At 35.0% G+C, this 144,179-nt stretch overlaps 7 protein-coding genes, 2 long non-coding RNA genes and 1 pseudogene across 25 annotated transcripts; 6 read left to right on the top strand and 4 right to left on the bottom strand.

Moving 5' to 3' along the window:
- The first annotated feature begins 475 nt into the window (after positions 1 to 475).
- On the top strand, positions 476 to 3,600 carry NF-YC2 (nuclear factor Y, subunit C2). The gene is made up of 2 exons (XM_086651755.1): positions 476 to 740; positions 2,571 to 3,600. Exon 2 carries the CDS (start codon positions 2,617 to 2,619, stop codon positions 3,364 to 3,366), a length of 750 nt encoding a protein of 249 aa, XP_086507881.1. The 5' UTR covers positions 476 to 740; positions 2,571 to 2,616; the 3' UTR covers positions 3,367 to 3,600.
- A 1,630-nt stretch (positions 3,601 to 5,230) lies between these two features.
- Positions 5,231 to 6,990, top strand: LOC147565302 (zinc transporter 8-like). The gene is made up of 3 exons (XM_086666920.1): positions 5,231 to 6,063; positions 6,216 to 6,365; positions 6,503 to 6,990. Exons 1-3 carry the CDS (start codon positions 5,470 to 5,472, stop codon positions 6,806 to 6,808), a joined length of 1,050 nt encoding a protein of 349 aa, XP_086523046.1. The 5' UTR covers positions 5,231 to 5,469; the 3' UTR covers positions 6,809 to 6,990.
- Positions 6,991 to 12,288: 5,298 nt separating this feature from the next.
- On the top strand, positions 12,289 to 14,747 carry LOC147565303 (zinc transporter 5-like). The gene is made up of 3 exons (XM_086666931.1): positions 12,289 to 13,232; positions 13,385 to 13,534; positions 14,187 to 14,747. Exons 1-3 carry the CDS (start codon positions 12,603 to 12,605, stop codon positions 14,490 to 14,492), a joined length of 1,086 nt encoding a protein of 361 aa, XP_086523057.1. The 5' UTR covers positions 12,289 to 12,602; the 3' UTR covers positions 14,493 to 14,747.
- Positions 14,748 to 16,670: 1,923 nt separating this feature from the next.
- OTP84 (Tetratricopeptide repeat (TPR)-like superfamily protein) lies at positions 16,671 to 19,708 on the top strand. Its single transcript, XM_086651795.1, has one exon. It carries the CDS (start codon positions 16,831 to 16,833, stop codon positions 19,486 to 19,488), a length of 2,658 nt encoding a protein of 885 aa, XP_086507921.1. The 5' UTR covers positions 16,671 to 16,830; the 3' UTR covers positions 19,489 to 19,708.
- Positions 19,709 to 20,006: 298 nt separating this feature from the next.
- LOC147565305 (S-adenosyl-L-methionine-dependent methyltransferases superfamily protein) lies at positions 20,007 to 25,532 on the top strand. The gene is made up of 8 exons (XM_086651796.1): positions 20,007 to 20,493; positions 20,969 to 21,194; positions 21,275 to 21,409; positions 22,492 to 22,717; positions 22,939 to 23,125; positions 23,803 to 23,987; positions 24,202 to 24,339; positions 25,233 to 25,532. The coding sequence occupies exons 1-8, from the start codon at positions 20,403 to 20,405 to the stop codon at positions 25,359 to 25,361; spliced, it is 1,317 nt and encodes a 438-aa protein (XP_086507922.1). The 5' UTR covers positions 20,007 to 20,402; the 3' UTR covers positions 25,362 to 25,532.
- LOC147565306 (LEM3 (ligand-effect modulator 3) family protein / CDC50 family protein) lies at positions 25,440 to 28,380 on the bottom strand. Its single transcript, XM_086651797.1, has 8 exons — positions 27,736 to 28,380; positions 27,229 to 27,287; positions 27,072 to 27,146; positions 26,867 to 26,983; positions 26,684 to 26,754; positions 26,217 to 26,514; positions 25,801 to 26,090; positions 25,440 to 25,686 (listed from the first exon to the last, which is right to left on the bottom strand). The coding sequence occupies exons 1-8, from the start codon at positions 27,815 to 27,817 to the stop codon at positions 25,632 to 25,634; spliced, it is 1,047 nt and encodes a 348-aa protein (XP_086507923.1). The 5' UTR covers positions 27,818 to 28,380; the 3' UTR covers positions 25,440 to 25,631.
- A 10,359-nt stretch (positions 28,381 to 38,739) lies between these two features.
- Positions 38,740 to 40,160, bottom strand: LOC147565307 (SWI/SNF complex component SNF12 homolog pseudogene; annotated as a pseudogene). The gene is made up of 2 exons (XR_015229791.1): positions 39,263 to 40,160; positions 38,740 to 39,059 (listed from the first exon to the last, which is right to left on the bottom strand). The product of XR_015229791.1 is annotated as an SWI/SNF complex component SNF12 homolog pseudogene (transcript).
- A 23-nt stretch (positions 40,161 to 40,183) lies between these two features.
- Positions 40,184 to 43,361, bottom strand: LOC147565308 (uncharacterized). The gene is made up of 3 exons (XR_015230164.1): positions 40,658 to 43,361; positions 40,371 to 40,461; positions 40,184 to 40,288 (listed from the first exon to the last, which is right to left on the bottom strand). It is a non-coding gene; the product is annotated as an uncharacterized LOC147565308 (long non-coding RNA).
- Positions 43,362 to 43,394: 33 nt separating this feature from the next.
- On the top strand, positions 43,395 to 49,316 carry LOC147565309 (uncharacterized). The gene is made up of 2 exons (XR_015230165.1): positions 43,395 to 47,123; positions 47,322 to 49,316. It is a non-coding gene; the product is annotated as an uncharacterized LOC147565309 (long non-coding RNA).
- On the bottom strand, positions 43,577 to 49,593 carry LOC147565310 (uncharacterized). Of its 16 annotated transcripts, XR_015230155.1 has the most exons (13): positions 49,426 to 49,582; positions 48,352 to 48,426; positions 47,836 to 47,937; positions 47,413 to 47,472; positions 47,200 to 47,275; positions 46,891 to 47,098; positions 46,576 to 46,662; positions 46,382 to 46,466; positions 46,230 to 46,309; positions 45,441 to 45,512; positions 44,734 to 44,949; positions 44,082 to 44,405; positions 43,577 to 43,914 (listed from the first exon to the last, which is right to left on the bottom strand). XR_015230155.1 is itself a non-coding variant. In XM_086651802.1 (12 exons), the coding sequence occupies exons 6-9, from the start codon at positions 47,076 to 47,078 to the stop codon at positions 45,447 to 45,449; spliced, it is 420 nt and encodes a 139-aa protein (XP_086507928.1). In that variant the 5' UTR covers positions 47,079 to 47,098; positions 47,200 to 47,275; positions 47,413 to 47,472; positions 47,836 to 47,932; positions 48,352 to 48,426; positions 49,426 to 49,489; the 3' UTR covers positions 43,577 to 43,914; positions 44,082 to 44,405; positions 44,734 to 44,949; positions 45,441 to 45,446. The 16 variants fall into 16 exon arrangements, 5 of the variants coding, with proteins under 5 accessions (XP_086507928.1, XP_086507926.1, XP_086507927.1 ...); XR_015230154.1 differs by having other exon boundaries at positions 45,441 to 46,101; positions 46,382 to 46,662; positions 49,426 to 49,593; XR_015230157.1 differs by lacking the exon at positions 46,576 to 46,662 and having other exon boundaries at positions 45,441 to 46,101; positions 46,230 to 46,294; positions 49,426 to 49,591.
- Positions 49,594 to 144,179: the final 94,586 nt, after the last annotated feature.

Raw genomic sequence — 144,179 nt, forward strand, 5'->3', positions numbered from 1 at the left:
GTTTTCCACAAATTACGAAAAAAAAGAAGTAATCATTTATGGTGAAATTGCCAAACGATTAGCTGATCTGGGGCCTAAGAGATCTAAACGATCAGATGATTCGGGACCTAAGAGGCCCAAACGGATCAGCTGATTCGGGACCTAAGAGGCCCAAACGGATCAGCTGATCCTGGACCTAAGAAGATCAAACAGATCAGAACTTAGAGAGAGAAAATGAAAGTTTGGTCCGGCTAGTTTCGTGAGAGGGAAATGGATGGACTGTAGGGTTAAGTCAAGTTGGCCCGGTGACTATAGAGAAAATAGTTGTTAGGTCTGGGGCTTATAGAGCCGCTTGCTTACATCATTTTTTTTCGAGTGCCTTTAGAAACACCCTTCCAAAAATCGCCAAAATGACAAAATTAACCCTTCACCTTTTGTCGTTCTACGAAAACGACACCACCTACCTCTTAATAGTTCATACGTTTCAGAAGCACTTGGCTGAATGAATGAAAAACTGAAGAAGCATCTTTTTCCTCTTTTTTTCTCTTTATATATTTTCTAACAAGTAACTTTTTGACACTTGTCTATCTCATAACGTCTCTCAACGTCAACTCTCTCCCTTTATTAACACGTGCCTTCCCCTTCTTCTCTCCTCCCTCCCTTTCTCTCTCTAAAATTCAAAATCCTCTCTTCTTCCCTTTTTAGGGCTTCTTGTCTTCCAATTACCCTCTCTTCTCCTCAATCACTTCCAGCTTACCCAGGTAAAAAAAAAAACATAATCTTGGCTGGGTTTTCTCTAAGATCTCAAGTTTCTTTTCTCTATATGGTCATGGGTACTAGTTTCTTTTGTTAGAATTTTTATTTTGTTATACTACTATAGTTTGTTGTTGTTGTTTCTTTTTTCTCAGTGAAATTTTGAACTTGGGTAAGAGATTTTTTTTGTTCAAGAACTCTTATGGGTTTTAGTATTTGAGATTATGTCTCTGTTTATGAGTTTTAGATTGCATGTTCTTATTAGAGGTGGTATTACTGTTTGCATGTTCATTTTTAGGTTTGATTTTCTTATTATTCCAAGAGGTAGTTTTGGTAATTCATAAAAGGGTTTAATCTCAACGGTGAATCAAAAATTGGGTTAGGTTTGGTTTATTGAGTTTTGATGATTATAGAGAGGAAACTTGGGTTTTCTTTTGATCTACCCTTAGATTTTTGTTTAAGAATCTTATCTTAGTATTTGCTGCATGCAAGCTGTTTGATGGTTTAACTCTTATTTATTTGTTCTCATGTGAAATTGCTATGCTTGCTTCTTTTGTTTAACACTTTAAGTGTATTTTTGGTCTTGTTTTATGATCTATGATAGAGCTTAATCCATTTTCTTTCATTGGTTTCCCCAAGAGTTGTTTTTTTTTCTCTCTTTGAAAATTAGCAATTTTGAGGGTATATTGTCGGTTTACGGGTCATATGATTCAGATCTATATAGCTAGATAATGGGTAGACTAGAAATGGATTAGAATTTGCCTTCTCTCCTTTGTTTCTTTTGCACCATGGGGTCGCGAAGTTCTATACTTATGTTTAATATCTAAAGTTAGTCCTAGGAGATGCATCTAGTGCCTGTGTGTATAAGTAATGCTAATGTTGAGTGATGATGAATCGATGATCATGCATCAATAGTTTAAACTTGTCTGTATAGCTATACTAGTTTAGATTAGTGCGAATGAAAATACTTCTTATAAGTTGACTAGTGTTTAAAAAGCTATATCTTAAACAACTCAATTTCACATGATATACACTAGTTTACTCCAATTTGTTCTTCATTGCTTAACTTCTACACATTTTTCCGCAAAATTCCATTCCTACTTAAGATAGGAAAAAGGGTAACACTGCTAAGCAATCGATCAATCAACACCTTGCTATCAACATTATTTATATAAGAGGCTGATTGATTTAATCAACTTTGTTTCTATATTGTGGTAACCATTAAAGGGTTCTCAAAGGGGTTTGGTTCTCAAGAACTTTTCTATTTTCGGTTTCTCTTGGCGTATATTATTTTAATGGTTTAGTATAACTATTTTATCTTCTGAACTTCGATTTTCTTGTTTCTTCAACTATTTATGCAGGTGACGAGTATTTAAGTTTCGTTTATCTATTGGTAAATAATCTTTTGATTAAAAACAAGATATTTGAAATTTTGAACTCATTTACATTATATGTGCCCCAGAGTAAGTACTTCATTTTACAGAACCTTTCATATTTGAGGGTTCTATGTCTATGAAATTACTGAATTTAGTCACGGTTTTGCTATTCAAATCTGCTAGCCCTATCCACCAACTTGCGATCTCGATCTCTTGGCTGGGTTAAGATTCCATTGATAAATTTGAGTCTGCACTGACGGACTTCACCACTAGACATGGATTTACTAGACGTGATCTGAATTGTCTCTTAGATACGTAGTTGGGATCTGGCGATCTGTAATTGAGTGCCAAAGGAATCAAAATAAATAATGTCACCAGGACCAAGTGGTGTATCTAATCAAAATTTCTCTGCTTCAATGTTTGTATCTAACGTGTATATATTTATATATACCCATCTTGCAGGTTGTGAAAAGAGGCAAAGAGAACATCGATATCTACCCATTTGTCAATGGATCAATCTGAAGAATCCCAACAGCAACAGAACCCAATGGCGGAAGCTGAAAACAATGGAAACCAGACAGGTTCAATGGTGACTTCAGGTTCGTCATCGGCGATGGTCCCATCAATGGCTCACCCTGCAACTAGTTTCCCGCCTTCCCAACACCAACTTGCTTACCAACAAGCACAACATTTTCACCATCAACAACAACAACAACAAAACCAGCAGCTTCAAGTTTTTTGGGCCAACCAACTCCAAGAAATCGAACAAACAACTGACTTCAAGAACCATAGTCTTCCACTTGCTCGAATCAAGAAAATAATGAAAGCTGATGAAGATGTCAGAATGATATCAGCTGAAGCCCCAATTGTGTTTGCAAAAGCTTGTGAGATGTTTATCTTGGAGCTGACTCTTCGTTCTTGGATTCATACTGAGGAGAATAAAAGGAGAACACTTCAAAAGAATGATATTGCAGCAGCTATAACAAGAACTGATATATTTGATTTCTTAGTCGATATTGTTCCAAGAGACGAGTTGAAGGATGAGGGTCTTGGGTTAGGACGAGGTGGTGGTGATTCTGCTCTTCCGTACTATTACGTCCCACAACATTTGGCTCAGGTGGGTCACCCAGGAATGATGTATGCTCAGCCTGGTGCTCCAGTAGGTTACATGCCATGGCCTCAGCCTCAGCCTCAGCAACAGCAACAGCAACAGCAGAACCAGCAGCAGCAGCAACATTCACAACAAACAGATGCTTAGTAAGGGTGATCTTTATTTTGCAGTGCTAGCTTTTCTCCGTGTGGTAAGTGAGTTCGAGGAGATGTGATTAATATCTATCTATATTTATATATAGTAGTAGTAGTGGTAGCTAGTGAAAGGCGGTTTGGGTGTTAAGATCGGCGTATATATTTCGGATGAACAAAACTGGTTTTGTATTCGACCCTTTCTTCATCGAACTGTGGTGGTATAAATGATAGCCTTTTCTGTTTGTAATCTTGCTGGTTTGGTGATTATTTTAGACTTTTAGCACTAGATAGGACTAGGTAGATGTTGGCTGGGAATTTGGGGTTTCATGAACCTCTAATATCTATCCTTCACATTGGGAAAGTTATAAGGGCACCCAGTTTTATTACCCTCAATTTTTCTTACCCTCTCGTCTGAAAATACTTAAATACCCCTGCTTGAGTCGCTTAGATAGACCTGTAGTGGTTGGGCATTTATGGACATTTGTCTGGTTTAGTAACAATTGGTAAGTCCTATAGACCCTAAAATTGGTCACAAAGTCTGCTTATGGGCCTATACTATTGAGAAGTAGTGGGGATGTACCACTTTATAGACCTACCAAAAAAGGGTACCTATTAAATTCTCCATCTCTCAACTTGGTCTTCTAGTCAAAATTTAATGGCTCTCCTACAAGGACTGGTGGAATCAATTCAGCTCCTTGACTTTAAGGGATGGTGCCCTATTTACCTAAGGGGGGACTAGATTTTGCTTGGTTGTATAGGCGCCCCCGATTAATGATGTTGGCGCTCCATCAAAGCAAAATTGAAGAACTCTTTACTTCTTTGGGTGTAAATGGAGCGCCACAAATAAATAATAGGGCGCCTTCAGAACTTTCTTTGGATCTTACCCCACTGGCCACTGCTATCAAGTTTCTTTTTTTTTTTATTTTTTTTTTTTGAATTGCAATAATAAAGTTTGAATATATTGTTCTTCCACAAAAAAAAAAAAAAAGTTTGAATGGTCTTGTTAATTTACTATTTATGTAAATGAAATAGTACAGGATGCAGATAAGGCTAGACTTGAATAAAAATGTAAAAGGATTAAGATGCACAACTAATACGAACAAATGGTAAACCGTAACTACTAATCAAACTGTTACAATTTTAACATATCTTTGTTCTGAAAGAAGAAAAAGAAGTTACAATAAAACAATATTTAAAAATCTAATTATCTCTAGTAAAAGTTATAAAAAAAAAATGGGGAAATTGCTTAATATTTACTACATTTAACTAAAAAATGATTTTATGTGTACGATGATACAAATAGTATATAATTTTTTGAGTTTTATAAGTAATTTTTTTTGTTGACAGATTTTTATAAGTAATTTGGAAAATCTTATACGTTAGTTCGTCTATACATGATGCTCCTCCATTTTTAAGTTAACTTTTTTGACATACTACTGAGTAGGTCCACCGCTTGATATGCCCATATGGGGCATCAACGAAAATAGTGAAACCAAGCTCTCGGTGTTCTTCTAGTACGTCACATGACCTGGGGATACGGGTACATCATTAAAATAAAATATGTTTGTAGTTGTTCGTTTCGATATAAAATTTACAAACATGGAATTTTTTCCAGCGAGTTTCTTTAAATTCCTTTGTTTTAGGAACTTAAAAGGGAGAACCCAAACTAGATATTTTGCCGAGTTGCTTCAAAATAGAATGGTCAAATACAATAGCAACTTCAAAATTCATGGAACATTTTCCTCTCATAATCTACCAAATAGGCGCCCAATATTGTTTTCACAACTCAAAATAGCCTCAAAATAGCTTAGAATGACGACATTATTATACCATTGTAGTTAACTGTCATTGTTAACTCCCTTAAACCAAAACTTTCCAAATTTCAATTCTTCCACATTTTTTTCAAACTATGTCATCATATTTTATTCAAAATCCTTTCTCAATTACCTCTAAACCCTTTAACCCTAGTATTCACTGATCTAATACAAGAGAACAAAATAGTAATTTCCTTCACAAATATGAGTTAGAAAAAAAAAATCTATATAAACCCTAGCCCTGATTCTCCAACTTCACACGGTTCTTTCTCTCTCTCTCTAAACTTTCTCTCTCTAAAAATATGATGAAACCCATGATGAAGAAGATAATACTAACACTATTTCTCCTCCCCACATTAGTATTAAGTGAGTGTACATGTGATGTTGAAGAAGATGAAGATATAAACAAAGAAGAAGCAATGAAATTCAAAATAATAGCATTAATATCGATTCTAATAGCGAGTGGAATCGGAATATGTATACCGATTCTTGGAAGAAAGATTCCAGCTCTTCACCCAGATAAGAATATATTCTTTTTGATTAAAGCTTTTGCTGCTGGTGTAATATTATCAACTGGTTTTATTCATATATTACCGGATGCTTTTGGAGACCTAACTTCACCTTGTTTGAATGAACACCCATGGGGTGATTTTCCATTTACTGGTTTTGTTGCTATGATGACTGCTTTATTGACATTGATGATGGATTCTTTAGCTACTGGTTATTATAAAAGATCAGCCATTAATGATAATATTAAAGAAAGTGGTAATCAACAAGTTGATGTTCATACTCATGCTACTCATGGTCATACACATGGATCATTACCCATATCTTCATCATCTTCATCAACTGATAAGCATTCGTCGGAACTTATTCGTCATCGTGTTATTTCACAAGTAAGAATTCAATTCAGTTTTAGTTTCTTGTTTTTTTTTGGGTTTCTTGTTTACCCTAATTAGGGTTTTTCTAGTTGTGGTTTAGGCTTATTGGGATCTCATGTAAGAAATAGGAGTATTTGTTTTAATACTTAATGTTTGGGGGTGTATAGGTATTGGAGCTTGGAATTGTGGTGCATTCTGTAATTATTGGGATATCTTTGGGTGTTTCCCAAAGTCCTTCAACAATTAAACCTCTTATTGCTGCTTTGAGTTTTCATCAACTCTTTGAAGGCATGGGACTTGGTAGCTGCATATCTCAGGTACTTTACTCTCTCTCACACTCAATCTTGTTAATTGAATATTTTCTTTAGTTTTAGTTAATCAAGTTATAATTAATGATAATTAACTAGGTTAGCTAATTTCTAAATATCAATGATTTTTTTATGTATTTTTGCAGGCAGAATTTAAGAGAAGGGCAGTGGTTATAATGGTACTATTTTTCTCACTTACAACACCGGTAGGAATTGGAGTCGGTATCGGAGTTACAAATGTTTACAGTGAGACTAGCCCAACGGCTCTTATCGTTCAAGGAGTTTCAAACGCTGCAGCTGCCGGAATCTTAATATATATGTCATTAGTGGATTTACTAGCTGCTGATTTCATGAGCCAGAAGTTGCAAAATAATGGTAAACTTCAGATAGGGGCTTATGTTTCACTACTAGTAGGGGCTGGTTCTATGTCACTTTTGGCCAAATGGGCTTGAAAAAATTATAAAGTAGCCAAGAAGTTTATGATGTGATTAGTTCACTAATATGTTTCGATCCAATGGTTAATTCTTTAAGATTAGTAGTATTAGTTAAAAGAAAAAGAATAGTTTACGTTTCAAATTTTAGATAATTTTTTGTGTAAGAAGACTTTATTGAGATTAATCGATACTTTATGGTATATCTTCTATTTTTGAACTGTGGGATTATCCAATGGATGTGAAATAGAATATAGCAACCCCAAGCCTAGCCATAGAAAGAGGCTCCCACAATTGAATTCACTTAAATAACATTGACAAGTTAAATACTAACTGAATAAAGTCTCGCTTTGGACTACCAATTGAAGGCGACAACTTCAAAAGGTGCTTACGGAATTCTCAAGTAGAGTGCTCAAAGGTAGCCCAATACATAATAAAGATATAAATGGGTCATTGGGTCCCAATGAAAGTTCAACCTCTCCAAAATACAATATTAGGGCCCCTTTTTGTATTTTTCTCGACAAGTGGACCACCTCCAATATTAGGGCCCCTTTTTGTATTTTTCTCGACAAGTGGACCACCTCCAATATTAGGGCCCAACTGGGATGTGTCAGTTTGCACCATCAATTGATTTTGGACTTGTTGGACCCAAATCTCAAGTTTACTGGAGTTTGGTCTCTATTAGCTACGGGTCTATTCCAAAGCTTATGGGCCCTAGACTGGGATTCTAGTTGGGTCTTGATGTTTGTAAGTTTCGGTCATCCATTAGATTTTTTGACCCAGATGGACTGACGTAGTATTTGTTGGAAACGGAGTCGATTTCAGATCAGTTCAAATCGTCAAATTCAGAAACAAAATACGCCATTGCGTTCGTCTCGTCGAGCTCTTAAATTTAGAGCCAAAAATCACTCAAATCCGATTCCGGATGAATGAGATATTCAAGTCTGGAGTTTGGACGAAAAAAAAAATTAAGTTAGGGACCAAATAGCAATAAGAAAAAGTTGGTTTGGAGGCCATTTGCGCAAAGAGAACACGTCCAGATTGGACGGCTGACCTTCTGTCCGCACAAAAGGCCAGATCTATCGGCTCGCGATAATTCCGTGTCGGGCATGGGGCGGGACATCTCTCGATCCCCAATCTAAGGACCATCAAACCCTTATGTTGGGCGCAATTCGGACATACCTAACGGAGGGAGTTTCTATCTAGCTTTTGAGCGCAATCCAACGCCTCAAATGGCAACCGACATGACCTGTTGCTAATCAAGTGAAGCGTCACTTATTTCTCTCAACATATTTGTCCCTAAAACCAACAAACATGTCCCTAATGTATGTGTCTATTAGAAACCTATTTATAAGACCCAATTGAACTCCAAATTTAATTCCGTTTTTTATGAGAGCATCAAGCATTGTTATAAGATCATATTAGAGTGTCTAGGAGAAATATTTAACAGAGTTTTTAAGGAGTTTCATAAGAAAGAAGTTTGGTATATTTGCGTTAAGTCAGAGGTTAGTATACATTTAAGTTCAACTGCTTTATGATTGAAAGTACCATTGAGTCGAAAGGTTAATCATTGTATCTTGGGAGACAAACGCCGGTAACTGTTTGGCACTATGCAGGGCATCAATTGTCTTAAGGAAAGAGGAATAACTCGCCTCGATTAAAAATATTCTTCTTCTTACCCACCGATTTTTCTTTTTCGTTTTTAGTCTATCTGATTTCTTAATCAAAGACATTTTGATTTCTTAATCAAAGACATTTTGATTTCTTAATCAAAGACATTTTGATTTTTCAAATTAAAGTAATAAATCAAATAACATAGAAGGAATACAATTCTTCTTTCCGATCTTAAATCGATAGTGAGATTCGATTACGAATCATCTGTTCTGGATAACAAACATTATCAGTTAGAAATACGAAAGATATTGAGTTGTTATCTTCCTTAGTCTCTCTCCATTAATTTGAAACTAAAGTGTTTCATTGATTTACAAATAAAATCAAAGTAGTAACCAGTTTCACCAGTGATCCGGATAGAGACTTGCTGAGTCAACTTGTTGAATTGGTGAACCAACAACAATATTTCCTGAAAATGAACTTAGGGACGCAAAGTTTTATGATATTATGCCTTAATCAACCTAGACTTTAAATGAGAGTACATCCCCTCTATAATTAGCTATCATGTCGGGCCGTCAGATTACAGACATTATTATCATAGCGTAGGAAATTCTAGATTCCTTCAAGTGGCAAAAGGGTTAAAAATCAGTCTGAAGTTGGACATTTCAAAAGCCTATAATGGTATATAGTGGGGTTTTCTCGTTCACTTGTTTCTTGTTCTTGGTTTAAGTTTATTGAATTTTGTCTTTCCTCCTCTATTATTCTTATATATGGTTGGTCTGGTCCAGTTTCATCTTGACCTGAGAAATTAAGTAAGGTCTTTGGATTTCATTAATTTGGTCTTCTTTCCTCTACCTTTCAACCAGTCTCTTTTGGTGGCTCTGTCACACCAAACCAAATGTCTCAATTTTTGTCTGATACAGTCTTTGGGAAGTATACTGACAGGCGGACTTATCCTCAGTCGTCGTCCAAGTAGTTTGGTGGCGCCCCAATTATTTCTAAAATCTTAACCACCCTCTCTATTTTTCGCACCCGGATTCTCTTCACTTGAATCTCATTAAAAATAGCAAGTTTACAGTTTCGTTTCATCTATGTATAAACGCCCTTCTCTCCCAAACACGCTCTTTCACTAGCTAATTGATACCATTCTTAAATTTTAATATATTCCTCACGAAATTTTGTTTTATAGCCTTCTCTACGAAAAGTCGTATTAGCAAATATTTATCTTGTATTTTTTCGAAAACATATAGAAATTGCAGAACGCTGACCACAGATGGGGTTGGATATGTTCTTTTAACATGTAAAAAGATCGGGGAGTAGTCTGTTAGATAACCCCACGACCATCTCTTTCATCTAATATGTTTCCATTTAATGATTAATTCTCTTAGATTACTATTTGTTAGATGAAAAAGAATGATTTAAGTTTCATATTCAAGTTAATTTTTTGTGTAAGAATACTTTATTGGGACTAATACGTACTTTGTGGTATGTCTTCTATTTTTGAATGGTCCGATCATCCTAATTATGTGAATTAGAATGAGTAATGCTATTGTACTGAAAAATGGTGTCGACCACATGTCAAACGTTGATCTTGTTACTTCCCATTGGAAAATTAATTCTCTCAAATAACACGTCAAATGCGAGTTAGCCACATCAACCTTTTGTTTGGCCAAATATCATTCTTGAACTAGAATGTACAACCCAAGGCAAGCCTAAGAAAGAGGACCAAACCATAGTCATCAATACTTTTTTTTTTTTGTTCAAATCAATACTTTCTTCCTTGTTAGAGTAGCTAAAAAAAATTTCCCACCTAAAATGACCCAAAACTGGAATTTTCATTCATGGCTTATTTAGCAAAAGATGCAAAGATAAGCACCAATGGCAATTACGTACCAATTTTTGGTTTAGAGGCAGGATTTTTTGCATGAGATAACATTGACCAGCTTTTTATTAACTTAGAATTGAATGAATGAAATCCGATCAAAACTAATTGGATGTTAATGTTTATGACCCTAATCCTAGTCATGTGACCCTGGCCGGAGATCAAATTTGGGGGCCACAGTCCTGAGGTGCTACAGAATTTCACTCAAATATAGTGCTCCACCACATAATAAAAAGAGAAATGGGCCAAAACTTACAGTTTTTGCACCTTAATTTTAAACTATTTGGATAGCAAAATAATGTGCGAGTGTTGGAAGCACTGTAGTAATGGTAGTCATCACTCGATACCAGATATAATGCTTTGTAATTGGTAAAAATAATGATGAGAAAAATCCAAATGTCTTTTCACAAAATTCTAGTACATGATTTGTTGGTCGAGAAAGATAAGTGGTTTATCTATTCATGAATCCGAGAATTTTCATTGCGCAGATCCCTCCAGACCAACAAAATATCATCATTCGTTGCCCTAAAAAACAATTTATTCTCATTTTGAATCACTCTACTTGGGAGGTTTATCAAGGGAATGCCCTCCATCGTACCTTTGGAAACGTTATTATCTCTAAAATCTTAACCACACCCACTTCCTTGCACACCGTTTTTTTATTGCGTTTGTGACGCCAAGCGTTAAGAATATTGTTTCTGCTTTTGGCACCCGAGGTCCAAACTTGGAGTTTTGACATTTTTTTTCTTACGCAGAAGTTCTACGAGTCCACCCAAAATGTCTCACAACTTACTGAGCTTGAGCGAACACCCATATTTCAGGTTCTAGAAGTTCTACGATTCCTCCAGACCGACAAAATATCATCATTCGTTGGCCTAAAAAACAATCTATTCTCATTTTGAATCACTCTACTTGGGAGGTTTATCAAGGGAATGCCCTCCATCGTACCTTTGTAACCGTTATATCTCTAAAATCTTAACCACACCCACTTCCTTGCACACCGTTTTTTTATTGCGTTTGTGACGCCAAGCGTTAAGAATATTGTTTCTGCTTTTGGCACCCGAGGTCCAAACTTGGAATCTTGACATTTTTTTTCTTAAGCAGAAGTTCTACGAGTCCACCCAAAATGTCTCACAACTTACTGAGCTTGAGCGAACACCCATATTTCAGGTTCTAGACACTCTCGTGAGTGATGTGGAACTATCACAATCCTCCACTCTCGACGAAGAGTCATCTTGGATCTGATACCACTTGTAACGCTCCGAGCTTTGGCAGTTAACGATATTGTCTCCGCTTTTGACACCTCAAGTCCAAATCCGCATGCACAAGATTTTGTTTTTGAAGTCTTGGGGCTAAATGAATATAATAATAGATTAGACTAAATGAAACTTCGAAATAGAAAACGTATAAAGATAAAATACCAAAAAGTCTTTATCCTCCAGATCTCTTTTTATCTAAAATTAGTTTTTATACAACTCTTCATCATCAAAAATCGAATTGGACAAACTGTAAATCCTTGAATCTTTCATTTTTTTTTGTTGAGGTAATCCTTGAATCTTTCATAGTAAACCAAACAATACCTTAATAATTTTCATATAATAATTATAAAAATAGTATATCCAATCTGAGGCAAATGTACATTTATAAATAACATTAAAATACAGCTAAATATGTCGACACTTAAAATGTTGTCTTCCAAATTCAACTAAAAAATACAAAAAAAAAACTCAAAATTCTTCAATCTCTACTTAGGATGTCAACATAGTGTGGACATTCATCTATGGAGTCCCTGTCTCTAAGTCAACAAACTGCAAACTCTTATGCTTATTTAAATACTTTGACATTTAACATATATATATATATATATACCACCAAGAAGATTCATATACCAATAATGCATTAACCATGTCTGTTTCGTGTATTTAATTTAGCCAAAAAGATTTTGAAGCTCGAAAATCTTGCAATGCTAATCATTTTATATCCTTGAGGAAATGCTATTGAGAATTTTAGAAACAGAACTTTCACTCTTCATTTCCGAGATATATGATTGATCAATACTTTGGATTTCTTAAAACAAACCTCGCCCCATGATAAAAGATGGATTATTCCAAGTGGTCCTAGAGGTGTAACTTTAGAATTTAATTATATGTACTTTCTTTAAGTTTTATAATCAAGAAATAGTACATGTCTTAATAGTGGGGGATAGTTTAGTAATTTTACTCATCTCAAGTTTGACTTCATTTCTTACATAAAAGGAAAGCAACTTGAGAATCAAAAGTACATACATTTACTTTCTTTCCATCTTTTGTTTTCATTTTCTCCATGGTGAAAATGAATAAGCTTCAACTTTGTTCTTTCAATCTCACAAAACCAAACCTAAAATTAGTGTTCTTGTTGTTGTCTCTAACCCTAACTATTCTTCCCAAAACTGTCTTAGCAGAATGTACATGTGACGCAGAAGAAGAAGGCGACAATGACAGAAAAGAAGCGCTTAAATACAAAATCGCAGCTTTGGTTTCGATTTTAGTAGCAAGTGCACTTGGAGTAAGTCTACCTGTTTTAGGGAAAAAAATTCCAGCATTACGACCCGAAAAAGATTTATTTTTCGTGATAAAAGCATTTGCAGCTGGAGTTATCTTAGCAACTGGGTTTATTCATATACTTCCGGACGCGTTCAGCGATTTAACTTCACCATGTCTAAATCCAAACCCATGGGATAATTTTCCATTTACTGGATTTATTGCGATGATGTCAGCGATATTGACATTGATGGTTGATAGTTTGGCCACAGGTTATTACAAGAGGTTAAACAAAGGAAAAGGAGATGTTATAGATTCAGAAGTTCATGCCCATGATCATGAAGCCCATGGTCATGCTCATGGCTCATCGGCGGTTGAATTGGATAATAGTTTGACCCCTGCCGAACTCATTCGACATCGCGTTATATCACAAGTAACAAATTTTTAAATAATTTTAATATTATTCGTCTCACTTAATTTTTTTTATAATTAGTTATTTCAAGTGTTAATTAATACTACAAGATTTTATTATTGTTCATGTCCAAAAGTTGCTAATTTGAGTTTTCCTTTGAATTTTGAGGGTAGGTTTTGGAGCTTGGAATTTTGGTTCATTCAGTGATTATAGGGATGGCATTAGGTGCATCTGAGAGTCCTTCAACCATTAAACCTTTGGTTGGAGCCTTGACCTTCCATCAATTTTTTGAGGGTATTGGACTTGGAGGCTGCATTACTCAGGTATGATATCATAGTCATCATCATTATCATTGTCGTCGTCTTCTTCATCATCTCTCTTGTAGCATTCACTAAATTAGGCACCTCTATGATATTACAACATAAAATTAGACATTGGAACTGGTTTGGTTTGGTTCGATTCAGATATCAGAATATTTTTTTTTTTCTTATATATGACTTGTTAAACAAACTTGTCAAAGGGTTGGTTCAAATTGTTTGGGCCTACTTTTTTTTTTTTTTTTTGACTTATCTTTAAGGTAGTAATCAAGAGATAGATATTGGACCCTGATATAAAGTACTACTATATTATCCTTAATAAAATAAGGGGTTTGGAATTATGTGATATTTTTTTTATTAACAAGACCTGTATTTTAACATCTTGTTGAAAAATTGAAAATGGTAGTTTCCACCCCATTTTTATGTTTTCTGCTACCGGCACAGAAATTTAAAGAAAGTATTTGTTAACAAAGGTCAACTCTTATATTTAATTAATAATAATGGACAATTAGTATATTTTTATAAATAATTGTTTACTCAGTTGGTGGATCTAATCTGAAAAATCGAATGTCACTGGATTGAAACACATTAGGGTATAAATTGTCTATTGTACTTGTATAATCCCAAAAAAAGTAACATACTCTTATGGATTATGTAGGCAAGATTCAAGAGTCGAGCCATTGTTACTATGGCTCTCTTTTTCGCTCTTACAACACCAGTTGGGATAGGAATTGGAATCGGAATAACAAATGTTTACAGTGAAAACAGCCCTACTGCTCTCATCATTCAAGGGGTTTTAAACGCAGCCGCGGCTGGAATCTTGATTTACATGTCGCTCGTCGATCTATTAGCAGCTGATTTCATGAACTCAAGGCTTCAAGACAATGGAAAGCTTCAATTAGCAGCTTATGTTTCTCTTCTTTGTGGTGCTGGTTTTATGGCTCTCATTGCTAAATGGGCTTGAACAAAAACTCTAACACAAGTTTTATGGGCACATCCACTTTTATTGTGTTTGACTCTAATATAGTTTGACAAAAAAGTTCTGCTATGGTAGAGATTGATCTTTAATTTTGGTAGTGCCCATAAAACTTCAAAAGGGGAAAATAAAACTAAGACCGGTTACATTGACATGGTCATAGAAAAATCAATATTGTGGTGTTTCTTTATGTTTGATATTTTTAACATAATTGTGAATAAATATGCAAATTCGATTATTGCATCCTATTTTTCTCATGAGATTCTTTTCAAGAGAGTTTGTTTGTTTGTTTAATTTTTTTCTCAGTAAGTATGCAAATGCTGTAATTGCATAGTTTTTCTCATGGGATTCCTTTGAAGAGTGGTCCGCCAATTGGTTTGGGCTTGGTGTTTTGCCATATTTTTGGTTAATATGAACCCATTGATGTAGAGTGATTTTTTAATTTGCAACAAAAAAAGAGTGATTTTTTTAATAAATATGGTGGTGTTTTTTTGTGTGTATACAGTATTGATGAATTGAATTTCAGTATAATGTTCAAAAAGAGCAATATTTTAGGGTTAGTTCTCGATTGACCCATACTTTATTACCAACTTTCTGTCTAGTCTATTTTTCGTAAACTTTGAGTTTGACCTTCTACTGTAACTGTCCATCCAGTTACTGAGAACTAATTCTTTTCATTCGTAAAAATTTTTCATTTTAATTTTGTGCTTCTCTCTCCAACTTCTCCTAATTTCTTGCGCCCCCTCAATTTCGTCTTCAATGTTTGAAAGTTAAACTCGGGTGTGGCTAAAGGCCCCGACGGGGGCCCCGGATTACATATGGGACATCTCACAATTTGTGCTTTATCCGAGGGCCTATAACACTTTGGTCGGGGGCCTTTAGCCCATCCCATTAAACTCTAGCGTATATCTGTTTAGGAAATCAAATCTTGCAAATAATCATTTGCATATCTTGCAAATAGATGGTTTTAAGATCAGATTTTTGTATTTTCAAATTTTTGCAAGCTTAAGACAGATGTGGACAAAATCAAAATGGGTTATTTCCCAAATGGCACCCAACTTTGTGATCAGCTTCCTGCCTGACCCCCTAGATTAGCAAAAATACCCATATGGCCCCCTTTTTCCGTTATCTTTAACATTCCGTTAACTAGTCATATTCTCTCTCCTCCATCTCATCTCTTCTCTCTGCCACCTCATCTTCTCGCCACCTCATCATCTTCTCCGGCGACCTTCAAATATGATTTTTTTTTATTTTCTCTCTCCTCTCTCGCTCTCTCTAATTTGTTTTTCTTTTAACTCTCTAGAACAGATCTAGAGAGTGGGTCTGTTCTCACATACATACCTTCAATGGTCTATTCGTGAGAATGGATCATCAAAGGTCTGTTGAACAGACCAGATCTGTTCTCACGAATAGACCTTCTCTCTCCCTAGAACAAATCTAGAGAGAGAGAAAAGAAAAAGAAATATTTTAGAGATAGAGAGAGAGGAGAGAGAAAATAAGAGAAAATAATTTTTTTTTTTTTTTATGTTTGAAAGTCGCCGGTCGGCGACCTTCGCGCGGAGAAGATGATGAGGTGGCGAGAAGATGAGGTGGCAGAGAGAAGAGATGAGATGGAAGAGAGATAATATGATTAGTTAACGGAATGTTAAAGATAACGGAAAAATGGGACCATATGGGTACTTTTGCTAATCTAGGGGGCCAGGCAGGAAGCTGGTCACAAATTTGAGAGAGACAACCATTTTAGAGAGAGAAATAGAGAAATTATACTTATTTTCAAATTTTGTTTTTAATCAAGTAAGTGGTATTTTATAAATGATCAAAGAACATTTGGATTTTAAATGACCTAAAAATTAATTAACAATAATATTTTATGACAAATGAACTATTGCTATTTATTTCATTGCGCTTTTTGTATGTTTACAAAAGAAGGTAGACTTTTTTTACTTATATCCAAAGATTACACCATGTTATCTGCTGGAGACAAAGTGTGGTGCTCCTTGTAAGGGATTAAATATACTTTTCTATTGACGTTTTTTTAAAATTGTGGGACTTTTGCAATGCAGAAAGCAATGACATGTAACACATTACTACCAACCTGGAAGATTGGTCCACACAATCCCATAACACGATATCAACACAATAATTATACTATAGCGTGGTATAGAATGGTGTGTTGTAAAGCAATTTCATATACGAAGAAGACGAAGTTTGGTGCCCCTATAAAGGATTAAACACTTATTTATGCCTTTTGATCAATTTTCTATTTATTTAAACTTACACTTTTGGAGGGAGTGATTACCTGTGTTTGGTTAGTGACTTAACGAAAATGTCAACCCTCTCTCTAGCCTCTCTTCCCCTTCCATCAAATACCTTATCTTCCCGCCAAATTCAACAACAACCCACCAATATTATTCATAAACAAACCCTAACACCACCTCCTCTAGTCACCACCACCACCACAAATCCAAAACCCAGGCAGCAATCAAAGCCTACTACTGACTCATGGGTCGACAGGCTCCGGTTACAAGCTCGATCTGGTCTTTTTCGAGAAGCCATTTTGACTTATATTGAAATGTTGAATGCTGGAATCTCACCTGATAATTTTGCTTTCCCAGCTATACTCAAATCAATTTCATCTCTTCATGATTTGAATTCCGGCAAGCAAATTCATGCTTCCATTGTTAAATTGGGTTATCACTCATCTTCAGTGACTGTGTCTAATACCCTTCTTTATATGTATGGCAAATGTGGAGATACTGGTGTTGCTTTACAGGTGTTTGATAGAATGCCTCAGAGAGATGAGGTATCTTGGAACTCTGCCATTTCTGTGTTGTGTAAGTCTGAGGAGTGGGATCTCACGTTAGAAGCCTTTCGGAGCATGCAGTTTGAGCAAGTAAAGCCCAGCTCTTTTACTTTGGTTAGTGTTGCACTTGCTTGTTCGTCGCTGAGCAAGCACGAGGGTTTGCTCCTTGGAAAGCAAGCTCACGCTTATAGTTTACGAACAGGCGATAAAAAGACTTTTACTAATAATGCGCTGATGGCTATGTATGCTAAATTGGGTAGGTTAGATTACTCGAAATCTTTGTTTGAGCAGTTTGAGAATCGAGACATGGTTTCTTGGAACACCATTATTAGCTCGTTGACACAAAATGATAGATTTGAAGATGCATTGATGTTGTTTAGATTAATGGTTCTCGAAGGAGTCAAACCTGATGGGGTCACATTCGCCAGTGTTCTACCCGCCTGCTCTCACTTAGAGATGTTGGAGATTGGTAAGGAAATTCATGCTTATACTTTAAGGAACGATGATCTAATTTCAAATTCTTTTGTTGGTAGTGCACTAGTTGACATGTATTGCAATTGTGGGCAAGTAGAAAATGGTCGTCGAGTCTTTAATGGGATCTCAGAACGTAGAATTGGGCTTTGGAATGCTATGATTGCTGGTTATGCACAATATGGGTTTGACGAGGATGCGTTGAGACTTTTCATTGAAATGGAAGTTGTTGCAGGACTTAATTCAAATCCAACCACCATGGCAAGTGTTTTACCTGCATGGGTTCGTTGTCCATCTTTCTCAAAAAAGGAAGGCATCCACGGTTACGTAGTAAAGAAGGGCTTCGAGCACGATAGATATGTGCAAAATGCGCTTGTGGATATGTACTCTAGAGTAGGGAATTTAGAAGTTTCGAGGAAAATCTTCAAGAGAATGGAGGTTAAAGATTTGGTTTCTTGGAACACGATGATTACTGGTTACGTTATTAGCGGTCGACATGACGATGCACTCCTTTTGATACATGAGATGCAATGCCTAAGGGAAGACAAAGTTTTATACAAACCAAATACGATAACACTAATGACGATTCTTCCTAGTATTGCTGCATTGGCAGCACTAGCGAAAGGAAAGGAGATTCATGCTTACGCTATTAGAAACGCATTAGCACTAGATGTTGCAGTAGGAAGTGCACTAGTTGATATGTATGCGAAATGTGGTTGCTTAGACTTGGCAAGAAGGATCTTCGATGAGATGCCGAAAAGAAACATCATCACATGGAATGTTCTCATAATGGCTTATGGGATACACGGGCAAGGGGAAGAAGCTCTTGAATTATTCAAAAAGATTCAAACTGAAGGAAATTTTAAAGGCGAAGTATTAAAGCCGAACGATGTCACATTCATTGCTGTCTTTGCTGCATGTAGCCACTCTAAGATGGTTAGTCAAGGCCTTGACTTGTTTAATAGAATGAAATCCCACTATGGAATTGAACCAAGACAAGACCATTATGCTTGTATCGTGGACTTGCTTGGTCGAGCTGGGCAATTAGACGAAGCTTACGAAATCATCACCTCCATGCCTTCTGGTTCAGATCGATTAGGTGCTTGGAGTAGTTTACTTGGTTCATGTCGAATATACAATAATGTCAAACTCGGAGAAATAGCAGCTGAAAATCTGTTCCAGTTAGAACCAACTGTTGCCAGCCATTATGTTCTTCTCTCTAACATCTACGCATCAGTTGGTTTATGGGAAAAGGCAATGGAAGTTCGAAAGAACATGAAAGAAACAGGAATTAGAAAAGAACCTGGATGTAGCTGGATTGAATTCAACGATGAAGTTCATAAGTTCTTGTGTGGGGATTTATCACACCCACAAAGTGAACAACTCCACGAGTATCTTGAGAAGTTATTAGAGAAGATGAAGAAAGAAGGGTATGTGCCAGATACTTCATCGGTACTTCACAATATAGACAAAGAGGAGAAAGAGTATCTTCTCTGTGGACATAGTGAGAGATTAGCCATAGCATTCGGCATTCTCAATACTCCTCCTGGTACCATCATTAGAGTAGCTAAAAACCTTCGGGTTTGCAACGATTGCCATGTCGCTACTAAGTTCATCTCAAAAATCGTGCAGAGAGATATCATTGTAAGGGATGCAAAGAGGTTTCATCACTTCAGGGAAGGTTCTTGTTCTTGCGGAGATTATTGGTAAGAGGAAAAACCCAAACCTTTTTGCTCTCCAAGAACTTAAAGGCCTTCTTCCCACAAAGCAACTATTTATGTTTGTGTATTGTTCTGTGTATAATTGATTAAGAGACAAATGGAACCGAATCATTGTTCGCATAGTTTCTTGAATATTTGATGTAAACTTTAACGAAGATGTATAATATTGGTAAACATGGGAGAAATATCATGTAATTTTTATAGCAAAAGTTATCTAATTTCGTCATGTCCAGATCATGATATCTTTGGTTTAAGTTGTGTTGTTGCTCTACTTAAATTTCATCTTCTTCTTGTTCTTCTTTTCGGTTTGCGTGCAAATAAAGAATATAAAATAGTAGGAAATACTCACACCATGACACAAGTTGAACAACGGGTTGAATCGTAAATGAATATTTTCGGAAATAACTAGAAATCGCATTTGCATTCAACCATTGTGACGTAAAAGAAAAAGTTATTTTTGTGAAAGGAGCATAAATAGGTTTTGACAAGATGGAAATTTTGGAACTTGGGAATGCTAAATAGAGGTTCGAGCATAGGCCGAAAGCAGATGTGCCGGGCTCCAATTGGACGGGTCATTTCTTTCTCGGTAGGGCTCGTCCAATGAGTGTCCGTCACATCAGCTTTCAGTGTGTGTTTTCAGGCCATATAGCATTTCTTGCAAATAAATTTTAATGTCAAATTACTTCCACCAAAACTCGATCCCACGAACTCACAGACTTAAAGAGGGGTGCCCAACCACTCAACCACTCCACTAAAGGGACATATAGCATTTCTCTTGTGTTTATGACAGTCCCACAAATGGTTTTGCCTCGCAAGGAAAACCTCGTTATCCGTTGTTTTATATACAGAATCCAACATCTCTCTCTCTCTCTCTTGAAGAGCTAACAAGGTCAGAAAGAAACCATGCAGATTTCAGCTCGTCTATTAAGAACAATCTCTCTTCACTCTTCTCCTTCAGCAAACACTCTTCAAGAAATTGCTACTACCCACAAAGGTCTCTCTCTCTCTCTCTCTCTCTCTCTCTCCCTCTCTCTCTCTCTCTCTCTCTATATCTCTGCATTTTGGGTATTTTTAGTATCATCTTTTAAATGATTAAACTTCATTTATATGTTAGTTTTATAGATTTTTCAAGCATGGGTCAACTTTAATTCTGGAAATGGGAATCTTTATTGCTATAAAAATGGATGTTTATACTGTCCAATAGTCATATTGATATGAAATAGTGATTCATTCTCCAAGTCTTATCTTTATCCTTCAAACCCATATTATAAAATTTGTTAATTTGGGAACTGAGTTTTCTTTGTCCCCCAAGTATTTGATACAAGTACTAAAAGAACTGTCTGCACTTTATAATCATACTTGTAAATTGTAATGAGAGGCTATCATGATAGTTAACCCCACTTGATAGTAGTGTGAAGAGTGTGTATGAACTGTTTTCGAAATGGTTAATGATTGTTTTTGTTGTCTAGGTGTTGCAAAGGTTGTGTTGAAAAAGGGGAAGACACAACTCTTTCGTGATGGAAGTCCTATGGTTTATAGTGGTGCTGTTGACCGAATAATTGGTAAACCACCTCCCAAGACAGGAGATATCGTGCTTGTGGCAGATGGAACGGAAACACCCATTGGGTGGGGCTTATATAATTCAGTTTCTATGTTCTCTGTTAGATTAATGCAGTTAGAAGAGGAGGCATCTAGGTATATGTTTTCTAAGTTTCTTTTTCGTTAAGTGGTTCAGACTGTTGGTTTACGAAATTTATTTCTTGTTTTTGGTGCAGAGATCCATCTTGTGCACTTAACATAAATAAACTGCTAGAAACAAGGATTGATGCAGCTATTGAATTGCGTAAAAATTTGGGGCTCCCGTCAAAACATACAAATGCTTATCGTCTTGTAAATAGTGAAGGGGACAGGTGATGAATCCATATTGGTTTGTACATATATATATATATATATATATATATATATATATGTGTGTGTGTGTGTGTGTGTGTATGCATATGTATGATATGTTACATGACGAGTTCTTGATATTTCGTTATCTAGTCATTTGTCTACTTTGCATTGCAAAACCTAAAATTCTTAGTTCTCTTCTCTCATCAATCATAATTATCGATTCTGAGATGTCTTCCGGTGGGTAGGTTACTTTGGATTTGTACTCTCAAGACTTGAAATCTTGAATCCACATTCTTTCCAGACTTCCTCAATCCTTTAGAACCTCTTACCTACATTTCCTACGTTCTTATGAGTTGTTGCTTACATGGAGTTTTCTTCAGTGATCTGTACCTGAGTTTTATGTATTTTACTACCCTTTGTCCTATGATATGAATACATATATCTGTGTCTGGCACAGATTCATTCACGTGTCTCAGTGTTTGAGAAGTATAAAGGATACCTATCACGATGAGTTGGAAAAGGACCAAATGGAGATACTACTATCATCCACTTATTTTGTTAGTTATTACGCCATTTACTTATAGTTAAAATTCTTTACACCAAAGCCATTAATCTAAAATCATATTTATAATCTTGAAAAGATTATGTGCAAGTAAATACAAGATATAGATACAAATCCCTCAATAGGTGGGAGCACCTAGTACCAAGTAAAGTTACCATGATAACGAATGAGGTACATGTCAAGACGGACCAAAATTCACTAAAACAGAGTGTCCATGTTACATAGGTATTAACCCTTACGCTACACTTTTTGTCACTCTTGCACCTCAACACCTCGATTTATACGACGCTTGTGTTTTCGAACATTTTATTCTTTGGCATCTTGTTGTATGCACTATTTATCAAGCATATGAAGTTCTGCTTCGTGCTTCCATCTTGTGGGGGAAAAAATTATCTGGCTGGAGATATATTATTATTATTATCAACACTTCATGGTTCATTAATTGTTTTCCTCCTTTACGTTTTTCGTCTACAGTTAACTAATCGTTTTCCTTGCTGATTACTTGTTTAGTTTTTAATGTTTAAATGTCAATCGCAGGTTGTCGGGTTTAATCGTTGATATTTTTGGAGATTTAGCTGTGATAGCATCATCTGCTGCTTGGGTTGAGAAGTACAAGCAAGAAATAGAATCTTATATCAGTAGAATTGGTGAAATTAATCATATCAAATGGAAACCATCGTCTGATATCTTAAAAGAAGAGGGAATAATGGACTTAAAAGATCTCCTAGACTCCAATCCATCTCCTTCTCTTGAAAATGTGAAGGTACACTTTTTTTCTCAAACTACTCATATTAACTTATTCATTGCCATCTTTTAGAGACTATGCGACCTTTTAAGTGGGTGAATCGGTTGCTCCTGACCCATAGTCCATCAAATTCATAAATTTAGGAAATGAAGCTGAGTCTTAATAGGCAAGTCAGTCTGAGTTTGTTCTTTCCATGGGTCCTCTGCCCTCATCAATATGACATTCTTACGTTCCACCAGGTGCTGGAAAATGGTATTTCATACACGATCTCAGTGGAAGGCCAGAAGACGGGATTTTATGCCGATCAGCGTGAGAACCGACAATTCATATCATCCATTTCAGACGGCCAGAAGGTTCTTGACGTTTGCTGTTACAGTGGTGGATTTTCTCTAAATGCGGCAGTTGGTGGAGCTGCAAATGTCATTGGTAATACATCGAATGCTAAACCTATTATTTTTATGCTAAATATGTTTCTCCATAACGTCTTGAATAACAATACATTGGCTGCGAAAGCTGTCGTGCTTGTAAAATTGTTGAGAAAGATTGTTCCCCGTGATCCGTACAACAAGAATGGTGGAGTGGCAGGTTATTATTGAGGCTCAACAAGGCACAAATTGCACTCCCCAAATCTTCCTCTCTAAACTAATTCCCTCAAAACGTTCACCCACATCTTAAAAATTTAATGTCCTCATAAATTTTTTCCGATATAATCATATGATGTAGCGGTTATTTCCCTTGGATATCTGATCCAATATCCATTGTCAAGTCACCAACTATTACGGCATTACGCTAATCCAGAAGAAAGCCACACATAAAAATTACATTATGTGGCTGAGAATGATGACGAAAGTAAGAGTCCTGCTTGAAATGGTACATGAGTTCAAACAAAGAGGATGTTAAAGTATCCTTTTTACCACTGCCTTGTTTCATGTGAACATTGGTTGAAATATTTTTGCAGATAATTGCTCGTTCATTTTCATATTTGTGTCCGACCCATTTGGGGTACTAGATTACTATAGTAATATCTTTAACTGAAAAATATGATTGGCAGGTACTGTTAAATGTGTCCTTGGTTGAACGGTTATCTTATTATCATGTGTCAGGCATTGATAGCTCACTGCCTGCTTTGGAGCTTGCAAATGAAAATGTCCTACTTAACAATTTGGATCCAGGAAGAGTTTCTTTTTTAAGAAACGATGCATCTGAGTTTATGAAGGGGGCTATTTCGAGGAATGAATCGTGGGATCTAGTCATCTTGGATCCGCCAAAACTTGCACCAAGAAGAAAGGTACTTCTTTTCTTAAATTAGAGTGGTATTGCTGCATTTTGGCGTTAACTGGTTTAAATATGAAACAAAAACTAGTTTTGATGATTTCACTTGTCACCTTAGATTGAAATAGATACAGCTAGTTCTGTTAAGAAGGTAAATTTTTGCTTATTGACTCCCATCAGACGAGATTCACTTGATTAACACACAATTCGACTGCTCATTTTCTCTCCAGGTTTTACAAAGTGCAGCTGGAATGTATAGAAATTTAAACTCATTAGCTATGCAAGTAACAAAGAGAGGTGGTCTTCTAATGACTTGTTCGTGCTCAGGGGCAATGACACAAAGTGGAACTTTCCTAAAAACTATCCAGGCAAGTCCTAGTTTCCATGTTGTATTGAAAAGAGTTTTTTAGATGATGGAAAGTTTTATTGGAGAGACCCTCTATGGGTAAATTGATACCTCTGATCATTCTAAAACCCACCATCACACAATCACGAGCGGTGACCTTTGGGCTTTTAAAAAATTGTATAGTCGTCTAGGGTTGCATCTCGTTTCTCATGGGAGTTCCCGCATAGCCTAATTAGCAAGTTCTCCTGAGGGGCACAACTTGTCTCCAAGCCTAAGATGAGTGTCCTCACACTGATAAAGTATGGACTATAGACTCCTGTAGTATTTGCGTATAGAGAATCCCGCCCACCCACGTAAATCTTGTTAGTTGCCGTTTGTTATGGCTGGGGAACTCTTGTAAGCATGCCATTGCCTCCCACGTGGCATCTTCACTTTCCACATAGCTTTGCATGGGAATAAAGAGTTGTTCTGTCCTGCGAACCATTAATAGAAGGATTTGACTATGAAAATGGTATCCTCTTCCGAGGTCTAATTACTCTTTGTTTCTCTAAGAAACTATATTGACTATTAGAGTTTCCACGTGATCTGCCTCTTGGCAGTGTCCCGTCTGAAGCTCCAATTACCTACCAGACAGACCACTAATCTAACTTTCAACAGGTTTGACCTTTACTTGTGGATACTTGATAGATCCTCCAAAACCATGATTTGGACAAGCATAGCTGTCTGTAACCCCGCCACAGGGGTTTGAAACTATTTCCGCACAAGTCTATTTTGCGCCATGCTATTACTACTATTTTATTTGTAATCTATAATGTTGTTCGCTCACAAAATCTTTAGAATAACAGTACTTTAGTTTGCTTTATTTAGCAGCATGGGTCGCTCACAAAAGGCTTACTCTCTCACATTTCATTTCAGGGTGCCGCTTCTATGGCTCGTAGGAAAGTCACAGTTTTACGACAAGCTGGAGCAGCTTGTGATCATCCTATCGATCCATCCTATCCCGAAGGTGCATACCTTTCTAATATCTTGCTTAGAGTACTATGAACGCGGCGAAATGACCAATTCATCTCAGCTTCAACGAACTTTATAATATTAAGAGCACCAACATTGTATTTTTCGGTATGTTGCAACAACAAAAACAGTTAATCATTGATCTATCAATCCTGTACCATTATACATTCAAAAAATGAAATTATAGGTATTTTATCTCTGAAATTATACATTCATCTTTTATGTCTCTCTCTCAATACAAATAATACATTCACCATTCTGAAAGCAACCAGGCTGGTCATCTGAAGAAATCTGTTCAAATTCTTAGTGTCCGGCAGGAGTTCTATTCCATGACAAATATGAAGGATCTCCGAGTTGCCTGCAGAGAAGGAAACCAAGGAAACATTATATTCACCAAGAGTAAGAAAAAGAAACACTAGATACTATGAACTTGCAGATTTCCATTGTTATAAGCTTTTTGTAGAGTTCTCACCTTGGCTTGACCAGGTATATAACAGTGAAGACCATGGCTAGAAAGAAACACAACCCACCAACAGTGAGATAGGCGACTCCAAGAAAGTCGTTCTTCCCACCAAGCCAGCTTGTTGTCGAAAGAACGAGCTTCTTCTTCCCGCTGAAACTGTACGTGTTGTAGTTATTCTGTAATGTCACATGTATAATCTCGTTCGCTTGGAGATCCACCTCTATTTTCCCGTATAATTTCCTAAACGTTGGTAAAGCTGCTGTTCTCATCCAAACAATTAGGTTTTCCTGCTCACTCAACTGTTGCAGAAAATTAATCTCAACAAGATCAGTTCTTAAAAATCATTCCCCACAAATCAACGCGAATCTTGCAAAATCTGGTTTGAGTTTTCTGTTCCATTAAGGAGAGAAAACTGAATAACTTACAGGTTTAGTTGCATTAAGTTTTGCACCACCTATAGGATTTTGATTCTGGAAGTTTTTAGGAAAGACATCATCTCCAAACTTCTTGTCTCTATCACTCTTCCAAGCAATACCTTTAGTGTTTACTTGCAATTGCTGATTGTTCCGAGAGAAGCTGTATGTATCATTGAAAAGACTCCAAGCAATGAGACCACAAGGCACAATTGGTAGTCCACCATTTTTACCTTCAGGATCACATGTGCTTGTATCATTCTCACCGGCAGGGCTTCTTAACTGTGCATCACTTCGACTCTTGACGTACCTGCGTTACAAAGTTATCATGGTTGTCAGGAGCGAAAAGCAAGGAGGCTCAAGGAGTCATATTAGTAGGATAGAGTGAGTCAGATCCGGAGAGCGATGAGGTTAGAGCTCCATGTTATGTGTGTGTGTGTGTGTGTGTGGAAAATGAAAGCAAAAGGTTGAAGGCATACCTGCGATGATTCTGGTAGAAGTTATCAAGTTGATAATACACATATATAGGAGCCTTCATATACTTCGGCACCTACATTACAGATGGATCTTAGCATATTAATCACAGTTTTACCATGGAAGTAAGTTGTTTAAACAAGGGTTTAACCCCCTTACGAAGATTATGTTGCAGCGATGATGCTTACTGTTATTTTTCTGCTGCAGGTTTTGTTGTTCTCTTCAGTCTGTATGAACTTGATTTTATCATTTCTTTGAGCCTCTGGTATGCAGTCAGTCTCATATCGATCGACAATTTCCACAACCTATTAAGAAGTAAAATAGTCGATGTTAGATATTGAAAGGTTTCGAAGACTTGTCACGGCACTTTCTAAGCCTATGCCTAAAACATACCTTTTGTGAAGCGAACAATGAAGCAACACCAATAGGAATGAAGATTACACTGATGAGCATGAATGATGAGATCACCTGTACCAAACATATCAAATACCCAAAGGGAGAAACATCGTAAATTTGCAGAAAAACTGTAAGAATCTTGAAGCTTACTTACCCATTTTGGTGTAAGAATCGGCTTGCAAGCTGGAAGCTCCTGCTGAGTGAACTTCGAATCTGGAAGAACATATGAATAAAGCAAATATGAGTTTATTCGAGGATCGCCAATAGTTTGAAAACTGTGGTGTAAGTCAAATTCCTATAGATACCATTAGAAGATTGAGTTAGAAGTTGGTTTTGGAGGAATGAAGCTCCTAGATCTATGAGAGAGAGAGATGAGTGATGAAGTTCACCATCATCCCTATGAATTATAAAATTTCTTTTCAATTCGTAGTTCGACAAATTATATAAATAAGATTAAAGCTATTTCAAGATTTGGGGTGAATTCTTAGTCTCCATAAGGTATATGCATTCTTAATCTCTAAACATTCAAAGGATATTAGAAATGAAAACCAGGAAAATAAATTCAAGAAACAACCCATGTTTGTTATCTACTTATGATGAATCAAACAAAGAAAAAATTGAAAAAAGAAGATCAAAAGATTAAAGGAGAAGATAATTTTACATTTGGGTCTCTTAGAATTCTTTCTTTGTGCAGATAAATCACCAGATCCACCTCCAGAACTCGTCCCGCCATTAGAATTCATGAGGTGGACAAAAAATAACAGCAGAGGAAATGACAGAGATCCAAATTGAAAGGAGATGGGTTTTATGTTTCAGGTTCCAATTAAATGGGAGGGAGAAGGAGGAGGAGGTGAAGAGAGAGAGAGAGATGATCTGATTCAGAGAATAGCAGATGGGGTTGAGTTTCTTCTACAAATATATGTTTGAGAGAGAGAGAGAAAGGAGGGAGGGTCTGCTGATGCAGATGCTGATCCTTTCTGGGTTCTCTCTCTCTCTCTCTCTCTCTCTTGTTTGACTTTCAGAAGGTTAGAGAGAGAAAATGTTGAGGTAGAAAGTTTTGGTGTGAAATCTGGCTTAAGAGAACTGTAATAAAACAGAATGAAGCAAATTCATAGATTTTGTTCATTAGTTGGTTGGTGGTCTCCTTGCTTGAATTTACTAATTACCATGAAAAGAGAGAGAGAGAGAGAGTCATGATTCTCCACTTCCCTCCCTATTTTAGCTTTACCACTTTGAGGTTAACCATGGGTTAGTTTAGAACTCTGGCCATTTGGGAAAACAAATAAAATTTTGAGTCCATGGGTATATGGACCAAAATCATTTTCATAATAGGTATATAGACCAATCTTCCCAAAATATGGACATTTAGTCCTTTTACAATAAGGACATAAATAACTCATACTTTATTGATAAACACCCTCCATGTCCCTCGTCTAAAAAATCCGGGGTTGTTAAATTTCGGAATGAATCCGGAAAGTTTCCCAAACCTAGGGGCGTGATTTGGGGGAGATATTTAAGTTACAAACTGAAAAGATTTAATAGGAAGTAACGGATCAAGGATATTTTCCAAAACAGATTTTTCAAAACAGATTTGGAAAACGAATATTTACCAAAACAGATTTTCTCTCTCATCCTTTCAGATTTGGAAACCAAATCTATATATCACTTTCTCTCACTTAATTTTCAGATTTGGAAAGAGTATATTTTCTGAGATCAATTAGCGTGATTTGGGGGTTAATATTCAAAACATATATATCAACTTTCTCTCACTTAACTTTCATTTTTTACTCATACATAAACACACATCGAATACAAATTATGAAACAAGTTCGTAAATTATGTGTTATTTATGACGAGGAAACCATCATTTGTCATGTATACAACGTAATTTATCATATGCGTGTGTGTCATCCATTATGTACCATTGAATACTTAGATTATTTTCTGACATAAATTACTTGTTTTTTATGTCATGTTAGGAAATGTACCATTGAATCCATTATGTACCATTGAATACTTAGATTATCCATTATGTACCATAAATTATAGTAACTTATTAGGAAATGTAAATCTGAAATCATGTGTTTTTGTTATAAAGTATGTGATTTATCATAAATTATGTATACTGTATAGTAAATAACACAACCTTTGTACGACTGAAAGGAAATTTTATTGAACAATAATCTGTGTTTTATTGTAAATGAAAAGAACATAGTAGACTATGTAACTTAAAAACAAACTCCGTCAGAATGTTGCCCGAGCTCTCGATCCTTACTGTCTTTGGTCTTCCAGGTTTACTGCGAATCAAACATGGTAGTGTTTTTGACTCTTCATTAAATGTACATGGTTCATCGAAGTTGGGGGCAGGGCTTATATGTTCCTTGTAAGTCTTCACGTAAGACTCCGTTGTCCAAACAGGATCATAGAAACAATCTTCGTCATCGTAATTTATACTTCTATAGTTTATGTGATGATTCTGTAAGAAATTCCATCAGTGCTGGTTTACTACAAGAAAAAAAAACATATGTATTAGTTAAAAAAAATTATAATCAAATTTACATACATTAATAATGAAACATTTAATAAAAAACAAATGAGATGGATCATAAATAACAGGTACAGATCAATAAATTATGTATAATGTATGGAAAAGTACAATTGTTTATTAGGTTAAGAGAAGTTTTATATGCTTGTCATGGCCACTGTTCTGGTAAAAAAAGGACGTGTAATGTTGGATAAATTTTTCATACTTTACGAACCTTTGATCATTAATACGATCATCTTACGTGAATTGTATGCAAATTGTATCAGAAAGTATGGTAATTTATCGTAACGTAACTGTAATTTTTATTCTGTTACAAGAATCAGAAAGGATAAACATCAAGACATTATTAGCAAATTTTATCAGAAAACATGGAAAGTTATCGTAAAGTACCTGTACTTTATATTCTGTTATAGGAATAATTGTGGATAATCACAAAGATCAAGAACTGTACGGACAGATGATTCTGATCTGCAAAAAAAACAAAAAAAGAAGAGGATTTAACGTAGATCTGAAGAAATATACAATGAACATTGGAAGGAGAAATAACATACTAACATTGAACAAATCATTAAATAAGAAATAAACATCAAAGATCTTAAAGAGTTATGAAAGTTTTAGAGAGAGAAAATATAAATCTTCCATTCGAAGGTAGTTAAGATTACAGCAAAACAGATTCAAAGTTATTGAAATGAAAAACAAGAAAAGAAAGACCTAAATCAAGATTTGATCTTTTAAACGATTCTATATGAATCTTTAACCTATAAAGCAATAAAGATAAGATTTTAAACCCGAATAACAATGGCTAGAATAAAGAGATAAACAGTATAAAACCTAAATAACAATGGAGGTTTTGATGAAAGCTCTTGATTGAATATTAAACAATGGAAATTTATGTTTAATGAAGATTTCGTTTTTAGAGAGAGAGATGGAAAGTTACCGGATTTCAGTTACGAAATATTATCAACATAGTAGTTAGTTACAATTTAAACGTGATTGGAGAGAGAAAGTTGAGATAAAAATGGAAAAAATATCTTTAACAGTTTAGAATGTAAATTACGTTTTGATATTAAAGAAGGTTAATATAGGTATTAAATCTTTAATATGTATTATATGGATTTGTGTTTTCTCTCTAGATGAGACCAAAAGGACTAGATATCCATTTAAATTATTATTTAGGTTTTGAAATCCTTTTTAGGATTATAGAGGACTATATCTCCTATTAGGACCCTATTTTTGGTCTATAAACTCAAAAATTATAAAATTTTTGTGACTAAAACTTTAAACAAAAATTTTGTCAAATTATATGGGTACAAAACTTCAGAAAAAATTGCGACTTTTGTCAAATGTTTTCGAGCAACACAATTCTTCTTATTCCTCATCTCCAACCATCAACTTCAACAACCACCACCATTATTTATCTCTCAATCCTCGCTGTTCCAAGCAGAGGGAATAAATACCTTTCACTAGAACATCCCTTTGTCTCAAACGAAAGACGAGTGTTTCAAGCAAAATCCTAAAACCCGTCGATGAGGATTTCCAATGAAACCCTCCTAGAGTTTTTTGCTTGGTCGACCACGAGGTTGGCCACAAATATTGTGGCCACTCCACTACGAGAAAGTTTTCTGCTTAGCCGACCACGAAATATTGTTATTTTCTTCAATAAATTTATTTCGTGTTTTTCTTAAAGAACTACATACATATGTTATTTTTTTCATCTATAATATCACTGTTTGATCGAGTTTGTAGTTGTTTGATCGAGTTTGTAGTTGTTGATCGAGTTCGTGTTTCTTCCATTTAAACAACATTAGAAATATCTTGAGACATAATAAAAATAGAATACAATATAGGTTAATTATCAAAAACCAGAAGCATACCAAGTAGGGATTTTCCATTTGGTCTACAAATTGTTAAAAAATTTCATTCAACTTTATTTTGAGTTTTAAAAGAATATAATTCTCTTGTCAGATGCTAAATATCAGTAATGTTTATGTATTTGGGACTAATTCCTTGTGATACCTAAAACGAGAGAGAATAAGATATATTTTGCTTAAAGTTGTGACAGAAAGATTGAGGAAATTGGATCGAACATCCAATTTTGTATTTGGTCTTTGGTTAAGACATGTGAATATCATTTTAGACTTCGGCCCCATGTTCGAAGTACATTGCCTCTACCTCGGTTGTTCAAACTCCTACTCCAATTTCTTTCACTTTTAGTCTCCTTCCTCAATCTGTGGGACTTGGACAAGTCACACACAATGAAAGATTTTCTCTTTTGTCAGGCCTTTTATTATTTGATGGAGAAATTGGTTAGAGAGGAATAAGCCACTTTCTAGAGAAATCGGAAGTTCAGTTGACAGGGTTATTATTTTGCAACAATTGCTCAAATTTGGGGTATACGGACAAGATATCTTAAGAATATGACGTTGAATAGGCTGATAAATTTTAATTTGGGAGAATGTTACTACCAGAAAACATAATCTATAGACAAAGGAAAGAAACAATAGAACTAGATAAAAAAGCTATGACTTGAAAGAACATTTAAGGCCTATTTAGAACAATCTAGTCGAGCTTGTTGATGAAAACCTTAATGCTTCTCATGAAATACTCGCAAAGACTATCTTATTTTAAAAAAGATTACATCTTTATGACAAGTATAGCACATATATCACCACTTTTGACAAAATTTACTTTTTCGATCTTGTCATTAATGTTTAGCTATTGTACCTCAAATTCCACAAAACATCGGTAAAGATCTCAAATTACCAAATCAAATAGATACTATCAAACACCGAGACAAAATAACTTTTATCCAATATCATCACTTACCCACCGATTGTAACTATTAAATAGACCTACTCCAGACTTAAATTAGTACTGATGTCCATTGCGAGTGAAAAAGTCTATCAATAGAGAGATATTTTGGAACATAGTTGGTGGATAAGTTTCCATATATTACATTCATATTTTTGTCAAATGTTTATCAGTGTGTGCTTCAGATCTATACAAGATCAATGGTCTTTATTCTGAGTCAACTCTCTTTCTCTCTCTCGATGGAACTTTTATTTTGTGATGAACGTTATTTCATATTTAGGTCTAGAATAGGCGTAATTTTGCAGCATTTTCTATCATTTTCCCTTACAGAGGGTTTATGTGGCACGTAAGAAAAGTTTGAATAAATAGGTAAGTAATGATGGAATCGGCTTTCATCTGAGAGTCTCTAACGCCTCAAAAAGATCTCATTCGGAGCTTCAGATCTCTCTTTGACCGTTGGATGGTGGGTGCCGTTTGAAATTCTTGTTCATTAACTATGCTGGAAGTTTAGTTCATAAGTTAAAGGTTCACAATCTTAAGATTAACCCCCATTTGATCTAACTCCTCAAACTACATGTTTGGAGGCTATTCACTCAGAATATTTCATGGAGGTGTGATGTAAAATCTCTAGATGACAGTTGAGTTCATGTTAGTTTGTAAAGTTTTGTATTTCAAGTAACAACATGAGTTTGAATTGTAACATGTTTCACAAATGTAAGAAATTAATAAGCAATGATATTGAATAAAAATTATTTCTTTTGTTTAATCGAATCTACTATTAATAATACCTATTTTTAATAATTCCTATCGGATTTAGTAATTTGAAATCTTTAACGTTATTTTGTGGATTTTGAGGTACAACAACTTTACATGTAATATGGAGTCATAACTGTTTTATGTATGACTTTTATTTTTTCCGCCGGGTGAGATGGAATCGAATCCGTGACCTTGACTTGAACATCGTTAAGGTCAGGATCCAGTTCCATCTAACCCCTCAAAAAGATATTTTTTAGAGCTATGGATCTCTACATTTATCTTATTGGATCTATAGTGTTTTTTCTTTTTCAAAAATAAGATTCCTTAATTTTTCCATTTGAAATGTTAAGGTCAGAATTCAGTTACATCTAACCCCAAAATATATATATATATATCCTCTGGAGCTATAGATTTTCGCGTGTTTGCCTTGTGAAGATGCAACTTTTTATCATTTTTATTGGGTAATATGGAATCGGATCTGTGACCTTAACTTTAAAATTTAAGTTAAGGTCAAGATCCGATTCCATCTAACCCCTCAAAAAGATCTCCTTCAGAGCTTCAGATCTCGCTTTGAGCGTTGGATGGTGGGTGCCGTTTGAAATTCTTGTTCATTTGCTAGAAGTTTAGTTCATAAGTTAAAGGTTCACAATCCTAAGTTTAACCCTGATTAGATCTAACTCCTCAAACTACATGTTTGGAAGCTATTCACTCAAAATATTTCATGGAGGTGTGATGTAAAATCTCTAGACGACAGTTGAGTTCATGTTAGTTTGTAAAGTTTTGTATTTCAAGTAACAACATGAGTTTGAATTGTAACATGTTTCACAAATGTAAGAAATTAATAAGCAATGATATTGAATAAAAATTATTTCCTTTGTTTAATCGAATCTACTATTAATAATACCTATTTTTAATAATTCCTATTGGATTTAGTAACTTGAAATCTTTAACGTTGTTTTGTGGATTTTGAGGTACAACAACTTTACATGTTGAACGCCAAGATCAGAAAAGTAAATTTAAAAATTTGGGTCTCTACAAGTATCTCTTTGTGATCTATAAAAATATATTTCCTTTTCAGTGGATAAGATATAATCGTACTGTGACCTTAATTATACCATCTGAAATGTTAAAGTCAGGATTCAGTAAAATCTAACCCCATAGAAAGGTATATGGTTTGTAGCTATGAGGTTTTGCGAGCTTGCCTTGTGAAGAGCTACAACGTTTTATCCTCTTTTTTGGTAATATGGAACCAAAGTTTGTGACCTTAATTTTTTAATTCTAAAGGGTTAAGGTCAAGATTCGGTTGCATCTAACTCCTAAAAAAAGATCTCCTTTGGAGCTTGCCTTGTGAAGAGCTTCTTATTAAAAATCAGAACTGCCTGTCTTAATTGTATAGTTCGGTAATTTGCATCAAGTCTCAGCGAATCGACAAACTCTACCTACGAGTTTTTTTTTTCTCTTTGCTAGTTCTCATTTTCTCTCTTCTTAGTTAAATAACATCTTCTCTAATTTCCTGAAAATGCTCATCTCTTCTCAACTAGTAGCTACACATTTAAATTAGCCAAACACGTTCTTCTTTAAACCCTTGATTCATAGGTTCTTCAGATGTGTTTATGCCATTTGAAGGCGATCAAGTGGAATAAAATGTAACCATTGGAATCTAGTGGTTTCAGCGTAGAAATCCCTCAACTTGGGAAGTTTCGTCAAGAACGACGTTTCGTATGAAGCACCAAAACCGAATGGCTTTCGCAATGAAGCCGCCCGCTATGTGTTCTTTCATCACTGTTTGCTGAAGCCACCCAAATGGAATGGTTTCATCACTTCCTATTCAAACCACTCAAAGGGAGTGTTATTTAGAACCACTTGATCAAGCTAATCTCAACTAGCAAGGAAAGAAGAGAGGAAACAAAAGGGAGAGGAATCAGACTTGTCGTATGCAAAAGAGAATACTATCAAATAAAGACAAGTGTAGAGACGATGAAATTGTACTGCAGAGAAGTATAAACTTATTAGAGAATGGATAATGGAGAATCCAGAATGAGGGATCGAGGACCTAGAGTTAGCCACGAGAAATGATATCATGAGCTCAATTTTCTACTTGGACAAATACGCGAGTCAAATCGGTAGTTGGCCACAAAGTAGGGACTGAATACAAAGTAACCTTCAAATAAAACGTACTAGTGTAAATGCAGGGTTCTCAATTTGGAGTGGTGCGGGACAGTGTTTAATTGGTGAGAAAAATGTCCTTATACTACATTCATATTTGTCAAATACTAACGAGTGTCTACTCCAGATATATACGAAATCAACGGTCTCTATTTTAGAGTCAACTCTCCATCTTTTCTCTCAGGAAGGACTTTTACATTTTCGATAGACAATTAATTTTTACGAAGTCCTGGAGTGGGTCTAATTTTAGAGTATCTTATCATTTATCAACATTTATGTGTCATAAATTTAAGGATAGCTATGTAACTAATGATGTTTAATAAAAGCTATTTTGTCATTTTGATTGTATCTACTTGATTTTAGTAATTTGAGATCTTTAACGTTGTTTAGAGAATTTTGAGGTAAAACGACTAAACATGTTGAACGGCAAGATAAAGAAATTAAATTTAGTAAAAAATGGTGATATATGTACCATATTTGTCATAGAGATCTAATCTTTCTTAAAATAAGAAGATATTTGCGACTATTTCATGAGAAACCTTAGGGTTTTCAACAAGAAGCTCACACATATTGCTATAAATAGGCCTTAAATGTTCTTTCAAGCCATAATTTTTTTTTATCTAGCTTTTTTCCCTTTGTCTATAGATTATGTTTGTTCTTTTAGTTGCTTAAGATAGGTTGAATCCTACTTTGTTACAAATGTTAATGTGTCGAGAACTAATCACAATTGAACCTTCAAGGAATATGTAATATGGAGTCATAACTGTTTTATGTATGACTTTTATTTTTTCTGGCGGGTGAGATGGAATCGAATCCGTGACCTTGACTTGAACATCGTTAAGGTCAGGATCCAGTTCCATCTAACCCCTCAAAAAGATATTTTTTTAGAGCTATGGATCTCTACATTTATCTTATTGGATCTATAGTGTTTTTTCTTTTTCAAAAATAAGATTCCTTAATTTTACTGTTTGAAATGTTAAGGTCAGAATTCAGTTACATCTAACCCCAAAATATATATATATATATATATATATATATATATATATATATATATATATACTAGGCATAACCCCCGCCCGGTGGGCGGGGGAATGCCCTTTACGCAGTTAAACAGTAGACATGATGTTCGTTTATCTAAATTTTCTCTTTCTTTTTCACATTTAGTATTTTCCTACTATAGTTTCAACTTTTCGGATCAGTATTCTCTATAAGTGTAGTGTTCTTGGTGGAGAAGATTTATCTTAAGTTATTTTAAAGCTTTGGAGTCTATACCACTATTTTTTTATTTTAATGTTTTTAGATCCATGTAAAGAATTTATTCCCAAAAATTATAGATAGCTCACTCTCATCTTACTATTTTATTGTTTGCCATGTTGCTTTATGGGCGCATATGTTACTAAAAATGTTTATAATATTGCAATATAGTTGTTAGATGTAATTCTCAGTGAAGAATATAATGTTCAATTGAATGTAAGCAATTTAGACTCCATAATAAAAAAAAATTAGATTGATGTGAATTGAAAGAGATCGGCTATATTCCGAGAGAGAAGGTAAGTCATCCACTCTACAGTTAGGTAGAAAAATTTAGTGTGGGTGAAAAAGAAATTCAAAAACAATTAATGTAGTTCGGCCAATTCAAATCTTTTTCAAAATAAGGCAACATGTTGCCAGAAAACATCATCAAATGACTTGTTGAAGAGCGATGCCGGTTTTGTATTCATGTCACCCAGCATCTGAAAAGGTCCTATAAATCACAACAACACTAAAAGAACATAATTTGAATAAATACCACAACAACACACCAACCCCTTGATTGTACAAAGCAGACGTGATATGGGAGAATACATGTGAAAATAGTACCTCAAAGACTGAAGAAACCTGTGAAAGTGAACCCCCATCTCAAGAATATGGAACTAAGCGCTATGAGTATGAGTTCCAAGAACTACTTCAGAAGAAGGGTGAAATACCAGTATTAACTCTATTTCGCCACTATGGGCTCGGTGACCAGTTCTTATTAAAGTTGAAGATGTTGAAGATGTTGAAGAAGGTTTATCTATCACTATCTCACCTCTTGGTTCAAGGATAAAGTCTACAAAACAAGCTCAAAACAATGTTACAAAAAAGGTGATGATATTGTACATACTACATACTCCAAAGTTTATCTTTTTTTTAGTTTCGCTCATTTCTATTTTATTTTGCGATATTACTCATTCGTAAATTATAAATATTAACCATATAAATAGCAAAGTTGTTTTATTTCAGTAAGAATTGACCAGAAAGAAACAAATTACATATTATGGTATCGTTTATTAGGATTTCTTACTTGCACTAATACAAGCTATTTAGTCCTTCAACGACATAAAACAAATGTAATAACGTAACAGAGATTCTCACCAATTCTCACCAATTCTGTGGATAAGCATATTATTATTAGGGTTATTATTATGCTAAGGTATGTTGACCTATAATAAAAGTACACAAACAAATATATATATACCTCATAGGTATCTCCTGTATGTCCTAACTCGTTCTTTCATTCTTTTTTGTATCTCTTACCAATTGAAGAGACAATGAAGAGGTAATCGAAGGGACAATGAAGTGTTCATGGACAACCAGATTTATTCCCGAAAAGAAAACGGATGACTGAATTTGAATGTTCGACCTATTGTTGTAAAAAATAACAATTTCTTATTCATTTATTCTATAGTTGCATTATTGTTCATAACCAAAATGTCAAAATAGAAGTAACAATGAACATAGAAATAATAAAAGACAGGGAACATTTCAATCAAATATGAACCCAAATTGAATTGAGTAGCGCTTACTAATAACATCCCATCCTCTTCTTCATAAGCAAACCCACTATCAGATATCGTAACATTTCTAGGGAGGCACTTATCTTCCTCTGCTTTGGAAGAGGTTGTTCCTGAAACACTTATAAGGAAAATTTCTAACTAATTTTGTTCCCGAGTATTTTCTATTATATATACATAAATAATATCATTTGATTTGATCTTATAGATTACTATGGGTTGGTTTTTGTTTGCGAGCATAATAGTAGAAATGATTTTCTTGTAAGAAACTTTCTGGTTGTTTAAACCCCAATTCCTAAACCAAAATGGAAAATATGAACCGACCAAACAAAAGTAAGAACATGTTCTTGATACTTCCGTGAAACAAAAGCAAGTGTCCATTGAGACATAAATACAGACTCCATATTCAATGAGTTTACTCTTTAAAGCTCCAAAACTTGATCCATAAAAAGCAATCAAAATTGATATTTATATAGAAAGTTTAAGGGTGGTTGAGCAGAAGCTTGCTAGGACCTGTAGGCAAATATCAGTTACACCGACAATTCCAAACCAAAGTAAAGGAAATGTTCATATTTCTACTCATATAACTCAAATAATGAAACTATATATATATACGATGTCACCTTTACCCGTGCCCTACAGATTCATCTCTCTCTTTCTAGGTCTAGTTTATAATTCTAAACATTGAACCATAATCTAAGTTTATGAACTCCAACGTGAGACCTACAAGTATAATAAACACCTTTAAGAAGTAATTTAACCGGATAACCAAAGCATCAAAATCATGCTTTCTAATGAGGTTTACCAGGAAATTGCTCCAATTCATGTACTTCCAGGACCTTCACTCCCTGCAGCTGGTTTGCAATTGAGATACCGATTACATCATCTTCAACCCTATGTCCCTATTAATGTTCAAAAAAAAAAAGATGATTAGTAAAACAAGAAAGACAATACTGAAAGTTGGCGATTATTCGGAAATATTACATATGAAGGTGCTCCTCCACGACTGAAGTATTCGGTACCACCAAAGTGAAGAGAAGAGATGCTAATTATACAAATCGAATATAAATAAGCAAGTAAATAAAAAGGAGGTATACCATGCTTGGTTGTAAAATTCAGCACGCCCGTTTTCTTTTCTGCACTACGACTTGCTTCCCCAGATACCACCTTCAAGTCTTTACCTTGAGAAGATATAAGAGCATTAATGAACTGAACAGGTGATTGACTAAACCCTGGAAGGCTCTTATTCGGAAATGATCATGAATCTTCTTTATAGCAGCACAGATTGCTTCTTCACATGTATGGATCTCTTTATGTTTCTCACTGTTGGCCAAGAAAGCAGACATCTCTTTTTGCAAAGGAAGGGGAATATGTACCAGCACATCATAGCAGGCATCCCAGCTGGATTGTTTCCCGATAGCTTTATTTTGTGTTCCAAATGTATAGGTTAAGGAGGCGATAAATGCTGTGAGATCTTCTGCGAGACTGCAGAGAACTTCACCTTTTCTTCACCAAAAACTTTCCGAAGGGGTAAATCACAGGAAAAGCAAGAAGTCTCATTTGGGTTCTGCAATTTTTTGGTGTTGACATAGTTCCAAATTCAAGTTATGACTCTAGGACGATCTTCAACCTCAATCCCAAGAACCTCCATCAATGCTGGCGAAAGCTTAAATTTTTCAGGAACATAATTCATTTCCAGACGAATATTCACATTGAACTCCTTATCCCCCTTTCTTTTAACCTCAAAGCCCTCCTGAGGGACTGGTGATCGAGCATTCTCTAATACAATCTTCGGATTTTCAGGATAGTGTGTCGGGTCCAAGGATATAACAACTCTCTTGAAAAGGCAGAGAATTTGGGATATAATGAGCTCTGTTTATGGAGAACGGCAGCAGACTCTGGATCCACCCCATCTTCTAAGATCCTACCAATCATGTTCAGTGACCAAGAAGGCGGTTTAGAGTTTTGCTTCTCCGGGATGGTCCGTAACTCAAATAATGAAAGTACATATATACGATGTCACCTTTACCCGTGCCCTACAGATTCATCTCTCTCTTTTTAGGTCTAGTTTATAATTCTAAACATTGAACCATAATCTAAGTTTATAAACTCCAGCGTGGGACCTACAAGTATAATACACACCTTTAAGAAGTAATTTAACCGGATAACCAAAGCATCAAAATCATGCTTGCTAATGAGGTTTACCAGCAAAATTGCTGCCAATTCATGTACTTCCAGGACCTTCACTCCCTGCAGCTGGTTTGCGATTGAGATACTGATTACATCATCTTCAACCCTATTAATGTTCAAAAATAAGATGATTAGTAAAACAAGAAAGACAATACTGAAAGTTGGCGATTATTCGGAAATATTACATATATATGAAGGTGCTCCTCCACGACTGAAGTATTCGGTACCACCAAAGTGAAAAGAAGAGATGATAATTATATAAATCGAATATAAATAAGCAAGTAAATAAAAAGGAGGTATACCATGCTTGGTTGTAAAATTCAGCACGCCGTATTTTTTTTCTGCACTACGACTTGCTTCCCCAGATACCGACTTCAAGTCTTTACGTTGAGAAGATATAAGAGCAATAATGAACTCAACAGGAGATTGACTAACCCTGGAAAAGAAGGCTCTTCTTCGGAAATGTTCATGAATCTTCTTTATAGCAGCACAGATTGCTTCTTCACACGTACGGATCTCTTTATGTTTCTCACTTTTGGCCAAGAAAGCAGACATCTCTTTTTGCAAAGAAAGGGGAATATGTACCAGCACATCATAGCAGGCATCCCAGCTTGATTGTTTCCCGATAGCTTTATTTTGTGCTCCAAATGTATAGGTTGAGGAGACGATAAATGTTGTGAGATCTTCTGCGAGACTGCAGAGAACTTCACCTTTTCTTCACCAAAAACTTTCCGAAGGGGCAAATCACAGGAAAAAGCAAGAAGTCTCATTTCCAATTTGGAAAATATGATAGCAACTAATAATTCTTAACAGATTGGGTGTGTTAATAACCCAAATGTGAATAGTCTGCTTTAATTTTTTTCCTTTCCTGCTTAGTGTGTAGTTCCTTATCTACCTTGTGGTCAAAACCTGGTGAAAAACTTACCCAAACTAAGCTATCAAATTTTAAGGACAAACATGTAGTTGGCCAAAGAAGAGCCTAGGTAAGGAGTGTTGAGTCTTCGGTGTTGTGGATCGAAAGTCATTGAATCACACCAACACAAAGCTAAGCTATCAAATTTTAAGGACAAATATGTAGTTGGCCTAAGAAGAGCCTAGGTAAGGAGTGTTGAGTCTCCGGTTTTGTGGATCGAAAGTCATTGAATCACACCAACACAAAGCTAAGCTATCAAATTTTAAGGACAAATATGTAGTTGGCCAGAGAAGAGCCTAGGTAAGGAGTGTTGAGTCTCCGGTTTTGGGGATCGAAAGTCATTGAATCACACCAACACAAAGCTAAGCTATCAAATTTTAAGGACAAATATGTAGTTGGCCAAAGAAGAGCCTAGGTAAGGAGTGTTGAGTCTCCGGTTTTGTGGATCGAAACTCATTGAATCACACCAACACAAAGCCTAGAAGGGTTGAGCTGCTATAATTTTTAGTTAAGTAACATAAATCCGCAGTAGATTGTTGTGTTAATAACCCACAAGACGTCAAGATAACTCCATAGAAGACATTATAAAACTAAAGAGTATGAGGAAGCAAATTTTGACAAAGTTAGACTACAATTAGGTGATGAATTTCATCTATTGAGGATGTGTGAAAGATAGAAAATACCTGGATAAGTACAATAACAAGAGCAGTGAGGAAGAGTTGGTACCAAGAAGATGTGCAACAATAATTTATATTACTGAATAGCCTATAAAGATTACTAATCACAATGTAGATAGACTACCACGGATCTCCATTAACCGAGAAGATAGCATCCAATTGTCACTAAAGATTAAGAGTCAATTTTCATGGAAAAAGAAGTAAATACTTACCTATGGTTGTCCAGGTCAAAGATTATGAGGTCCACACAAAAGCTCGACTGAAGAATGGTAAGGAGAACAAAGAAGATGCACCTATAACATATCAACTTACAAAATTAGAACGCTATATCTCTGTTAACCAACTTAGGCACCCTACTTGCTAGGTGGGGGTGAAATTGATGAAGTCACACTACAAAGGATATAAGCCCATCATTGTTAGGATAAAAAAACATAAGAATTGATTATGAAAAGGATAGTCAATACAAATCTTACAAAGAACAATAACAATCTTTGTCGAGGGTATCACTGATTTCCTAACAAACTTTAGTTCTTTCACTAATAACCCAAAAATGTAAAATGTTGAGATGGGAAAATATTCCAGAACAATTTTAGGTTTCTTTATGAAGTTCAATTTATTTCACTCCTTTCCAAAAGGAATTGTTCCCACAGAGCAAATATTTGGATTAAAGGAACAAGAATTGATCATGAGTAATATAGAAAGTGAACCCTAGAAAATCAGTTATAGTAAACATGGATCAGCAAATATAAAACCCTAAAAATTATATTCTAGGATTAGTAACAAAAAATTCATACAAAGAGGAACCCTAAAATAATGATGATACTCTGTAATGGTGCTCATTAAGAACCCTACTCATTAATCAACGAAGATAATGAGTAGTCAATACAAATCTTACGAAGAACAATAACAATTACAGAAGAAGAAAAACAATTAGAGAGAAAAGAGATAAATTAATTAGACAGATCAGAGAGAAGATTGGGTACCCAGAATGAGTGACAAAGACAATTAAAACTGAGAAATCATGAGATTTCTTTATACAAACCCTAACCTTTTGTTTGAGTAAACCACTTGCCTATTGATCTTCTTCTCCATCCTTTTTAAATGTACGATTCCTCTCCCGATAATCCCCTCTTAGTTTCTTGAGTAGTGCCACAAGGTGAAGGAATTTGAAAAGTGGGGAACTTCCTCTTACGCTTTGAGATCGGAGAGAGAGAGAGCGAGTGGCACTGTTCATCGTGAGCAAAAAAAAAGAAAAGGAACCGTTCAGTGGAAGCTGTTATGAGGGAGGGGATAATGGAAAATCCGTTGGATTTCAGTCACGTTGGAAGATCCGAGGGCTAGAATTGTAGAATGTAGGATAGATATCCACGTCGACGTCCAGTCACCTTATTTTTGTCCTAGTCATATTTTTTTGTAATTATTGTGTCCTAGTCACAAGGATCTGTTTTGTATAATAGACTAGGCATAACCCCCGCCCTACGGGCGGGGGAATGCCCTTTATGCAACGCGAAGAAATTACCATACAAACAATCTAAAAACCTTTTTTGGACTATATGTGTGTTTAGGGGTAGTTTTTTGCACCATAAACCCATTTTAGAGTAATTTCATTAATGATTATTGAATCAAGTAAGGACCTAAATAAAAACAAACCATTACGTTGACCAACAATTAGATTTGCGAGAAAATCATATACACAAAGCAATAGTAGAAAAGTTGATCACAAATTCTCTTACTTAGATAAACTCGCCAAGAAGCTATTCTTTTTGTTTTTCCCTACTTACAAGCTCATAAGAGCCAATGCGACAAGCAATTTTGCTGCTGGATCGTTCTCTAAGGCCTGATCATAATATCGTTTGGCATGATGAAGATCTAGCGGAAGCCCTTGACCATGCTCATGCATGTATTCAAGGTTGAACATGGCTTGGGCGTTGGATTCTGACTTAGCATGCTCATAATCCCTCTCTGTACCCTGTAAAATATAAGAAATAACAACAATGATTTTAAAAGAGGGCATAGAAAACTCACAAATCTTTCACCCAACGCTGGTCATAACATCACAATAATAATTCAAGAAGTAGAGTGTAATCAATCATAAATACCATAAGATTTAGAAGTGGAGTTCAAATACGAACATACCCGGCCATAGCAATATGCATCCCCAATGAGTAAAGCAGCATGTTCTTTACCCTACACTGAAGTTTTCCACCATAATGAATGCGCACATCGATGTCTTTCAGCATCTGTGCAAAGTCCAGTCTCTCCCATACAAATACTGCACTCCTCATACTTGTCAATAATCCATGCAGCATTACTCTGTGTAACTTCGTGCCCTAGTTCTGCCATTCTTGAGTACAGTAAAAATGCTCTTCCCACGTCACCTTTCAAGTACGACTCTAAAGCCCATCTTGACAAGGAACCCCAAGGCCCTCTCTCAGCAACTAATTTGTACAGTGCAGCAGCCTGAAAGAATGGAGAATTCAAGACTAAGTTCAGAAGAACGTTACTGCTTGAGTGCATGTCCAAGGGTGAAAAGATATGCAAATGAAAAAATATACATTATCCATGCTAATTACCAAATGTAATATTTGAGACTTCCTAAACAACACAAAAAAAATCACAAAAAACAAATCAGAATAGGTTCTCAGGACGGAGTAGATGGCTCGAATATACTGTAACTTAATGTGAAAGCAGAAAAAAATATAGAGACCTTGATTAAGTATTCAGTTCTTATAGAGTTATAACCTTTAAGAAAGAACTTTCAGAAGAAATATAAGCCAAGTAAACTTACCATCGAACGGTTCTTCTTAAGCCCTATGCATGTCTGGAACATTTTTGCCAATTGTAAAATTGCCTTGGTTTGACCAGCATTAGCTGCTGTAATGAAATACTTGCATGCCGTCTTCACATCCTTTTTCACACCAATCCCTTTGAGGTATAAGACCCCCAGATTATAATGACCACCAGCCTCATCATTATCAACCGCCTTGTCGAAGTAATCTTTCGCCTGTTACAGAAAGAGTTAGCTACAAATAAGATGAAGAATTTCCATTTTAACGATCAGTTGTCAGAGAAATCAGCAATGGAACAAGTAATCTGCAGAAAATGAATTAAATGTAAGTTCCTAAATTAGTTTCCTTCAACGATGATTTCTGTGGTCATAGAATTGCGGAGTTTTTTCTTTGGTCATAGAATTAAGGGGTTTCGGGTAAAAGTAGTAGACCATCCTTATGCATTGAGTGACCCATCTGAAGCACCCGACTGAAAGCTTTATCTGCCTCGGGGTCCTTCGTTGCCAAAGAAACATTCATCCATGTGGGAACGATCTTTCTAAGAGATTCCTACATCCATTCGACATAAGAACACAAACAGGACACTCGCGTATACAACTCATAAAGGAGTAATCAGGTTGAAAATATGAACCTTCCCAACAATGACAGGAGAATTTCATATTGGGTCAAATTGTCTAACTCAAAGTGAGAAAGAAAAATTTCTTACTCTTCTTTAATTAATGTCTGCCTTTTGGAGCCATTGAACAAACGCCCAAGGTTTGTTAAGGACTATGTAACCCTGAAATTAGAAAACGAGACACGCGAATGATGAATGGCAAAAGAAGCAATAAAATCCCATGCTTAAGGATAACATCCCCCTATACGATTACAATTCATCAAGTATATCCTGCAAACCACATCCTACTAAAACTCAACTGTAAAGTCTAGTCCTCTTTTAGTCAAGCAGATCTTATAAGGTTCTGTCATGGTGGAAGCGAAGTACAAAGAAATCATACCCTCAGTTCAGTTATTGTCTATATTGGGTACTTTAAGGTTCCGTTGAAATTCGGTGAAAAACCTCTACAGACATTTTCTTTCTGAGAAGTTTTACTTCACATTTCTTGATTTAAGGTAGTTTCATAGAAGTCATAAAGTTCAATGTCATAATCCAAAATAAACAAAGACTATCATCTAAAAACTCAAATCCAACATAGGTGATAAATGGATTGGAAAAACCAGCTTATATAAATCATTAAAGTTTCATAATTTCATAAACAATGACCACAGTTTCAACAATAATCTCCACAAAACAAATTGAGAAGAATTCCCAAATCCTAAATTACTTCAGATCCCATCTATAATTGTTTGCCGGTAAAGTTAGTAGTTATCTGAAATGAATTCATAATCAACAACTAACCAAAAAAACTCACAACCCAAGATGCATAATCTCTGTTAAAATGACAATGAAAGAAAAATTAAACTGAGGAAAACTAAAAAAACCACCAATTTCGATTACCTAATCCATTCCTGAAGGTAAGGGTTGGCCAACAAAAGTGGGAATCTCATCCATATAGTTATTTTCTAAACTCCAACAACCTGGAGATGTTAAAATGACAATGAAAGAAAAATAAAACTGAGGAAAACTAAAAAAACACCCATTTCGATTACCTGATCCATTCCCGAAGGTAAGGGTTGGGCAGCAAAAGTAGGGATCTCATCCATATAGTTATCAGGTTTTCCATCGTGCAAAATCCTTGTGAACCCACCCATCTCAGAATTAGGTCCATTTTGAAAAATGTATTTGATAAAATTCACAGATAGAACAGAACTGAGATCTCATGAGTTTTCTTTAAAACCCTGACCTTTTATTTGAGAAAGTCACTTCCCTATTGATCTTCTTCTCTATCCTTTCTAATTGAACTCTTCCTCTACCCATAATCTTCCTATTACTTTGTAGAGTAGTTCAGGACGTTGAAACAATTTGAAAAGTGGAGGAATTTTTAATCAATTTCATAGTAGAGTAATTAAACTAATGTCCTAATCAGATAAATAATATCCTAGTCACATTATTCTTTTGTCCTAGTTAGACTTTATGTCATTATTATGTCCTAGTCAGATTAATAAGACCTTGAAATAATCACTTGAAAATGAAAACCAAATCAAATAAAATTACTTACCTAGTTTCTCTATACTCCAACAGCTTGAAGATGTATAAAAGTATCCTATTTGCAGCAGCTGGAGATGGTTGGCATAGAGGGAGGTGCGTTCTCACTCTTCTGTTTAAAACTTCTTCCACCTGCTCTTTCTCTCTCTCTCTCGGGTTGGCAAAGAGACTAAAGAGGATGGTGTGTAAGGCTGACACCATGTCTTCTCAATGTTAGTTTCCTATTTTCAATATTTCCCAAAGAATGTATGCGAGAGAAGGGTTGGAACTTTTGGGTGATAATTTTACATCCCAATTTGAAGAGAATAAATGTGAAAGATACTTGATGAATCCAATGATACTTAAATTTATTAAAGGTGGAGCACATGATGAGAATTGGTGCTTAGGTACATAACCACCTATAGTGGAAAAATAAACAAAAAACTTATAAGAGAAGAAAAAAAGTTTTCCCAGACAGAAGAAGCTATCTAAGATTATGAAACACAAAGAGTCAGAGCAAGAAACAAAAAGAAGCAAACAATAAAAGAACACGAACCAAGAAAACCATGAAGAAGACGAAGCTCTAGATTTCATCAGCTAAAAAGAAGACGCCTTTCTGCCATGATTAGAACTGTTAGCGACCATCATCATCTTTTGAGACATACCATATATATAAACATGTAAATAGAGATGGATATAAATTTTATATGCAACCCAAAATTGTAATTTTTGAACTACAATTATAACACTTAAAAATCAATCAAAACTAACATATTTCAATTTTATGAATTGCTTGATGCAAAGATCTTCTTCCTTCTTTTGATAAACTTCTTATAAGAAAGACAAAAACAAAAACAATTACAGAAGCGAAAAACAGATTAAAAAGGGAATAACAAAACAATAAACTTCAAACCTCTTTGAAACATTTTCTCAAACAGTTAGTGGGTAGATAAAGTTTAGTGGTCAAAATCCAACTAACCTGCAGATTTTCAATACCTTGAGACAATCCTTTGATATTTCAAATGCTCAATATTCCAAATTTTCAAAATCTCCCACAAAGGACGGCTATATATTCCCTATACTGGAAACAATGAAATCAGTTCTATACTGCAAACAATGAAATCAAATAAACACAGAAAACTAAACAAATAGTTTGAAATCCAAATTGATTAATCAAAAACTCTCTAATAGGAACTACAAATAGTTTGGATTTAACTCGCTCATTTGACTTTCATTTGACTTTCTCAACATTAGCCGCATACTATTAGACAAGGTAGCATTCATGTGCGTCTGTGTGGGCGCTTGTGTGAATTTGTTCATCTTTCATCTTTCATCTTTAAGCCCATTTCTCTATTGCATAATCTCTCTTTAAGTGCATACTACGTTTGCCTCTTATGATTTAACGAACATAGAGTACTCTTCCACCTTACTTCACTATTTTCCAATATTTAACATTCAATATAGGACCAGACAGACGAAATGATGAGTTTCTTACCTCATTTCAGATATAGACTATAGAACAAGAGGGGGGAACAAAATTGCCCACAAACCCATCTTTCCTTCTCTTATTCTGTTATCCAAGTAGAAAATAAATTAAGTTCGAAAATAAGGCAGATGTATTTTATCATGTTTTGCTAATGATTTGTGTAGGGACTTTATTTCATGTGTTGAAAGGTATTGTTATGTTTCATGTGTTCAAAGGTATTGTTATGTTTCATACAATACACAACATTTACTACCCATTTTAAAACAGTTCCTATTGGGACTTTCATGTGTATAAAGGTGTTGGTATGTTTCATAACCTGTGTTTCATAACAATACACAACATTTACTACCATTTTAAAACACTTCCTATTGGGACTATGGGATAAACAGAAAAGAAAAATGTTGATGTGTATATAGAAATTAAAATGGGTATTGTTATGAAACATCTCCAAAAATGTTGTTTCAGTCAAGCATTTCTTCAAACATATTGTGAGCAAGAAGTACCCATTTTCTAGCTTCAAAAAAACCCATACAAAAGTAATAACAGAACTAAAAAGGAAAAGAAAGAAAAACTTATAATCAAAATCAATTTAGAACTTCAAGCCAAATCAAAATCAAAATCAAAATCAAACATTCCTACCGTACCTCTGTGATTTCGTTGGAGCTAGATATACCTATTTGTTTAATCAATATCGAATTATCGATAACGGCTAAATCTTCGGTCATTAAAAGTTAGTACAGAACTGAAACTCAGATACAATAGAAGATATTTTTCATAAATCGATAATCATCGTATCAAACTTTTCCAATTTCAAAAACTCAAACCCAAAATCATAACTTAGTAATAATTATTCATAATAGGATCAACTTTTCACCTTTCCATATTAATAATCATAACTACTTACGATATCAAAAACTAAAACCCTAAAACAATCAAATAATAGATAAAAAGACTGAACAAAAAAGAAAAATAAACTTTTGTAGGTTGAAATTTGAAAGTGAAGATAGAGAAAGAGACGGGATTTGAGATTATACCTAGACCAGAAACAACAATTTGACATTGAAAAATGATGAGATATTTTACCTTCAATGTTGGCAAAGACACGAGAGAGAAGGGAGAGAGGGAGAGAGAACGACCTGAAGAAGATGAGAAGAATAAAGTCGTGATGAGAGATAAAAGGAAAATGGAGGGTTTGGGAGCGGAACGGACATTGGAGCATGGACCGTCGGATTGATCCGATATGTAATATAGATGGCTAGATTTGTTTTTGTCTTAGTCAGACTGCCTAGTCATATTGATTCACATTAAATTTGTCCTAGTCATATAGATTTGCATTAAATATGTCCTAGTCACAAGGATCTGATTTGTATAATAGATATATATATATATCCTCTGGAGCTATAGATTTTCGCGTGTTTGCCTTGTGAAGATGCAACTTTTTATCATTTTTGTTGGGTAATATGGAATCGGATCTGTGACCTTAACTTTAAAATTTAAGTTAAGGTCAAGATCCGATTCCATCTAACTCCTCAAAAAGATCTCCTTCAGAGCTTCAGATCTCTCTTTGAGCGTTGGATGGTGGGTGCCGTTTGAAATTCTTGTTCATTTGCTAGAAGTTTAGTTCATAAGTTAAAGGTTCACAATCCTAAGATTAACCCTGATTAGATCTAACTCCTCAAACTACATGTTTGGAAGCTATTCACTCAGAATATTTCATGGAGGTGTGATGTAAAATCTCTAGATGACAGTTGAGTTCATGTTAGTTTGTAAAGTTTTGTATTTCAAGTAACAACATGAGTTTGAATTGTAACATGTTTCACAAATGTAAGAAATTAATAAGCAATGATATTGAATAAAAATTATTTCCTTTGTTTAATCGAATCTACTATTAATAATACCTATTTTTAATAATTCCGATTGGATTTAGTCATTTGAAATCTTTAACGTTGTTTTGTGGATTTTGAGGTAAAACAACTTTACATGTTGAACGCCAAGATCAGAAAAGTAAATTTAAAAATTTGGGTCTCTACAAATATCTCTTTGTGATCTATAAAAATATATTTTCTTTTCAGTGGATAAGATATAATCGTACTGTGACCTTAATTATACCATCTGAAATGTTAAAGTCAGGATTCAGTAAAATCTAACCCCATAGAAAGGTATATGGTTTGTATCTATGAGGTTTTGCGAGCTTGCCTTGTGAAGAGCTACAACCTTTTATCCTTTTTTTTAGTAATATGGAACCAAAGTTTGTGACCTTAATTTTTTAATTCTAAAGGGTTAAGGTCAAGATTCGGTTGCATCTAACTCCTAAAAAAAGATCTCCTTTGGAGCTTGCCTTGTGAAGAGCTTCCTATTAAAAATCAGAACTGCCTGTCTTAATTGTATAGTTCGGTAATTTGCATCAAGTCTCAGCGAATCGACAAACTCTACCTACGAGTTTTTTTTTCTCTTTGCTAGTTCTCATTTTCTCTCTCCTTATTTAAATAACTTCTTCTCTAATTTCCTGAAAATGCTCATCTCTTCTCAACTAGTAGCTACACATTTAAATTAGCCAAACACGTTCTTCTTTAAACCCTTGATTCATAGGTTCTTCAGATGTGTTTATGCCATTTGAAGGCGATCAAGTGGAATAAAATGTAACCATTGGAATCTAGTGGTTTCAGCATAGAAATCCCTCAACTTGGGAAGTTTCGTCAAAAACGACGTTTCGTATGAAAGCACCAAAACCGAATGGCTTTCGCAATGAAGCCGCCCGCTATGTGTTCTTTCATCACTGTTTGTTGAAGCCACCCAAATGGAATGGTTTCATCACTTCCTATTCAAACCACTCAAAGGGAGTGTTATTTAGAACCACTTGATCAAGCTATTCTCAACTAGCAAGGAAAGAAGAGAGGAAACCAAAGGGAGAGGAATCAGACTTGTCGTATGCAAAAGAGAATACTATCAAATAAAGACAAGTGGAGAGACGATGAAGTTGTACTGCAGAGAAGTATAAACTTATTAGAGAATGGATAATGGAGAATCCAGAATGAGGGATCGAGGACCAAGAGTTAGCCACGAGAAATGATATCATGAGCTCAGTTTTCTACTTGGACAAATACGCGAGTCAAATCGGTAGTTGATCACAAAGTAGGGACTGAATACAAAGTAACCTTCAAATAAAACGTACTAGTGTAAATGCAGGGTTCTCAATTTGGGGATATTTGAGTGGTGCGGGACAGTGTTTAATTGGTGAGAAAAATGTCCTTATACTACATTCATATTTGTCAAATACTACCGAGTGTCTACTCCAGATATATACGAAATCAACGGTCTCTATTTTCGAGTCAACTCTCCATCTTTTCTCTCTGGAAGGACTTTTACATTTTCGATAGACAATTAATTTTTACGAAGTCCTGGAGTGGGTCTATTTATAGAGTATCTTATCATTTATCAACATTTATGTGTCATAAATTTAAGGATAGCTATGTAACTAATGATGTTTAATAAAAGCTATTTTGTCATTTTGATTGTATCTACTTGATTTTAGTAATTTGAGATCTTTAACGTTGTTTAGAGAATTTTGAGGTAAAACGACTAAACATGTTGAACGGCAAGATAAATAAATTAAATTTAATAAAAAATGGTGATATATGTACCATACTTGTCATAGAGATCTAATCTTTCTTAAAATAAGAAGATATTTGCGACTATTTCATGAGAAACCTTAGGGTTTTCAACAACAAGCTCACACATATTGCTATAAATAGGCCTTAAATGTTCTTTCAAGCCATAAATTTTTTTTATCTAGCTTTTTTCCCTTTGTCTATAGATTATGTTTGTTCTTTTAGTTGCTTAAGATAGGTTGAATCCTACTTTGTTACAAATGTTAATGTGTCGAGAACCAATCACAATTGAACCTCCAAGAATATGTAATATGGAGTCATAACTGTTTTATGTATGACTTTTATTTTTTCTGGCGGGTGAGATGAAATCGAATCCGTGACCTTGACTTGAACATCGTTAAGGTCAGGATCCAGTTCCATCTAACCCCTCAAAAAGATATTTTTTAGATCTATGGATCTCTACATTTATCTTATTGGATCTATAGTGTTTTTTCTTTTTCAAAAATAAGATTCCTTAATTTTTCCATTTGAAATGTTAAGGTCAGAATTCAGTTACATCTAACCCCAAAATATATATATATATATATATATATATATATATATATATCCTCTGGAGCTATAGATTTTCGCGTGTTTGCCTTGTGAAGATGCAACTTTTTATCATTTTTGTTGGGTAATATGGAATCGGATCTGTGACCTTAACTTTAAAATGTAAGTTAAGGTCAAGATCCGATTCCATCTAACCCCTCAAAAAGATCTCCTTCAGAGCTTCAGATCTCTCTTTGAGCGTTGGATGGTGGGTGCCGTTTGAAATTCTTGTTCATTTGCTAGAAGTTTAGTTCATAAGTTAAAGGTTCACAATCCTAAGATTAACCCTGATTAGATCTAACTCCTCAAACTACATGTTTGGAAGCTATTCACTCAGAATATTTCATGGAGGTGTGATGTAAAATCTCTAGATGACAGTTGAGTTCATGTTAGTTTGTAAAGTTTTGTATTTCAAGTAACAACATGAGTTTGAATTGTAACATGTTTCACAAATGTAAGAAATTAATAAGCAATGATATTGAATAAAAATTATTTCCTTTGTTTAATCGAATCTACTATTAATAATACCTATTTTTAATAATTCCCATTGGATTTAGTAATTTGAAATCTTTAACGTTGTTTTGTGGATTTTGAGGTACAACAACTTTACATGTTGAACGCCAATATCAGAAAAGTAAATTTCAAAATTTGGGTCTCTACAAGTATCTCTTTGTGATCTATAAAAATATATTTCCTTTTCAGTGGATAAGATATAATCGTACGGTGACCTTAATTATACCATCTGAAATGTTAAAGTCAGGATTCAGTAAAATCTAACCCCATAGAAAGGTATATGGTTTTTAGCTATGAGGTTTTGCGAGCTTGCCTTGTGAAGAGCTACAACGTTTTATCCTTTTTTTTGGTAATATGGAACCAAAGTTTGTGACCTTAATTTTTTAATTCTGAAGGGTTAAGGTCAAGATTCGGTTGCATCTAACTCCTAAAAAAAGATCTCCTTTGGAGCTTGCCTTGTGAAGAGCTTCCTATTAAAAATCAGAACTGCCTGTCTTAATTGTATAGTTCGGTAATTTGCATCAAGTCTCAGCCAATCGACAAACTCTACCTACGAGTTTTTTTTTTCTCTTTGCTAGTTCTCATTTTCTCTCTCCTTATTTAAATAACTTCTTCTCTAATTTCCTGAAAATGCTCATCTCTTCTCAACTAGTAGCTACATATTTAAATTAGCCAAACACGTTCTTCTTTAAACCCTTGATTCATAGGTTCTTCAGATGTGTGTATGCCATTTGAAGGCGATCAAGTGGAATAAAATGTAACCATTGGAATCTAGTGGTTTCAGCATAGAAATCCCTCAACTTGGGAAGTTTCGTCAATAACGACGTTTCGTATGAAAGCACCAAAACCGAATGGCTTTCGCAATGAAGCCGCCCGCTATGTGTTCTTTCATCACTGTTTGTTGAAGCCACCCAAATGGAATGGTTTCATCACTTCCTATTCACACCACTCAAAGGGAGTGTTATTTAGAACCACTTGATCAAGCTATTCTCAACTAGCAAGGAAAGAAGAGAGGAAACCAAAGGGAGAGGAATCAGACTTGTCGTATGCAAAAGAGAATACTATCAAATAAAGACAAGTGGAGAGACGATGAAGTTGTACTGCAGAGAAGTATAAACTTATTAGAGAATGGATAATGGAGAATCCAGAATGAGGGATCGAGGACCAAGAGATAGCCACGAGAAATGATATCATGAGCTCAATTTTCTACTTGGACAAATACGCGAGTCAAATCGGTAGTTGGTCACAAAGTAGGGACTGAATACAAAGTAACCTTCAAATAAAACGTACTAGTGTAAATGCAGGGTTCTCAATTTGGGGATATTTGAGTGGTGCGGGACAGTGTTTAATTGGTGAGAAAAATGTCCTTATACTACATTCATATTTGTCAAATACTAACGAGTGTCTACTCCAGATATATACGAAATCAACGGTCTCTATTTTCGAGTCAACTCTCCATCTTTTCTCTCTGGAAGGACTTTTTCATTTTCGATAGACAATTAATTTTTACGAAGTCCTGGAGTGGGTCTAATTTTAGAGTATCTTATCATTAATCAACATTTATGTGTCATAAATTTAAGGATAGCTATGTAACTAATGATGTTTAATAAAAGCTATTTTTGTCATTTTGATTGTATCTACTTGATTTTAGTAATTTGAGATCTTTAACGTTGTTTAGAGAATTTTGAGGTAAAACGACTAAACATGTTGAACGGCAAGATAAAGAAATTAAATTTAATAAAAAATGGTGATATATGTACCATATTTGTCATAGAGATCTAATCTTTCTTAAAATAAGAAGATATTTGCGACTATTTCATGAGAAACCTTAGGGTTTTCAACAACAAGCTCACACATATTGCTATAAATAGGCCTTAAATGTTCTTTCAAGCCATAAATTTTTTTTATCTAGTTTTTTTCCCTTTGTCTATAGATTATGTTTGTTCTTTTAGTTACTTAAGATAGGTTGAATCCTACTTTGTTACAAATGTTAATGTGTCGAGAACCAATCACAATTGTACCTCCAAGAATATGTAATATGGAGTCATAACTGTTTTATGTATGACTTTTATTTTTTCTGGCGGGTGAGATGGAATCGAATCCGTGACCTTGATTTGAACATCGTTAAGGTCAGGATCCAGTTCCATCTAACCCCTCAAAAAGATATTTTTTAGAGCTATGGATCTCTACATTTATCTTATTGGATCTATAGTGTTTTTTCTTTTTCAAAAATAAGATTCCTTAATTTTTCCATTTGAAATGTTAAGGTCAGAATTCAGTTACATCTAACCCCAAAATATATATATATATCCTCTGGAGCTATAGATTTTCGCGTGTTTGCCTTGTGAAGATGCAACTTTTTATCATTTTTGTTGGGTAATATGGAATCGGATCTGTGACCTTAACTTTAAAATTTAAGTTAAGGTCAAGATCCGATTCCATCTAACCCCTCAAAAAGATCTCCTTCAGAGCTTCAGATCTCTCTTTGAGCGTTGGATGGTGGGTGCCGTTTGAAATTCTTGTTCATTTGCTAGAAGTTTAGTTCATAAGTTAAAGGTTCACAATCCTAAGATTAACCCTGATTAGATCTAACTCCTCAAACTACATGTTTGGAAGCTATTCACTCAGAATATTTCATGGAGGTGTGATGTAAAATCTCTAGATGACACTTGAGTTCATGTTAGTTTGTAATGTTTTGTATTTCAAGTAACAACATGAGTTTGAATTGTAACATGTTTCACAAATGTAAGAAATTAATAAGCAATGATATTGAATAAAAATTATTTCCTTTGTTTAATCGAATCTACCATTAATAATACCTATTTTTAATAATTCCTATTGGATTTAGTAATTTGAAATTTTTAACGTTGTTTTGTGGATTTTGAGGTACAACAACTTTACATGTTGAACGCCAAAATCAGAAAAGTAAATTTAAAAATTTGGGTCTCTACAAGTATCTCTTTGTGATCTATAAAAATATATTTCCTTTTCAGTGGATAAGATATAATCGTACTGTGACCTTAATTATACCATCTGAAATGTTAAAGTCAGGATTCAGTAAAATCTAACCCCATAGAAAGGTACATGGTTTTTAGCTATGAGGTTTTGCGAGCTTGCCTTGTGAAGAGCTACAACGTTTTATCCTTTTTTTTGGTAATATGGAACCAAAGTTTGTGACCTTAATTTTTTAATTCTAAAGGGTTAAGGTCAAGATTCGGTTGCATCTAACTCCTAAAAAAAGATCTCCTTTGGAGCTTGCCTTGTGAAGAGCTTCCTATTAAAAATCAGAACTGCCTGTCTTAATTGTATAGTTCGGTAATTTGCATCAAGTCTCAGCGAATCGACAAACTCTACCTACGAGTTTTTTTTTCTCTTTGCTAGTTCTCATTTTCTCTCTCCTTATTTAAATAACTTCTTCTCTAATTTCCTGAAAATGCTCATCTCTTCTCAACTAGTAGTTACACATTTAAATTAGCCAAACACGTTCTTCTTTAAACCCTTGATTCATAGGTTCTTCAGATGTGTTTATGCCATTTGAAGGCGATCAAGTGGAATAAAATGTAACCATTGGAATCTAGTGGTTTCAGCGTAGAAATCCCTCAACTTGGGAAGTTTCGTCAAGAACGACGTTTCGTATGAAGCACCAAAACCGAATGGCTTTCGCAATGAAGCCGCCCGCTATGTGTTCTTTCATTACTGTTTGCTGAAGCCACCCAAATGGAATGGTTTCATCACTTCCTATTCAAACCACTCAAAGGGAGTGTTATTTAGAACCACTTGATCAAGCTATTCTCAACTAGCAAGGAAAGAAGAGAGGAAACAAAAGGGAGAGGAATCAGACTTGTCGTATGCAAAAGATAATACTATCAAATAAAGACAAGTGGAGAGACGATGAAATTGTACTGCAGAGAAGTATAAACTTATTAGAGAATGGATAATGGAGAATCCAGAATGAGGGATCGAGGACCTAGAGTTAGCCACGAGAAATGATATCATGAGCTCAATTTTCTAATTGGACAAATACGCGAGTCAAATCGGTAGTTGGTAACAAAGTAGGGACTGAATACAAAGTAACCTTCAAATAAAACGTACTAGTGTAAATGCAGGGTTCTCAATTTGGAGTGGTGCGGGACAGTGTTTAATTGGTGAGAAAAATGTCCTTATACTACATTCATATTTGTCAAATACTAACGAGTGTCTACTCCAGATATATACGAAATCAACGGTCTCTATTTTCGAGTCAACTCTCCATCTTTTCTCTCTGGAAGGACTTTTACATTTTCGATAGACAATTAATTTTTACGAAGTCCTGGAGTGGGTCTAATTTTAGAGTATCTTATCATTTATCAACATTTATGTGTCATAAATTTAAGGATAGCTATGTAACTAATGATGTTTAATAAAAGCTATTTTGTCATTTTGATTGTATCTACTTGATTTTAGTAATTTGAGATCTTTAATGTTGTTTAGAGAATTTTGAGGTAAAACGACTAAACATGTTGAACGGCAAGATAAAGAAATTAAATTTAGTAAAAAATGGTGATATATGTGTACCATATTTGTCATAGAGATCTAATCTTTCTTAAAATAAGAAGATATTTGCGACTATTTCATGAGAAACCTTAGGGTTTTCAACAACAAGCTCACACATATTGCTATAAATAGGCCTCAAATGTTCTTTCAAGCCATAATTTGTTTTTATCTAGCTTTTTTCCCTTTGTCTATAGATTATGTTTGTTCTTTTAGTTGCTTAAGATAGGTTGAATCCTACTTTGTTACAAATGTTAATGTGTCGAGAACCAATCACAATTGAACCTTCAAGAATATGAAATATGGAGTCATAACTGTTTTATGTATGACTTTTATTTTTTCTGGCGGGTGAGATGGAGTCGAATCCGTGACCTTGACTTGAACATCGTTAAGGTCAGGATCCAGTTCCATCTAACCCCTCAAAAAGATATTTTTTAGAGCTATGGATCTCTACATTTATCTTATTGGATCTATAGTGTTTTTTCTTTTTCAAAAATAAGATTCCTTAATTTTTCCATTTGAAATGTTAAGGTCAGAATTCAGTTACATCTAACCCCAAAATATATATATATATATATATATATCCTCTGGAGCTATAGATTTTCGCGTGTTTGCCTTGTGAAGATGCAACTTTTTATCATTTTTGTTGGGTAATATGGAATCGGATCTGTGACCTTAACTTTAAAATTTAAGTTAAGGTCAAGATCCGATTCCATCTAACCCCTCAAAAAGATCTCCTTCAGAGCTTCAGATCTCTCTTTGAGCGTTGGATGGTGGGTGCCGTTTGAAATTCTTGTTCATTTGCTAGAAGTTTAGTTCATAAGTTAAAGGTTCACAATCCTAAGATTAACCCTGATTAGATCTAACTCCTCAAACTACATGTTTGGAAGCTATTCACTCAGAATATTTCATGGAGGTGTGATGTAAAATCTCTAGATGACAGTTGAGTTCATGTTAGTTTGTAAAGTTTTGTATTTCAAGTAACAACATGAGTTTGAATTGTAACATGTTTCACAAATGTAAGAAATTAATAAGCAATGATATTGAATAAAAATTATTTCCTTTGTTTAATCGAATCTACTATTAATAATACCTATTTTTAATAATTCCCATTGGATTTAGTAATTTGAAATCTTTAACGTTGTTTTGTGGATTTTGAGGTACAACAACTTTACATGTTGAACGCCAATATCAGAAAAGTAAATTTCAAAATTTGGGTCTCTACAAGTATCTCTTTGTGATCTATAAAAATATATTTCCTTTTCAGTGGATAAGATATAATCGTACTGTGACCTTAATTATACCATCTGAAATGTTAAAGTCAGGATTCAGTAAAATCTAACCCCATAGAAAGGTATATGGTTTGTAGCTATGAGGTTTTGCGAGCTTGCCTTGTGAAGAGCTACAACGTTTTATCCTCTTTTTTGGTAATATGGAACCAAAGTTTGTGACCTTAATTTTTTAATTCTAAAGGGTTAAGGTCAAGATTCGGTTGCAACTAACTCCTAAAAAAAGATCTCCTTTGGAGCTTGCCTTGTGAAGAGCTTCCTATTAAAAATCAGAACTGCCTGTCTTAATTGTATAGTTCGGTAATTTGCATCAAGTCTCAGCGAATCGACAAACTCTACCTACGAGTTTTTTTTTCTCTTTGCTAGTTCTCATTTTCTCTCTTCTTAGTTAAATAACTTCTTCTCTAATTTCCTGAAAATGCTCATCTCTTCTCAACTAGTAGCTACACATTTAAATTAGCCAAACACGTTCTTCTTTAAACCCTTGATTCATAGGTTCTTCAGATGTGTTTACGCCATTTGAAGGCGATCAAGTGGAATAAAATGTAACCATTGGAATCTAGTGGTTTCAGCGTAGAAATCCCTCAACTTGGGAAGTTTCGTCAAGAACGACGTTTCGTATGAAGCACCAAAACCTAATGGCTTTCGCAATGAAGCCGCCCGCTATGTGTTCTTTCATCACTGTTTGCTGAAGCCACCCAAATGGAATGGTTTCATCACTTCCTATTCAAACCACTCAAAGGGAGTGTTATTTAGAACCACTTGATCAAGCTATTCTCAACTAGCAAGGAAAGAAGAGAGGAAACAAAAGGGAGAGGAATCAGACTTGTCGTATGCAAAAGAGAATACTATCAAATAAAGACAAGTGTAGAGACGATGAAATTGTACTGCAGAGAAGTATAAACTTATTAGAGAATGGATAATGGAGAATCCAGAATGAGGGATCGAGGACCTAGAGTTAGCCACGAGAAATGATATCATGAGCTCAATTTTCTACTTGGACAAATACGCGAGTCAAATCGGTAGTTGGTCACAAAGTAGGGACTGAATACAAAGTAACCTTCAGATAAAACGTACTAGTGTAAATGCAGGGTTCTCAATTTGGAGTGGTGCGGGACAGTGTTTAATTGGTGAGAAAAATGTCCTTATACTACATTCATATTTGTCAAATACTAACGAGTGTCTACTCCAGATATATACGAAATCAACGGTCTCTATTTTAGAGTCAACACTCCATCTTTTCTCTCAGGAAGGACTTTTACATTTTCGATAGACAATTTATTTTTACGAAGTCCTGGAGTGGGTCTAATTTTAGAGTATCTTATCATTTATCAACATTTATGTGTCATAAATTTAAGGATAGCTATGTAACTAATGATGTTTAATAAAAGCTATTTTGTCATTTTGATTGTATCTACTTGATTTTAGTAATTTGAGATCTTTAATGTTGTTTAGAGAATTTTGAGGTAAAACGACTAAACATGTTGAACGGCAAGATAAAGAAATTAAATTTAGTAAAAAATGGTGATATATGTACCATATTTGTCATAGAGATCTAATCTTTCTTAAAATAAGAAGATATTTGCGACTATTTCATGAGAAACCTTAGGGTTTTCAACAACAAGCTCACACATATTGCTATAAATAGGCCTCAAATGTTCTTTCAAGCCATAATTTTTTTTTTATCTAGCTTTTTTCCCTTTGTCTATAGATTATGTTTGTTCTTTTAGTTGTTAAGATAGGTTGAATCCTACTTTGTTACAAATGTTAATGTGTCGAGAGCCAATCACAATTGAACCTTCAAGAATATGTAATATGGAGTCATAACAGTTTTATGTATGACATTTATTTTTTCTGGCGGGTGAGATGGAATCGAATCCGTGACCTTGACTTGAACATCGTTAAGGTCAGGATCCAGTTCCATCTAACCCCTCAAAAAGATATTTTTTTAGAGCTATGGATCTCTACATTTATCTTATTGGATCTATAGTGTTTTTTGTTTTTCAAAAGTAAGATTCCTTAATTTTACTATTTGAAATGTTAAGGTCAGAATTCAGTTACATCTAACCCCAAAATATATATATATCCTCTGGAGCTATAGATTTTCGCGTGTTTGCCTTGTGAAGATGCAACTTTTTATCATTTTTGTTGGGTAATATGGAATCGGATCTGTGACCTTAACTTTAAAATTTAAGTTAAGGTCAAGATCCGATTCCATCTAACCCCTCAAAAAGATCTCCTTCAGAGCTTCAGATCTCTCTTTGAGCGTTGGATGGTGGGTGCCGTTTGAAATTCTTGTTCATTTGCTAGAAGTTTAGTTCATAAGTTAAAGGTTCACAATCCTAAGATTAACCCTGATTAGATCTAACTCCTCAAACTACATGTTTGGAAGCTATTCACTCAGAATATTTCATGGAGGTGTGATGTAAAATCTCTAGATGACAGTTGAGTTCATGTTATTTTGTAAAGTTTTGTATTTCAAGTAACAACATGAGTTTGAATTGTAACATGTTTCACAAATGTAAGAAATTAATAAGCAATGATATTGAATAAAAATTATTTCCTTTGTTTAATCGAATCTACTATTAATAATACCTATTTTTAATAATTCCTATTGGATTTAGTAATTTGAAATCTTTAACGTTGTTTTGTGGATTTTGAGGTAAAACAACTTTACATGTTGAATGCCAAGATCAGAATAGTAAATTTAAAAATTTGGGTCTCTACAAATATCTCTTTGTGATCTATAAAAATATATTTCCTTTCAGTGGATAAGATATAATCGTACTGTGACCTTAATTATACCATCTGAAATGTTAAAGTCAGGATTCAGTAAAATCTAACCCCATAGAAAGGTATATGGTTTGTAGCTATGAGGTTTTGCGAGCTTGCCTTGTGAAGAGCTACAACGTTTTATCCTCTTTTTTGGTAATATGGAACCAAAGTTTGTGACCTTAATTTTTTAATTCTAAAGGGTTAAGGTCAAGATTCGGTTGCAACTAACTCCTAAAAAAAGATCTCCTTTGGAGCTTGCCTTGTGAAGAGCTTCCTATTAAAAATCAGAACTGCCTGTCTTAATTGTATAGTTCGGTAATTTGTATCAAGTCTCAGCGAATCGACAAACTCTACCTACGAGTTTTTTTTTCTCTTTGCTAGTTCTCATTTTCTCTCTCCTTATTTAAATAACTTCTTCTCTAATTTCCTGAAAATGCTCATCTCTTCTGAACTAGTAGCTACACATTTAAATTAGCCAAACACGTTCTTCTTTAAACCCTTGATTCATAGGTTCTTCAGATGTGTTTATGCCATTTGAAGGCGATCAAGTGGAATAAAATGTAACCATTGGAATCTAGTGGTTTCAGCATAGAAATCCCTCAACTTGGGAAGTTTCGTCAAGAACGACGTTTCGTATGAAAGCACCAAAACCGAATGGCTTTTGCAATGAAGCCGCCCGCTATGTGTTCTTTCACCACTGTTTGTTGATGCCACCCAAATGGAATGGTTTCATCACTTCCTATTCAAACCACTCAAAGGGAGTGTTATTTAGAACCACTTGATCAAGCTATTCTCAACTAGCAAGGAAAGAAGAGAGGAAACCAAAGGGAGAGGAATCAGACTTGTCGTATGCAAAAGAGAATACTATCAAATAAAGACAAGTGGAGAGACGATGAAGTTGTACTGCAGAGAAGTATAAACTTATTAGAGAATGGATAATGGAGAATCCAGAATGAGGGATCGAGGACCAAGAGTTAGCCACGAGAAATGATATCATGAGCTCAATTTTCTACTTGGACAAATACGCGAGTCAAATCGGTAGTTGATCACAAAGTAGGGACTGAATACAAAGTAACCTTCAAATAAAACGTACTAGTGTAAATGCGGGGTTCTCAATTTGGGGATATTTGAGTGGTGCGGGACAGTGTTTAATTGGTGAGAAAAATGTCCTTATACTACATTCATATTTGTCAAATACTACCGAGTGTCTACTCCAGATATATACGAAATCAACGGTCTCTATTTTCGAGTCAACTCTCCATCTTTTCTCTCTGGAAGGACTTTTACATTTTCGATAGACAATTAATTTTTACGAAGTCCTGGAGTGGGTCTATTTTTAGAGTATCTTTTCATTTATCAACATTTATGTGTCATAAATTTAAGGATAGCTATGTAACTAATGATGTTTAATAAAAGCTATTTTGTCATTTTGATTGTATCTACTTGATTTTAGTAATTTGGGATCTTTAACGTTGTTTAGAGAATTTTGAGGTAAAACCACTAAACATGTTGAACGGCAAGATAAAGAAATTAAATTTAATAAAAAATGGTGATATATGTACCATATTTGTCATAGAGATCTAAGCTTTCTTAAAATAAGAAGATATTTGCGACTATTTCATGAGAAACCTTAGGGTTTTCAACAACAAGCTCACACATATTGCTATAAATAGGCCTTAAATGTTCTTTCAAGCCATAAATTTTTTTTATCTAGCTTTTTTCCCTTTGTCTATAGATTATGTTTGTTCTTTTAGTTGCTTAAGATAGGTTGAATCCTACTTTGTTACAAATGTTAATGTGTCGAGAACCAATCACAATTGAACCTCCAAGAATATGTAATATGGAGTCATAACTGTTTTATGTATGACTTTTATTTTTTCTGGCGGGTGAGATGAAATCGAATCCGTGACCTTGACTTGAACATCGTTAAGGTCAGGATCCAGTTCCATCTAACCCCTCAAAAAGATATTTTTTAGAGCTATGGATCTCTACATTTATCTTATTGGATCTATAGTGTTTTTTCTTTTTCAAAAATAAGATTCCTTAATTTTTCCATTTGAAATATTAAGGTCAGAATTCAGTTACATCTAACCCCAAAATATATATATATATATATATATATATATCCTCTGGAGCTATAGATTTTCGCGTGTTTGCCTTGTGAAGATGCAACTTTTTATCATTTTTGTTGGGTAATATGGAATCGGATCTGTGACCTTAACTTTAAAATTTAAGTTAAGGTCAAGATCCGATTCCATCTAACCCCTCAAAAAGATCTCCTTCAGAGCTTCAGATCTCTCTTTGAGGGTTGGATGGTGGGTGCCGTTTGAAATTCTTGTTCATTTGCTAGAAGTTTAGTTCATAAGTTAAAGGTTCACAATCCTAAGATTAACCCTGATTAGATCTAACTCCTCAAACTACATGTTTGGAAGCTATTCACTCAGAATATTTCATGGAGGTGTGATGTAAAATCTCTAGATGACAGTTGAGTTCATGTTAGTTTGTAAAGTTTTGTATTTCAAGTAACAACATGAGTTTGAATTGTAACATGTTTCACAAATGTAAGAAATTAATAAGCAATGATATTGAATAAAAATTATTTCCTTTGTTTAATCGAATCTACTATTAATAATACCTATTTTTAATAATTCCCATTGGATTTAGTAATTTGAAATCTTTAACGTTGTTTTGTGGATTTTGAGGTACAACAACTTTACATGTTGAACGCCAATATCAGAAAAGTAAATTTCAAAATTTGGGTCTCTACAAGTATCTCTTTGTGATCTATAAAAATATATTTCCTTTTCTGTGGATAAGATATAATCGTACTGTGACCTTAATTATACCATCTGAAATGTTAAAGTCAGGATTCAGTAAAATCTAACCCCATAGAAAGGTATATGGTTTGTAGCTATGAGGTTTTGCGAGCTTGCCTTGTGAAGAGCTACAACGTTTTATCCATTTTTTTGGTAATATGGAACCAAAGTTTGTGACCTTAATTTTTTAATTCTAAAGGGTTAAGGTCAAGATTTGGTTGTATCTAACTCCTAAAAAAAGATCTCCTTTGGAGCTTGCCTTGTGAAGAGATTCCTATTAAAAATCAGAACTGCCTGTCTTAATTGTATAGTTCGGTAATTTGCATCAAGTCTCAGCGAATCGACAAACTCTACCTACGAGTTTTTTTTTTCTCTTTGCTAGATCTCATTTTCTCTCTCCTTATTTAAATAACTTCTTCTCTAATTTCCTGAAAATGCTCATCTCTTCTCAACTAGTAGCTACACATTTAAATTAGCCAAACACGTTCTTCTTTAAACCCTTGATTCATAGGTTCTTCAGATGTGTTTATGCCATTTGAAGGCGATCAAGTGGAATAAGATGTAACCATTGGAATCTAGTGGTTTCAGCGTAGAAATCCCTCAACTTGGGAAGTTTCGTCAAGAACGACGTTTCGTATGAAGCACCAAAACCGAATGGCTTTCGCAATGAAGCCGCCCGCTATGTGTTCTTTCATCACTGTGTGCTGAAGCCACCCAAATGGAATGGTTTCATCACTTCCTATTCAAACCACTCAAAGGGAGTGTTATTTAGAACCACTTGATCAAGCTATTCTCAACTAGCAAGGAAAGAAGAGAGGAAACAAAAGGGAGAGGAATCAGACTTTTCGTATGCAAAAGAGAATACTATCAAATAAAGACAAGTGTAGAGACGATGAAATTGTACTGCAGAGAAGTATAAACTTATTAGAGAATGGATAATGGAGAATCCAGAATGAGGGATCGAGGACCTAGAGTTAGCCACGAGAAATGATATCATGAGCTCAATTTTCTACTTGGACAAATACGCGAGTCAAATCGGTAGTTGGTCACAAAGTAGGGACTGAATACAAAGTAACCTTCAAATAAAACGTACTAGTGTAAATGCAGGGTTCTCAATTTGGAGTGGTGCGGGACAGTGTTTAATTGGTGAGAAAAATGTCCTTATACTACATTCATATTTGTCAAATACTAACGAGTGTATACTCCAGATATATACGAAATCAACGGTCTCTATTTTAGAGTCAACTCTCCATCTTTTCTCTCAGGAAGGACTTTTACATTTTCGATAGACAATTAATTTTTACGAAGTCCTGGAGTGGGTCTAATTTTAGAGTATCTTATCATTTATCAACATTTATGTGTCATAAATTTAAGGATAGCTATGTAACTAATGATGTTTAATAAAAGTTATTTTGTCATTTTGATTGTATCTACTTGATTTTAGTAATTTGAGATCTTTAACGTTGTTTAGAGAATTTTGAGGTAAAACGACTAAACATGTTGAACAGCAAGATAAAGAAATTAAATTTAGTAAAAAATGGTGATATATGTACCATATTTGTCATAGAGATCTAATCTTTCTTAAAATAAGAAGATATTTGCGACTATTTCATGAGAAACCTTAGGGTTTTCAACAACAAGCTCACACATATTGCTATAAATAGGCCTTAAATGTTCTTTCAAGCCATAAATTTTTTTTATCTAGCTTTTTTCCCTTTGTCTATAGATTATGTTTGTTCTTTTAGTTGCTTAAGATAGGTTGAATCCTACTTTGTTACAAATGTTAATGTGTCGAGAACCAATCACAATTGAACCTCCAAGAATATGTAATATGGAGTCATAACTGTTTTATGTATGACTTTTATTTTTTCTGGCGGGTGGGATGAAATCGAATCCGTGACCTTGACTTGAACATCGTTAAGGTCAGGATCCAGTTCCATCTAACCCCTCAAAAAGATATTTTTTAGAGCTATGGATCTCTACATTTATCTTATTGGATCTATAGTGTTTTTTCTTTTTCAAAAATAAGATTCCTTAATTTTTCCATTTGAAATGTTAAGGTCAGAATTCAGTTACATCTAACCCCAAAATATATATATATATATATATATATCCTCTGGAGCTATAGATTTTCGCGTGTTTGCCTTGTGAAGATGCAACTTTTTATCATTTTTGTTGGGTAATATGGAATCGGATCTGTGACCTTAACTTTAAAATTTAAGTTAAGGTCAAGATCCGATTCCATCTAACCCCTCAAAAAGATCTCCTTCAGAGCTTCAAATCTCTCTTTGAGGGTTGGATGGTGGGTGCCGTTTGAAATTCTTGTTCATTTGCTAGAAGTTTAGTTCATAAGTTAAAGGTTCACAATCCTAAGATTAACCCTGATTAGATCTAACTCCTCAAACTACATGTTTGGAAGCTATTCACTCAGAATATTTCATGGAGGTGTGATGTAAAATCTCTAGATGACAGTTGAGTTCATGTTAGTTTGTAAAGTTTTGTATTTCAAGTAACAACATGAGTTTGAATTGTAACATGTTTCACAAATGTAAGAAATTAATAAGCAATGATATTGAATAAAAATTATTTCCTTTGTTTAATCGAATCTACTATTAATAATACCTATTTTTAATAATTCCCATTGGATTTAGTAATTTGAAATCTTTAACGTTGTTTTGTGGATTTTGAGGTACAACAACTTTACATGTTGAACGCCAATATCAGAAAAGTAAATTTCAAAATTTGGGTCTCTACAAGTATCTCTTTGTGATCTATAAAAATATATTTCCTTTTCTGTGGATAAGATATAATCGTACTGTGACCTTAATTATACCATCTGAAATGTTAAAGTCAGGATTCAGTAAAATCTAACCCCATAGAAAGGTATATGGTTTGTAGCTATGAGGTTTTGCGAGCTTGCCTTGTGAAGAGCTACAACGTTTTATCCATTTTTTTGGTAATATGGAACCAAAGTTTGTGACCTTAATTTTTTAATTCTAAAGGGTTAAGGTCAAGATTCGGTTGTATCTAACTCCTAAAAAAAGATCTCCTTTGGAGCTTGCCTTGTGAAGAGCTTCCTATTAAAAATCAGAACTGCCTGTCTTAATTGTATAGTTCGGTAATTTGCATCAAGTCTCAGCGAATCGACAAACTCTACCTACGAGTTTTTTTTTTCTCTTTGCTAGTTCTCATTTTCTCTCTCCTTATTTAAATAACTTCTTCTCTAATTTCCTGAAAATGCTCATCTCTTCTCAACTAGTAGCTACACATTTAAATTAGCCAAACACGTTCTTCTTTAAACCCTTGATTCATAGGTTCTTCAGATGTGTTTATGCCATTTGAAGGCGATCAAGTGGAATAAAATGTAACCATTGGAATCTAGTGGTTTCAGCGTAGAAATCCCTCAACTTGGGAAGTTTCGTCAAGAACGACGTTTCGTATGAAGCACCAAAACCGAATGGCTTTCGCAATGAAGCCGCCCGCTATGTGTTCTTTCATCACTGTGTGCTGAAGCCACCCAAATGGAATGGTTTCATCACTTCCTATTCAAACCACTCAAAGGGAGTGTTATTTAGAACCACTTGATCAAGCTATTCTCAACTAGCAAGGAAAGAAGAGAGGAAACAAAAGGGAGAGGAATCAGACTTGTCGTATGCAAAAGAGAATACTATCAAATAAAGACAAGTGTAGAGACGATGAAATTGTACTGCAGAGAAGTATAAACTTATTAGAGAATGGATAATGGAGAATCCAGAATGAGGGATCGAGGACCTAGAGTTCGCCACGAGAAATGATATCATGAGCTCAATTTTCTACTTGGACAAATACGCGAGTCAAATCGGTAGTTGGTCACAAAGTAGGGACTGAATACAAAGTAACCTTCAAATAAAACGTACTAGTGTAAATGCAGGGTTCTCAATTTGGAGTGGTGCGGGACAGTGTTTAATTGGTGAGAAAAATGTCCTTATACTACATTCATATTTGTCAAATACTAACGAGTGTATACTCCAGATATATACGAAATCAACGGTCTCTATTTTAGAGTCAACTCTCCATCTTTTCTCTCAGGAAGGACTTTTACATTTTCGATAGACAATTAATTTTTACGAAGTCCTGGAGTGGGTCTAATTTTAGAGTATCTTATCATTTATCAACATTTATGTGTCATAAATTTAAGGATAGCTATGTAACTAATGATGTTTAATAAAAGTTATTTTGTCATTTTGATTGTATCTACTTGATTTTAGTAATTTGAGATCTTTAACGTTGTTTAGAGAATTTTGAGGTAAAACGACTAAACATGTTGAACAGCAAGATAAAGAAATTAAATTTAGTAAAAAATGGTGATATATGTACCATATTTGTCATAGAGATCTAATCTTTCTTAAAATAAGAAGATATTTGCGACTATTTCATGAGAAACCTTAGGGTTTTCAACAACAAGCTCACACATATTGCTATAAATAGGCCTTAAATGTTCTTTCAAGCCATAAATTTTTTTTATCTAGCTTTTTTCCCTTTGTCTATAGATTATGTTTGTTCTTTTAGTTGCTTAAGATAGGTTGAATCCTACTTTGTTACAAATGTTAATGTGTCGAGAACCAATCACAATTGAACCTCCAAGAATATGTAATATGGAGTCATAACTGTTTTATGTATGACTTTTATTTTTTCTGGCGGGTGGGATGAAATCGAATCCGTGACCTTGACTTGAACATCGTTAAGGTCAGGATCCAGTTCCATCTAACCCCTCAAAAAGATATTTTTTAGAGCTATGGATCTCTACATTTATCTTATTGGATCTATAGTGTTTTTTCTTTTTCAAAAATAAGATTCCTTAATTTTTCCATTTGAAATGTTAAGGTCAGAATTCAGTTACATCTAACCCCAAAATATATATATATATATATATATATCCTCTGGAGCTATAGATTTTCGCGTGTTTGCCTTGTGAAGATGCAACTTTTTATCATTTTTGTTGGGTAATATGGAATCGGATCTGTGACCTTAACTTTAAAATTTAAGTTAAGGTCAAGATCCGATTCCATCTAACCCCTCAAAAAGATCTCCTTCAGAGCTTCAAATCTCTCTTTGAGGGTTGGATGGTGGGTGCCGTTTGAAATTCTTGTTCATTTGCTAGAAGTTTAGTTCATAAGTTAAAGGTTCACAATCCTAAGATTAACCCTGATTAGATCTAACTCCTCAAACTACATGTTTGGAAGCTATTCACTCAGAATATTTCATGGAGGTGTGATGTAAAATCTCTAGATGACAGTTGAGTTCATGTTAGTTTGTAAAGTTTTGTATTTCAAGTAACAACATGAGTTTGAATTGTAACATGTTTCACAAATGTAAGAAATTAATAAGCAATGATATTGAATAAAAATTATTTCCTTTGTTTAATCGAATCTACTATTAATAATACCTATTTTTAATAATTCCCATTGGATTTAGTAATTTGAAATCTTTAACGTTGTTTTGTGGATTTTGAGGTACAACAACTTTACATGTTGAACGCCAATATCAGAAAAGTAAATTTCAAAATTTGGGTCTCTACAAGTATCTCTTTGTGATCTATAAAAATATATTTCCTTTTCTGTGGATAAGATATAATCGTACTGTGACCTTAATTATACCATCTGAAATGTTAAAGTCAGGATTCAGTAAAATCTAACCCCATAGAAAGGTATATGGTTTGTAGCTATGAGGTTTTGCGAGCTTGCCTTGTGAAGAGCTACAACGTTTTATCCATTTTTTTGGTAATATGGAACCAAAGTTTGTGACCTTAATTTTTTAATTCTAAAGGGTTAAGGTCAAGATTCGGTTGTATCTAACTCCTAAAAAAAGATCTCCTTTGGAGCTTGCCTTGTGAAGAGCTTCCTATTAAAAATCAGAACTGCCTGTCTTAATTGTATAGTTCGGTAATTTGCATCAAGTCTCAGCGAATCGACAAACTCTACCTACGAGTTTTTTTTTCTCTTTGCTAGTTCTCATTTTCTCTCTCCTTATTTAAATAACTTCTTCTCTAATTTCCTGAAAATGCTCATCTCTTCTGAACTAGTAGCTACACATTTAAATTAGCCAAACACGTTCTTCTTTAAACCCTTGATTCATAGGTTCTTCAGATGTGTTTATGCCATTTGAAGGCGATCAAGTGGAATAAAATGTAACCATTGGAATCTAGTGGTTTCAGCGTAGAAATCCCTCAACTTGGGAAGTTTCGTCAAGAACGACGTTTCGTATGAAGCACCAAAACCTAATGGCTTTCGCAATGAAGCCGCCCGCTATGTGTTCTTTCATCACTGTTTGCTGAAGCCACCCAAATGGAATGGTTTCATCACTTCCTATTCAAACCACTCAAAGGGAGTGTTATTTAGAACCACTTGATCAAGCTATTCTCAACTAGCAAGGAAAGAAGAGAGGAAACAAAAGGGAGAGGAATCAGACTTGTCGTATGCAAAAGAGAATACTATCAAATAAAGACAAGTGTAGAGACGATGAAATTGTACTGCAGAGAAGTATAAACTTATTAGAGAATGGATAATGGAGAATCCAGAATGAGGGATCGAGGACCTAGAGTTAGCCACGAGAAATGATATCATGAGCTCAATTTTCTACTTGGACAAATACGCGAGTCAAATCGGTAATTGGTCACAAAGTAGGGACTGAATACAAAGTAACCTTCAGATAAAACGTACTAGTGTAAATGCAGGGTTCTCAATTTGGAGTGGTGCGGGACAGTGTTTAATTGGTGAGAAAAATGTCCTTATACAACATTCATATTTGTCAAATACAAACGAGTGTCTACTCCAGATATATACGAAATCAACGGTCTCTATTTTAGAGTCAACACTCCATCTTTTCTCTCAGGAAGGACTTTTACATTTTCGATAGACAATTAATTTTTACGAAGTCCTGGAGTGGGTCTAATTTTAGAGTATCTTATCATTTATCAACATTTATGTGTCATAAATTTAAGGATAGCTATGTAACTAATGATGTTTAATAAAAGCTATTTTGTCATTTTGATTGTATCTACTTGATTTTAGTAATTTGAGATCTTTAACGTTGTTTAGAGAATTTTGAGGTAAAACGACTAAACATGTTGAACGGCAAGATACAGAAATTAAATTTAGTAAAAAATGGTGATATATGTACCATATTTGTCATAGAGATCTAATCTTTCTTAAAATAAGAAGATATTTGCGACTATTTCATGAGAAACCTTAGGGTTTTCAACAACAAGCTCACACATATTGCTATAAATAGGCCTTAAATGTTCTTTCAAGCCATAATTTTTTTTTATCTAGCTTTTTTCCCTTTGTCTATAGATTATGTTTGTTCTTTTAGTTGCTTAAGATAGGTTGAATCCTACTTTGTTACAAATGTTAATGTGTCGAGAACCAATCACAATTGAACCTTCAAGAATATGTAATATGGAGTCATAACAGTTTTATGTATGACATTTATTTTTTCTGGCGGGTGAGATGGAATCGAATCCGTGACCTTGACTTGAACATCGTTAAGGTCAGGATCCAGTTCCATCTAACCCCTCAAAAAGATATTTTTTTAGAGCTATGGATCTCTACATTTATCTTATTGGATCTATAGTGTTTTTTGTTTTTCAAAAATAAGATTCCTTAATTTTACTGTTTGAAATGTTAAGGTCAGAATTCAGTTACATCTAACCCCAAAATATATATATATCCTCTGGAGCTATAGATTTTCGCGTGTTTGCCTTGTGAAGATGCAACTTTTTATCATTTTTGTTGGGTAATATGGAATCGGATCTGTGACCTTAACTTTAAAATTTAAGTTAAGGTCAAGATCCGATTCCATCTAACCCCTCAAAAAGATCTCCTTCAGAGCTTCAGATCTCTCTTTGAGCGTTGGATGGTGGGTGCTGTTTGAAATTCTTGTTCATTTGCTAGAAGTTTAGTTCATAAGTTAAAGGTTCACAATCCTAAGATTAACCCTGATTAGATCTAACTCCTCAAACTACATGTTTGGAAGCTATTCACTCAGAATATTTCATGGAGGTGTGATGTAAAATCTCTAGATGACAGTTGAGTTCATGTTATTTTGTAAAGTTTTGTATTTCAAGTAACAACATGAGTTTGAATTGTAACATGTTTCACAAATGTAAGAAATTAATAAGCAATGATATTGAATAAAAATTATTTCCTTTGTTTAATCGAATCTACTATTAATAATACCTATTTTTAATAATTCCTATTGGATTTAGTAATTTGAAATCTTTAACGTTGTTTTGTGGATTTTGAGGTAAAACAACTTTACATGTTGAATGCCAAGATCAGAATAGTAAATTTAAAAATTTGGGTCTCTACAAATATCTCTTTGTGATCTATAAAAATATATTTCCTTTTCAGTGGATAAGATATAATCGTACTGTGACCTTAATTATACCATCTGAAATGTTAAAGTCAGGATTCAGTAAAATCTAACCCCATAGAAAGGTATATGGTTTGTAGCTATGAGGTTTTGCGAGCTTGCCTTGTGAAGAGCTACAACCTTTTATCCTTTTTTTTAGTAATATGGAACCAAAGTTTGTGACCTTAATTTTTTAATTCTAAAGGGTTAAGGTCAAGATTCGGTTGCATCTAACTCCTAAAAAAAGATCTCCTTTGGAGCTTGCCTTGTGAAGAGCTTCCTATTAAAAATCAGAACTGCCTGTCTTAACTGTATAGTTCGGTAATTTGCATCAAGTCTCAGCGAATCGACAAACTCTACCTACGAGTTTTTTTTTCTCTTTGCTAGTTCTCATTTTCTCTCTCCTTATTTAAATAACTTCTTCTCTAATTTCCTGAAAATGCTCATCTCTTCTGAACTAGTAGCTACACATTTAAATTAGCCAAACACGTTCTTCTTTAAACCCTTGATTCATAGGTTCTTCAGATGTGTTTATGCCATTTGAAGGCGATCAAGTGGAATAAAATGTAACCATTGGAATCTAGTGGTTTCAGCATAGAAATCCCTCAATTGGGAAGTTTCGTCAAGAACGACATTTCGTATGAAAGCACCAAAACCGAATGGCTTTTGCAATGAAGCCGCCCGCTATGTGTTCTTTCACCACTGTTTGTTGATGCCACCCAAATGGAATGGTTTCATCACTTCCTATTCAAACCACTCAAAGGGAGTGTTATTTAGAACCACTTGATCAAGCTATTCTCAACTAGCAAGGAAAGAAGAGAGGAAACCAAAGGGAGAGGAATCAGACTTGTCGTATGCAAAAGAGAATACTATCAAATAAAGACAAGTGGAGAGACGATGAAGTTGTACTGCAGAGAAGTATAAACTTATTAGAGAATGGATAATGGAGAATCCAGAATGAGGGATCGAGGACCAAGAGTTAGCCACGAGAAATGATATCATGAGCTCAATTTTCTACTTGGACAAATACGCGAGTCAAATCGGTAGTTGATCACAAAGTAGGGACTGAATACAAAGTAACCTTCAAATAAAACGTACTAGTGTAAATGCAGGGTTCTCAATTTGGGGATATTTGAGTGGTGCGGGACAGTGTTTAATTGGTGAGAAAAATGTCCTTATACTACATTCATATTTGTCAAATACTACCGAGTGTCTACTCCAGATATATACGAAATCAACGGTCTCTATTTTCGAGTCAACTCTCCATCTTTTCTCTCTGGAAGGACTTTTACATTTTCGATAGACAATTAATTTTTACGAAGTCCTGGAGTGGGTCTATTTTTAGAGTATCTTTTCATTTATCAACATTTATGTGTCATAAATTTAAGGATAGCTATGTAACTAATGATGTTTAATAAAAGCTATTTTGTCATTTTGATTGTATCTACTTGATTTTAGTAATTTGGGATCTTTAACGTTGTTTAGAGAATTTTGAGGTAAAACGACTAAACATGTTGAACGGCAAGATAAAGAAATTAAATTTAATAAAAAATGGTGATATATGTACCATATTTGTCATAGAGATCTAAGCTTTCTTAAAATAAGAAGATATTTGCGACTATTTCATGAGAAACCTTAGGGTTTTCAACAACAAGCTCACACATATTGCTATAAATAGGCCTTAAATGTTCTTTCAAGCCATAAATTTTTTTTATCTAGCTTTTTTCCCTTTGTCTATAGATTATGTTTGTTCTTTTAGTTGCTTAAGATAGGTTGAATCCTACTTTGTTACAAATGTTAATGTGTCGAGAACCAATCACAATTGAACCTCCAAGAATATGTAATATGGAGTCATAACTGTTTTATGTATGACTTTTATTTTTTCTGGCGGGTGAGATGAAATCGAATCCGTGACCTTGACTTGAACATCGTTAAGGTCAGGATCCAGTTCCATCTAACCCCTCAAAAAGATATTTTTTAGAGCTATGGATCTCTACATTTATCTTATTGGATCTATAGTGTTTTTTCTTTTTCAAAAATAAGATTCCTTAATTTTTCCATTTGAAATGTTAAGGTCAGAATTCAGTTACATCTAACCCCAAAATATATATATATATATATATATATATCCTCTGGAGCTATAGATTTTCGCGTGTTTGCCTTGTGAAGATGCAACTTTTTATCATTTTTGTTGGGTAATATGGAATCGGATCTGTGACCTTAACTTTAAAATTTAAGTTAAGGTCAAGATCCGATTCCATCTAACCCCTCAAAAAGATCTCCTTCAGAGCTTCAGATCTCTCTTTGAGGGTTGGATGGTGGGTGCCGTTTGAAATTCTTGTTCATTTGCTAGAAGTTTAGTTCATAAGTTAAAGGTTCACAATCCTAAGATTAACCCTGATTAGATCTAACTCCTCAAACTACATGTTTGGAAGCTATTCACTCAGAATATTTCATGGAGGTGTGATGTAAAATCTCTAGATGACAGTTGAGTTCATGTTAGTTTGTAAAGTTTTGTATTTCAAGTAACAACATGAGTTTGAATTGTAACATGTTTCACAAATGTAAGAAATTAATAAGCAATGATATTGAATAAAAATTATTTCCTTTGTTTAATCGAATCTACTATTAATAATACCTATTTTTCATAATTCCCATTGGATTTAGTAATTTGAAATCTTTAACGTTGTTTTGTGGATTTTGAGGTACAACAACTTTACATGTTGAACGCCAATATCAGAAAAGTAAATTTCAAAATTTGGGTCTCTACAAGTATCTCTTTGTGATCTATAAAAATATATTTCCTTTTCTGTGGATAAGATATAATCGTACTGTGACCTTAATTATACCATCTGAAATGTTAAAGTCAGGATTCAGTAAAATCTAACCCCATAGAAAGGTATATGGTTTGTAGCTATGAGATTTTGCGAGCTTGCCTTGTGAAGAGCTACAACGTTTTATCCATTTTTTTGGTAATATGGAACCAAAGTTTGTGACCTTAATTTTTTAATTCTAAAGGGTTAAGGTCAAGATTCGGTTGTATCTAACTCCTAAAAAAAGATCTCCTTTGGAGCTTGCCTTGTGAAGAGCTTCCTATTAAAAATCAGAACTGCCTGTCTTAATTGTATAGTTCGGTAATTTGCATCAAGTCTCAGCGAATCGACAAACTCTACCTACGAGTTTTTTTTTTCTCTTTGCTAGTTCTCATTTTCTCTCTCCTTATTTAAATAACTTCTTCTCTAATTTCCTGAAAATGCTCATCTCTTCTCAACTAGTAGCTACACATTTAAATTAGCCAAACACGTTCTTCTTTAAACCCTTGATTCATAGGTTCTTCAGATGTGTTTATGCCATTTGAAGGCGATCAAGTGGAATAAAATGTAACCATTGGAATCTAGTGGTTTCAGCGTAGAAATCCCTCAACTTGGGAAGTTTCGTCAAGAACGACGTTTCGTATGAAGCACCAAAACCGAATGGCTTTCGCAATGAAGCCGCCCGCTATGTGTTCTTTCATCACTGTGTGCTGAAGCCACCCAAATGGAATGGTTTCATCACTTCCTATTCAAACCACTCAAAGGGAGTGTTATTTAGAACCACTTGATCAAGCTATTCTCAACTAGCAAGGAAAGAAGAGAGGAAACAAAAGGGAGAGGAATCAGACTTGTCGTATGCAAAAGAGAATACTATCAAATAAAGACAAGTGTAGAGACGATGAAATTGTACTGCAGAGAAGTATAAACTTATTAGAGAATGGATAATGGAGAATCCAGAATGAGGGATCGAGGACCTAGAGTTAGCCACGAGAAATGATATCATGAGCTCAATTTTCTACTTGGACAAATACGCGAGTCAAATCGGTAGTTGGTCACAAAGTAGGGACTGAATACAAAGTAACCTTCAAATAAAACGTACTAGTGTAAATGCAGGGTTCTCAATTTGGAGTGGTGCGGGACAGTGTTTAATTGGTGAGAAAAATGTCCTTATACTACATTCATATTTGTCAAATACTAACGAGTGTATACTCCAGATATATACGAAATCAACGGTCTCTATTTTAGAGTCTACTCTCCATCTTTTTCTCTCAGGAAGGACTTTTACATTTTCGATAGACAATTAATTTTTACAAAGTCCTGGAGTGGGTCTAATTTTAGAGTATCTTATCATTTATCAACATTTATGTGTCATAAATTTAAGGATAGCTATGTAACTAATGATGTTTAATAAAAGCTATTTTGTCATTTTGATTGTATCTACTTGATTTTAGTAATTTGAGATCTTTAACGTTGTTTAGAGAATTTTGAGGTAAAACGACTAAACATGTTGAACAGCAAGATAAAGAAATTAAATTTAGTAAAAAATGGTGATATATGTACCATATTTGTCATAGAGATCTAATCTTTCTTAAAATAAGAAGATATTTGCGACTATTTCATGAGAAACCTTAGGGTTTTCAACAACAAGCTCACACATATTGCTATAAATAGGCCTTAAATGTTCTTTCAAGCCATAAATTTTTTTTATCTAGCTTTTTTCCCTTTGTCTATAGATTATGTTTGTTCTTTTAGTTGCTTAAGATAGGTTGAATCCTACTTTGTTACAAATGTTAATGTGTCGAGAACCAATCACAATTGAACCTCCAAGAATATGTAATATGGAGTCATAACTGTTTTATGTATGACTTTTATTTTTTCTGGCGGGTGGGATGAAATCGAATCCGTGACCTTGACTTGAACATCGTTAAGGTCAGGATCCAGTTCCATCTAACCCCTCAAAAAGATATTTTTTAGAGCTATGGATCTCTACATTTATCTTATTGGATCTATAGTGTTTTTTCTTTTTCAAAAATAAGATTCCTTAATTTTTCCATTTGAAATGTTAAGGTCAGAATTCAGTTACATCTAACCCCAAAATATATATATATATATATATATATATATCCTCTGGAGCTATAGATTTTCGCGTGTTTGCCTTGTGAAGATGCAACTTTTTATCATTTTTGTTGGGTAATATGGAATCGGATCTGTGACCTTAACTTTAAAATTTAAGTTAAGGTCAAGATCCGATTCCATCTAACCCCTCAAAAAGATCTCCTTCAGAGCTTCAAATCTCTCTTTGAGGGTTGGATGGTGGGTGCCGTTTGAAATTCTTGTTCATTTGCTAGAAGTTTAGTTCATAAGTTAAAGGTTCACAATCCTAAGATTAACCCTGATTAGATCTAACTCCTCAAACTACATGTTTGGAAGCTATTCACTCAGAATATTTCATGGAGGTGTGATGTAAAATCTCTAGATGACAGTTGAGTTCATGTTAGTTTGTAAAGTTTTGTATTTCAAGTAACAACATGAGTTTGAATTGTAACATGTTTCACAAATGTAAGAAATTAATAAGCAATGATATTGAATAAAAATTATTTCCTTTGTTTAATCGAATCTACTATTAATAATACCTATTTTTAATAATTCCCATTGGATTTAGTAATTTGAAATCTTTAACGTTGTTTTGTGGATTTTGAGGTACAACAACTTTACATGTTGAACGCCAATATCAGAAAAGTAAATTTCAAAATTTGGGTCTCTACAAGTATCTCTTTGTGATCTATAAAAATATATTTCCTTTTCTGTGGATAAGATATAATCGTACTGTGACCTTAATTATACCATCTGAAATGTTAAAGTCAGGATTCAGTAAAATCTAACCCCATAGAAAGGTATATGGTTTGTAGCTATGAGGTTTTGCGAGCTTGCCTTGTGAAGAGCTACAACGTTTTATCCCTTTTTTTGGTAATATGGAACCAAAGTTTGTGACCTTAATTTTTTAATTCTAAAGGGTTAAGGTCAAGATTCGGTTGTATCTAACTCCTAAAAAAAGATCTCCTTTGGAGCTTGCCTTGTGAAGAGCTTCCTATTAAAAATCAGAACTGCCTGTCTTAATTGTATAGTTCGGTAATTTGCATCAAGTCTCAGCGAATCGACAAACTCTACCTACGAGTTTTTTTTTCTCTTTGCTAGTTCTCATTTTCTCTCTCCTTATTTAAATAACTTCTTCTCTAATTTCCTGAAAATGCTCATCTCTTCTGAACTAGTAGCTACACATTTAAATTAGCCAAACACGTTCTTCTTTAAACCCTTGATTCATAGGTTCTTCAGATGTGTTTATGCCATTTGAAGGCGATCAAGTGGAATAAAATGTAACCATTGGAATCTAGTGGTTTCAGCGTAGAAATCCCTCAACTTGGGAAGTTTCGTCAAGAACGACGTTTCGTATGAAGCACCAAAACCGAATGGCTTTCGCAATGAAGCCGCCCGCTATGTGTTCTTTCATCACTGTGTGCTGAAGCCACCCAAATGGAATGGTTTCATCACTTCCTATTCAAACCACTCAAAGGGAGTGTTATTTAGAACCACTTGATCAAGCTATTCTCAACTAGCAAGGAAAGAAGAGAGGAAACAAAAGGGAGAGGAATCAGACTTGTCGTATGCAAAAGAGAATACTATCAAATAAAGACAAGTGTAGAGACGATGAAATTGTACTGCAGAGAAGTATAAACTTATTAGAGAATGGATAATGGAGAATCCAGAATGAGGGATCGAGGAACTAGAGTTAGCCACGAGAAATGATATCATGAGCTCAATTTTCTACTTGGACAAATAGGCGAGTCAAATCGGTAGTTGGTCACAAAGTAGGGACTGAATACAAAGTAACCTTCAAATAAAACGTACTAGTGTAAATGCAGGGTTCTCAATTTGGAGTGGTGCGGGACAGTGTTTAATTGGTGAGAAAAATGTCCTTATACTACATTCATATTTGTCAAATACTAACGAGTGTCTACTCCAGATATATACGAAATCAACGGTCTCTATTTTAGAGTCAACTCTCCATCTTTTCTCTCAGGAAGGACTTTTACATTTTCGATAGACAATTAATTTTTACGAAGTCCTGGAGTGGGTCTAATTTTAGAGTATCTTATCATTTATCAACATTTATGTGTCATAAATTTAAGGATAGCTATGTAACTAATGATGTTTAATAAAAGCTATTTTGTCATTTTGATTGTATCTACTTGATTTTAGTAATTTGAGATCTTTAACGTTGTTTAGAGAATTTTGAGGTAAAACGACTAAACATGTTGAACAGCAAGATAAAGAAATTAAATTTAGTAAAAAATGGTGATATCTGTACCATATTTGTCATAGAGATCTAATCTTTCTTAAAATAAGAAGATATTTGCGACTATTTCATGAGAAACCTTAGGGTTTTCAACGACAAGCTCACACATATTGCTATAAATAGGCCTTAAATGTTCTTTCAAGCCATAATTTTTTTTTATCTAGCTTTTTTCCCTTTTGTCTATAGATTATGTTTGTTCTTTTAGTTGCTTAAGATAGGTTGAATCCTACTTTGTTACAAATGTTAATGTGTCGAGAACCAATCACAATTGAACCTTCAAGAATATGTAATATGGAGTCATAACTGTTTTATGTATGACTTTTATTTTTTCTGGCGGGTGAGATGGAATCGAATCCGTGACCTTGACTTGAACATCGTTAAGGTCAGGATCCAGTTCTATCTAACCCCTCAAAAAGATATTTTTTTAGAGCTATGGATCTCTACATTTATCTAATTGGATCTATAGTGTTTTTTCTTTTTCAAAAATAAGATTCCTTAATTTTACCGTTTGAAATGTTAAGGTCAGAATTCAGTTACATCTAACCCCAAAAAATATATATATATATATATCCTCTGGAGCTATAGATTTTCGCGTGTTTGCCTTGTGAAGATGCAACTTTTTATCATTTTTGTTGGGTAATATGGAATCGGATCTGTGACCTTAACTTTAAAATTTAAGTTAAGGTCAAGATCCGATTCCATCTAACCCCTCAAAAAGATCTCCTTCAGAGCTTCAGATCTCTCTTTGAGGGTTGGATGGTGGGTGCCGTTTGAAATTCTTGTTCATTTGCTAGAAGTTTAGTTCATAAGTTAAAGGTTCACAATCCTAAGATTAACCCTGATTAGATCTAACTCCTCAAACTACATGTTTGGAAGCTATTCACTCAGAATATTTCATGGAGGTGTGATGTAAAATCTCTAGATGACAGTTGAGTTCATGTTAGTTTGTAAAGTTTTGTATTTCAAGTAACAACATGAGTTTGAATTGTAACATGTTTCACAAATGTAAGAAATTAATAAGCAATGATATTGAATAAAAATTATTTCCTTTGTTTAATCGAATCTACTATTAATAATACCTATTTTTAATAATTCCCATTGGATTTAGTAATTTGAAATCTTTAACGTTGTTTTGTGGATTTTGAGGTACAACAACTTTACATGTTGAACGCCAATATCAGAAAAGTAAATTTCAAAATTTGGGTCTCTACAAGTATCTCTTTGTGATCTATAAAAATATATTTCCTTTTCTGTGGATAAGATATAATCGTACTGTGACCTTAATTATACCATCTGAAATGTTAAAGTCAGGATTCAGTAAAATCTAACCCCATAGAAAGGTATATGGTTTGTAGCTATGAGGTTTTGCGAGCTTGCCTTGTGAAGAGCTACAACGTTTTATCCATTTTTTTGGTAATATGGAACCAAAGTTTGTGACCTTAATTTTTTAATTCTAAAGGGTTAAGGTCAAGATTCGGTTGTATCTAACTCCTAAAAAAAGATCTCCTTTGGAGCTTGCCTTGTGAAGAGCTTCCTATTAAAAATCAGAACTGCCTGTCTTAATTGTATAGTTCGGTAATTTGCATCAAGTCTCAGCGAATCGACAAACTCTACCTACGAGTTTTTTTTTCTCTTTGCTAGTTCTCATTTTCTCTCTCCTTATTTAAATAACTTCTTCTCTAATTTCCTGAAAATGCTCATCTCTTCTGAACTAGTAGTTACACATTTAAATTAGCCAAACACGTTCTTCTTTAAACCCTTGATTCATAGGTTCTTCAGATGTGTTTATGCCATTTGAAGGCGATCAAGTGGAATAAAATGTAACCATTGGAATCTAGTGGTTTCAGCGTAGAAATCCCTCAACTTGGGAAGTTTCGTCAAGAACGACGTTTCGTATGAAGCACCAAAACCGAATGGCTTTCGCAATGAAGCCGCCCGCTATGTGTTCTTTCATCACTGTGTGCTGAAGCCACCCAAATGGAATGGTTTCATCACTTCCTATTCAAACCACTCAAAGGGAGTGTTATTTAGAACCACTTGATCAAGCTATTCTCAACTAGCAAGGAAAGAAGAGAGGAAACAAAAGGGAGAGGAATCAGACTTGTCGTATGCAAAAGAGAATACTATCAAATAAAGACAAGTGTAGAGACGATGAAATTGTACTGCAGAGAAGTATAAACTTATTAGAGAATGGATAATGGAGAATCCAGAATGAGGGATCGAGGACCTAGAGTTAGCCACGAGAAATGATATCATGAGCTCAATTTTCTACTTGGACAAATAGGCGAGTCAAATCGGTAGTTGGTCACAAAGTAGGGACTGAATACAAAGTAACCTTCAAATAAAACGTACTAGTGTAAATGCAGGGTTCTCAATTTGGAGTGGTGCGGGACAGTGTTTAATTGGTGAGAAAAATGTCCTTATACTACATTCATATTTGTCAAATACTAACGAGTGTCTACTCCAGATATATACAAAATCAACGGTCTCTATTTTAGAGTCAACTCTCCATCTTTTCTCTCAGGAAGGACTTTTACATTTTCGATAGACAATTAATTTTTACGAAGTCCTGGAGTGGGTCTAATTTTAGAGTATCTTATCATTTATCAACATTTATGTGTCATAAATTTAAGGATAGCTATGTAACTAATGATGTTTAATAAAAGCTATTTTGTCATTTTGATTGTATCTACTTGATTTTAGTAATTTGAGATGTTTAACGTTGTTTAGAGAATTTTGAGGTAAAACGACTAAACATGTTGAACAGCAAGATAAAGAAATTAAATTTAGTAAAAAATGGTGATATCTGTACCATATTTGTCATAGAGATCTAATCTTTCTTAAAATAAGAAGATATTTGCGACTATTTCATGAGAAACCTTAGGGTTTTCAACGACAAGCTCACACATATTGCTATAAATAGGCCTTAAATGTTCTTTCAAGCCATAATTTTTTTTTATCTAGCTTTTTTCCCTTTGTCTATAGATTATGTTTGTTCTTTTAGTTGCTTAAGATAGGTTGAATCCTACTTTGTTACAAATGTTAATGTGTCGAGAACCAATCACAATTGAACCTTCAAGAATATGTAATATGGAGTCATAACTGTTTTATGTATGACTTTTATTTTTTCTGGCGGGTGAGATGGAATCGAATCCGTGACCTTGACTTGAACATCGTTAAGGTCAGGATCCAGTTCTATCTAACCCCTCAAAAAGATATTTTTTTAGAGCTATGGATCTCTACATTTATCTTATTGGATCTATAGTGTTTTTTCTTTTTCAAAAATAAGATTCCTTAATTTTACCGTTTGAAATGTTAAGGTCAGAATTCAGTTACATCTAACCCAAATATATATATATATATATATATCCTCTGGAGCTATAGATTTTCGCGTGTTTGCCTTGTGAAGATGCAACTTTTTATCATTTTTGTTGGGTAATATGGAATCGGATCTGTGACCTTAACTTTAAAATTTAAGTTAAGGTCAAGATCCGATTCCATCTAACCCCTCAAAAAGATCTCCTTCAGAGCTTCAGATCTCTCTTTGAGCGTTGGATGGTGGGTGCCGTTTGAAATTCTTGTTCATTTGCTAGAAGTTTAGTTCATAAGTTAAAGGTTCACAATCCTAAGATTAACCCTGATTAGATCTAACTCCTCTAACTACATGTTTGGAAGCTATTCACTCAGAATATTTCATGGAGGTGTGATGTAAAATCTCTAGATGACAGTTGAGTTCATGTTAGTTTGTAAAGTTTTGTATTTCAAGTAACAACATGAGTTTGAATTGTAACATGTTTCACAAATGTAAGAAATTAATAAGCATTGATGTTGAATAAAAATTATTTCCTTTGTTTAATCGAATCTACTATTAATAATACCTATTTTTAATAATTCCTATTGGATTTAGTAATTTGAAATTTTTAACGTTGTTTTGTGGATTTTGAGGTACAACAACTTTACATGTTGAACGCCAAGATCAGAAAAGTTAATTTAAAAATTTGGGTCTCTACAAGTATCTCTTTGTGATCTATAAAAATATATTTCCTTTTCAGTTGATAAGATATAATCGTACTGTGACCTTAATTATACCATCTAAAATGTTAAAGTCAGGATTCAGTAAAATCTAACCCCATAGAAAGGTATATGGTTTGTAGCTATGAGGTTTTGCGAGCTTGCCTTGTGAAGAGCTACAACGTTTTATCCTTTTTTTTGGTAATATGGAACCAAAGTTTGTGACCTTAATTTTTTAATTCTAAAGGGTTAAGGTCAAGATTCGGTTGCATCTAACTCCTAAAAAAAGATCTCCTTTGGAGCTTGCCTTGTGAAGAGCTTCCTATTAAAAATCAGAACTGCCAGTCTTAATTGTATAGTTCGGTAATTTGCATCAAGTCTCAGCGAATCGACAAACTCTACCTACGAGTTTTTTTTTCTCTTTGCTAGTTCTCATTTTCTCTCTCCTTATTTAAATAACTTCTTCTCTAATTTCCTGAAAATGCTCATCTCTTCTCAACTAGTAGCTACACATTTAAATTAGCCAAACACGTTCTTCTTTAAACCCTTGATTCATAGGTTCTTCAGATGTGTTTATGCCATTTGAAGGCGATCAAGTGGAATAAAATGTAACCATTGGAATCTAGTGGTTTCAGCGTAGAAATCCCTCAACTTGGGAAGTTTCGTCAAGAACGACGTTTCGTATGAAGCACCAAAACCGAATGGCTTTCGCAATGAAGCCGCCCGCTATGTGTTCTTTCATCACTGTTTGCTGAAGCCACCCAAATGGAATGGTTTCATCACTTCCTATTCAAACCACTCAAAGGGAGTGTTATTTAGAACCACTTGATCAAGCTATTCTCAACTAGCAAGGAAAGAAGAGAGGAAACAAAAGGGAGAGGAATCAGACTTGTCATATGCAAAAGAGAATACTATCAAATAAAGACAAGTGGAGAGACGATGAAATTGTACTGCAGAGAAGTATAAACTTATTAGAGAATGGATAATGGAGAATCCAGAATGAGCGATCGAGGACCTAGAGTTAGCCACGAGAAATGATATCATGAGCTCAATTTTCTACTTGGACAAATACGCGAGTCAAATCGGTAGTTGGTCACAAAGTAGGGACTGAATACAAAGTAACCTTCAAATAAAACATACTAGTGTAAATGCAGGGTTCTCAATTTGGAGTGGTGCGGGACAGTGTTTAATTGGTGAGAAAAATGTCCTTATACTACATTCATATTTGTCAAATACTAACGAGTGTCTACTCCAGATATATACGAAATCAACGGTCTCTATTTTCGAGTCAACTCTCCATCTTTTCTCTCTGGAAGGACTTTTACATTTTCGATAGACAATTAATTTTTATGAAGTCCTGGAGTGGGTCTAATTTTAGAGTATCTTATCATTTATCAACATTTATGTGTCATAAATTTAAGGATAGCTATGTAACTAATGATGTTTAATAAAAGCTATTTTGTCATTTTGATTGTAACTACTTGATTTTAGTAATTTGAGATCTTTAACGTTGTTTAGAGAATGTTGAGGTAAAACGACTAAACATGTTGAACGGCAAGATAAAGAAATTAAATTTAGTAAAAAATGGTGATATATGTGTACCATATTTGTCATAGAGATCTAATCTTTCTTAAAATAAGAAGATATTTGCGACTATTTCATGAGAAACCTTAGGGTTTTCAACAACAAGCTCACACATATTGCTATAAATAGGCCTTAAATGTTCTTTCAAGCCATAAATTTTTTTTATCTAGCTTTTTTCCCTTTGTCTATAGATTATGTTTGTTCTTTTAGTTGCTTAAGATAGGTTGAATCCTACTTTGTTACAAATGTTAATGTGTCGAGAATCAATCACAATTGAACCTTCAAGAATATGTAATATGGAGTCATAACTGTTTTATGTATGACTTTTATTTTTTCCGCCGGGTGAGATGGAATCGAATCCGTGACCTTGACTTGAACATCGTTAAGGTAAGGATCCAGTTCCATCTAACCCCTCAAAAGATATCTTTTAGAGCTATAGATCTCTACATTTATCTTATTGGATCTATAGTGTTTTTTCTTTTTCAAAAATAAGATTCCTTAATTTTACCATTTGAAATGTTAAGGTCAGAATTCAGTTACATCTAACCCCAAAATATATATATATATATCCTCTGGAGCTATAGATTTTCGCGTGTTTGCCTTGTGAAGATGCAACTTTTTATCATTTTTGTTGGGTAATATGGAATCGGATCTGTGACCTTAACTTTAAAATTTAAGTTAAGGTCAAGATCCGATTCCATCTAACCCCTCAAAAAGATCTCCTTCAGAGCTTTAGATCTCTCTTTGAGTGTTGGATGGTGGGTGCCGTTTGAAATTCTTGTTCATTTGCTAGAAGTTTAGTTCATAAGTTAAAGGTTCACAATCCTAAGATTAACCCTGATTAGATCCAACTCCTCAAACTACATGTTTGGAAGCTATTCACTCAGAATATTTCATGGAGGTGTGATGTACAATCTCTAGATGACAGTTGAGTTCATGTTAGTTTGTAAAGTTTTGTATTTCAAGTAACAACATGAGTTTGAATTGTAACATGTTTCACAAATTTAAGATATTAATAAGCAATGATATTGAATAAAAATTATTTCCTTTGTTTAATCGAATCTACTATTAATAATACCTATTTTTAATAATTCCTATTGGATTTAGTAATTTGAAATCTTTAACGTTGTTTTGTGGATTTTGAGGTAAAACAACTTTACATGTTGAACGCCAAGATCAGAAAAGTAAATTTAAAAATTTGGGTCTCTACAAGTATCTCTTTGTGATCTATAAAAATATATTTCCTTTTCAGTGGATAAGATATAATCGTACTGTGACCTTAATTATACCATCTGAAATGTTAAAGTCAGGATTCAGTAAAATCTAACCCCATAGAAAGGTATATGGTTTTTAGCTATGAGGTTTTGCGAGCTTGCCTTGTGAAGAGCTACAACGTTTTATCCTTTTTTCTGGTAATATGGAACCAAAGTTTGTGACCTTAATTTTTTAATTCTAAAGGGTTAAGGTCAAGATTCGGTTGCATCTAACTCCTAAAAAAAGATCTCCTTTGGAGCTTGCCTTGTGAAGAGCTTCCTATTAAAAATCAGAACTGCCTGTCTTAATTGTATAGTTCGGTAATTTGCATCAAGTCTCAGCGAATCGACAAACTCTACCTACGAGTTTTTTTTTTCTCTTTGCTAGTTCTCATTTTCTCTCTCCTTATTTAAATAACTTCTTCTCTAATTTCCTGAAAATGCTCATCTCTTCTCAACTAGTAGCTACACATTTAAATTAGCCAAACACGTTCTTCTTTAAACCCTTGATTCATAGGTTCTTCAGATGTGTTTATGCCATTTGAAGGCGATCAAGTGGAATAAAATGTAACCATTGGAATCTAGTGGTTTCAGCATAGAAATCCCTCAACTTGGGAAGTTTCGTCAAGAACGACGTTTCGTATGAAAGCACCAAAACAGAATGGCTTTCGCAATGAAACCGCCCGCTATGTGTTCTTTCATCACTGTTTGTTGAAGCCACCCAAATGGAATGGTTTCATCACTTCCTATTCAAACCACTCAAAGGGAGTGTTATTTAGAACAACTTGATCAAGCTATTCTCAACTAGCAAGGAAAGAAGAGAGGAAACCAAAGGGAGAGGAATCAGACTTGTCGTATGCAAAAGAGAATACTATCAAATAAAGACAAGTGGAGAGACGATGAAGTTGTACTGCAGAGAAGTATAAACTTATTAGAGAATAGATAATGGAGAATCCAGAATGAGGGATCGAGGACCAAGAGTTAGCCACGAGAAATGATATCATGAGCTCAATTTTCTACTTGGACAAATACGCGAGTCAAATCGGTAGTTGGTCACAAAGTAGGGACTGAATACAAAGTAACCTTCAAATAAAACGTACTAGTGTAAATGCAGGGTTCTCAATTTGGAGTGGTGCGGGACAGTGTTTAATTGGTGAGAAAAATGTCCTTATACTACATTCATATTTGTCAAATACTAACGAGTGTCTACTCCAGATATATACGAAATCAACGGTCTCTATTTTCGAGTCAACTCTCCATCTTTTCTCTCTGGAAGGACTTTTACATTTTCGATAGACAATTAATTTTTACGAAGTCCTGGAGTGGGTCTAATTTTAGAGTATCTTATCATTTATCAACATTTATGTGTCATAAATTTAAGGATAGCTATGTAACTAATGATGTTTTATAAAAGCTATTTTGTCATTTTGATTGTATCTACTTGATTTTAGTAATTTGAGATCTTTAACGTTGTTTAGAGAATTTTGAGGTAAAACGACTAAACATGTTGAACGGCAAGATAAAGAAATTAAATTTAATAAAAAATGGTGATATATGTACCATATTTGTCATAGAGATCTAATCTTTCTTAAAATAAGAAGATATTTGCGACTATTTCATGAGAAACCTTAGGGTTTTCAACAACAAGCTCACACATATTGCTATAAATAGGCCTTAAATGTTCTTTTAAAACATAAATTTTTTTTATCTAGCTTTTTTCCCTTTGTCTATAGATTATGTTTGTTCTTTTAGTTGCTTAAGATAGGTTGAATCCTACATGGTTACAAATGTTAATGTGTCGAGAACCAATCACAATTGAACCTCCAAGAATATGTAATATGGAGTCATAACTGTTTTATGTATGACTTTTATTTTTTCTGGCGGGTGAGATGGAATCGAATCCGTGACCTTGACTTGAACATCGTTAAGGTCAGGATCCAGTTCCATCTAACCCCTCAAAAAGATATTTTTTAGAGCTATGGATCTCTACATTTATCTTATTGGATCTATAGTGTTTTTTCTTTTTCAAAAATAAGATTCCTTAATTTTTCCATTTGAAATGTTAAGGTCAGAATTCAGTTACATCTAACCCCAAAATATATATATATATATATATATATATATATATATATATATATATATATCCTCTGGAGCTATAGATTTTCGCGTGTTTGCCTTGTGAAGATGCAACTTTTTATCATTTTTGTTGGGTAATATGGAATCGGATCTGTGACCTTAACTTTAAAATTTAAGTTAAGGTCAAGATCCGATTCCATCTAACCCCTCAAAAAGATCTCCTTCAGAGCTTCAGATCTCTCTTTGAGCGTTGGATGGTGGGTGCCGTTTGAAATTCTTGTTCATTTGCTAGAAGTTTAGTTCATAAGTTAAAGGTTCACAATCCTAAGATTAACCCTGATTAGATCTAACTCCTCAAACTACATGTTTGGAAGCTATTCACTCAGAATATTTCATGGAGGTGTGATGTACAATCTCTAGATGACAGTTGAGTTCTTGTTAGTTTGTAAAGTTTTGTATTTCAAGTAACAACATGAGTTTGAATTGTAACATGTTTCACAAATTTAAGATATTAATAAGCAATGATATTGAATAAAAATTATTTCCTTTGTTTAATCGAATCTACTATTAATAATACCTATTTTTAATAATTCCTATTGGATTTAGTAATTTGAAATGTTTAACGTTGTTTTGTGGATTTTGAGGTACAACAACTTTACATGTTGAACGCCAAGATCAGAAAAGTAAATTTAAAAATTTGGGTCTCTACAAGTATCTCTTTGTGATCTATAAAAATATATTTCCATTTCAGTGGATAAGATATAAACGTACTGTACCCTTAATTATACCATCTGAAATGTTAAAGTCAGGATTCAGTAAAATCTAACCTCATAGAGGGGTATATGGTTTGTAGCTATGAGGTTTTGCGAGCTTGCCTTGTGAAGAGCTACAACGTTTTATCCTTTTTTTTGGTAATATGGAACCAAAGTTTGTGACCTTAATTTTTTAATTTTAAAGGGTTAAGGTCAAGATTCGGTTGCATCTAACTCCTAAAAAAAGATCTCCTTTGGAGCTTGCCTTGTGAAGAGCTTCCTATTAAAAATTAGAACTGCCTGTCTTAATTGTATAGTTCGGTAATTTGCATCAAGTCTCAGCGAATCGACAAACTCTACCTACGAGTTTTTTTTTTCTCTTTGCTAGTTCTCATTTTCTCTCTCCTTATTTAAATAACTTCTTCTCTAATTTCCTGAAAATGCTCATCTCTTCTGAACTAGTAGCTACACATTTAAATTAGCCAAACACGTTCTTCTTTAAACCCTTGATTCATAGGTTCTTCAGATGTGTTTATGCCATTTGAAGGCGATCAAGTGGAATAAAATGTAACCATTGGAATCTAGTGGTTTCAGCGTAGAAATCCCTCAACTTGGGAAGTTTCGTCAAGAACGACGTTTCGTATGAAGCACCAAAACCGAATGGCTTTCGCAATGAAGCCGCCCGCTATGTGTTCTTTCATCACTGTTTGCTGAAGCCACCCAAATGGAATGGTTTCATCACTTCCTATTCAAACCACTCAAAGGGAGTGTTATTTAGAACCACTTGATCAAGCTATTCTCAACTAGCAAGGAAAGAAGAGAGGAAACAAAAGGGAGAGGAATCAGACTTGTCGTATGCAGAAGAGAATACTATCAAATAAAGACAAGTGGAGAGACGATGAAATTGTACTGCAGAGAAGTATAAACTTATTAGAGAATGGATAATGGAGAATCCAGAATGAGGGATCGAGGACCTAGAGTTAGCCACGAGAAATGATATCATGAGCTCAATTTTCTACTTGGACAAATACGCGAGTCAAATCGGTAGTTGGTCACAAAGTAGGGACTGAATACAAAGTAACCTTCAAATAAAACGTACTAGTGTAAATGCAGGGTTCTCAATTTGGAGTGGTGCGGGACAATGTTTAATTGGTGAGAAAAATGTCCTTATACTACATTCATATTTGTCAAATACTAACGAGTGTCTACTCCAGATATATACGAAAGCAACAGTCTCTATTTTCGAGTCAACTCTCCATCTTTTCTCTCTGGAAGGACTTTTACATTTTTGATAGACAATTAATTTTTACGAAGTCCTGGAGTGGGTCTAATTTTAGAGTATCTTATCATTTATCAACATTTATGTGTCATAAATTTAAGGATAGCTATGTAACTAATGATGTTTAATAAAACCTATTTTGTCATTTTGATTGTATCTACTTGATTTTAGTAATTTGAGATCTTTAATGTTGTTTAGAAAATTTTGAGGTAAAACGACTAAACATGTTGAACGGCAAGATAAAGAAATTAAATTTAGTAAAAAATGGTGATATATGTGTACCATATTTGTCATAGAGATCTAATCTTTCTTAAAATAAGAAGATATTTGCGACTATTTCATGAGAAACCTTAGGGTTTTCAACAACAAGCTCACACATATTGCTATAAATAGGCCTTAAATGTTCTTTCAAGCCATAAATTTTTTTTATCTAGCTTTTTTCCCTTTGTCTATAGATTATGTTTGTTCTTTTAGTTGCTTATGATAGGATGAATCCTACTTTGTTACAAATGTTAATGTGTCGAGAACCAATCACAATTGAACCTTCAAGAATATGTAATATGGAGTCATAACTGTTTTATGTATGACTTTTATTTTTTCTGGCGGGTGAGATGGAGTCGAATCCGTGACCTTGACTTGAACATCGTTAAGGTCAGGATCCAGTTCCATCTAACCCCTCAAAAAGATATTTTTTAGAGCTATGGATCTCTACATTTATCTTATTGGATCTATAGTGATTTTTCTTTTTCAAAAATAAGATTCCTTAATTTTTCCATTTGAAATGTTAAGTCAGAATTCAGTTACATCTAACCCCAAAATATATATATATATATATATCCTCTGGAGCTATAGATTTTCGCGTGTTTGCCTTGTGAAGATGCAACTTTTTATCATTTTTGTTGGGTAATATGGAATCGGATCTGTGACCTTAACTTTAAAATTTAAGTTAAGGTCAAGATCCGATTCCATCTAACCCCTCAAAAAGATCTCCTTCAGAGCTTCAGATCTCTCTTTGAGCGTTGGATGGTGGGTGCCGTTTGAAATTCTTGTTCATTTGCTAGAAGTTTAGTTCATAAGTTAAAGGTTCACAATCCTAAGATTAACCCTGATTAGATCTAACTCCTCAAACTACATGTTTGGAAGCTATTCACTCAGAATATTTCATGGAGGTGTGATGTAAAATCTCTAGATGACAGTTGAGTTCATGTTAGTTTGTAAAGTTTTGTATTTCAAGTAACAACATGAGTTTGAATTGTAACATGTTTCACAAATGTAAGAAATTAATAAGCAATGATATTGAATAAAAATTATTTCCTTTGTTTAATCGAATCTACTATTAATAATACCTATTTTTAATAATTCCTATTGGATTTAGTAATTTGAAATTTTTAACGTTGTTTTGTGGATTTTGAGGTACAACAACTTTACATGTTGAACGCCAAGATCAGAAAAGTAAATTTAAAAATTTGGGTCTCTACAAGTATCTCTTTGTGATCTATAAAAATATATTTCCTTTTCAGTGGATAAGATATAATCGTACTGTGACCTTAATTATACCATCTGAAATGTTAAAGTCAGGATTCAGTAAAATCTAACCCCATAGAAAGGTATATGGTTTGTAGCTATGAGGTTTTGCGAGCTTGCCTTGTGAAACGCTACAACGTTTTATCCTTTTTTTTGGTAATATGGAACCAAAGTTTGTGACCTTAATTTTTTAATTCTAAAGGGTTAAGGTCAAGATTCGGTTGCATCTAACTCCTAAAAAAAGATCTCCTTTGGAGCTTGCCTTGTGAAGAGCTTCCTATTAAAAATCAGAACTGCCTGTCTTAATTGTATAGTTCGGTAATTTGCATCAAGTCTCAGCGAATCGACAAACTCTACCTACGAGTTTTTTTTTTCTCTTTGCTAGTTCTCATTTTCTCTCTCCTTATTTAAATAACTTCTTCTCTAATTTCCTGAAAATGCTCATCTCTTCTGAACTAGTAGCTACACATTTAAATTAGCCAAACACGTTCTTCTTTAAACCCTTGATTCATAGGTTCTTCAGATGTGTTTATGCCATTTGAAGGCGATCAAGTGGAATAAAATGTAACCATTGGAATCTAGTGGTTTCAGCGTAGAAATCCCTCAACTTGGGAAGTTTCGTCAAGAACGACGTTTCGTATGAAGCACCAAAACCGAAAGGCTTTCGCAATGAAGCCGCCCGCTATGTGTTCTTTCATCACTGTTTGCTGAAGCCACCCAAATGGAATGGTTTCATCACTTCCTATTCAAACCACTCAAAGGGAGTGTTATTTAGAACCACTTGATCAAGCTATTCTCAACTAGCAAGGAAAGAAGAGAGGAAACTAAAGGGAGAGGAATCAGACTTGTCGTATGCAGAAGAGAATACTATCAAATAAAGACAAGTGGAGAGACGATGAAATTGTACTGCAGAGAAGTATAAACTTATTAGAGAATGGATAATGGAGAATCCAGAATGAGGGATCGAGGACCTAGAGTTAGCCACGAGAAATGATATAATGAGCTCAATTTTCTACTTGGACAAATACGCGAGTCAAATCGGTAGTTGGTCACAAAGTAGGGACTGAATACAAAGTAACCTTCAAATAAAACGTACTAGTGTAAATGCAGGGTTCTCAATTTGGAGTGGTGCGGGACAGTGTTTAATTGGTGAGAAAAATGTCCTTATACTACATTCATATTTGTCAAATACTAACGTGTGTCTACTCCAGATATATACGAAATCAACGGTCTCTATTTTCGAGTCAACTCTCCATCTTTTCTCTCGGGAAGGACTATTACATTTTCGATAGACAATTAATTTTTACGAAGTCCTGGAGTGGGTCTAATTTTAGAGTATCTTATCATTTATCAACATTTATGTGTCATAAATTTAAGGATAGCTATGTAACTAATGATGTTTAATAAAAGCTATTTTGTCATTTTGATTGTATCTACTTGATTTTAGTAATTTGAGATCTTTAATGTTGTTTAGAGAATTTTGAGGTAAAACGACTAAACATGTTGAACGGCAAGATAAAGAAATTAAATTTAGTAAAAAATGGTGATATATGTGTACCATATTTGTCATAGAGATCTAATCTTTCTTAAAATAAGAAGATATTTGCGACTATTTCATGAGAAACCTTAGGGTTTTCAACAACAAGCTCACACATATTGCTATAAATAGGCCTTAAATGTTCTTTCAAGCCATAAATTTTTTTTATCTAGCTTTTTTCCCTTTGTCTATAGATTATGTTTGTTCTTTTAGTTGCATAAGATAGGTTGAATCCTACTTTGTTACAAATGTTAATGTGTCGAGAACCAATCACAATTGAACCTTCAAGAATATGTAATATGGAGTCATAACTGTTTTATGTATGACTTTTATTTTTTCTGGCGGGTGAGATGGAGTCGAATCCGTGACCTTGACTTGAACATCGTTAAGGTCAGGATCCAGTTCCATCTAACCCTCAAAAAGATATTTTTTAGAGCTATGGATCTCTACATTTATCTTATTGGATCTATAGTGTTTTTTCTTTTTCAAAAATAAGATTCCTTAATTTTTCCATTTGAAATGTTAAGGTCAGAATTCAGTTACATCTAACCCCAAAATATATATATATATATCCTCTGGAGCTATAGATTTTCGCGTGTTTGCCTTGTGAAGATGCAACTTTTTATCATTTTTGTTGGGTAATATGGAATCGGATCTGTGACCTTAACTTTAAAATTTAAGTTAAGGTCAAGATCCGATTCCATCTAACCCCTCAAAAAGATCTCCTTCAGAGCTTCAGATCTCTCTTTGAGCGTTGGATGGTGGGTGCCGTTTGAAATTCTTGTTCATTTGCTAGAAGTTTAGTTCATAAGTTAAAGGTTCACAATCCTAAGATTAACCCTGATTAGATCTAACTCCTCAAACTACATGTTTGGAAGCTATTCACTCAGAATATTTCATGGAGGTGTGATGTAAAATCTCTAGATGACAGTTGAGTTCATGTTAGTTTGTAAAGTTTTGTATTTCAAGTAACAACATTAGTTTGAATTGTAACATGTTTCACAAATGTAAGAAATTAATAAGCAATGATATTGAATAAAAATTATTTCCTTTGTTTAATCGAATCTACTATTAATAATACCTATTTTTAATAATTCCTATTGGATTTAGTAACTTGAAATCTTTAACGTTGTTTTGTGGATTTTGAGGTACAACAACTTTACATGTTGAACGCCAAGATCAGAAAAGTAAATTTAAAAATTTGGGTCTCTACAAGTATCTCTTTGTGATCTATAAAAATATATTTCCTTTTCAGTGGATAAGATATAATCGTACTGTGACCTTAATTATACCATCTGAAATGTTAAAGTCAGGATTCAGTAAAATCAAACCCCATAGAAAGGTATATGGTTTGTAGCTATGAGGTTTTGCGAGCTTGCCTTGTGAAGAGCTACAACGTTTTATCCTTTTTTTTGGTAATATGGAACCAAAGTTAGTGACCTTAATTTTTTAATTCTAAAGGGTTAAGGTCAAGATTCGGTTGCATCTAACTCCTAAAAAAAGATCTCCTTTGGAGCTTGCCTTGTGAAGAGCTTCCTATTAAAAATCATAACTGCCAGTCTTAATTGTATAGTTCGGTAATTTGCATCAAGTCTCAGCGAATCGACAAACTCTACCTACGAGTTTTTTTTTCTCTTTGCTAGTTCTCATTTTCTCTCTCCTTATTTAAATAACTTCTTCTCTAATTTCCTGAAAATGCTCATCTCTTCTCAACTAGTAGCTACACATTTAAATTAGCCAAACACGTTCTTCTTTAAACCCTTGATTCATAGGTTCTTCAGATGTGTTTATGCCATTTGAAGGCGATCAAGTGGAATAAAATGTAACCATTGGAATCTAGTGGTTTCAGCGTAGAAATCCCTCAACTTGGGAAGTTTCGTCAAGAACGACGTTTTGTATGAAGCACCAAAACCGAATGGCTTTCGCAATGAAGCCGCCCGCTATGTGTTCTTTCATCACTGTTTGCTGAAGCCACCCAAATGGAATGGTTTCATCACTTCCTATTCAAACCACTCAGAGGGAGTGTTATTTAGAACCACTTGATCAAGCTATTCTCAACTAGCAAGGAAAGAAGAGAGGAAACAAAAGGGAGAGGAATCAGACTTGTCGTATGCAAAAGAGAATACTATCAAATAAAGACAAGTGGAGAGACGATGAAATTGTACTGCAGAGAAGTATAAACTTATTAGAGAATGGATAATGGAGAATCCAGAATGAGGGATCGAGGACCTAGAGTTAGCCACGAGAAATGATATAATGAGCTCAATTTTCTACTTGGACAAATACGCGAGTCAAATCGGTAGTTGGTCACAAAGTAGGGACTGAATACAAAGTAACCTTCAAATAAAACGTACTAGTGTAAATGCAGGGTTCTCAATTTGGAGTGGTGCGGGACAGTGTTTAATTGGTGAGAAAAATGTCCTTATACTACATTCATATTTGTCAAATACTAACGAGTGTCTACTCCAGATATATACGAAATCAACGGTCTCTATTTTCGAGTCAACTCTCCATCTTTTCTCTCTGGAAGGACTTTTACATTTTCGATAGACAATTAATTTTTACGAAGTCCTGGAGTGGGTCTAATTTTAGAGTATCTTATCATTTATCAACATTTATGTGTCATAAATTTAAGGATAGCTATGTAACTAATGATGTTTAATAAAAGTTATTTTGTCATTTTGATTGTATCTACTTGATTTTAGTAATTTGAGATCTTTAACGTTGTTTAGAGAATTTTGGGGTAAAACGACTAAACATGTTGAACGGCATGATAAAGAAATTAAATTTAGTAAAAAATGGTGATATATGTACCATATTTGTCATAGAGATCTAATCTTTCTTAAAATAAGAAGATATTTGCGACTATTTCATGAGAAACCTTAGGGTTTTCAACAACAAGCTCACACATATTGCTATAAATAGGCCTTAAATGTTCTTTTAAGCCATAAATTTTTTTTATCTAGCTTTTTTCCCTTTGTCTATAGATTATGTTTGTTCTTTTAGTTGCTTAAGATAGGTTGAATCCTACTTTGTTACAAATGTTAATGTGTCGAGAACCAATCACAATTGAACCTTCAAGAATATGTAATATGGAGTCATAACTGTTTTATGTATGACTTTTATTTTTTCTGGCGGGTGAGATGGAGTCGAATCCGTGACCTTGACTTGAACATCGTTAAGGTCAGGATCCAGTTCCATCTAACCCCTCAAAAAGATATTTTTTAGAGCTATGGATCTCTACATTTATCTTATTGGATCTATAGTGATTTTTCTTTTTCAAAAATAAGATTCCTTAATTTTTCCATTTGAAATGTTAAGGTCAGAATTCAGTTACATCTAACCCCAAAATATATATATATATATATATATATATCCTCTGGAGCTATAGATTTTCGCGTGTTTGCCTTGTGAAGATGCAACTTTTTATCATTTTTGTTGGGTAATATGGAATCGGATCTGTGACCTTAACTTTAAAATGTAAGTTAAGGTCAAGATCCGATTCCATCTAACCCCTCAAAAAGATCTCCTTCAGAGCTTCAGATCTCTCTTTGAGCGTTGGATGGTGGGTGCCGTTTGAAATTCTTGTTCATTTGCTAGAAGTTTAGTTCATAAGTTAAAGGTTCACAATCCTAAGATTAACCCTGATTAGATCTAACTCCTCAAACTACATGTTTGGAAGCTATTCACTCAGAATATTTCATGGAGGTGTGATGTAAAATCTCTAGATGACAGTTGAGTTCATGTTAGTTTGTAAAGTTTTGTATTTCAAGTAACAACATGAGTTTGAATTGTAACATGTTTCACAAATGTAAGAAATTAATAAGCAATGATATTGAATACAAATTATTTCCTTTGTTTAATAGAATCTACTATTAATAATACCTATTTTTAATAGTTCCTATTGGATTTAGTAATTTGAGATCTTTAACGTTGTTTTGTGGATTTTGAGGTACAACAACTTTACCTGTTAAACGCCAAGATCTGAAAAGTAAATTTAGAAATTTGGGTCTCTATAAGTACCTATTTGTGATCTATAATATATTTTTTCCTTTTCAGTGGATAAGATATAATCCTACTCTGACCTTAATTATACCATCTGAAATGTTAAAGTCAGGATTCAGTAAAATCTAACCCCATAAAAAGGTATATGGTTTGTAGCTATGAGGTTTTGCGAGCTTGCCTTGTGAAGAGCTACAACGTTTTATCCTTTTTTTGGTAATATGGAACCGAAGGTTGTGACCTAATTTTTTAATTCTAAAGGGTTAAGGTCAAGACTCGGTTGCGTCTAACTCCTCAAAAAGATCTCCTTTGGAGCTTCAGATCTCTCTTTGGGTGTTAGAGGGTGAGTGGCTTTTGAAATTCTTCTTGTTAATTAACTATGATGGAAATATTATTTATAAGTTAAATGTTTGACAATGTTAAGAATAACCCTCATTTTATCTAACTCTTAAAAATACGTTTGTGGAGGCTATTCACTCAGATATATCATAGAGGTGTGGTGTAGAATCTCTAGATGACGGTAGAGTTCATTTCAGTTTTTCAAGTTTAGTTTTTCTAATTAAGATCATAAGTGAGCTTGAATTTTAACATGTTTCATCTATAGTTTCATATATAATTGGTAAAATCATATTAAAACGGGATGAACAAAAGTCTCATTTTTTACATTTTCGCATTTTTTTCTTTATAAATTTGAATAATTTAGAGCTTCCTATTAAAAATCAGAACTGCTTGTCTGAATTGTGTAGTTCGGTAATTTGCATCAAGTCTCACCGAATCGACAAACTCTATTGTGAGAGGCGGTTTATTTGGCAGTTTCCAAAACTAATAGGCGGTTTTGAAGCTAATAGGCGGTTTGGGTTCTATTTCTAAATTTTGGTTCAATTTAGGAGTGATGCCACCGGCTTATTTAATTATAAAAGGGGTCTTGAGTGCTTGTATTCAACACCAACAACAACACAACATCAACTCAATAGAGAGTTAGAGAGTGTGAGCAAGTAAGAGAGAAATTTTGTTCATAGTTTTGAGCGGTGTTTAATTTCTCGGTCGTCGAAGATTTAGTATAGAAGGTTAATTTCTATACGGTACCATCTTGGTACGAACTTGCGGGTTGTGTGAGTCATCTTCATCTATCCTTCAATAAAGATTTCCTGTTCTCCCGAGGACGTAGGCTTTAAAGCCGAACCTCGTTGATTCTGTTCGCATATTTAAAATTTTGGCTTAGCTTTTCGATTAATTTTCATAGTCGGATCAATTTCTAGGTAGGTTCGATAGCTTCCGCGACTTTTAGTTCTAACAATTGGTATCAGAGCCTTGTTGAGATTGAACGAAGAGAAGATGGGATCGAGAAGTGGTACAGTCAAATCAGGGAAATATGAGATAGATAAGTTCAATGGGAAAAACGATTTTTCTTATTGGCGGATGCAGATGAAGAATCTGCTAATCTCGCAGAAATTACGCAAGACGTTGACGGGAAAGAAACCAGGAGATATGTCAGATGAGGATTGGGAAGAGTTAGATCTCGAAGCACGGGCAACCATTATGTTGTGTCTTGAGAGGGACGTGGCGTTCCTAGTAGACGAAGAAACAACGGCGGCGAGTGTGTGGTTAAAGCTAGAAAACAGTTTCATAACGAAAACTTTAACGAATCGAGTCTACTTAAAATCCAAATTATTCACATGTAGAATGGAAGAGGGTTCTTCTATTCAGGAATATGTGAATAGGTTTGACAGGATTATCTCAGATTTGAAGGATATTGATGTTAAGGTTGAGGATGAGGACCAAGCCCTTATATTGTTACTTTCATTACCTAAATCCTATGAGAACCTTGTTCAAACTTTGATGCTTGTTGGTGATAGTCTAAGCATGGAAGAGACGAGAAATTCGTTATTAGCGGATGACCTTCGTAAGGTTGCTACTAACAGTATGACGTCGGGTGGAGTAGACTAGGAATAAGCACAAGGGTTGTTTGCAACGAGGGGGAGGAGTAATGAAACAGGAAAGGGAAAGGGCAGGAAATCTAGATCCAAATCTAGAAGCTCTTTCAAGAAAACGTGCTTTAGTTGTGGTGAGCTTGGCCACTTTAAAGCGGTTTGTCCAAAGAGAAAGTTGAAGCAAAAGAACGAAGGCTACAAGGGGAAACAAGAGATGCAAGAGGCGGGATATGTGTCAGAAGACCCTGACGAATGTTTCTCGGTAACAGAGGTGTCTGAGAAGATCTCCGATAAGTGGATGCTTGATTCAGGGGCGTCACACCATATGTGTCCAAATAGGGAGTGGTTTACTACCTATAGGAGTATAGATGGTGGTACAGTTATACTGGGTGATGATAGTATATGTAAAACTGTGGGACTCGGAACAATACGTATCAAGATGCACGATGGAGTGGTGAGAACATTGACGGACGTAAGACACATACCCGATTTGCGGAAAAATCTAATTTCCCTCGGTGAGCGGAACGGCTGTAAGATAATTATAGAGAATGGCTCCATAAAAGCCGTTAAGGGTTCTTTGGTGGTAATGAGAGGTACTCGTTACGGTAATTTTATACAAACTTTTGGGGACAACAATTACGGGAGATGTAACAGTAGGAATCAGTGGAAGGGATCCAACGGCTAGTACGAGGCATTGGCATATGCGCCTTGGGCATATGTCAGAAAAGGGTCTATCTTTGATGTGCGGGAAAGGCTTGTTGAAAGAAATGAAGAAGCCTTGCATGGAGTTTTGTGAGCATTGTGTGTTCGGAAAGGCACACAGGGTGACGTTCTCTACAAGCAAGCACAGGAGCAAAGAGGTATTAGACTACGTACATACCGATGTCTGGGGACCGGCAAAGTTACCTTCCAAGGGTGGTTCCAAGTATTTTGTTACATTCGTTGATGATCATTCGAGATTTGTCTGGCTTTATTTTCTTCATCACATTCTGATCGTCATCTACTTCCTTAATCTTCAACTAATCTGCAACAACAACCAAGGTAGGATCATCTTCATATGCAAAAGAATTAATATTGTAATTGTCAATGTCAATACATTGGATACTAATATTTTGATAAAGACTGAGGCAGTTAAAGGAGAGAGAAAGAGTGGAGCTAGATATTTCGTTTTGGGTGGTGCTACCTATTATTTAGGATAAAATAACCTCTTTTCAGCAGTTGCCGGCGTGATCTTCAAACTTTACTAGCGTAGGGAGGGATCCCTATGCCGGCATTTCCTCTTCATTTGTATTTATCTTTTAGATTTAATATTATCCATGATGGAGTAGAACAGAGAGACAGGGACAAGGATGGTGGTTTGGGTAACAGTTTCTTCATCATCAATCTCCCTAACACTAAAAGGGTTCTTCTCGGATTAAAGATGATGGATCCGTCATAACAATTTCTTGATCACTTACTTCTTGATGCAACCGTCATGCGTCATTACTTGGTTCAATCTTCTTCATTAGTATAATAATGTTCATGACTTTTAGGGTCTCTTTCGTGATAATTAGGATCTTTAATTTGTGACCTTTAGGGTCTTATTATTTTATTTTTGCAATCTTGTACTTTTTTCCCTTCATGTTGTCTTTACTCTTGTGAGTAGGGGTGGGAAAAAGATCCGGAAGACCGCTATCCGACCCGTTCGACCGAGATAAAAAGTGTTCATGGACACCCGATGGTCATAACGGTCAGTGTCCGACCGGCCCGAAAGAATTGGCGGACGGTCACGGTCAAAATTCTATGTCGAAGGACCGACCGCTGACCGACCGGTACGAGTGACCGAATAGGTTGACCGACTAAACTGTCCTCATTTTTAGAAGTTGACCGTTGAATTTTATAGACATATGAATATATGATGATCGTTGGCTATAGTCATATAGTCCTCTGGAAGACCAAACATTAGTGCATGGCTTAATTATATCTTGTCAAATGATGATCCTTTGTGTTTTTTCTTTTTTATATTTACTTTTGATTTCTTGGCTAAACATCTTCATTTGTAAGTAATTTTTTTTGTGGTAATAAAAATAAAGTTCTGAATTAAGTAAATTTATTGGAAAGTCCGGACCGAGACCGTCCGGTGTCCGACTGGACCGGTAAAATAAACGGTCTTGGACGGTCAATGGACAAAGAATTTTTTAGAGTGACCGTCCGAGTCCGCCCGAGTAAATAGGTGGTCACCAACAGTTTATGTCCGAGTCGACCGGTTCGATGAAGTTAGAGTCCGATACCGACCGGTCCGGACCGATTCCCACCCCTACTTGTGAGTTTCATGTTGTTATTTACTTTAGTAAATTCATGTTGTACTCAAAGGAGTCAAAACAATCAAAGCCATGTAATTTGTTGGATCGTATTCCTTCTATGAATGAAATTCTGGTTTATCTCAAAAAAATAAATATTTTGATAAAGATTTTATATGAAGGATTAGTATCCATTAATTGACCTTCATTAGACCTCATTCGAGGCTAAATCTAACCAACTTGCGTCCATCTTCTTCGATATCTACATCTTTCGGTGAAAAATCCAATATGTTTGCTTCATTTTCCTGGCATTTATTCCATTTACCATTAAATATTTCATGGAGATCATTTCATACATAAGTTTGACACTATTAATATCAAGTAACATTTTGGCTATCACTTAATGTTAGTTTAACTTTTCAGGAAGATCATACTTATTAGGCATCTAAAAGCATCTCCAATGCAAAACTCAAAAAAACTCAAGTAGTCTTATGTGTCAGGGCTCAATTGAGTTTCTCTTTCCTAGTTGTCAATGTTGAGATTCTCAATACAAAAGACATCTCCAATGCAACACTATAAAAACCTAAAACTAACTTAGGTGTCATTTCCTAAATGGTTAGATTTGCTTTTAATGTTGAGTGGGTAAATGAGATCCTCAAAAGAAATCTCAAATATTGAGTTTCTTTTTGAGATATCTCAATATTAAATGATGCCTCATCATTTTGAGATCTAAATTGAATGTTGCATTGGAGAGAGTTTTTTACAAAAAACTCAAAATATCTTAGGTGGCACTCTAATTTTTTCTATTTGAGTAATATATCTCTTTGAAGTTAGAGCATCTCCAACGCAAGACTCAATCTTAAAATCTTAAGTGTCACTTCAGAGTTTTTTTATAGAAAAAAACTTCTCCAATGAAAAACTCAATTGAGATCTTAAGATGATGTTGAAGCATTTAATTTTGAGATGTCTTAATTGCAAACTCTATTTTTGAGATCTCTTTTGAAAGTCTTAAGTGTCCTAGTCATCAAATTTAATTTTTGAACCAAAAGAAAGACTTTCTTTCTCAACCACTTTTTCCTATTAAATGTATCATCACCTAATTACGACACCAAAAGAACACAAACAAACAATCAATAAAAGGATATTGGAAATCAAAGCCTACAAATAGGTGTTTTTATTTTCATACTAAGGTATTTCACCAAGTATAAAATTCTACAGTTTTCCATTATTTCTTAGTAATTTTCATAAATCGTTTAGCCCAAAGGTCCCTGCCGTTAACTTGGAACTGCACTTTTTCTTCGCCGTTTAATATTAACGGTACTGTAGAGGAATTATTGAACACGATACGTCCATACATTGGTTCACTGCCTCTCTCTAGTGTCACTTCCTTCACAACTTGCCCCCAGTTCCTGCCATCACAAAACAAAAATCAAGTCTATTACAACTACACCATTTCCAAATTTCCATAATAGTTTATGGAGTGGTAATTAAATTTTCACCACCTTGAATCCCTAATATTATTATTGTTGAAGATAAACATATTTTATTCTGGAAAAAAATGCAAATGACGATTGTAACACTTACGCTACAAAGAAAACCATTATTTCCTCTCGACGTAAAGGTGCTCCTCTTGAAAAAGTAAGGAACAACGACCTTTCATTTTCAGATATTGGCTGCAAGACAAAGGGAGTAGCATTCGGGTTCAACTGTGTATGCATCTTGTGAATGGAAGAAGGCAAGTAAACTTGTATCAACCTTGTTGCAATATGATAAAAGAAAGACTACTGACTATTGGTTTCAATGACCTAACTTTGTATATGAAATTGTGAGAATTCTCTTGGTGTTTTATAGTGTTTTTTCGGATTTCTTTTGGATTTTGTGTAATCAAATAATAAATGTTATATTTCCTTCAAAGTATCAATGACTCCAAACGTAATCAAATTATGATTTATTCAGAGAATATATTTGTATGAATCCTACACAATGATATCATTAATGTTGTTCCATGATATAAATTATTGAAATCTATAGTAAGAATTCTAGGAAAATTTCCACCACAATCTAATTCAGTAGTTGATAGGTTTTCAATTTAGTACCCCTACATGGCTTACCTTTTTTTCCTATAAGATATTATTAGGGAGGATTAATCAATTGGTTGATATTGAGTACTTTTTCAAAGTTGGAAGCCCAATATTTTCAAATTCAGATGTAACAGTTTCTATTCTGATACAGTACGCTTTTCACACATGAATAGTTGTTGGGATCACAAGTTCAAACACCATAGACATCGTTCCATACCTGTTACGAGTATTGGACACGTCAGCCATGTAGTTTTGCTAACTGAAACATCAGGTCAGATAAGATCCAAGGTGAAGTATTAATGAACTCTTAATAAGTTCTTTAGAATCTCAAGCAAGGATCCAAATGTTGGTAAGATAATCAGTAGATACAATAATTAATTACATCAATCTGAGAATGTTGCTTGCCTTTTTCCATTTTGGGTGTTCATGTTTATAATCTTTGAACAAGATTTCCAACCCTATAATCAAGTGTCGAAAACGTCCCACATTTTAATGCATGCGGAATATTTAGCTTTGTGATGGCGTGAGAATAAGCTGGAAGGTACTGTCGAGTAACATACTTGGTGAGCTTTGGCGGATCACGAACCAAAAGGTGGCGTGACCGACACCAATTGGTTATGCCGTGAGAAGAGAGAAATGGTTGGCCATTTAGGATCTGCGACATCATCTTTCGGCACATGATCGGCCCCAAAAATCTAGTCGTTTAAGTTTTAACACTGCTCATTGTAGTAATGTATTGTCTGCATATATAAATTACTACGTGTATTTTAAATTTTACCTATATTTCTCGAAGACAGCTTACGTATAAGATAAGTAATATTGAACCTTAAATAATAATTAATGGTTTTTTATTCTATCTTAGGATGGTAGAGTAAAAGTGTTAGTAACCTTAAGCTCATTTAGGATGGTAGAGTAAAAGTGTTAGTAACCTTAAGCTCATAACGTCGATTTAATGTGAAGTTATACATGTAAACAAATCGTGCGTAAAAGTCCTAGTTACATTAGTGTCAAAATATTTTTAGTTAGTATAAAATTTTCTTAATTATAAAAGGTTTGGAATCAATGCATCTTTCTCTGAAGGGCCAAATTTTGTGATTACCCTAAGCTGGATTCTGGTCCCACAGGTCACATAGTTTTTCTCCGCGAAAAAAGTAATTTGACCGTTAGTGTTATAGTCCCACAGGTTTGGAATATCAAACACTAAAGATACTCTATTTGGTAGAATCTGAGATATTGCATATCACTATTATTTTTTTGGGAAAGGGACTACTGAACTCATTAGAATGACATTTGATACATGAAAGATGTGATAAGCACGATAATTATTGACTTAAACCTTGAAACTTCTCCAGAAGAGAATGTCTAAAAGTGCTAAAAGTAATACCAGGCAATCCTAAACCGCTCTCTCTCTCTCTCTCTTAGTTTCTTAGGAAAAACTGTTTCAGATCTATTCGCCTCCCTCCAGCGAAGGGTCCTCCCTTCGCCGGAACCCTTTATTGGGTTTCTTGTATAGCCTCTCTCTCCTCTCTCTCTCTCTCTCTCTCTCTCTCTCTCTCTCTCTCTCTCTCTCTCTCTCTCTCTCTCTCTCTCTCTCTCTCTCTCTCTTTTCCCCAGTTAATCCGTTCGTGGTGGTGCGCTTTGAAAAAAGTAATTTGACCGTTAGTGTTATAGTCCCACAGGTTTGGAATATCAAACACTAAAGATACTCTATTTGGTAGAATCTGAGATATTGCATATCACTATTATTTTTTTGGGAAAGGGACTACTGAACTCATTAGAATGACATTTGATACATGAAAGATGTGATAAGCACGATAATTATTGACTTAAACCTTGAAACTTCTCCAGAAGAGAATGTCTAAAAGTGCTAAAAGTAATACCAGGCAATCCTAAACCGCTCTCTCTCTCTCTCTCTCTTAGTTTCTTAGGAAAAACTGTTTCAGATCTATTCGCCTCCCTCCAGCGAAGGGTCCTCCCTTCGCCGGAACCCTTTATTGGGTTTCTTGTATAGCCTCTCTCTCCTCTCTCTCTCTCTCTCTCTCTCTCTCTCTCTCTCTCTCTCTCTCTCTCTCTCTCTCTCTCTCTCTCTCTCTCTCTCTCTTTCCCCAGTTAATCCGTTCGTGGTGGTGCGCTTTGATCTTGACAAGATCTGGTCGTGATGGGGTATATGATAGTAACATCAAGACTACTATCATATATAAAGACCATCTTCTTAACCTACAGATCATTTCTAAATCTATTTTAAGTTGTAGCGATAAATATCTTTCTAGGAGATCTTCCGTATAAAATAAATAGTATTAATGTTAATTAATTGTTAATGATTTTTATTCTCTATCTTAAGTTGATAGAATAAAAGCATAACATCGACTTAATCTGAAACTATTACACATAAACCAATTATGGGTAAAAGTTTAGTAACGACTGAGTGTCAAAATATTTTTTTGATGTAGAGGAATTGGACGAAGATACATGAAATTAAGAAATTGATTGGGGACCCTCCTCATCCAAGATAAAACACCACCGGGTGGCTTGGTCCAAACTAAGTCTGACCAAGAAACTTGAAGGTTTAGCCGTTAAGACTATGGAGCTTATGAACAAAGCATTGATAGGAAAATGGATTTGGAGGTACGGTCAAGAACCTAACAACTTTTGGAGAAGAGTAACAGATGAAAAATGCAGAGGCTACTCTTCGTTATGGTTCCCCACAGATCAAAAAACATCAAAGCACTCATGCCTCTGGAAATCAATCACCAAAATGATGCCAAGTATCCAAAAACATACCAAGTTAGAGATTAACAGACGTAAGCACCTAAGCTTCAAACTCAACAAAAAGAAAACAACTAAGCTTCCGGCTAGACGATTGGAACAAGAAGGGGTCTTTCAAAATTCGATTCCCAACTCTTTAGAAGGCTACCAAGAAGAAATATGCAACTATTGAAGAACACTTGGATGGTGACTTCAGTGATGACTCTTGGAACCTCCATCTCTCAAGACCCATTCGAAGTAACGAAATTGAAAATCTCTCAACTCTTCTTAGTGAGACAACTCAAGCTTCGAGTTCTTTATACTCCAATATAGATAATCGAGTATGGATGCCCTCTCAACATGGTTTCTCTGTCAACTCCTTCTATAGAGTGCTCCAACAACATTCCATGGCTCACTATAGGTTAATTCCAAAATGGATTTGGAATAAATTCATCCCATCAAAAGTATCATTTCTTCTCTGGGTTATTGTGTTAGATTTTGTCCCAACCATGGATAGGATGATAAATAGAGGATTCACTATGCCAAACAGATGTTCTCTTTGTAAGTTAAACTGTGAAAGTTCTTCTCATCTTTTTCTCCTCTGCCCATTAACATCTAATGTTTGGGAATCAATATATCCTAATCACCCATTCTGCATTAATATCTTTACTATTTCTCAAGTTCTTAGTAATTGAAAAGTTAAAGAGATTACATATAGAAAGTCTTCTATTCAGTTGTGTATCCCTCCAGCTATCATATTGACAATTTGGTTAACGAGAAATCACCGAGTTTTGGAGGAACAAGAAGATACTAATCAATCGGTAGAGAATAAGTCGTAAAGGTGCAGAGCTTAATTTACTATTAGGCCTCGAATCAGAATTGGACTAGCAATACTCACTTCAGTCAATTTGTTAGTAATTGGGATGTCATGATTAGGCTCTAAGCCATTTCGATTGTGATATTTTGTTTTCTTTGTTGTTTTAGGGATGGCTAGCCTCCTTAGCTACCACCTTGCTTTTCTTTGATTAATGAAACTATTTTGCCTTCTCTGAAATATATATATATATATATATATATATATATGTGTGTGTGTGTGTGTTTAGTCCGGACATTCTAGACAATGTGAAAACTGGACAACACCAAAGCACTCTATTGTAAGAAATATAGCTTTAGACACAAGATAACAAACTTAAATGTGTTTTTGGTCTTGAGCCTAGACTGGTACTTATGTATTATGTATATAAAAGAGAACCCTCTGAACCCTAATCTACTTCTCTCAATCAATGAAACGCAACAATTAAATAGATTTAGTAGTCGACCAACAACGATTAAATAAATTAAGATTAAAAATATGATATTGCGCTCTTAAAAATATTTATGACATTGACATCGAGCAAAGTTCATTGTAATAACTTTACTCACAATATACAAAATGCATTTCTAGTACCCGAAATAATAACATCAAGACTACCTTCCTATAAAAAAAACACCCTCTTAAGTCTTGAGTCTTAACCCTAAAATCATTTGTACATGATCTTATTGATCTCACATTTACGCCGCCTTTCTATCTAGAGGAACAAGTCAATTAGGGTTCTTTGAAAACATCTAAATCACCAGATTACCTCTCTAACAACAATCGTCTTTAATAATTGATCCATCCTCAATTTCTCTCTAAGAAATTCATGGTTCATTGTAATAAAACGGCACACACTATGGCTACCCTAGCTTTTATCTGTGAATAAGGAAGGCCAATGGACAATGAAAAATATCTAATCAGGACTGATAGAATGTATTAATTCAGATTGTTAATAAGATACGTTTTGTTGTCAACAAAAACAAAATTGCAACTATTAATGTCAATATATTAGATACTTACATTTTGATAAACTTTTTATGTGAAGTATTAGAGTCCATTCATTGACCTTCATTAGACCTTAAATATAACAATCTCCCTTGAGTGAAAAATCCAATTGGTTTGCCTCATTTTGGCGGCATTTCATTTACCATTAAATATCTCATGGGGATCATTAAATATCTTATGACTTGGATAATGGTCGTTGAGCACTTAGAACATGGTCTAGTTACATGGAGTGTCAAAATATTTATGATTTCAATATTAAGTTTCCTAATGATAACATGTTTGGAATCAAAACATCTTCCTCCCGGCCGCTGCAGTACATTATCTTGTCATGAGCCATATTTTGGTCCCAGATACTAATTGTTGTTGTTTTATTTGTAATTAGTTGTCCTTTTCATCTGATAACATTTCAAAACAGCTTACATACCTTTTCCCTACTGAAAAAGTTCTATAATTAAAATAGTCAGAACTCAATTTGACTGTTAGTCTCATATTCTCATGTAATCATTTATGTTAGTTGTCATTAAAAAAATATATTAATGTCTTAAGAAATTTTAGTGATAATTGTGGATACATGGTCCATTAATACAACTCATTGTAGAATTAACAATGTGAAATCATGTCATCTCATTATTAACAATGTGACAAGGGAAGAATCTGAAACAAGATCTTCTTACCAAATCGCGCACTTTTTCTCCTGCAATGACATGCAGGTACTTACGCCGAGGGTGGTCGATATTGTCGTATTCTTATAACAATTTCCTAACAAGTTTGGACCTTCTCTCATTACCCTTAATCTTTGTCCTTTTTACTCATCATGTGTTTTTTAATTGAGAAAATTAGAACATAGGTATATTTGTAAGATTTGTTTTCATAAAGTCTATGGACGAACCTAAGGAGCACCTCCTTAACCCTAAAATCATTTGTACTATCTTATTCTCACATTCTTGTTACATATATGTGCCTATTAGTAGCTATAAGTGTAAACATAGTGTATGAGGGGTGTAAGTTGAGTGTCAGTTTAATCGGTTATGTATAGATGTGTTGTAATATATTTGGTGTGGCCTGTCACACTTGATTATAAGTCCCTAACAACCTAACTAACTCCTAACCAACTCTAACAAGATCTCTAACTGATCTCTAACAACTCCTCTATATAAATGTAACTTCTGATCATTAATAAACAAGTTCTCATTTTTCTCACTATGGTATTTGAGCATTTTTTGCTTTCTCTCTCTATCTTCATCGTCTTCCTCTCTCTTCTTCTTTAATCTTCAAGTTTCAAATCTTCAAAGTCTTCATCTATTACTTCTCTCACTACCTTTTTCACAGAAATTCAAAATCAAAAGCAAATGGATCATCCAAAAGTAACATCAATTTCGATAAATTCAATGGCAAATGCATTCCTATCAAACTTCAAGGAGATAATTACATCACCTGGAAATCTCTTTTTCTACCTGTTTTCAGAAAATATAAAGTTCTTGACATCATCGAAGGCACGCGACCTTGTCCTCCAAAATTCTTAGATAGTGATGATCAAGAAGCTGGAATCATAAATCAATCATATATTGATTGGAAAGAAGAGGATCAATCACTTCTCATATGGCTAAATTCCACACTTTCAGAAACTGTGATTCCTTGTAATTGGAGTAACTTTTGCTCGTGATTTGTGGTTAAGTCTTGAAAAGAACTTCTCAGCTTCTTCAACAGCTCATGTTCTTCAATTACAAAACAAACTTCGTGAAGTTTCAAAAGGCAATCTATCAATTACTGATTATCAAGGTTTAATCAAGAAGATAACTGATAATCTTGCTGCTGCTGGTTCACCTACCTCCAAAAATGAAGTCCATCGGTGGTTACATCATGTTTCTCGGCTCTAATCCTACTAATTACTTGGTCTGCTAAGAAACAATCAAGTGGCTCTCGATCCTACATTGAGGCAGAGTATAGAAGCTTAGATCAATGTGTTGCTGAATCAGTTTGGGTTTGCATTTGCTTAAAGATCTTCATGTGTTTCTAGCTTCTCCTCCACTCTTATGGTGTGATAACGTTTCAGCTCTATCTAGCTTCTAATCCAGTTTTTCATTCGAAAATGAAACACCTTGCAATTGATTTCCACTTGATTAGAGAGTTGGTTTCCTCTGGGAGAATCAGTTACATTAAATCTTCTGCTCAACAAGCCAGCTGACATTTTCACCAAGGCTCTTGCATCTCCTAAGTTTCGAGAATTGAAGGACAAGTTGAAAGTTCTTATCAGCCCTTTTAATCGTCAGGGGGGGGTAGTAGCTATAAGTGTAAAGATAGTGTACGAGGGGTGTAAGTTGAGTGTCAGTGTAATGGGTTAAGTATAGATGTGTTGTAATATATTTGGTGTGGCCTGTCACACTTGATTATAAGTCCCTAACAACCCAACTAACTCCTAGCTAACTCTAACAAGATCTCTAACTGATCTCTAACAAACTCCTCTATATAAATGTAACTTCTGATCATTAATAAACAAGTTCTCATTTTTCTCACTACCTATGTGGCCTATATTGGCGAGACGAACAAGTCAAGTAGGGTTCGTTGAAGAACATCTCCACTCCACCATCGGCTTATCTCCCTCTAAAAAAAGATTCATCGTCTTTATTATTTTGACTCATCCCTAGCTTCTCTCTCTCTCTCTCTCTCTCTCTCTACAGAAACTCAACGATGAAGACAAAGAAGAACTTATCATCTTTATTGGGGACATAATTATTTATATACTTTATTTAAAAGTATCATTCTGTTAATTGTATTTCATTCCATGTAAGATTAGATAATACATTTCCCATATCTAGTCCAACTATTCATTCAGCCTGGATTGACGGTATAGGTGTGCTTAATATTCCCGTGAGTTGGGCAGGTTGATGTTCCACCATTGTATGTGACAACTTCGTAAAAAAAAGTGCAAAGCATCTAAGAAGACACGTAAAATGTGCATGGAATTCTATCATTCGTTAAGATAGAACTACAGATAAATTGTTGAGATCAATACTAAAAAGTTTAAGCCAAGAGAAGAGACATCAATACTAAATTATCATTCATCAACTGTGTCTTTCTTATCAATAGTACCTACTTACGGAAAAAAAAACATAAACGAACAATCAATATAAGGATATCCGAAAATAAAACCTACATATAGGTACTAGTATCAGAAAACACTTAGGTTTAACACTGTGGTATGTCTCCAACTACAAAATTCAATTTTTTATATTCTTTTATCTTTTTGTCGAATTTTCGAGCCCAAAGGTCCCTGCCGTTCACTTTGAATTTGACTTTTTCTTTGCCATTTAATATCACCGGTATTATAGATGAATTGTTAAACACAATACGCCCAAACGAAGATTCTTTGCCTCTCTGTATTGTCACTTCCTCCACCACTCGACCCCAATTCCTGCAATCATATAACAATACATTAAGTATATAATAACTATACCATTTCCATAATAGTTTATGGGGTGGTAATCTATTTTCTCAGCATATTGTTAGAGGTTAACGTATTATTTTTTTTGTATAATGCAAATTAAGATTTGAACACTTACGAAGCGAAAAACACCATTATTTCATCTCTGCGTAAAGGTGCACCTCTGGAAAAAGTTAGGAACAAAGACCTCTGATCTTTAGATACTGGCTCCAAAATAAATGGAGTGGCATTCGGGTTCAAATTTGATTTCGACTGAGTAAGTGCTCCTTCACCACTACTCCCTTCCCCCTGATGATTGAAAACTAAATCACTAATAGTTACGAGTACTTCTTCCATGGCATTACGTATGTATTCTTGGTTATTGTATAAAAACATTTGATTGATCGGTGGATCACCCATGACTAAACTCAAATATGGTGTGTCGTTGAATTCTGTGGGCCGGACACGATTAGATTTTTCAATATTTTCCAGACACGAAAGTGACTCATTATATATTTCTTCAATTATCTCTTTCTCCGAAAAAATATTTTGGAGGAGACTACTCGCCCCAGATCGTTGAAGTACGATCCAGAGTGCTACCACTCTCCGAACAATGTCGACTGGTTTTTTCATGGTTTGGACCAGGAAACTAAACAGTTGCATATGCATAATGGAAGAAGAGCAAGTAAACTTGTATGAACCTTGTTGAAATATGATAAAACAAAGACTACTGACAAATTGTTTTCAATGACCTAAACTTGTATATGAATTTGTGAGAAGTTCTCTGGGTGTTTTATAGTGTTTTTTCGGATTTCTTTTGGATTTTGTGCGTTCAAATCATAAATGTTATTTTTCCTTCAAAGTATCCATGACTCCAAACGAAATCAAGGTAATCATTTATAATAGTTTTAAGAGAATACATCTGTATGAACTATGAATCCTACACAACGATATCGTTAATGTTGTTCCGTGATATAAATTAACAAAATCTGTGGTAAAAGTAAAGAAATACTAAGATACTATTTTGACTAGGGTGAAATTGAGTTGTGTCATCATTAGTATTGTTATTTACTTCCTGTCCTTTCTGTATTTGTTATTTATCGTATGGAAAACAATTGAACCTCTATTAATTTGTTGTTCATCTTATGGAAATATATTGTGTTTTTAATGTCATATATTGTGTAATAATCAATTATGATTTCTCATTTTTGGCAAAGAATCAATCATATGAAGACATATATCTAGGGTCCTGGCCTAGTGGAAATTAGTAATCCATCCACTAGGTGATTGGAGGGACAAGTATGACATATATCTAGGTGCTGTTACAGGGTCCTGGCCTAGTGGAAACTAAATGTCCTCAATGAGGAGAGAAACAGTCTGACAGTTTAGGATCGGCCACATTTTTCTTTCCATCATCAACCCCATAACAAAAATAATCCAATTGTGTAACATTAGTTTTATATTTTCACGTAAACATTTATTTTCATTGCCATATAGTAAATATTCTAGAATTTTGTGAGAAAACGAGAAAATGGGTCTGAATACTAAAATAAAACCCACTCAAACTAATAATAGTATCAGAGGCTCAATTTCGAAAATTATAAGGAAACAAGCCCAATTGCAGATCTCTAAGTTCGAAATCCCATCTCGAGGCTTACCCTTTATATTTTAATACCGTTTACACCCTTCCATACAAACCCTTCTATTAAATCAACAACCTCCCCTCATTTCTCACTTTCTCCAGAAACACAAATATATTCTCTCTCCTCACCGAAGTTGTTGTGCGGTTTGGCGAAATATTAGCCGGAGCTGCTCTTCAGCTTGGGTAAGATTCTGGTCATCTTCAAGCTTCATCTTCTTCAACATAGTCATCATCGTGTTCAACAACCTTGTTATCATCTTCATCACATTCTGATCATCTTCTACTTCCTTAATCTTCAACTCATCTGCAACAACAACCAAGGTAGGATCATCTTCATCTGCAAAAGAATTAATATTGTAATTGTCAATGTCAATACATTGGATACTAATATTTTGATAGAGACTGAGGCAGTTAGAGGAGAGAGAAAGAGTGGAGCGAGATATTTCGTTTTGGGTGGCGCTACCTTTTATTTAGGATAAAATAACCTCTTTTCAACAGTTGACGGCGTGATCTTCAAACTTTACTAGCGTAGGGAGGGATCCCTATGCCGGCATTTCCTCTTTATTTGTATATATCTTTTAGATTTAATATTATCCATGATGGAGTTGAACAGAGAGACAGGGACAAGGATGGTGGTTTGGGTAACGGTTTCCTCATCATCAATCTCCCTAACACTAAAAGGGTTCATCTCGGATTAAAGATGATGGATCCGTCATAACAATTTCTTGATCACCAACTTCTTGATGCAACCGTCATGCGTCTCTGCCTGGTTCAATCTTCTTCATTAGTATAATAATGTTCATGACTTTTAGGGTCTCTTTCGTGATCTTTAGGATATTTAATTTGTGACCTTTAGGGGTCTTATTATTTTATTTTTACAATCTTGTACTTTTTTCCCTTCATGTTGTCTTTACAGTTGTGAGTTTCATGTTGTTATTTACTTTAGTAAATTCATGTTGTACTCAAAGGAGTCAAAACAATCAAAACCATGTAATTTGTTGGATCGTATTCCTTCTATGAATGAAATTCTGGTTTATCTCAAAAAAAAAAAATATTTCGATAAAGATTTTATATGAAGGATTAGAATCCATTAATTGACCTTCATTAGACCTCATTCGAGGCTAAATATAACCAACTTGCGTCCATCTTCTTCGATATCTACCTCTTTCGGTGAAAAATCCAATAAGTATGCTTCATTTTCCTGGCATTAATTCCATTTACCATTAAATATTTCATGGAGATCATTTCATATGTAAGTTTGACACTATTAATATCAAGTAACATTTTGGCTAATCACTTAATGTTAGTTTAACTTTTCAACAAGATCATACTTGTTAGGCATCTAAGAGCATCTCCAATGCAAAACTCAAAAAAACTCAAATAGTCATATGTATCAAGGCTCAATTGAGTTTCTCTTTCCTAGATGTCAACGTTGAGATTCTCAATTCAAAAGATGTTAAATTTCTCGGTCGTCAAAGATTTAGTATAGAAGGTTAATTACTATATGGTACCATCTTGGGACGAACTTGCGGGTTGTGTCAGTCGTCTTCATCTATCCTTCAATAAAGATTTTTTGTTCGACCGAGGACGTAGGCTTTAGGCCGAACCTCGTTAATTCTGTTCGTATATTTAGATTTTGGCTTAGTTTTTTGATAATTTTCATAATCGGATCAATTTCTAGGATAGGTTCGATAGCTTCCGCGACTTTTAGTTCTAACAATTGGTATCAGAGCCTTGTTGAGATTGAACGAAGAGAAGATGGGATCGAGAAGTGGTACGGTCAAATCAGGAAAATATGAGATAGAGAAGTTTAATGGGAAAAACGATTTTTCTTATTGGCAGATGCAGATGAAGAATCTGTTAATCTCGCAGAAATTACACAAGACGTTGACGGGAAAGAAACCAGGAGATATGTCAGATGAGGATTGGGAAGAATTAGATCTCGAAGCACGGGCTACCATTATGTTGTGTCTTGAGAGGGACGTGGCGTTCCTAGTAGACGAAGAAACAACGGCGGGGAGTGTGTGGTTAAAGCTAGAAAACAGTTTTATGAAGAAAACTTTAACGAATTGGGTCTACAAATCCAAATTATTCACATGTAGAATGGAAGAGGGTTCTTCTATTCAGGAATATGTGAATAGGTTTGACATGATTATCTCAGATTTGAAGGATATTGATGTTAAGGTTGAGGATGAGGACCAAGCCCTTATATTGTTACTTTCATTACCTAAATCCTATGAGAACCTTGTTCAAACTTTGATGCTTGTTGGTGATAGTCTAAGCATGGAAGAGACGAGAAATTCGTTATTAGCGGATGACCTTCGTAAGGTTGCTACTAACAGTATGACGTCGGGTGGAGTAGACTAGGAATAAGTACAAGGGTTGTTTGCAACGAGGGGGAGGAGTAATGAAACAGGAAAGGGAAAGGGCAGGAAATCTAGATCCAAATCTAGAAGCTCTTTCAAGAAAACGTGCTTTAGTTGTGGTGAGATTGGCCACTTTAAAGCGGCTTGTCCAAAGAGAAAGTTGAAGCAAAAGAACGAAGGCTACAAGGGGAAACAAGAGATGCAAGAGGCGGGATATGTGTCAGAAGACCCTGACGAATGTTTCTCGGTAACAGAGGTGTCTGAGAAGATCTCCGATAAGTGGATGCTTGATTCAGGGGCGTCACACCATATGTGTCCAAATAGGGAGTGGTTTACTACCTATAGGAGTATAGATGGTGGTACAGTTATATTGGGTGATGATAGTATATGTAAAACTATGGGACTCGGAACAATGCGTATCAAGATGCACGATAGAGTGGTGAGAACATTGACGGACGTAAGACACCCGATTTGCGAAAAAATCTAATTTCCCTTGGTGTGTTGGAGCGGAACGGCTGTAAGATAATTATAGAGAATGGCTCCATAAAAGTCGTTAAGGGTTCTTTGGTGGTAATGAGAGGTACTCGTTACGGTAATTTATACAAACTTTTGGGGACAACAATTACGGGAGATGTAGCGGTAGAAATCAGTGGAAGGGATCCAACGGCTTGTACGAGGCTTTGGCATATGCGCCTTGGGCATATGTCGGAAAAGGGTCTATCTTTGGTGTGCGGGAAAGGCTTGTTGAAGGACATGAAGAAGCCTTGCATGGAGTTTCGTGAGCATTTTGTGTTCAGGAAGGCACACAGGGTAACGTTCTCTACAAGCAAGCACAGGAGCAAAGAGGTATTAGACTACGTACATACCGATGTCTGGGGACCGGCAAAGTTACCTTCCAAGGGTGCTTCCAAGTATTTTGTTACATTCGTTGATGATCATTCGAGATTTGTCTGGCTTTATTTTCTTAAGCATAAGAATGAGGTATTCAACACGTTCCCGGTGTGGAAAGCAATGGTTGAGAACAAAACTGGTCGAAAACTGAAGACGTTAAGATCGGATAATGGGACCGAGTACACGGATGGGGCATTTAAGGAGTTTTGTAATCAGGAAGGCATTGTGAGGCACTGGACAGTAGTAAACACACCTCAGCAGAATGGAGTCGCAGAGAGATTGAACCGTACACTACTTGAGAAGGCTAGATGTATGCGCTCCAATTCGGGATTAGGCGTAGAATGGTGGGCAAAATCTGTTGCTATAGCTTGTTATATTGTGAACAGGTCTCCACATTCTTTTTTACATGGCGGCATACCTTACGAGGTGTGGTCAGGTGAACATGCAGATTACGAAAGACTTAGGGTTTTCGGTTGTACGGCCTATTACCATGTTAAAGGTAACAAACTTGACAATAAAGCAAAGAAGGCAATTTTCTTAGGACATGCTACAGGAATCAAGGGTTATCGGCTATGGTGTACGGAAGACAAGAAATTTGTAATCAGCAGAGATGTTGTGTTTGATGAGTCATCTATTGTAGCTTTGTGAAAGCTATGGTGCCTAGTTGTGGTGATGTTGGGTCTACTAAAGCTCAAGTAGTAGAAGTAGAAGCCGAAGACCAACGGGTTTCTAGGAATCATGATCAGGTGGAGCATCAGGATAATACTCAGGATGAGGAAATTGATGAACCCGATCATGAGGAGGTTCAAGGGGAAGGTACACAAGTTTTACAACAACAACAGCAGGATGTTTCGGTACACACTAGGCCGAAACAGTTATATAAGTCGGTACAGAGGTTAGGGTCAGACAAACCTCTTAGGCATTACGGGCAGACAAATCTGGTTGAATATGCACTCTCGGTGGAAGATTACGAGCCGGTCACCTTCAAACAAGCTATTACCGTGGCGGAAAGAGAGTGTTGGTTGGTTGCTATGCAAGAAAAGATGGAGTCTCTTCACAAGAACCAGACGTGGGAGGTTGTCCCATTGCCCGAAGGAAAGACTGTTATTGGTTGTAAATGAGTGTACAAGAAGAAAGAGGATTCTTCCGAGATCAAGGGTACAAGGTATAAGGCAAGACTAGTGGTCAAGGGTTATGCACAGAAAGAAGGGGTCGACTACAATGAGATCTTCTCACCGGTCGTGAAACATACTTCTATTCGGGTGTTATTGAGTATTGTTGCTCACAGTGATCTTGAGCTGGAACAACTCGATGTTAAAACCGCCTTCTTGCACGGTGATTTGGAAGAAGAAATTTATATGGCTCAACCTGAGGGATACAAGGTTGAGGGCAAAGAAAATCAAGTATGTCGTTTGAGAAAGTCTCTTTACGGATTAAAACAATCCCCTCGCCAATGGTAGAAACGATTTGATTTTTCCATGCTAAAGCATGGTTTTCACAGAAGTGACTATGATTGTTGTGTATACATCAAGAAGTTTCGCGAAGGTGACTTTATTTATCTCATTTTGTATGTAGATGACATGCTTATTGCTTCTAGAAGCATGGTGGAGATAGATAAGTTGAAATCTCAACTCGGGATGCAGAATGCTTATTGTTGTGTATACATTAAGAGTTTGAGATGAAAGGTTACATCGAACGAGTAGTTTCTCAATTCGGGATGCAGAATGCGAAGGCGGTGTCAACACCTTTGGCACCACACTTCAGGCTCTCGGGAAAACAATCTCCCACTACTACGGTGGAGAAGGATCATATGGATCGTGTACCGTATGCTAGTGCAGTTGGCAGTTTGATGTACACTATGGTGTGTACTCGTCCGGATATTTCACAAGCGGTCAGTGTGGTTAGTAGGTTTATGGCAAACCTGGGATAGACACATTGGGAAGCTGTGAAGTGGGTCTTGAGGTACTTGAAGGGTACTGCTGATACGGGTTTGTGCTTTGGCGGAGACACATGTCAGGTAAGCGGTTATGTTGACTCGTATTATGCTGACGATCTAGATAGAAGACGATCTACTACTGGTTATGTATTTAGGGTACATGGTGCTCCAGTTAGTTGGCCATCGATGTAACAATCTACAGTTGCGTTATCTACTACGGAGGCCAAGTATATGGCTATGGCCGAGGGTGTGAAGGAAGCATCGTGGTTGTGGGGTCTTCTGGATGATCTAGGGATTAAGCAGGAGTGCGTAGAGGTATGGTCTGATAGTCAAAGTGCGATCCACTTGGTGAAGAATCAGGTTCATCATGCTCGTACTAAGCATATCGATGTCAGGTATCACTTTGTACGAGATGTCATAGAGGAAGGTGATGTTTCTCACATGAAGGTACACACAAATGAGAATCCCGCGGACATGTTGACTAAAGTGGTGACGTGTAGCAAGTTTCAGCATTGTCTGGAATTGCTACAAATCGGTTCATGTTAAGTTGTCCGAAAGGGCGTAATGGCGACAAGGTAAATTTTATGTGAAAGGTTGGTAGAACTACGGTAGGCTTGATCCTATAAAAGGGTACGTAGGCAGCCATGGTCATATGGTGCAGTCGGAAGTAGATATATCTTACAAGGAGTATCCTGGTGTTCGTCCAAAATTTGAAGTGTATCAAATTGTGTACGAGGTGGAGAATTGTGAGAGGCGGTTTAGTTAGCAGTTTCCAAAACTAATAGGCGGTTTAAGCAATAGGCGGTTTTGAAGCTAATAGGCGGTTTGGGTTCAATTTAGGAGTGATGCCACCGGCTTATATTAATTATAAAAGGGGTCTTGAGTGCTTGTATTCAACACCAACAACAACACAACATCAACTCAATAGAGAGTTAGAGAGTGTGTGCAAGTAAGAGAGAAATTTTGTTCATAGTTTTGAGCGGTGTTTAATTTCTCGGTCGTCGAAGATTTAGTATAGAAGGTTAATTTCTATACGGTACCATCTTAGGACGAACTTGCGGGTTGTGTGAGTCATCTTCATCTATCCTTCAATAAAGATTTCTTGTTCGCCCGAGGACGTAGGCTTTAAAGCCGAACCTCGTTAATTCTGTTCGCATATTTAAAATTTTGGCTTAGCTTTTCGATTAATTTTCATAGTCAGATCAATTTCTAGGTAGGTTCGATAGCTACCGCGAGTTTTAGTTCTTACATCTACCTACGAGTTTTTTTTCTCTCTTTGCTAGTTCTCATTTTCTCTCTCCTTAACTAAATTACTTCTTCTCTAATTTTCTGAAAATGCTCAGATCTTCTCAACTAGTACCTACACATTTAAATTAGCCAAACACGTTCTTCTTTAAACCCTTGATTCATAGGTTCTTCAGATGTGTTTATCCCATTTGAACGCGATCAAGTGGAATAAAATGTAACCATTGGAATCTAGTGGTTTCAGCATAGAAATCCCTCAACTTGGGAAGTTTCGTCAAAAACGACGTTTCGTATGAAAGCACCCAAACCGAATGGCTTTCGTAATGAAGCCGCCCGCTATGTGTTCTTTCATCACTGTTTGTTGAAGCCACTCAAATGGAATGGTTTCATCACTTCCACTTCAAACCACTCAAATGGAGTGTTATTTAGAACCACTTGATCAAGCTATTCTCAACTAGCAAGGAAAGAATAAAGGAAACAAAAGGGAGAGGAATCAGACTTGTCGTATGCAAAAGAGAATACAAATCAAATAAAGACAAGTGGAGAGACGATGAAACTGTACTGTAGAAAAGTATAAACTTATTAGAGAATGGATAATGGAGAATTCAGAATGAGGGATCGAGGACCTAGAGTTAGCCACGAGAAATGATATCATGAGCTCAATTTTTTACTTGGACAAATACGCGAGTCAAATCGGTAGTTGGTCACAAAGTGGGGACTGAATACAAAGTAACCTTCAAATAAAACGTACTAGTGTAAATGTAGGGTTCTCAATTTGGGGATATCTGAGTGGTGTGGGACAGTGTTTAACTGGTGAGAAAAATGTCCTTATATTACATTCACATTTGTCAAATACTAACGAGTGTCTACTCAAGATATATACGAAATCAACGGTCACTATTTTCGAGTCAACTCTCCATCTTTTCTCTCTGGAAGGACTTTTACATTTTCGATAGACAATTAATTTTTACTAAGTCCTGGAGTGGGTCTAATTTTAGAGTATCTTATCATTTATCAACATTTATGTGTCATAAATTTAAGAATTATGTAACTAATGATGTTGAATAAAAGATATTTTGTCATTTTGATTGTATCTACTTGATTTTAGTAATTTGAGATCTTTAACGTTGTTTAGGGAATTTTGAGGTACAACGACTAAACATGTTGAACGGCAAGATAAAGAATATAAATTTAGTCAAAAATGGTGATATATGTACCATATTTGTCATAGAGATCTAATCTTTCTTAAAATAAGAGAATATTTGCGACTATTTCATGAGAAACCTTAGGGTTTTCAACAACAAGCTCACACAGATTGTTATAAATAGGCCTTAAATGTTCTTTCAAGCCATAAATATTTTTATCTAGCTTTTTTCCCTTTGTCTATAGATTATGTTTGTTCTTTTAGTTGCTTAAGATAGGTTGAATCCTACTTTGTTACAAATGTTAATGTATCGAGAATCAATCACAACTGAACCTTCAAGAATATGTAATACGGAGTCATAACTGTTTTATGTATGACTTTTATTCTTTCTGTCGGGTGAGGTGGAATCGAATCCGTGACCTTGACTTGAACATCGTTAAGGTCAGGATCCAGTTCCATCTAACCCCTCAAAAAGATATTTTTTAGAGCTATGGATCTCTACATTTATCTTATTGGATGTATAGTGTTTTTTGAAAAATAAGATTCCTTAATTTTACTATTTGAAATGTTAAGGTCAGAATTCGGTTACATCTAACCCCAAAATATATATATATATATATATCCTCTGGAGCTATAAATTTTCGCGTGTTTGCCTTGTGAAGATGCAACTTTTTATCATTTTTGTTGGGTAATATGGAATCGGATCTGTGACCTTAACTTTAAAATTTAAGTTAAGGTCAAGATCCGATTCCATCTAACCCCTCAAAAAGATCTCCTTCGGAGCTCCAGATCTCTCTTTGAGCGTTGGATGGTGGGTGCCGTTTGAAATTCTTGTTCATTAACTATGCTGGAAGTTTAGATCATAAGTTAAAGGTTCACGATCTTAAGATTAACCCTCATTTGATCTAAATCCTCAAACTACATGTTTGGAGGCTATTCACTCAGATTATTTCATGGAGGTGTGATGTAAAATCTCTAGATGACAGTTGAGTTCATGTTAGTTTGTAAAGTTTTGTATTTCAAGTAACAACATGAGTTTGAATTGTAACATGTTTCACAAATGTAAGAAATTATTAAGCAATGATATTGAATAAAAATTATTTCCTTTGTTTAATAGAATCTACTATTAATAATACCTATTTTTAATAGTTCCTAGTGGATTTAGTAATTTGAGATGTTTAACGTTGTTTTGTGGATTTTGAGGTACAGCAACTTTACATGTTAAACGCCAAGATCAGAAAAGTAAATTTAGAAATTTGGGTCTTTACAAGTATCTATTTGTGATCTATAATATATTATTTCTTTTTCAGTGGATAAGATATAATCGTACTGTGACCTTAATTATACCATCTGAAATGTTATAGTCAGGATTCACTAAAATCTAACCCCATAAAAAGGTAGATGGTTTGTCGCTATGAGGTTTTGCGAGCTTGCCTTGTGAAGAGCTACGACGTTTTATCCTTTTTTTGGTAATATAGAACCGAAGTTTGTGACCTTAATTTTTTAATTCTTCAGGGTTAAGGTCAAGATTCGGTTGCGTCGAACTCCTCAAAAAGATCTCCTTTGGAGCTTCAGATCTCTCTTTGGGTGTTAGAGGGTGAGTGGCTTTTGAAATTCTTCTTGTTAATTAACTATGATGGAAATATTATTTATAAGTTAACTATTTCACAATGTTAAGATCAACCCTCAATTTATCTAACTTTTCAAAATACGTCCGTGGAGGCTGTTCACTCAGATATATCATAGAGTTGTGGTGTAGAATCTCTAGAGGACAGTAGAGTTCATTTTAGTTTTTCAAGTTTAGTTTTTCTAAGTAAGGTCATAAGAGCCTCTCATCAAAAAAAAAGTAAGGTCATAAGAGAGCTTGAATTTTAATATGTTTCATCTAATGTTTCATATATAATTGGTAAAATCATATTAAAATGGGACCCACAAAAGTCTCATTTTTTACATTTTCGCATTTTTTTCTTTATAAATTTGAATAATTTAGAGCTTCCTATTAAAAATCAGAACGGCTTGTCTTAATTGTGTAGTTCGGTAATATGCATCAAGTCTCAGCGAATCGACAATCTCTACCTTCGAGTTTTTTTTTTCTCTTTGCTAGTTCTCATTTTCTCCCTCCTTAACTAAGTTACTTCTTCTCTAATTTCCAGAAAATGCTCTTATCTTCTCAACTAGTAGCTACAGATTTAAATTAGTCAAACACGTTCTTCTTTAAACCCTTGATTCATAGGTTATTCAGATGTGTTTATGCCATTTGAACGCGATCAAGTGGAATAAAATGTAACCATTGGAATCTAGTGATTTCAGCATAGAAATCCCTCAACTTGGGAAGTTTCGTCAAAAACGATGTTTCGTTTGAAAGCACCCAAACCGAATGTCTTTCGTAATGAAGCCGCCCGCTATGTGTTCTTTCATCACTGTTTGTTGAAGTCACCCAAATGGAATGGTTTCATCACTTCCTCTTCAAACCACTCAACTGGAGTGTTATTTAGAACCACTTGATCAAACTATTCTCAACTAGCAAGGAAAGAAGAGAGGAAACAAAAGGGAGAGGAATCAGACTTGTCGTATGCAAAAGGGAATACAGATCAAATAAAGACAAGTGGAGAGACGATGAAACTGTACTGCAGAGAAGTATAAACTTATTAGAGAATTGATAATGGAGAATTCAGAATGAGGGATCGAGGACCTAGAGTTAGCCACGAGAAATATTATCGTGAGCTCAATTTTCTACTTGGACAAATACGCGAGTCAAATCGGTAGTTGGTCACAAAGTGGGGACTGAATACAAAGTAACCTTCAAATTAAACGTACTAGTGTAAATGTAGGGTTCTCAATCTGGGGATATCTGAGTGGTGTGGGACAGTGTTTAATTGGTGAGAAAAATGTCCTTATAATATATTCATATTTGTCAAATACTAACGAGTGTCTACTCCAGATATATACGAAATCAATTGTCTCTATTTTCAGAGTCAACTCTCCATCTGTTCTCTCTAGAAGGACTTTTACATTTTCGATAGACAATTAATTTTTACTAAGTTATGGAGTGTGTCTAACTTCAGAGTATCTTATCATTTATCAACATTTATGTGTCATAAATTTAAGAATAGTTATGTAACTAATGATGTTGAATAAAAGCTACTTTGTCATTTTGATTGTATCTACTAGATTTTAGTAATTTGAGATCTTTAACGTTGTTTTGTGAATTTTGAGGTACAACGACTAAACATGTTGAACGGCAAGATAAAGAAGATAAGTTTAGCCAAAAATGGTGATATATGTACCATATTTGTCATAGAGATATAATCTTTCTTAAAATAAGAGAATATTTGCGACTATTTCATGAGAAACCTTAGGGTTTTCAACAACAAGCTCACACAGATTGTTATAAATAGGCCTTAATGTTCTTTCAAGCCATAAATTTTTTTATCTAGCTTTTTTCCCTTTGTCTATAGATTATGTTTGTTCTTTTAGTTGCTTAAGATAGGTTGAATCCTACTTTGTTACAAATGTTAATGTATCGAGAATCAATCAAATTGAACCTTCAAGAATATGTAATATGGAGTCATAACTGTTTTATGTATGACTTTTATTCTTTCTGTCGGGTGAGATGGAATCGAATCCGTGACCTTGACTTGAACATCGTTAAGGTCAGGATCTAGTTCCATTTAACCCCTCAAAAATATATTTTTTAGAGCTATGGATCTCTACATTTATCTTATTGGATCTATAGTGTTTTTTCTTTTTCAAAAATAAGATTCTTTCATTTTACCATTTGAAATGTTAAGGTCTGAATTCGGTTACATCTAACCCCCAAAAAAAAATGTATCCGGAGCTATAGATTTTCGCGTGTTTGCCTTGTGAAGATGCAACTTTTTATCATTTTTGTTGGGTAATATGGAATCGGATCTGTGACCTTAACTTTAAAATGTAAGTTAAGGTCAAGATCCGATTCCATCTAACCCCTCAAAAAGATCTCCTTCGGAGCTTCAGATCTTTCTTTGAGCGTTGGATGGTGGGTGCCGTTTGAAATTATTGTTCATTAACTATGCTGGAAGTTTAGTTCATAAGTTAAAGGTTCACAATCTTAAGATTAACCCTCATTTGATCTAACTCCTCAAACTACATGTTCGGAGGCTATTCACTCAGAATATTTCATGGAGGTGTGATGTAAAATCTCTAGATGACAGTTGAGTTCATGTTAGTTTGTAAAGTTTTGTATTTCGAGTAACAACATGAGTTTGAATTGTAACATGTTTCACAAATGTAAGAAATTAATAAGCAATGATATAGAATAAAAATTATTTCCTTTGTTTAATAGAATCTACCATTAATAATACCTATTTTTAATAGTTCCTATTGAATTTAGTAATTTGAGATCTTTAACGTTGTATTGTGGATTTTGAGGTACAACAACTTTACATGTTGAACGCCAAGATCAGAAAAGTAAATTTAGAAATTTGGGTCTCTACAAGTATCTCTTTGTAATCTATAATATATTTTTTTCCTTTTCAGTGGATAAGATATAATCGTACTGTGACCTTAATTATACCATCTGAAATGTTAAAGTCAGGATTCAGTAAAATCTAACCCCATAAAAAGGTATATGATTTGCAGGGCCGTGCTTGGGCCCGTGCCAGCAGGGCGGCCACACAGGGCCCCCGCCGACAAGGGCCCGTTTGCAATAATATCCTAATACCTACTGTATATAAAATAAGGAAAAAGATGTGTACAAAAACATATGTCAGCTGGGATGGTTGGAAGTTTCTTATTCCATCCGTTTGGTGAGGGTTTGAAACTCACTGGCCGCAAAATTAATTTTACTCATTTAGCTAATTTTGTAATTAAGGTTCATGGTACATTGCTAATTGACTCTTTATTTTTTACTTTGTTACACTTTTTTTTTTACATTTTGTTACGTATCTGGGTGCATTTCTTTCATCTTTTGAAGTACTTTTAGAAATAGTTGTCTAAAATTCGTAAAAAAAATTTTGAAGGTATGTATGTGAAAATCATGATACAAAATGCTATATTCGAAAATCTACTTTTAGATTTTAAACTATATCTTGTACAAAGAAAGAATACATCTTAACAAAGAAATTATAGCTTGTCCAAATTTTGTTTGTAGTTTTTTTTTTGTTCAAAAAGGTCCAGATTCAAAATTTCGCACTGGGCCCTTAAATTCCCTGGCACGGCCCTGATGGTTTGTAGCTGTGAGGTTTTGCGAGCTTGCCTTGTGAAGAGCTACAACGTTTTATCCTTTTTTTGGTAATATGGAACCGAAGTTTGTGACCTTAATTTTTTAAATCTAAAGGTTAAGGTCAAGATTCAGTTGCATCCAACTTATCAAAAAGATCTCCTTTGGAGCTTGAATCATATTAAAATGGGACCCACAAAAGTCTCATTTTTTACATTTTCGCATTTTTTTCTTTATAAATTTGAATAATTTAGAGCTCCCTATTAAAAATCAGAAATGCTTGTCTTAATTGTGTAGTTCAGTAATTTGCATCATGTCTCAGCGGATCGACAATCTCTACCTACGAGTTTTTTTTTCTCTTTGCTAGTTCTCATTTTCTCTCTCCTTAACTAAATTACTTCTTCTCTAATTTCCTGAAAATGCTCGTATCTTCTCAACTAGTAGCTACACATTTAAATTAACCAAACACGTTCTTCTTTAAACCTTTGATTCATAGATTATTCAGATGTGTTTATGCCATTTGAACGCGATCAAGTGGAATAAAATGTAACCATTGGAATCTAGTGGTTTCAGCATAGAAATCCCTCAACTTGGGAAGTTTCGTCAAGAACGACGTTTCGTTTGTAAGCACCCAAACCGAATGGCATTCGTAATGAAGCCGCCCGCTATGTGTTCTTTCATCACTATTTGTTGAAGCCACCCAAATGGAATGGTTTCATCACTTCCTCTTCAAACCACTCAAATGGAGTGTTGTTTAGAACCACTTGATCAAGCTATTCTCAACTAGCCAGGAAAAAAGAGAGCAAACAAAAGAGAGAGGAATCAGACTTGTCGCATGCAAAAGGGAATACAAATCAAATAATGACAAGTAGAGAGACGATGAAACTGTACTGCAGAGAAGTGTAAACTTATTAGAGAATGGATAATGGAGAATTCAGAATGAGGGATCGAGGACCTAGAGTTAGCCACGAGAAATGATATCATGAGCTCAATTTTCTACTTGGACAAATACGCGAGTCAAATCGGTACTTGATCACAACGTGGGGACTGAATACAAAGTAACCTTCAAATAAAACGTACTAGTGTAAATGTAGTGAAAATGGGATCCACAAAAGTCTCATTTTTTACATTTTCGCATTTTTTTCTTTATAAATTTGAATAATTTAGAGCTTCCTATTAAAAATAAGAATTGCTTGTCTTAATTGTGTAGTTCGGTAATTTGCATCAAGTCTCACCGAATCGACAATCTTTACCTTTGAGTTTTTTTCTCTCTCTTCGCTAGTTCTCATTTTCTCTCTCCTTAACTAAATTACTTCTTCTCTAATTTCCTGAAAATGCTCATAACTTCTCAACTTGTAGCTACAAATTTAAATTAGCCAAACACGTTCTTCTTTAAATCCTTGATTCATAGGTTCTTCGGATGTGTTTATGCCATTTGAACGCGATCAAGTGGATTAAAATGTAACCGTTGCAATCTAGTGGTTTCAGCATAGAAATCCCTCAAATTGGGAAGTTTCGTCAAGAACGACATTTCGTATGAAAGCGCCCAAACCAATGGCTTTCGTAATGAAGCCGCCCGCTATGTGCTCTTTCATCACTGTTTGTTGAAGCCACCCAAATGGAATGGTATCATCACTTCCTCTTCAAACCACTCAAATGGAGTGTTATTTAGAACCACTTGATCAAGCTATTCTCAACTAGCAAGGAGAGAAGAGAGGAAACAAAAGGGAGAGGAAACAGACTTGTCGTATGCAAAAGAGAATACATATCAAATAAAGACAAGTGGAGAGACGATAAAACTGTACTGCAGAGAAGTATAAACTTATTGGAGAATGGATAATGGAGAATTCAAAATGAGGGATCGGGGACCTAGAGTTAGCCACGAGAAATGATATCATGAGCATAATTTTCTACTTGGACAAATACGCGAGTCAAATCGGTAGTTGGTCACAAAGTGGGGACTGAATACAAAGTATCCTCTCGAGCTATAGATTTCTGCGTGTTTGCCTTGTGAAGATGCAACTATTTATCATTTTTGTTGGGTAATAAGGAATCGAATCTGTGACTATAACTTTAAATTGTATGTTAAAGTCATGATTCGATTCCATCTAACTCCTCTAAAAGATCTCCTTCGAAGCTTCAGATCTCTGTTTTAGCGTTGGATGGTGGGTGCCGTTTGAAATTCTTGTTCATTAACTATGTTGAAATTTTTGTTCATAAGTTAAAGGTTCACAATCTTAAGATTAACCCTCATTGGATCTAAGTCCTCAAAACACATGTTTGGAGGCTATTCACTCAAATCATATCATGGATGTGTGATGTAAAATCTCTAGATGACAGTTGAGTTCATGGTAGTTTGTAGAGTTTTGTATTTCAATTAACAACATGAGTTTGAATTGTAATATGTTTTACATTTTCACATTTTTACATTAAATTAAAGTCTATTTTTACATTTTTTACATTTTCACATTTTCGATAGACAAATAATTATTACTAAGGCCTGGAGTAGGTCTAATTTTAGTAATGATGTTGAATAAAAGTTATTTTGTCATTTTGATAGTATATCTATTTGATTTAGTAATTTGAGATCTTTAACGTTGTGAATTTTGAGGTACAACAACTAAACATGTTGAACGGCAAGATAAACAATCAAATTTAGTCAAAAATGGTGTTATATGTACCATATTTGTCATAGAGATCTGGTATTTCTTACAATAATTTTTGGGCTTATGACCCAAAAATCTACCCCTGACACATTTAATCCACTATAAATTTCAAATGATTTTATAAACCAAAATATTAAAACAAATAGATATCTAGCCCATTTGTATCCATCTCGAGAGAAAATTCAAATCTCTAGGATGCTTATAATTTCATAATACCTAATCTAACCTTATATATAATGAAACACTTCCGTTTTAATCAAATCTACCAATATTCGGTTTCCACTTTTATCTCCCTCTTTCTCTCTCCAATCACGGTCTTAATAACCAAAACCATTATCTTCATTTCTAATCAAAAATCGGAAACCAGAGTTTTTTCTCTTCTTTCATTTTCATTTTTAAGAAGCTTCAGATCTCATTCCAATCCAATAAACCAGCTGAAAACTCCATTATTTATTTCGATTTCCATCAAAAAGATTCCGGTTCGTACCTTTGTTAAGATCTACAGTTGCTTATGAGGTTAAAGTAACAAGTTTAATCTTTCTTTCTAATGTTTTTCATCATCATCTTTAGAGATATTTATGATTTTCATTATAATCGATTTCATCTCTGTATCATCTTCCCAAATATTCATCATTATTCATGATTTTGTCTCTCTAAGATCTTCATAACCGATTTATGATGTTAATGTTAAATCTTTATTTACTAATTCATTATCTTCGATAATGTTGTGTTTGTATCCATGTATCATTTTATTTTTCATCAGATTTAGGTTACAGATCTTGATGTTTAGAACATCTCTTGATATCAGATCCGGTAACGATACCATTTTTTATCCAGAGAAGAGTACATACATTTTTTTGTAACAGAATGTAAACGATGTGTAATTTATACGAAATTATGTGTACTTTATTGAACATCACAATTTTGTACCATAGAAGATTCCATACGATGTTACTGTAATAGAATGTAAACAATGTGTATTGTGCAAAAAATTATATGTACTTTATTGCGCTTTACACACCACTAAAGATCTCGTACAATTATACTGTAACAGAATGTAAATATTGTGTAATGTTCCAAAAATTATATGTAATTTATTGCACATTATACATATTTTTTCACATAACAATGACCTTGTGATTTAAACTAAAGTTTTGTTTGTCTCCTAACATATTATGAAGTTTAACAAACATTATGCATAATTTATTTCATTATACATGTCGTTTCTAGTAAATTATATGTTTTGTTGACAGATGTATATGTTTTCTTTTTGTAGTTTTATTGTTACTAATGGAATTTCCTACAAAATCATCCAATCTAAGTAAGACCACAAAACTAAAATCTAATTGATGGGATAAAATATTTACTGAAGTTGGTCAGTTGTTTCCTGGTGGTGCAAAAGCATTTCGATATGCTCTTCGACAATATAGTGTAACTGTTGTTTGTCCTGTTTAAGACCACAAATGGAGAGTATATGGATGGACACCATTTTTTAATCAGAGAATATTTTGTACGTTTTTTTTGTAACAGAATGTAAACGATGTATGTAAAAGAAATTATGTGTAATTTATTGAACACGACACACATACATTTGATAAATTACGTTGTATACATGACAAATGATGGTTTCCTCGTCATAATAACACATAATTTACGTAGTTGTTTCATAATTTGTATTCGATGTGTGTTTATGTATGAGTAAAAACGAAAACAAATGTTGTTGTAATGTTCCTAGAAAATATACTCTTTCCAAATCTGAAAGTTAAGTGAGAGAAAGTGATATATACGTTATGAATATTAACCCCCAAATCACACTAATTGATCTCAGAAAATATACTATTTGTCTTCTAGTTAGCACATGGGTGGGGTCCACCTCTAGAAGGAAGATGGCATTCAAAGCTTTCTTTCTCTAGACAATTAATGTCCCACATCTCTCAACTAGTGAAACTAAAGGTGTCTTATAATAAGTTGCTTGACAACTCATTGTAAAGCACATGGTGGTGTAGAGAAGGCTCCCACACATGTGAGGCATTTGGGCTTTTAACCGATTTGGACTCTTTGGCTATTTGGGCTACTTGGGCTTATGGGCTTATGGGCCTTTGGGTCGTGAGCCCGTGAGCCCGTGTGCTCCGGTGCTCGGGAGCTCAGGAGCTTATAGTGAAAATACTCTTTTGCCACGAAGAGTAGTTTTACTTAAACTCGGATTTTGACTAAGTCGGTGGGATTAACCTAATCAGTATTTCAGTATAAGTTTCTGAGTTTATCTCGTAGGGTTAATCAAATTAGTTTCCGAGTTTATCTCCCACTCCCTTAACTTCTCTACCACGTTTCCTAGGCAGTTAGGGTTTTCTCAAATGCTATATATACTGGTCGAAATCAAGAGAGAAAACACACGACTCAATTTCGGCTATCTTCCTCTTTCTGACTGTTTAAGTTTCGAGTTCTGTTATCTCCATTACTATCTCTGTTAGTGCAGACAGAGGAAGTAAGTTGTGGTCAATCCTTGGGGAGTGATCAGAATCAAGTAATTAGCACCCCGGTTACTCCGAAATCACTTTCAAGGCAGTGGCCTCCATACCACGACACAGTGAATAAGTTCTTTTCTACCCGACAGTTCCATTGATCTACCCCATATTTCCAACAATTTTTTCTCTCAAGCAAGAAGCTACCCCTGGCCCTAACGGCTACCCCCCTTCTTCTACCAGTTCAATTGGGACACAGTTCAGGAGGATATTAAAGATATGGTCATCCACTTCTTTAACACTGCTTCTCTCCACCTCAAACCCCGGCTGACTTCAGACCTATTAGCCTTCTCAACACGACGTACAAAATTATCACTAAAATCATGGCAACCCGTCTTAAAATTATTCTGCCAGGTCTCATTTCCCCTTTTCAGGAAGCTTATGTGCCGGGTAAGCAAATCACAGATAACATTCTTATCAGCCAAGAACTCGTTCATTCCTTCAAAAAAAGTTGCGGATCTAAAAGCTATTTCGGCCTCAAACTTGATATGTCTAAAGCTTTTGATGGAATCGAGTGGACCTACTTGGAGAAAATCATGACAGTTATGGGATTCTCTAATCACTGGATCAATCTGATCAAAGCATGTCTCAACTCCAGCACCATGGCGGTGCTAATCAACGGCCGCCCTGGTCCGGCTTTCGAGGTTAGGAGAAGAATCAGGCAAGGCGACCCCCTCTCTCCCTTCTTATTCGCCATCCTTTGGAGGGTCTCAGCCGTATGCTGGAAAACAGTAATAATCCGAACTCTTTCGTCGGCTTCTCCTTTCCCAGCTCCAGTCTTACCATTAAACACCTTTTATTTGCGGACAATTGCATTATTTTTGGTCAAAATACTCTTGAAAATGTGTATAATCTTAAATAGATTCTGAAAGAATTCTGTGACGCCTCCGGTCAAATGATCAACTACGCTAAATCCAACATCTTTTTGCCAAAAACTCGCATCCCAAATTTAAAAGGATGATCATACGTAATCTCAAAGTGCATCAATCTTCGTCCGGAGATAAATACCTTGGCACAAATTTGTGCATTGAGAGAAAAAAAACACAGGCTTTTAGTTATCTTCTCACTCAAATTCAAAACAAACTCTCCAAGTGGCAAGTCAATCTTCTCTCGCAAGCTGGTCGCTCGATAGTGATTTGTACTATTGCAGTAGTCATTTCCCGGTACCAAATGCAGTGCTTTGCCATTCCCAGAGGCATTTGTAACAGCATCGAGTCCCTACAAAGGACTTTTTTATGGAGAAAATCCAAAACCTTCCATACCATCAACTAGTCCTCCATTTGTCGCCCCCGCATATTAGGAGGACTCGGACTCCGTCTCCCTCATCATGATAATCAAGCCTTCCTCAATAAGCTGAATTGGTGTCTCATCAATAATCCCCAGTCAATATGGGTTCAAGTGTTCAAAACTAAATATTTATCGAAAATGGAGAAGCCTTCACCCCCTAAAGCTAATCATTCCTGGCCTTGGAAAGCAATCAACAAACAGTTTAGTCAAGTTGTCAGTTTAGTCTTCTGGGGTATCAACAAAGGTTCTCATATCAGCATCTGACACGATTTTTGGATCCCGAACAACCCCCCCCCCCCCCCCCCCCCATTGACAAATCAACGCAACTCTAGTCTTAACTGAGTGGCCCAACTCATTATTAATAACACTTGGAATATTAACTTAATTAATAATTGTTTTGATAGTGATATTTCTAATGCGATTTTAAGCATTAATTTGCAGACTGATAAGGAGGACACAGCAAAATGGACTCTCATAAAATCAGGCAATTTTTTGATCAAATCCATGTATAATTATCTGAGAACAGGAAGCAATAGGCCTATGAACGACTCCACTCATTGGTTCTTTATATGGAATCTAAATACATTATCACGCATAAAACTATTCCTATGAAAATGTCGTGGGAACAGTCTACCAGTTAGGGACAAAATTGGTAGTTATACTGGTAATATCTATACATGTATTAATTGTGATGATACAGAAACTTTAGACCATGTTATGTTACACTACAACTACACTAGAGCTATTTGGTTTCACTTTCAGGTTAGAACAGAACAACTAACCACGGTAGGGCAATGGATACATCAATGGAGAGAACTAGACGAGGAACTAACTAATTTATATGCTAAATATATGGTTTATCTGGAAATCTAGGTGTGAAAATTGCTTCACCACTCAGAAACAAACTCTCATACAGATGATCAACCGAATCAACACAACGACAACCACACCACTCAAAATTGAATTCATACTAACCAATAAAAGCAAGATAAACCACGGCAACAACAATGGAGACCTCCATCGACATCATTTCTTAAGATCAATGTAGACGCTTCTTTTACGAAAACTCGCGGAACTGGCAGGAATAGGTTGCATTATTCACGATGACGAGGCACAATTTATCATAGCGGTAGCAGACACAGTTAGAGGACAAAATGCAGAAGAATGCGAATGTCTAGCTATACACTACGGCATCTTATGGGCAATCCAACTTCAAAAAACAGCATGTTCATATCTAAAGCGACAATCAAAAATCAAGCACATCAATAGTCAATGCGATGGAATTCATTGGCAGTCTAAACAAATCATCTCAGAGATTCTAAAATCAAGCAGCATTTCATAGATATCAAATTCACTTTTGCTCCCAGAAAATGCAACTCTAAGGCGGATGCTCTAACTAAATGGGGAAAGAAAAATCTTCAGAAGAAAATATGGAATGTAACTCCACCTTTTATCTCTACTTTAAATTAAGTAGTTCCTCCATGTAAGAATTTTGTAGTTGTTTGATCTTTATATATCTCATAAAAAAAAATTGACATTGAACTACTATAATAATATGCAGTTATGTGAAAAGCATTATTATGTATCTAGATAAACAGGAAGACATATGATAATGAGTGGGTAAATTGTAAGTTAGGGTTAATTAATTAATCTTTATTATGCAGGGCAACCTTCGGTTGAGCATAATTCTGTACACACTTTTTGGAGTTGTCGTCTTTAAATTTGGTGGCCTAAAAGGAGGTTTTATCCAGTTAGTATTTAACTGGTCAATGGTATTTCATTGAATTCGATCTATCTATAATTTGACTATTGTTAGTGAATTGTATTGTAGGGACCCTAGTCTTTCTTTGGCTAGGCTTGGGGTTGCCATGCATATTCTGGTTGGGAAATGCTAAAGTTACAAAAGATTTTGACAAAAGAAAGTTCCTTACTGATGTGGCGGTTGTGGTTTGAAACTTTGACCAAATCTAGGCCGTTCAGAGATGAATATCACAACCGCCACATCAGCTGGGAACTTTCTTTTGTCAAAATCCTTTGTAATTCTAGCATCTCCCATTCTGGTTACATCGATTGGATGATCCCACAGTTCAACAAATACTAGAAAATATACCACAAAGTGCCTACTAATCCCAGCAAAGTCTTCTTACACAAAATATTTTCTAAAATATGAAACTATAATTATTCTTTTTCATTGAACTAATAGTAATCTAAAAAATTAATAATGGGAATGAAACTTATTAAGTGTAATTGCATCACTAAAGTACTTCTCTATTTCATAATCTTTTCAAGCCCATTTGGCCAAAAGTGACATTGAACCAGCCCCTAATAGGCTAATAGAAGTGTAATAGAGCTTATCTAGCAGCGCGAAGTACTGGATCATGAAGACAAGCATAGAATCATAACCCTAGAGTTGTTAGGGTAGTTAGTTTCGGTTACAACAAACTCCAACCGTTTTCTAACAAACTATTTTCCTCTTTTGATTTCGTTTTTCCCTTGTTAATCTTCTATATAAACTCATGTAATAAGTTTGTAAGATTTAAGTGAAATGAAATCGATTATGGTATCAGAGCCTAGGTCTCTCCTTTTCTCTCTCTCTCTCTCTCTAAAAGATCACAACGAACTTTCTCTCTCTAAAATCATCATCTTCATCGACTGCTTCTTCTTCTTCTTGTTGCTTTAAACCTGCAATTTCTACTAATCAAAGATGGAAACACCTAAAATAACATCTCTTTCTATCAACTCCATGGGAAATGCGGTCCCAATTAGGCTTCAAGCCGATAATTATCTGACTTGGAAAGCCATGTTTCTTCCAATTTTGCGAAAGTACAAAGTTCTGGATTTAATTGATGGTTCTAGGCTTGTTCTCCAAAATTTGTTGATGAAAATCAACAAATCAATAATATAGTGAATCAAGACTATATCGACTGGGTTGAGGAAGATCAAAACCTACTTATTTGGTTTAATTTTACGCTATCAGACTCGGTTATACCATATGTGATTGGTAATTCTACATCTAAAGATTTGTGTAATAATCTTGAAGAATCATTCTCTACTTCATCAACTGCTCATATAATTCAACTTCAAGATCAATTACGAGAGTGCAAAAAGAGTAATCTCTTTATTCCTGAATTTCTAGGTCAAATCAAGAAGATATGTGATAAATTAGCAGCGTCTGGTAGTCCTGCTAGTACAAATGAAATCATTGTTACTATTCTTAGAGGTTTACCACCTGAATTCGATTCATTTGCTTCTGCTACACGAATTCGTAATCCTCCTGTTACTATAGCTGAACTTCACAATCTCCTCATTAGTGAAGAAATCATGATTACTGAAAAACTCAAGAGGAAACAGGTCATTAACAATCAAGCTTTGTTGATTCAACATCAACCTAATTCAGGTAGAGGTCAAGGATATGGAAGAGGTTATAATTCTTCTGGATTGGTCGTTCTTCTAATGGAAGAGGTAGATCATACTATAGTAATGGTAGACACAACTCACAGTACAATCAGAATAAGGATTCTTCTTCTTCCTCAAATGAGAGACCAACATGCCAAATTTGTCACAAAATTAGGCATACAGCCATGGAGTGTTATCATCGTATCAATTTCTCTTATCAAGGTCGTGCACCACCCAATAATCTTGCAGCCATGCTAGCATCTGCTAATATATTTGGTCATAATCCATGGTATGCTGATTCTGGAGCCACGAATCATATTACTCCACATATTAATCAAATTACTAATCCTACTGATTTTCATGGCCAAGAGAAGATTGCTACTGCTAATGGCCAAGGTATGTCTATTACCCATATTGGCACCTCTTCATTTGTTAAGAATTATCATTCTTTTAAGCTTTCTAATATACTTAGAGTCCCTCATGCTTCTCACAACTTACTGTCTGTTCATAAATTTACCACAGATAACCAATGTTCTTTAACTTTTGATCCTTTTGGTTATTGTGTGAAGGACCTATTCTCAACCCAGACACTTTTCAAAGGGCCATGTGAAGCTGGTCTATATCCCATTGACCTATCCTCTCAATTTCAAAATAAAGCTCTCAGTGCTCAAAAATCTGATAAATCTCTTTGGCAACAAAGACTGGGACAACCCTCCTTTCAAGCCCTTCAAAGGTTGAAAGATGTACTTTTATCTTCTAATAAAACCATGAAACCAATATTTTGTACTAACTGTCAACTAGGGAGAAGTAAGAAATTACCTTTTCAATCTTCTTGTACTTCATCACTTGTACCTCTTGAGCTATTACATATAGACCTATGGGGTCCTTCTCCTATTTCATCTGTAAGTGGTTTCAAATACTATGTGAATATTATTGATGATTGGTCCAAATTCTGTTGGGTGTTCCCTTTATTTACAAAGTATGATTTCAGACATACATTTACTATGTTTAAAAACAACATTGAGAACAAACTTGGGTTGAAAATCAAAACCATTTGAACAGATGGAGGAGGTGAGTTTCTCCATCATTCCTTTCAATCTTTTCTTCAAGAGACAGGCATTAGTCATCAAATGACCTGTCCACATACTCCTGAGCAAAATGGTATGGTTGAAGCTAAGCACAATCATTTACTTGATGTCACTAGAACTTTACTAATTCAATCCTCACTTCCTCAACAAAACTGGTTAGAAGCTCTCAAAACTTCTAATTATTTGATCAATAGACTTCCAACTAAGTCTATTCAGTTTTCTTCTCATTATCAGAAGCTTTATAATGATTCTCCTGATTATCAATCTCTAAAGGTTTTTGGGTGTGCATGTTTTCATTGCCTTCGACCTAATTCATCACATAAACTTGCTCCAAGAAGCAAAGAGTGCATCTTTCTTGGCTACTGTGATGCTCAAAAAGGATATAGGTGTCTTGACTCTCAGTCTGGTCGAGTTTTTGTTTCTAGACATGTGGTGTTCAATGAGTATTCCTTTCCCTATGCTAACATTTCTTTTTATCTTGTTCCTTCACCAACTGCACCTATTGCACCTAATGGTTTAATTGAGCATCCTACACCTATTGCTCCTAGTGCACCTATCCAGCATATTGTACCTAGTGCACCTGTCACACCTATCGACCATATTGAGCATATTGAGCATATTGAGCATATTGAGCATACCACACCTATTGAGCATCCCACACCTATTGAGCATACCACACCTATTGAGCATCCCAAACCTATTGAACATATCACACCTATTGATCATTCTCCATCTACTGAACCCTCTGAGCATGTTTCTCTCCCTAGAACTACACTTATTGTACCTATCTCTAGGTCCACCCATCCTATGCAAACAAGAGCCAAGTCAGGCATCTATAAACCTAAAGCTTATCACATATCCACACTTCATCCTATATCTCCTATTCTATTAGCCACTGCTCTACCTCCTACTCCCACTTGTTTCACCCAAGCCAATAAGGATCCCAAGTGGCGTGCTGATATGTGTGATGAGTTTGCAGCTCTTGAAAAGTCAGGAACTTGGTCTCTTGTTCCTCCTTCTTTTGATCAAAACTTAGTGGGTTGCAAATGGGTGTTTAAAACTAAGCAAAATTCTGATGGTTCAATTGAAAGGTATAAAGCTCAACTAGTTGTTAAAGTTTTTCATCAAAGGGAAGGGGTGGATTTCACAGAAACCATTAGTCCAGTAGCCAAACCTACTACCATTAGAGTTCTTCTCAATCTAGCTGTTCAAAATGATTGGAAAGTCAGACAATTTGATGCAAGCAATGCATTCCTTCATGGACATTTGAAAGAAACTGTGTTTATGACATAACCACCTGGTTTTCAAGACTCCACTAAACCCAACTATGTCTGTCAACTTCATAGATCCTTATATAGACTTAAACAAGCCCCAAGAGCTTGGTATGAAGAATTAGTTGATAATCTTCTCGAAATTGGGTTTTCTAAATCAAGTTCTGACTCTTCCTTATTCATTTATAGTCATCAAGGTCATCTGGTCTATATTTTGGTATATGTTGATGACATTCTCATCACAGGATGCTCATCAGAGATCTGTCACAGTGTGATCACTCAACTTCACTCTAAATTTTCTATGAAAGACTTGGGTCCTCTACATTATTTCTTGGGATTAGAGGTTCTTAGAGATACATCTGGTATTACTCTCACTCAGTCCAAATATGTTATTGATCTTCTTCAGAAGACTAAAATGGATGGTGCAAATCCTTGTTCTTCCCCTCTTACTGTCTCTTCAAAACTGGCTCCATATGATAATGATATTCTAGCTGATCCTACTTCTTATAGAAGTCTTGTAGGAGCTTTACAATATCTAACATGGACAAGACCTGATATTAGTTTTGCTGTCAAGCAAGTGCGTCAATTCATGCACAGACCCACTAATGCTCATTACCAAGCAGCAAAGAGGATTTTAAGGTATCTTAAGGGTACAATTCAATTTGGAATTCGACTTTCCAAGTCTTCAACTTTCAATAAGGATGTGTTTACTGATGCTGACTGGGCTGGGAGCTCATTTGATAGTCGTACCACAGGTGGTTGGGTCATTTATCTAGCAGGAAATCCCATTAGTTGGTCTGCCAAGAAGCAGCCAACTGTTTCTTGATGCACCCGAAAAGGTTGCACACCCAAGCGGAGGTATCAAGTAGTAATCCGGCAAAGCCGGGATCGATCCAAGGATAGGAAGGTAGCTTGGATACCGAAGGGTCTTATCCCTCGTCTAGATATTAAAAGCTAACTTAGACAAAAACGGAAAAGAAACAAGATAACATGGGGGTTTTGATGATTGATTGAGAAACAAAAGAATAAAGCAAATAAACTAACTAATAATCAAAAGTAAACGGGCGAGAGAGATTCGAGAGAAGTGTCGGAGGAACAAGAGTCGGGAGACGGTAAGACTCAATTCGGGCAACAAATAAGCGAGAGAGGTGTCGAAGTCCGGGAATCCATAATGATAAACCTACGACTACGTGTAGTCCGATCTAATGTTCCTAAGTATAATCGATATTCGACTCCTAAAGTAGATGTCTCTAAGTACTATGTATATCCAGAGATCATACTTAGTCAAACAAACGTCTAAAACAGTTAATCCCGAGTCATCGAAAGTGTCGTCTAGTCGCTTAACTATGTGAAGTGCATGACAAGACACATGAAATTATGACTTAGACTACGATCGATATCGAATACTTCGTTTCGTCTATTAACTATGCGAAGTGCTTGACAAGACACATGAAAATACGATCAAAACGATAATCGAAATAAATGAACATCAATTTATAATCAAAACATCAAATCATATTAAACATAGTCACGAATTCATCACATTTCATCTCATATAATCGACAAACTAAAGTTAGCCAAACATGGTGATTGAATAAGAAATGGAAAGGAAATGGTGAGAGATTCCCCCTTTTTCGATGTGGCTCGAGGCTAGGTTCGTCGAAAAGAATGAGTCTCTAAGTGTAGTCGATCTCCCCGTAGCAATTTTCTGGATTTCCCTTTAAGAGTGCACTTTGGGTGTCCCCGAGCAAAAATCAGATCTCCCCATAGCGACCACCATCATCTTCTCCATTTAGAACACAACCTCCATTAAAGCTTCATCAAGCTTTCTCTCTCTAAAGATTTTTCACCCAAAATCAAATCAAACTACATGGGAAGATAGATCAAGACATGGGGAGTAAAAGCCCTAAGGTTTCGGATCAAGAAAGTTGCCGGAACACCATGAAAAATCCGACAAAAGAAAGCTAGGGTTCCGGCCAAAAATCAAGAAATCCGGCCAAATAGCTCAAATCCGAGCATATGCAGCCATCCCGTGTACTGTCCGAGCATCCCGTGCACATGCGCCAAGCTGCTGCCGTCCATGAAAGTGGCATCCCGAGCTGGTGAGCAACCGGAGCAGCTGCTGTGTGTTTGCTCCCGTTCCGGCCTGCTGCTCCAGCCCGAGCATGCTGCTGCCGGCTTCCCGAGCAGCGCTGCTCTTGCTGTTTCCCGAGCAGCCCCAGCTGCTCTATGCAGCCCGAGCTGCTGCCGGCCAAGCTTGGCCGGCCTTGAGCTTGGCCGGCCTTGCTTGGCCGGCACTCCTCCTTCTCCTTCCTCTCTTTTTCTCTCTCTCAAACTTCTCTTAACTCTCTAAACCCTTGAACTTCCCAAACTTGAAACCCTAGCCTCTCATCTTTCTTCCTTAAGCTAGAAGATGATTGAAGAAGAAGATGAATAGTAGATTTTTGACCCCCCTTTCTCTAACTTGAGTCAAACCCTAGACTTAGTCAAACTTGACTAAGTCTTTAGACCACAAATGGGTGCCCATAAAATATCCACACAATTCTTCTTCTCTTAATATTTCTTGTCTCTACATCTTCAAATTCTCACAAAGGACTAGAATACCCTCGGACTTCTTTCTTTCATATCTTCCCCGTCCGAACTCCAAATTGAATACCGTTTTCACCGTCGGACTCGTCATTGACTATACTTGTCATTTGATTTGCTTGAAGTCTTTTTCTCTCATTTTCGACACATGAAATGATAGTGATAATTCGCTCCTTTTATTCCGAATTAAGTTCTTTATTCCAAATATGGTACCTAACATGAAAAACACATAAAATATTATTGATAACACTCGAAAAGGAATAATTAGTCTAAGTTATGCTCTCCAAATGTGACATTTTCATGTCACATCAAGATCCCCAAACTTAAACTTTGCTAGTCCTCGAGCAAATAAAACAAAATAAAAGCCTAACTCACTTTCGGATGCATCCCGGTTGCATTTAGCGTATGCAACAAGCCTTTAAACCTCTAGGTTACCCCTAGAGGACGAGTTTTGTCTCGTGAGGGTTTCCATAGATGATACCCACAAACATCGAGTCCCCTGAGACACAAGGGTCCAACATCCAAATCATAGATAAGCATAGTTCACATAGTAAAGGGTTTAAGCATGTCAACACATAATGAATCAAGTAAATACGTTCTTGTAAAAGCTAAAGGCCCCTTCACTAATGATCTTACCCTAAAGTGCTAGTGTCATACCATAATGAGCAACATCTATGTTCCGAAGTCACAAAACTTTGATTCCTAAGTTTAGTACATTTCGCCTCGACTTCGGCCTCACGGACATACACTCCAAATATGAAATCACTCAAGAATGGTTCGCTCGTATGTGTGAGTGTGATCACTAACATGGACTCAACACATAAAAAGGAGTGAGGACAATATTTTGGAACGAATGATCTTCGAAAAGGAATTAGCCACTAAATAGAGTGGGGAAGCTCACTCGCCCTTCTCACCCATTCTACCCTCTAAGAATGCCTTCCAAAGGTTAACGGATACTAGAGATGGATGACGATGGAGGATTCCAGAGAATGTCGAACTCTTCATGATAGAACCTCTTGAGCACTTCCACATTCGTTTCTTGCTTCGAATACTTATTCATGAACATAAACACAAACGCAAACACACACATATACAATCACATCACTCACACAAAAGAGCTAACATGCTCAAACATACACATAAACCACTTTATTTCATTTCTCTTTCTTCTTCTTTTTTCACTTTTTCACTTTTTTTTCATTCTTTTTTTTTTTTTTTTTTTTTCTTTTTCATAACACAAATACAATCAACCAAAACAAAATACAACACACATAACTCTATTCTTGCAATCAACTTTTCATTTCATACTTGCTCTTGACATTCTTCATTCTTTCTTCTCATGTCTTCATTCTCGGGATATAAGATGATGGATGATGATGGAGTATCCGCTTTCCTCTAGTTGACACTCTTATTGGGTTTCATGGACTACAAGGGCAAGGTTAATTCGCTATCCTAATGTCACTCTTAGTGGCTAAGGAAGTTGAGCACACGAGATCAAATGAGCTCTTTTAATAGTTACGAGGTTGAGTAGCTCTTCATTCTACTCGGAGTTAGCGCGGAAGAGTACACTCGAAGGACAATTTAGGCTTTGAGCTCTCACATGGGTTAAGTCTCCACTAATGACTACTCTAGGTTTCTTAGAGATGTTTCTTCTTCACTAAGATGTTACTCCCATAGTATAACACAAACACTCAAAGACTCGACTTTCATGCAAAGACCATTAGCAATCACAAAACCCATCAACTCGATACATATGCATCAACATTCTTAAACTATCACTATAATCACCTGCAAATCTACTCAAAATGTTCAAAATTTTCAAATTTTGGCTAATTTGAACCCTTTTGTCTTTGAAACCCATGGTCATGCATTGGTTATGGTCATATCCCGCATCCCCAAACTTAAAACTAACATTGTCCTCAATGTTCAAAGCATACACTCACCAAAAGATAAAGAGGCACATCAATTTGAAGAGAAGAGTGGAGAGATATTACCATAACCGAAGGAGATAAAAGATGATACTACCAAGGCTCATGTATACAGAGGTTCCAAGTTGATGTTAAGCTCGCGCCATCCCCAAACTTGGAACAAACCACGCCTTAGAAGTAAAACATATAAGAAATGCTCCTATAATATCCAAAATATAATGAGAATGAAGCACATAAAAGACATGACCATATAAAGTCTACCACTAACGCGGGTATACACGATTGCATTGAGCTATGCAATTAGCCTTTGATTCTCTTGTTTTCACACAAGAGCACGAGTTATGTCTCGTGGAGGGGTTTCCAGAGATGATACCCACAAACATCAAAGGCCACCTTAGTCGGCCTAACGATCGTATAGTAAAAGCCGGAAGATTTGGGGGTCAACCCAAAGAAAGCTATATACAAAATCTAATCGTCTCACAAAAATATACGAGCTATAACGTGCAAGTGAGACGATAGAAGAAAATAAGCCATCCCCAAACTTAGTGGATGCACGGTCCACTAAGGTAGCATAAATGCTAGGGCTGACGACTAGGAAGTCGTCAAAAGGATCGACATATAAGTGAAGTGAGAGGAGGTCAGTCGAAGGCAAGAAG

Source organism: Eschscholzia californica, unplaced genomic scaffold (assembly GCF_041429995.1).
Source record: "Eschscholzia californica isolate CP2 unplaced genomic scaffold, dmEscCali1.0.p SCAF_1, whole genome shotgun sequence".
Lineage (NCBI taxonomy): Eukaryota > Viridiplantae > Streptophyta > Magnoliopsida > Ranunculales > Papaveraceae > Eschscholzia > Eschscholzia californica.

Bases quoted from the DNA above. Each gene is read 5' to 3' on its own strand.
- LOC147565303 (XM_086666931.1), top strand. From the start codon at position 12,603: ATGGTGAAAATGAATAAGCTTCAACTTTGTTCTTTCAATCTCACAAAA. The intron at 13,233-13,384 runs GTAACAAATTTT...TTTTGAGGGTAG, and splicing joins GACATCGCGTTATATCACAA to GTTTTGGAGCTTGGAATTTT. The intron at 13,535-14,186 runs GTATGATATCAT...TGGATTATGTAG, and splicing joins TTGGAGGCTGCATTACTCAG to GCAAGATTCAAGAGTCGAGC.
- LOC147565310 (XM_086651798.1), bottom strand. From the start codon at position 47,078: ATGGTGTCAGCCTTACACACCATCCTCTTTAGTCTCTTTGCCAACCCG. The intron at 46,467-46,575 runs GTCAGGGTTTTA...TGGGTTCACAAG, and splicing joins GTGACTTTCTCAAATAAAAG to GATTTTGCACGATGGAAAAC. The intron at 46,295-46,381 runs GTAATCGAAATG...GTTGGAGTTTAG, and splicing joins TACCTTCGGGAATGGATCAG to AAAATAACTATATGGATGAG.
- OTP84 (XM_086651795.1), top strand. From the start codon at position 16,831: ATGTCAACCCTCTCTCTAGCCTCTCTTCCCCTTCCATCAAATACCTTA.
- LOC147565305 (XM_086651796.1), top strand. From the start codon at position 20,403: ATGCAGATTTCAGCTCGTCTATTAAGAACAATCTCTCTTCACTCTTCT. The intron at 21,195-21,274 runs GTATATGTTTTC...TTTTTGGTGCAG, and splicing joins TTAGAAGAGGAGGCATCTAG to AGATCCATCTTGTGCACTTA. The intron at 23,126-23,802 runs GTAATACATCGA...ATCATGTGTCAG, and splicing joins TGGAGCTGCAAATGTCATTG to GCATTGATAGCTCACTGCCT.
- LOC147565306 (XM_086651797.1), bottom strand. From the start codon at position 27,817: ATGAATTCTAATGGCGGGACGAGTTCTGGAGGTGGATCTGGTGATTTA. The intron at 26,515-26,683 runs GTATGCCTTCAA...TTTGTAACGCAG, and splicing joins TTCTACCAGAATCATCGCAG to GTACGTCAAGAGTCGAAGTG. The intron at 25,687-25,800 runs GTGAGAACTCTA...CCTTCTCTGCAG, and splicing joins ATATACCTGGTCAAGCCAAG to GCAACTCGGAGATCCTTCAT.
- NF-YC2 (XM_086651755.1), top strand. From the start codon at position 2,617: ATGGATCAATCTGAAGAATCCCAACAGCAACAGAACCCAATGGCGGAA.
- LOC147565302 (XM_086666920.1), top strand. From the start codon at position 5,470: ATGATGAAACCCATGATGAAGAAGATAATACTAACACTATTTCTCCTC. The intron at 6,064-6,215 runs GTAAGAATTCAA...GGGGGTGTATAG, and splicing joins GTCATCGTGTTATTTCACAA to GTATTGGAGCTTGGAATTGT. The intron at 6,366-6,502 runs GTACTTTACTCT...GTATTTTTGCAG, and splicing joins TTGGTAGCTGCATATCTCAG to GCAGAATTTAAGAGAAGGGC.